The sequence below is a fragment of the Orcinus orca genome, chromosome 14 (assembly GCF_937001465.1).
Source record: "Orcinus orca chromosome 14, mOrcOrc1.1, whole genome shotgun sequence".
Classification (NCBI taxonomy): domain Eukaryota; kingdom Metazoa; phylum Chordata; class Mammalia; order Artiodactyla; family Delphinidae; genus Orcinus; species Orcinus orca.
In genome coordinates this window covers 13706841-13846553 of record NC_064572.1, presented here as the reverse complement: position 1 = coordinate 13846553, position 139713 = coordinate 13706841, and positions in this window count along the sequence as shown.

The following is a 139713-nucleotide window of genomic DNA, read 5'->3' as shown; positions in this document are numbered from 1 at the left end:
TATCTGTTGCCCCTTCACAGGAGCTCTCTCAGCGCTATGTGTTGCCCCTTCTCAGCAACGCTAAATCTCACCACTCCGTGTTGCCCCTTCAACGCAGCTCTAATTCTCAGCCATCCCTGGTGCCCCTTCACAGGAGCGCTGACAGATTCTCAAGCGTTGTCTGCTGCCCCTTCACAGCAGCTGTAACTCTAAGTGCACTCAGTTGCCCCTTCTCAGCAGCTCTAACTCACAGCACTCTGGGTTGCCCCTTCAGTGCAGCTCTCACTAAATCTCAGCGCTCTGTGTTTCCCCTTCACAGCAGCTCTCTAAGCGCTCTCTGTTGCCCCTTCACAGCAGCGCTAACTCTCAGAGCGCTCTGTTGCCCTTCAGAGCAGCTCTGACTAACTTTCAGCGCTCCCGGTTGCCCCTTCACAACAGCTCTAACTCAGCGCTCTGTGTTGCCCCTTCACAACATCTTCGAATAACTCTCACCGCTCCCTGTTGCCACTTATCTGCAGCTCTAACTCTCAGCGCTCTCTTTTGCCCCTTCAGAACAGCTCTGAATTAATCTCACCTCTCCCTGATGCCCATTCATAGCAGCTCTAACGCTAAGCGCTCTAAGTTTCCCCTTCACATCAGCTCTAACTCTCAGCACTTTCTGTTGCCCCTTCACAGCAGCTCTGACTAAATCGCAGCGCTCTCTGTTGCCCCTTCACAGCACCTATAACTGTAAGCGCTCTCAGTTGCCACTTCAGAGGAGCTCTGATGAAATCTCACACTCTCTGTGGCCCCTCCACAGCAGCTGTATCTCTCAGCGATCTCTACTGCCCCTTCACAGGAGCTCTAACTCTCACCGCCCTGTTTGCTCCTTCAGAGCAGCTCTAATTCTAAGCGCTCTCTGTTGCCCCTTCGACGCAGCTCTAAACCTCAGCGCTCGCTGTTGCGCCTTCAGTGCAGCTCTGACTAAATCTCAGCGCTCTGTGTAGCCCCTTCACAGCAGCTCTATCTCTCAGCGCTCTGTGTTGCCCCTTCAACTGTTGCCCATTCATAGCAGATATAACTCTCAGCCCTGACTGTTGCCCCTTCAGAGCAGCTCTGAATAAATCTCAGCGCGCTCTGTTGCCCTTCAGAGTAGCACTGACTAAATCTCAGCGCTTTCGGTTGCCCCTTCACAGCAGCTCTAACTCTCAGAGCGCTCTGTTGCCCCTTCAGAGGAGCTCTGACTAAATCTCAGCGCTCTCTGTTGCCCATTCATAGCAGATATAACTCTCAGCCCTGACCGTTGCCCCTTCAGAGCAGCTCTGAATAAATCTCAGCGCTCTCTGTTGCCCCTTCACACCGGCTCTATCTCTCAGCGCTCTGTGCTGCCCCTTCAACGCAGTCCCAACTCTCACCTCTCTCTCTTGCACAGTCACAGCAGCTCTAACTACCTCTCACCGCTATCTGCTGCCCCTTCACAGGAGCTCTCTCAGCGCTATGTGTTGCCCTTTCTCAGCAACGCTAAATCTCACCACTCCGTGTTGCCCCTTCAACGCAGCTCTAACTCTCAGAGCTCTCTCTGTTTCCCCTTCACAGCAGCTCTAACTCTAAGCGCTCTCAGTTGCCCCTTCAGTGCAGCTCTATAACTCACAGCACTCTCTGTTCCCACTTTAACGCAGCTCTAACTCTCACCGCTCTCTGTTGCCCTTCAACGCAGCTCTAATTCTCAGCGATCTCTGGTGCCCCTTCACAGGAGCACTGACTGACTCTCAAGCGCTCTGTGTTGCCCCTTCACAGCAGCTGTAACTCTAAGCGCTGTCAGTTGCCCCTTCTCAGCAGCTCTAACTTCCAGTGCTCTGTGTTGCCCCTTCACAGCAGCTCTAACTCTCAGCGCTCTCTATTGCCCCTTCACAGGAGCTCTGACTAACTCTCACCGCTCTGTTTGCTCCTTCAGAGCAGCTCTAATTCTAAGCGCTCTCAGTTGCCCGTTCACAGCAGCTGGACCTCATCGCTCTCTCTTGCCCCTTCAACGCAGCTCTATCGCTCAGCGCTCGCTGTTGCCTCTTCAGAGCAGCTCTGACTAAATCTCAGCGCTCTGTGTTGCCCCTTCCCAGCAGCTCTAACTCTCAGTGCTCTGTGTTGCCCCTTCACAACAGCTCTAATTCTCTCCACTCTCTGTTGCCCCTTCACACCAGCTCTATCTCTCAGCACTCCATGTTGCCCCTTCAACGCTGCCCTAACTCTCAGACCTCTCTCTGTTTACCTTTCACAGCAGCTCTAACTCTAAGCGATCTCAGATGCCCCTTCAATGCAGCTCTAACTCACAGCACTCTCTGTTCCCAATTTAACGCAGCTCTAACTCTAACCGCTCTCTATTGCCCTTCAGAGCAGCTCTGACTAAATCTCAGCGCTCTCTGTTTCCCCTCCAAAGCAGCTTGAACTCTCAGTGCTCTCTATTGCCCCTTCACAGGAGCTCTGACTAACTCTCACCGCTCTGTTTGCTCCTTCAGAGCAGCTCTAAATCTAAGCGCTCTTATTTGCCCCTTCAATGCAACTCTAACTCACAGCACTCTTTGTTGCCCCTTTAACGCAGCTCTAACTATCAGCGCTCTCTGTTGCCCTTCAGAGCAGCTCTGACTGAATCTCAGCGCTCTCTGTTTCCCCTCCACAGCAGCTCTATCTCTCAGCGCTCTGTTTGCTTCTTCAGAGCAGCTCTAATTCTAAGCGCTCTCACTTGCCCGTTCACAGCAGCTCTGAACCTCAGCGAGCTCTGTTGCCCCTTCCCAGCAGCTCTAACTCTCAGCGCTGTGTGTTGCCCCTTCACAACAGCTCTAACTCTCTCCACTCTCTGTTTCCCCTCCACAGCAGCTCTAACTCTCACCACTCTGTTTCCGCTTCACAGCAGCCCTGACTCTCAATGCTCTGTGTTGCCCCTTCAACGCAGCTCTAACTCTCAGCGCTCGCTGTTGCCCCTTCAGTGCAGCTCTCACTAAATCTCAGCGCTCTCTGTTGCCCTTCAGAGCAGCTCTGACTAAATCTCAGCGCTCTCTGTTGCCCCTTCACACCAGCTCTATCTCTCAGCGCTCTGTGCTGCCCCTTCAACGCAGTCCCAACTCTCACCTCTCTCTCTTGCACAGTCACAGCAGCTCTAACTACCTCTCACCGCTATCTGTTGCCCCTTCACAGGAGCTCTCTCAGCGCTATGTGTTGCCCCTTCTCAGCAACGCTAAATCTCACCACTCCGTGTTGCCCCTTCAACGCAGTTCTAATTCTCAGCCATCCCTGGTGCCCCTTCACAGGAGCGCTGACAGATTCTCAAGCGTTGTCTGCTGCCCCTTCACAGCAGCTGTAACTCTAAGTGCACTCAGTTGCCCCTTCTCATCAGCTCTAACGCACAGCACTCTGGGTTCCCCTTCAGTGCAGCTCTCACTAAATCTCAGCGCTCTGTGTTTCCCCTTCACAGCAGCTCTCTAAGCGCTCTCTGTTGCCCCTTCACAGCAGCGCTAACTCGCAGAGCGCTCTGTTGCCCTTCAGAGCAGCTCTGACTAACTTTCAGCGCTCCCGGTTGCCCCTTCACAACAGCTCTAACTCAGCGCTCTGTGTTGCCCCTTCACAACATCTTCGAATAACTCTCACCGCTCCCTGTTGCCACTTATCTGCAGCTCTAACTCTCAGCGCTCTCTTTTGCCCCTTCAGAACAGCTCTGAATTAATCTCACCTCTCCCTGATGCCCATTCATAGCAGCTCTAACGCTAAGCGCTCTCAGTTTCCCCTTCACATCAGCTCTAACTCTCAGCACTTTCTGTTGCCCCTTCACAGCAGCTCTGACTAAATCGCAGCGCTCTCTGTTGCCCCTTCACAGCACCTATAACTGTAAGCGCTCTCAGTTGCCCCTTCAGAGCAGCTCTGATGAAATCTCACACTCTCTGTGGCCCCTCCACAGCAGCTGTATCTCTCAGCGATCTCTCCTGCCCCTTCACAGGAGCTCTAACTCTCACCGCCCTGTTTGCTCCTTCAGAGCAGCTCTAATTCTAAGCGCTCTCTGTTGCCCCTTCGACGCAGCTCTAAACCTCAGCGCTCGCTGTTGCGCCTTCAGTGCAGCTCTGACTAAATCTCAGCGCTCTGTGTAGCCCATTCACAGCAGCTCTATCTCTCAGCGCTCTGTGTTGCCCCTTCAACTGTTGCCCATTCATAGCAGATATAACTCTCAGCCCTGACTGTTGCCCCTTCAGAGCAGCTCTGAATAAATCTCAGCGCGCTCTGTTGCCCTTCAGAGTAGCACTGACTAAATCTCAGCGCTTTCGGTTGCCCCTTCACAGCAGCTCTAACTCTCAGAGCGCTCTGTTGCCCCTTCAGAGGAGCTCTGACTAAATCTCAGCGCTCTCTGTTGCCCATTCATAGCAGATATAACTCTCAGCCCTGACCGTTGCCCCTTCAGAGCAGCTCTGAATAAATCTCAGCGCTCTCTGTTGCCCCTTCACACCGGCTCTATCTCTCAGCGCTCTGTGCTGCCCCTTCAACGCAGTCCCAACTCTCACCTCTCTCTCTTGCACAGTCACAGCAGCTCTAACTACCTCTCACCGCTATCTGCTGCCCCTTCACAGGAGCTCTCTCAGCGCTATGTGTTGCCCTTTCTCAGCAACGCTAAATCTCACCACTCCGTGTTGCCCCTTCAACGCAGCTCTAACTCTCAGAGCTCTCTCTGTTTCCCCTTCACAGCAGCTCTAACTCTAAGCGCTCTCAGTTGCCCCTTCAGTGCAGCTCTATAACTCACAGCACTCTCTGTTCCCACTTTAACGCAGCTCTAACTCTCACCGCTCTCTGTTGCCCTTCAACGCAGCTCTAATTCTCAGCGATCTCTGGTGCCCCTTCACAGGAGCACTGACTGACTCTCAAGCGCTCTGTGTTGCCCCTTCACAGCAGCTGTAACTCTAAGCGCTGTCAGTTGCCCCTTCTCAGCAGCTCTAACTTCCAGTGCTCTGTGTTGCCCCTTCACAGCAGCTCTAACTCTCAGCGCTCTCTATTGCCCCTTCACAGGAGCTCTGACTAACTCTCACCGCTCTGTTTGCTCCTTCAGAGCAGCTCTAATTCTAAGCGCTCTCAGTTGCCCGTTCACAGCAGCTGGACCTCATCGCTCTCTCTTGCCCCTTCAACGCAGCTCTATCGCTCAGCGCTCGCTGTTGCCTCTTCAGAGCAGCTCTGACTAAATCTCAGCGCTCTAACTCTCAGTGCTCTGTGTTGCCCCTTCACAACAGCTCTAATTCTCTCCACTCTCTGTTGCCCCTTCACACCAGCTCTATCTCTCAGCACTCCATGTTGCCCCTTCAACGCTGCCCTAACTCTCAGACCTCTCTCTGTTTACCTTTCACAGCAGCTCTAAATCTAAGCGATCTTATTTGCCCCTTCAATGCAACTCTAACTCACAGCACTCTTTGTTGCCCCTTTAACGCAGCTCTAACTATCAGCGCTCTCTGTTGCCCTTCAGAGCAGCTCTGACTGAATCTCAGCGCTCTCTGTTTCCCCTCCACAGCAGCTCTATCTCTCAGCGCTCTGTTTGCTTCTTCAGAGCAGCTCTAATTCTAAGCGCTCTCACTTGCCCGTTCACAGCAGCTCTGAACCTCAGCGAGCTCTGCTGCCCCTTCCCAGCAGCTCTAACTCTCAGCGCTGTGTGTTGCCCCTTCACAACAGCTCTAACTCTCTCCACTCTCTGTTTCCCCTTCACAGCAGCTCTAACTCTCACCACTCTGTTTCCGCTTCACAGCAGCCCTGACTCTCAATGCTCTGTGTTGCCCCTTCAACGCAGCTCTAACTCTCAGCGCTCGCTGTTGCCCCTTCAGTGCAGCTCTCACTAAATCTCAGCGCTCTCTGTTGCCCTTCAGAGCAGCTCTGACTAAATCTCAGCGCTCTCTGTTGCCCCTTCACACCAGCTCTATCTCTCAGCGCTCTGTGCTGCCCCTTCAACGCAGTCCCAACTCTCACCTCTCTCTCTTGCACAGTCACAGCAGCTCTAACTACCTCTCACCGCTATCTGTTGCCCCTTCACAGGAGCTCTCTCAGCGCTATGTGTTGCCCCTTCTCAGCAACGCTAAATCTCACCACTCCGTGTTGCCCCTTCAACGCAGCTCTAATTCTCAGCCATCCCTGGTGCCCCTTCACAGGAGCGCTGACAGATTCTCAAGCGTTGTCTGCTGCCCCTTCACAGCAGCTGTAACTCTAAGTGCACTCAGTTGCCCCTTCTCAGCAGCTCTAACTCACAGCACTCTGGGTTGCCCCTTCAGTGCAGCTCTCACTAAATCTCAGCGCTCTGTGTTTCCCCTTCACAGCAGCTCTCTAAGCGCTCTCTGTTGCCCCTTCACAGCAGCGCTAACTCTCAGAGCGCTCTGTTGCCCTTCAGAGCAGCTCTGACTAACTTTCAGCGCTCCCGGTTGCCCCTTCACAACAGCTCTAACTCAGCGCTCTGTGTTGCCCCTTCACAACATCTTCGAATAACTCTCACCGCTCCCTGTTGCCACTTATCTGCAGCTCTAACTCTCAGCGCTCTCTTTTGCCCCTTCAGAACAGCTCTGAATTAATCTCACCTCTCCCTGATGCCCATTCATAGCAGCTCTAACGCTAAGCGCTCTAAGTTTCCCCTTCACATCAGCTCTAACTCTCAGCACTTTCTGTTGCCCCTTCACAGCAGCTCTGACTAAATCGCAGCGCTCTCTGTTGCCCCTTCACAGCACCTATAACTGTAAGCGCTCTCAGTTGCCACTTCAGAGGAGCTCTGATGAAATCTCACACTCTCTGTGGCCCCTCCACAGCAGCTGTATCTCTCAGCGATCTCTACTGCCCCTTCACAGGAGCTCTAACTCTCACCGCCCTGTTTGCTCCTTCAGAGCAGCTCTAATTCTAAGCGCTCTCTGTTGCCCCTTCGACGCAGCTCTAAACCTCAGCGCTCGCTGTTGCGCCTTCAGTGCAGCTCTGACTAAATCTCAGCGCTCTGTGTAGCCCCTTCACAGCAGCTCTATCTCTCAGCGCTCTGTGTTGCCCCTTCAACTGTTGCCCATTCATAGCAGATATAACTCTCAGCCCTGACTGTTGCCCCTTCAGAGCAGCTCTGAATAAATCTCAGCGCGCTCTGTTGCCCTTCAGAGTAGCACTGACTAAATCTCAGCGCTTTCGGTTGCCCCTTCACAGCAGCTCTAACTCTCAGAGCGCTCTGTTGCCCCTTCAGAGGAGCTCTGACTAAATCTCAGCGCTCTCTGTTGCCCATTCATAGCAGATATAACTCTCAGCCCTGACCGTTGCCCCTTCAGAGCAGCTCTGAATAAATCTCAGCGCTCTCTGTTGCCCCTTCACACCGGCTCTATCTCTCAGCGCTCTGTGCTGCCCCTTCAACGCAGTCCCAACTCTCACCTCTCTCTCTTGCACAGTCACAGCAGCTCTAACTACCTCTCACCGCTATCTGCTGCCCCTTCACAGGAGCTCTCTCAGCGCTATGTGTTGCCCTTTCTCAGCAACGCTAAATCTCACCACTCCGTGTTGCCCCTTCAACGCAGCTCTAACTCTCAGAGCTCTCTCTGTTTCCCCTTCACAGCAGCTCTAACTCTAAGCGCTCTCAGTTGCCCCTTCAGTGCAGCTCTATAACTCACAGCACTCTCTGTTCCCACTTTAACGCAGCTCTAACTCTCACCGCTCTCTGTTGCCCTTCAACGCAGCTCTAATTCTCAGCGATCTCTGGTGCCCCTTCACAGGAGCACTGACTGACTCTCAAGCGCTCTGTGTTGCCCCTTCACAGCAGCTGTAACTCTAAGCGCTGTCAGTTGCCCCTTCTCAGCAGCTCTAACTTCCAGTGCTCTGTGTTGCCCCTTCACAGCAGCTCTAACTCTCAGCGCTCTCTATTGCCCCTTCACAGGAGCTCTGACTAACTCTCACCGCTCTGTTTGCTCCTTCAGAGCAGCTCTAATTCTAAGCGCTCTCAGTTGCCCGTTCACAGCAGCTGGACCTCATCGCTCTCTCTTGCCCCTTCAACGCAGCTCTATCGCTCAGCGCTCGCTGTTGCCTCTTCAGAGCAGCTCTGACTAAATCTCAGCGCTCTGTGTTGCCCCTTCCCAGCAGCTCTAACTCTCAGTGCTCTGTGTTGCCCCTTCACAACAGCTCTAATTCTCTCCACTCTCTGTTGCCCCTTCACACCAGCTCTATCTCTCAGCACTCCATGTTGCCCCTTCAACGCTGCCCTAACTCTCAGACCTCTCTCTGTTTACCTTTCACAGCAGCTCTAACTCTAAGCGATCTCAGATGCCCCTTCAATGCAGCTCTAACTCACAGCACTCTCTGTTCCCAATTTAACGCAGCTCTAACTCTAACCGCTCTCTATTGCCCTTCAGAGCAGCTCTGACTAAATCTCAGCGCTCTCTGTTTCCCCTCCAAAGCAGCTTGAACTCTCAGTGCTCTCTATTGCCCCTTCACAGGAGCTCTGACTAACTCTCACCGCTCTGTTTGCTCCTTCAGAGCAGCTCTAAATCTAAGCGCTCTTATTTGCCCCTTCAATGCAACTCTAACTCACAGCACTCTTTGTTGCCCCTTTAACGCAGCTCTAACTATCAGCGCTCTCTGTTGCCCTTCAGAGCAGCTCTGACTGAATCTCAGCGCTCTCTGTTTCCCCTCCACAGCAGCTCTATCTCTCAGCGCTCTGTTTGCTTCTTCAGAGCAGCTCTAATTCTAAGCGCTCTCACTTGCCCGTTCACAGCAGCTCTGAACCTCAGCGAGCTCTGCTGCCCCTTCCCAGCAGCTCTAACTCTCAGCGCTGTGTGTTGCCCCTTCACAACAGCTCTAACTCTCTCCACTCTCTGTTTCCCCTTCACAGCAGCTCTAACTCTCACCACTCTGTTTCCGCTTCACAGCAGCCCTGACTCTCAATGCTCTGTGTTGCCCCTTCAACGCAGCTCTAACTCTCAGCGCTCGCTGTTGCCCCTTCAGTGCAGCTCTCACTAAATCTCAGCGCTCTCTGTTGCCCTTCAGAGCAGCTCTGACTAAATCTCAGCGCTCTCTGTTGCCCCTTCACACCAGCTCTATCTCTCAGCGCTCTGTGCTGCCCCTTCAACGCAGTCCCAACTCTCACCTCTCTCTCTTGCACAGTCACAGCAGCTCTAACTACCTCTCACCGCTATCTGTTGCCCCTTCACAGGAGCTCTCTCAGCGCTATGTGTTGCCCCTTCTCAGCAACGCTAAATCTCACCACTCCGTGTTGCCCCTTCAACGCAGCTCTAATTCTCAGCGATCCCTGGTGCCCCTTCACAGGAGCGCTGACAGATTCTCAAGCGTTGTCTGCTGCCCCTTCACAGCAGCTGTAACTCTAAGTGCACTCAGTTGCCCCTTCTCAGCAGCTCTAACTCACAGCACTCTGGGTTGCCCCTTCAGTGCAGCTCTCACTAAATCTCAGCGCTCTGTGTTTCCCCTTCACAGCAGCTCTCTAAGCGCTCTCTGTTGCCCCTTCACAGCAGCGCTAACTCGCAGAGCGCTCTGTTGCCCTTCAGAGCAGCTCTGACTAACTTTCAGCGCTCCCGGTTGCCCCTTCACAACAGCTCTAACTCAGCGCTCTGTGTTGCCCCTTCACAACATCTTCGAATAACTCTCACCGCTCCCTGTTGCCACTTATCTGCAGCTCTAACTCTCAGCGCTCTCTTTTGCCCCTTCAGAACAGCTCTGAATTAATCTCACCTCTCCCTGATGCCCATTCATAGCAGCTCTAACGCTAAGCGCTCTCAGTTTCCCCTTCACATCAGCTCTAACTCTCAGCACTTTCTGTTGCCCCTTCACAGCAGCTCTGACTAAATCGCAGCGCTCTCTGTTGCCCCTTCACAGCACCTATAACTGTAAGCGCTCTCAGTTGCCACTTCAGAGGAGCTCTGATGAAATCTCACACTCTCTGTGGCCCTGCCACAGCAGCTGTATCTCTCAGCGATCTCTCCTGCCCCTTCACAGGAGCTCTAACTCTCACCGCCCTGTTTGCTCCTTCAGAGCAGCTCTAATTCTAAGCGCTCTCTGTTGCCCCTTCGACGCAGCTCTAAACCTCAGCGCTCGCTGTTGCGCCTTCAGTGCAGCTCTGACTAAATCTCAGCGCTCTGTGTAGCCCCTTCACAGCAGCTCTATCTCTCAGCGCTCTGTGTTGCCCCTTCAACTGTTGCCCATTCATAGCAGATATAACTCTCAGCCCTGACTGTTGCCCCTTCAGAGCAGCTCTGAATAAATCTCAGCGTGCTCTGTTGCCCTTCAGAGTAGCACTGACTAAATCTCAGCGCTTTCGGTTGCCCCTTCACAGCAGCTCTAACTCTCAGAGCGCTCTGTTGCCCCTTCAGAGGAGCTCTGACTAAATCTCAGCGCTCTCTGTTGCCCATTCATAGCAGATATAACTCTCAGCCCTGACCGTTGCCCCTTCAGAGCAGCTCTGAATAAATCTCAGCGCTCTCTGTTGCCCCTTCACACCGGCTCTATCTCTCAGCGCTCTGTGCTGCCCCTTCAACGCAGTCCCAACTCTCACCTCTCTCTCTTGCACAGTCACAGCAGCTCTAACTACCTCTCACCGCTATCTGCTGCCCCTTCACAGGAGCTCTCTCAGCGCTATGTGTTGCCCTTTCTCAGCAACGCTAAATCTCACCACTCCGTGTTGCCCCTTCAACGCAGCTCTAACTCTCAGAGCTCTCTCTGTTTCCCCTTCACAGCAGCTCTAACTCTAAGCGCTCTCAGTTGCCCCTTCAGTGCAGCTCTATAACTCACAGCACTCTCTGTTCCCACTTTAACGCAGCTCTAACTCTCACCGCTCTCTGTTGCCCTTCAACGCAGCTCTAATTCTCAGCGATCTCTGGTGCCCCTTCACAGGAGCACTGACTGACTCTCAAGCGCTCTGTGTTGCCCCTTCACAGCAGCTGTAACTCTAAGCGCTGTCAGTTGCCCCTTCTCAGCAGCTCTAACTTCCAGTGCTCTGTGTTGCCCCTTCACAGCAGCTCTAACTCTCAGCGCTCTCTATTGCCCCTTCACAGGAGCTCTGACTAACTCTCACCGCTCTGTTTGCTCCTTCAGAGCAGCTCTAATTCTAAGCGCTCTCAGTTGCCCGTTCACAGCAGCTGGACCTCATCGCTCTCTCTTGCCCCTTCAACGCAGCTCTATCGCTCAGCGCTCGCTGTTGCCTCTTCAGAGCAGCTCTGACTAAATCTCAGCGCTCTGTGTTGCCCCTTCCCAGCAGCTCTAACTCTCAGTGCTCTGTGTTGCCCCTTCACAACAGCTCTAATTCTCTCCACTCTCTGTTGCCCCTTCACACCAGCTCTATCTCTCAGCACTCCATGTTGCCCCTTCAACGCTGCCCTAACTCTCAGACCTCTCTCTGTTTACCTTTCACAGCAGCTCTAACTCTAAGCGATCTCAGATGCCCCTTCAATGCAGCTCTAACTCACAGCACTCTCTGTTCCCAATTTAACGCAGCTCTAACTCTAACCGCTCTCTATTGCCCTTCAGAGCAGCTCTGACTAAATCTCAGCGCTCTCTGTTTCCCCTCCAAAGCAGCTTGAACTCTCAGTGCTCTCTATTGCCCCTTCACAGGAGCTCTGACTAACTCTCACCGCTCTGTTTGCTCCTTCAGAGCAGCTCTAAATCTAAGCGCTCTTATTTGCCCCTTCAATGCAACTCTAACTCACAGCACTCTTTGTTGCCCCTTTAACGCAGCTCTAACTATCAGCGCTCTCTGTTGCCCTTCAGAGCAGCTCTGACTGAATCTCAGCGCTCTCTGTTTCCCCTCCACAGCAGCTCTATCTCTCAGCGCTCTGTTTGCTTCTTCAGAGCAGCTCTAATTCTAAGCGCTCTCACTTGCCCGTTCACAGCAGCTCTGAACCTCAGCGAGCTCTGCTGCCCCTTCCCAGCAGCTCTAACTCTCAGCGCTGTGTGTTGCCCCTTCACAACAGCTCTAACTCTCTCCACTCTCTGTTTCCCCTTCACAGCAGCTCTAACTCTCACCACTCTGTTTCCGCTTCACAGCAGCCCTGACTCTCAATGCTCTGTGTTGCCCCTTCAACGCAGCTCTAACTCTCAGCGCTCGCTGTTGCCCCTTCAGTGCAGCTCTCACTAAATCTCAGCGCTCTCTGTTGCCCTTCAGAGCAGCTCTGACTAAATCTCATCGCTCTCTGTTGCCCCTTCACACCAGCTCTATCTCTCAGCGCTCTGTGCTGCCCCTTCAACGCAGTCCCAACTCTCACCTCTCTCTCTTGCACAGTCACAGCAGCTCTAACTACCTCTCACCGCTATCTGTTGCCCCTTCACAGGAGCTCTCTCAGCGCTATGTGTTGCCCCTTCTCAGCAACGCTAAATCTCACCACTCCGTGTTGCCCCTTCAACGCAGCTCTAATTCTCAGCCATCCCTGGTGCCCCTTCACAGGAGCGCTGACAGATTCTCAAGCGTTGTCTGCTGCCCCTTCACAGCAGCTGTAACTCTAAGTGCACTCAGTTGCCCCTTCTCAGCAGCTCTAACTCACAGCACTCTGGGTTGCCCCTTCAGTGCAGCTCTCACTAAATCTCAGCGCTCTGTGTTTCCCCTTCACAGCAGCTCTCTAAGCGCTCTCTGTTGCCCCTTCACAGCAGCGCTAACTCGCAGAGCGCTCTGTTGCCCTTCAGAGCAGCTCTGACTAACTTTCAGCGCTCCCGGTTGCCCCTTCACAACAGCTCTAACTCAGCGCTCTGTGTTGCCCCTTCACAACATCTTCGAATAACTCTCACCGCTCCCTGTTGCCACTTATCTGCAGCTCTAACTCTCAGCGCTCTCTTTTGCCCCTTCAGAACAGCTCTGAATTAATCTCACCTCTCCCTGATGCCCATTCATAGCAGCTCTAACGCTAAGCGCTCTAAGTTTCCCCTTCACATCAGCTCTAACTCTCAGCACTTTCTGTTGCCCCTTCACAGCAGCTCTGACTAAATCGCAGCGCTCTCTGTTGCCCCTTCACAGCACCTATAACTGTAAGCGCTCTCAGTTGCCACTTCAGAGGAGCTCTGATGAAATCTCACACTCTCTGTGGCCCCTCCACAGCAGCTGTATCTCTCAGCGATCTCTACTGCCCCTTCACAGGAGCTCTAACTCTCACCGCCCTGTTTGCTCCTTCAGAGCAGCTCTAATTCTAAGCGCTCTCTGTTGCCCCTTCGACGCAGCTCTAAACCTCAGCGCTCGCTGTTGCGCCTTCAGTGCAGCTCTGACTAAATCTCAGCGCTCTGTGTAGCCCCTTCACAGCAGCTCTATCTCTCAGCGCTCTGTGTTGCCCCTTCAACTGTTGCCCATTCATAGCAGATATAACTCTCAGCCCTGACTGTTGCCCCTTCAGAGCAGCTCTGAATAAATCTCAGCGCGCTCTGTTGCCCTTCAGAGTAGCACTGACTAAATCTCAGCGCTTTCGGTTGCCCCTTCACAGCAGCTCTAACTCTCAGAGCGCTCTGTTGCCCCTTCAGAGGAGCTCTGACTAAATCTCAGCGCTCTCTGTTGCCCATTCATAGCAGATATAACTCTCAGCCCTGACCGTTGCCCCTTCAGAGCAGCTCTGAATAAATCTCAGCGCTCTCTGTTGCCCCTTCACACCGGCTCTATCTCTCAGCGCTCTGTGCTGCCCCTTCAACGCAGTCCCAACTCTCACCTCTCTCTCTTGCACAGTCACAGCAGCTCTAACTACCTCTCACCGCTATCTGCTGCCCCTTCACAGGAGCTCTCTCAGCGCTATGTGTTGCCCTTTCTCAGCAACGCTAAATCTCACCACTCCGTGTTGCCCCTTCAACGCAGCTCTAACTCTCAGAGCTCTCTCTGTTTCCCCTTCACAGCAGCTCTAACTCTAAGCGCTCTCAGTTGCCCCTTCAGTGCAGCTCTATAACTCACAGCACTCTCTGTTCCCACTTTAACGCAGCTCTAACTCTCACCGCTCTCTGTTGCCCTTCAACGCAGCTCTAATTCTCAGCGATCTCTGGTGCCCCTTCACAGGAGCACTGACTGACTCTCAAGCGCTCTGTGTTGCCCCTTCACAGCAGCTGTAACTCTAAGCGCTGTCAGTTGCCCCTTCTCAGCAGCTCTAACTTCCAGTGCTCTGTGTTGCCCCTTCACAGCAGCTCTAACTCTCAGCGCTCTCTATTGCCCCTTCACAGGAGCTCTGACTAACTCTCACCGCTCTGTTTGCTCCTTCAGAGCAGCTCTAATTCTAAGCGCTCTCAGTTGCCCGTTCACAGCAGCTGGACCTCATCGCTCTCTCTTGCCCCTTCAACGCAGCTCTATCGCTCAGCGCTCGCTGTTGCCTCTTCAGAGCAGCTCTGACTAAATCTCAGCGCTCTAACTCTCAGTGCTCTGTGTTGCCCCTTCACAACAGCTCTAATTCTCTCCACTCTCTGTTGCCCCTTCACACCAGCTCTATCTCTCAGCACTCCATGTTGCCCCTTCAACGCTGCCCTAACTCTCAGACCTCTCTCTGTTTACCTTTCACAGCAGCTCTAAATCTAAGCGATCTTATTTGCCCCTTCAATGCAACTCTAACTCACAGCACTCTTTGTTGCCCCTTTAACGCAGCTCTAACTCTAACCGCTCTCTGTTGCCCTTCAGAGCAGCTCTGACTGAATCTCAGCGCTCTCTGTTTCCCCTCCACAGCAGCTCTATCTCTCAGCGCTCTGTTTGCTTCTTCAGAGCAGCTCTAATTCTAAGCGCTCTCACTTGCCCGTTCACAGCAGCTCTGAACCTCAGCGAGCTCTGCTGCCCCTTCCCAGCAGCTCTAACTCTCAGCGCTGTGTGTTGCCCCTTCACAACAGCTCTAACTCTCTCCACTCTCTGTTTCCCCTTCACAGCAGCTCTAACTCTCACCACTCTGTTTCCGCTTCACAGCAGCCCTGACTCTCAATGCTCTGTGTTGCCCCTTCAACGCAGCTCTAACTCTCAGCGCTCGCTGTTGCCCCTTCAGTGCAGCTCTCACTAAATCTCAGCGCTCTCTGTTGCCCTTCAGAGCAGCTCTGACTAAATCTCAGCGCTCTCTGTTGCCCCTTCACACCAGCTCTATCTCTCAGCGCTCTGTGCTGCCCCTTCAACGCAGTCCCAACTCTCACCTCTCTCTCTTGCACAGTCACAGCAGCTCTAACTACCTCTCACCGCTATCTGTTGCCCCTTCACAGGAGCTCTCTCAGCGCTATGTGTTGCCCCTTCTCAGCAACGCTAAATCTCACCACTCCGTGTTGCCCCTTCAACGCAGCTCTAATTCTCAGCCATCCCTGGTGCCCCTTCACAGGAGCGCTGACAGATTCTCAAGCGTTGTCTGCTGCCCCTTCACAGCAGCTGTAACTCTAAGTGCACTCAGTTGCCCCTTCTCAGCAGCTCTAACTCACAGCACTCTGGGTTGCCCCTTCAGTGCAGCTCTCACTAAATCTCAGCGCTCTGTGTTTCCCCTTCACAGCAGCTCTCTAAGCGCTCTCTGTTGCCCCTTCACAGCAGCGCTAACTCGCAGAGCGCTCTGTTGCCCTTCAGAGCAGCTCTGACTAACTTTCAGCGCTCCCGGTTGCCCCTTCACAACAGCTCTAACTCAGCGCTCTGTGTTGCCCCTTCACAACATCTTCGAATAACTCTCACCGCTCCCTGTTGCCACTTATCTGCAGCTCTAACTCTCAGCGCTCTCTTTTGCCCCTTCAGAACAGCTCTGAATTAATCTCACCTCTCCCTGATGCCCATTCATAGCAGCTCTAACGCTAAGCGCTCTAAGTTTCCCCTTCACATCAGCTCTAACTCTCAGCACTTTCTGTTGCCCCTTCACAGCAGCTCTGACTAAATCGCAGCGCTCTCTGTTGCCCCTTCACAGCACCTATAACTGTAAGCGCTCTCAGTTGCCACTTCAGAGGAGCTCTGATGAAATCTCACACTCTCTGTGGCCCCTCCACAGCAGCTGTATCTCTCAGCGATCTCTACTGCCCCTTCACAGGAGCTCTAACTCTCACCGCCCTGTTTGCTCCTTCAGAGCAGCTCTAATTCTAAGCGCTCTCTGTTGCCCCTTCGACGCAGCTCTAAACCTCAGCGCTCGCTGTTGCGCCTTCAGTGCAGCTCTGACTAAATCTCAGCGCTCTGTGTAGCCCCTTCACAGCAGCTCTATCTCTCAGCGCTCTGTGTTGCCCCTTCAACTGTTGCCCATTCATAGCAGATATAACTCTCAGCCCTGACTGTTGCCCCTTCAGAGCAGCTCTGAATAAATCTCAGCGCGCTCTGTTGCCCTTCAGAGTAGCACTGACTAAATCTCAGCGCTTTCGGTTGCCCCTTCACAGCAGCTCTAACTCTCAGAGCGCTCTGTTGCCCCTTCAGAGGAGCTCTGACTAAATCTCAGCGCTCTCTGTTGCCCATTCATAGCAGATATAACTCTCAGCCCTGACCGTTGCCCCTTCAGAGCAGCTCTGAATAAATCTCAGCGCTCTCTGTTGCCCCTTCACACCGGCTCTATCTCTCAGCGCTCTGTGCTGCCCCTTCAACGCAGTCCCAACTCTCACCTCTCTCTCTTGCACAGTCACAGCAGCTCTAACTACCTCTCACCGCTATCTGCTGCCCCTTCACAGGAGCTCTCTCAGCGCTATGTGTTGCCCTTTCTCAGCAACGCTAAATCTCACCACTCCGTGTTGCCCCTTCAACGCAGCTCTAACTCTCAGAGCTCTCTCTGTTTCCCCTTCACAGCAGCTCTAACTCTAAGCGCTCTCAGTTGCCCCTTCAGTGCAGCTCTATAACTCACAGCACTCTCTGTTCCCACTTTAACGCAGCTCTAACTCTCACCGCTCTCTGTTGCCCTTCAACGCAGCTCTAATTCTCAGCGATCTCTGGTGCCCCTTCACAGGAGCACTGACTGACTCTCAAGCGCTCTGTGTTGCCCCTTCACAGCAGCTGTAACTCTAAGCGCTGTCAGTTGCCCCTTCTCAGCAGCTCTAACTTCCAGTGCTCTGTGTTGCCCCTTCACAGCAGCTCTAACTCTCAGCGCTCTCTATTGCCCCTTCACAGGAGCTCTGACTAACTCTCACCGCTCTGTTTGCTCCTTCAGAGCAGCTCTAATTCTAAGCGCTCTCAGTTGCCCGTTCACAGCAGCTGGACCTCATCGCTCTCTCTTGCCCCTTCAACGCAGCTCTATCGCTCAGCGCTCGCTGTTGCCTCTTCAGAGCAGCTCTGACTAAATCTCAGCGCTCTGTGTTGCCCCTTCCCAGCAGCTCTAACTCTCAGTGCTCTGTGTTGCCCCTTCACAACAGCTCTAATTCTCTCCACTCTCTGTTGCCCCTTCACACCAGCTCTATCTCTCAGCACTCCATGTTGCCCCTTCAACGCTGCCCTAACTCTCAGACCTCTCTCTGTTTACCTTTCACAGCAGCTCTAACTCTAAGCGATCTCAGATGCCCCTTCAATGCAGCTCTAACTCACAGCACTCTCTGTTCCCAATTTAACGCAGCTCTAACTCTAACCGCTCTCTATTGCCCTTCAGAGCAGCTCTGACTAAATCTCAGCGCTCTCTGTTTCCCCTCCAAAGCAGCTTGAACTCTCAGTGCTCTCTATTGCCCCTTCACAGGAGCTCTGACTAACTCTCACCGCTCTGTTTGCTCCTTCAGAGCAGCTCTAAATCTAAGCGCTCTTATTTGCCCCTTCAATGCAACTCTAACTCACAGCACTCTTTGTTGCCCCTTTAACGCAGCTCTAACTATCAGCGCTCTCTGTTGCCCTTCAGAGCAGCTCTGACTGAATCTCAGCGCTCTCTGTTTCCCCTCCACAGCAGCTCTATCTCTCAGCGCTCTGTTTGCTTCTTCAGAGCAGCTCTAATTCTAAGCGCTCTCACTTGCCCGTTCACAGCAGCTCTGAACCTCAGCGAGCTCTGCTGCCCCTTCCCAGCAGCTCTAACTCTCAGCGCTGTGTGTTGCCCCTTCACAACAGCTCTAACTCTCTCCACTCTCTGTTTCCCCTTCACAGCAGCTCTAACTCTCACCACTCTGTTTCCGCTTCACAGCAGCCCTGACTCTCAATGCTCTGTGTTGCCCCTTCAACGCAGCTCTAACTCTCAGCGCTCGCTGTTGCCCCTTCAGTGCAGCTCTCACTAAATCTCAGCGCTCTCTGTTGCCCTTCAGAGCAGCTCTGACTAAATCTCAGCGCTCTCTGTTGCCCCTTCACACCAGCTCTATCTCTCAGCGCTCTGTGCTGCCCCTTCAACGCAGTCCCAACTCTCACCTCTCTCTCTTGCACAGTCACAGCAGCTCTAACTACCTCTCACCGCTATCTGTTGCCCCTTCACAGGAGCTCTCTCAGCGCTATGTGTTGCCCCTTCTCAGCAACGCTAAATCTCACCACTCCGTGTTGCCCCTTCAACGCAGCTCTAATTCTCAGCCATCCCTGGTGCCCCTTCACAGGAGCGCTGACAGATTCTCAAGCGTTGTCTGCTGCCCCTTCACAGCAGCTGTAACTCTAAGTGCACTCAGTTGCCCCTTCTCAGCAGCTCTAACTCACAGCACTCTGGGTTGCCCCTTCAGTGCAGCTCTCACTAAATCTCAGCGCTCTGTGTTTCCCCTTCACAGCAGCTCTCTAAGCGCTCTCTGTTGCCCCTTCACAGCAGCGCTAACTCGCAGAGCGCTCTGTTGCCCTTCAGAGCAGCTCTGACTAACTTTCAGCGCTCCCGGTTGCCCCTTCACAACAGCTCTAACTCAGCGCTCTGTGTTGCCCCTTCACAACATCTTCGAATAACTCTCACCGCTCCCTGTTGCCACTTATCTGCAGCTCTAACTCTCAGCGCTCTCTTTTGCCCCTTCAGAACAGCTCTGAATTAATCTCACCTCTCCCTGATGCCCATTCATAGCAGCTCTAACGCTAAGCGCTCTCAGTTTCCCCTTCACATCAGCTCTAACTCTCAGCACTTTCTGTTGCCCCTTCACAGCAGCTCTGACTAAATCGCAGCGCTCTCTGTTGCCCCTTCACAGCACCTATAACTGTAAGCGCTCTCAGTTGCCACTTCAGAGGAGCTCTGATGAAATCTCACACTCTCTGTGGCCCTGCCACAGCAGCTGTATCTCTCAGCGATCTCTCCTGCCCCTTCACAGGAGCTCTAACTCTCACCGCCCTGTTTGCTCCTTCAGAGCAGCTCTAATTCTAAGCGCTCTCTGTTGCCCCTTCGACGCAGCTCTAAACCTCAGCGCTCGCTGTTGCGCCTTCAGTGCAGCTCTGACTAAATCTCAGCGCTCTGTGTAGCCCCTTCACAGCAGCTCTATCTCTCAGCGCTCTGTGTTGCCCCTTCAACTGTTGCCCATTCATAGCAGATATAACTCTCAGCCCTGACTGTTGCCCCTTCAGAGCAGCTCTGAATAAATCTCAGCGTGCTCTGTTGCCCTTCAGAGTAGCACTGACTAAATCTCAGCGCTTTCGGTTGCCCCTTCACAGCAGCTCTAACTCTCAGAGCGCTCTGTTGCCCCTTCAGAGGAGCTCTGACTAAATCTCAGCGCTCTCTGTTGCCCATTCATAGCAGATATAACTCTCAGCCCTGACCGTTGCCCCTTCAGAGCAGCTCTGAATAAATCTCAGCGCTCTCTGTTGCCCCTTCACACCGGCTCTATCTCTCAGCGCTCTGTGCTGCCCCTTCAACGCAGTCCCAACTCTCACCTCTCTCTCTTGCACAGTCACAGCAGCTCTAACTACCTCTCACCGCTATCTGCTGCCCCTTCACAGGAGCTCTCTCAGCGCTATGTGTTGCCCTTTCTCAGCAACGCTAAATCTCACCACTCCGTGTTGCCCCTTCAACGCAGCTCTAACTCTCAGAGCTCTCTCTGTTTCCCCTTCACAGCAGCTCTAACTCTAAGCGCTCTCAGTTGCCCCTTCAGTGCAGCTCTATAACTCACAGCACTCTCTGTTCCCACTTTAACGCAGCTCTAACTCTCACCGCTCTCTGTTGCCCTTCAACGCAGCTCTAATTCTCAGCGATCTCTGGTGCCCCTTCACAGGAGCACTGACTGACTCTCAAGCGCTCTGTGTTGCCCCTTCACAGCAGCTGTAACTCTAAGCGCTGTCAGTTGCCCCTTCTCAGCAGCTCTAACTTCCAGTGCTCTGTGTTGCCCCTTCACAGCAGCTCTAACTCTCAGCGCTCTCTATTGCCCCTTCACAGGAGCTCTGACTAACTCTCACCGCTCTGTTTGCTCCTTCAGAGCAGCTCTAATTCTAAGCGCTCTCAGTTGCCCGTTCACAGCAGCTGGACCTCATCGCTCTCTCTTGCCCCTTCAACGCAGCTCTATCGCTCAGCGCTCGCTGTTGCCTCTTCAGAGCAGCTCTGACTAAATCTCAGCGCTCTGTGTTGCCCCTTCCCAGCAGCTCTAACTCTCAGTGCTCTGTGTTGCCCCTTCACAACAGCTCTAATTCTCTCCACTCTCTGTTGCCCCTTCACACCAGCTCTATCTCTCAGCACTCCATGTTGCCCCTTCAACGCTGCCCTAACTCTCAGACCTCTCTCTGTTTACCTTTCACAGCAGCTCTAACTCTAAGCGATCTCAGATGCCCCTTCAATGCAGCTCTAACTCACAGCACTCTCTGTTCCCAATTTAACGCAGCTCTAACTCTAACCGCTCTCTATTGCCCTTCAGAGCAGCTCTGACTAAATCTCAGCGCTCTCTGTTTCCCCTCCAAAGCAGCTTGAACTCTCAGTGCTCTCTATTGCCCCTTCACAGGAGCTCTGACTAACTCTCACCGCTCTGTTTGCTCCTTCAGAGCAGCTCTAAATCTAAGCGCTCTTATTTGCCCCTTCAATGCAACTCTAACTCACAGCACTCTTTGTTGCCCCTTTAACGCAGCTCTAACTATCAGCGCTCTCTGTTGCCCTTCAGAGCAGCTCTGACTGAATCTCAGCGCTCTCTGTTTCCCCTCCACAGCAGCTCTATCTCTCAGCGCTCTGTTTGCTTCTTCAGAGCAGCTCTAATTCTAAGCGCTCTCACTTGCCCGTTCACAGCAGCTCTGAACCTCAGCGAGCTCTGCTGCCCCTTCCCAGCAGCTCTAACTCTCAGCGCTGTGTGTTGCCCCTTCACAACAGCTCTAACTCTCTCCACTCTCTGTTTCCCCTTCACAGCAGCTCTAACTCTCACCACTCTGTTTCCGCTTCACAGCAGCCCTGACTCTCAATGCTCTGTGTTGCCCCTTCAACGCAGCTCTAACTCTCAGCGCTCGCTGTTGCCCCTTCAGTGCAGCTCTCACTAAATCTCAGCGCTCTCTGTTGCCCTTCAGAGCAGCTCTGACTAAATCTCATCGCTCTCTGTTGCCCCTTCACACCAGCTCTATCTCTCAGCGCTCTGTGCTGCCCCTTCAACGCAGTCCCAACTCTCACCTCTCTCTCTTGCACAGTCACAGCAGCTCTAACTACCTCTCACCGCTATCTGTTGCCCCTTCACAGGAGCTCTCTCAGCGCTATGTGTTGCCCCTTCTCAGCAACGCTAAATCTCACCACTCCGTGTTGCCCCTTCAACGCAGCTCTAATTCTCAGCCATCCCTGGTGCCCCTTCACAGGAGCGCTGACAGATTCTCAAGCGTTGTCTGCTGCCCCTTCACAGCAGCTGTAACTCTAAGTGCACTCAGTTGCCCCTTCTCAGCAGCTCTAACTCACAGCACTCTGGGTTGCCCCTTCAGTGCAGCTCTCACTAAATCTCAGCGCTCTGTGTTTCCCCTTCACAGCAGCTCTCTAAGCGCTCTCTGTTGCCCCTTCACAGCAGCGCTAACTCGCAGAGCGCTCTGTTGCCCTTCAGAGCAGCTCTGACTAACTTTCAGCGCTCCCGGTTGCCCCTTCACAACAGCTCTAACTCAGCGCTCTGTGTTGCCCCTTCACAACATCTTCGAATAACTCTCACCGCTCCCTGTTGCCACTTATCTGCAGCTCTAACTCTCAGCGCTCTCTTTTGCCCCTTCAGAACAGCTCTGAATTAATCTCACCTCTCCCTGATGCCCATTCATAGCAGCTCTAACGCTAAGCGCTCTAAGTTTCCCCTTCACATCAGCTCTAACTCTCAGCACTTTCTGTTGCCCCTTCACAGCAGCTCTGACTAAATCGCAGCGCTCTCTGTTGCCCCTTCACAGCACCTATAACTGTAAGCGCTCTCAGTTGCCACTTCAGAGGAGCTCTGATGAAATCTCACACTCTCTGTGGCCCCTCCACAGCAGCTGTATCTCTCAGCGATCTCTACTGCCCCTTCACAGGAGCTCTAACTCTCACCGCCCTGTTTGCTCCTTCAGAGCAGCTCTAATTCTAAGCGCTCTCTGTTGCCCCTTCGACGCAGCTCTAAACCTCAGCGCTCGCTGTTGCGCCTTCAGTGCAGCTCTGACTAAATCTCAGCGCTCTGTGTAGCCCCTTCACAGCAGCTCTATCTCTCAGCGCTCTGTGTTGCCCCTTCAACTGTTGCCCATTCATAGCAGATATAACTCTCAGCCCTGACTGTTGCCCCTTCAGAGCAGCTCTGAATAAATCTCAGCGCGCTCTGTTGCCCTTCAGAGTAGCACTGACTAAATCTCAGCGCTTTCGGTTGCCCCTTCACAGCAGCTCTAACTCTCAGAGCGCTCTGTTGCCCCTTCAGAGGAGCTCTGACTAAATCTCAGCGCTCTCTGTTGCCCATTCATAGCAGATATAACTCTCAGCCCTGACCGTTGCCCCTTCAGAGCAGCTCTGAATAAATCTCAGCGCTCTCTGTTGCCCCTTCACACCGGCTCTATCTCTCAGCGCTCTGTGCTGCCCCTTCAACGCAGTCCCAACTCTCACCTCTCTCTCTTGCACAGTCACAGCAGCTCTAACTACCTCTCACCGCTATCTGCTGCCCCTTCACAGGAGCTCTCTCAGCGCTATGTGTTGCCCTTTCTCAGCAACGCTAAATCTCACCACTCCGTGTTGCCCCTTCAACGCAGCTCTAACTCTCAGAGCTCTCTCTGTTTCCCCTTCACAGCAGCTCTAACTCTAAGCGCTCTCAGTTGCCCCTTCAGTGCAGCTCTATAACTCACAGCACTCTCTGTTCCCACTTTAACGCAGCTCTAACTCTCACCGCTCTCTGTTGCCCTTCAACGCAGCTCTAATTCTCAGCGATCTCTGGTGCCCCTTCACAGGAGCACTGACTGACTCTCAAGCGCTCTGTGTTGCCCCTTCACAGCAGCTGTAACTCTAAGCGCTGTCAGTTGCCCCTTCTCAGCAGCTCTAACTTCCAGTGCTCTGTGTTGCCCCTTCACAGCAGCTCTAACTCTCAGCGCTCTCTATTGCCCCTTCACAGGAGCTCTGACTAACTCTCACCGCTCTGTTTGCTCCTTCAGAGCAGCTCTAATTCTAAGCGCTCTCAGTTGCCCGTTCACAGCAGCTGGACCTCATCGCTCTCTCTTGCCCCTTCAACGCAGCTCTATCGCTCAGCGCTCGCTGTTGCCTCTTCAGAGCAGCTCTGACTAAATCTCAGCGCTCTAACTCTCAGTGCTCTGTGTTGCCCCTTCACAACAGCTCTAATTCTCTCCACTCTCTGTTGCCCCTTCACACCAGCTCTATCTCTCAGCACTCCATGTTGCCCCTTCAACGCTGCCCTAACTCTCAGACCTCTCTCTGTTTACCTTTCACAGCAGCTCTAAATCTAAGCGATCTTATTTGCCCCTTCAATGCAACTCTAACTCACAGCACTCTTTGTTGCCCCTTTAACGCAGCTCTAACTCTAACCGCTCTCTGTTGCCCTTCAGAGCAGCTCTGACTGAATCTCAGCGCTCTCTGTTTCCCCTCCACAGCAGCTCTATCTCTCAGCGCTCTGTTTGCTTCTTCAGAGCAGCTCTAATTCTAAGCGCTCTCACTTGCCCGTTCACAGCAGCTCTGAACCTCAGCGAGCTCTGCTGCCCCTTCCCAGCAGCTCTAACTCTCAGCGCTGTGTGTTGCCCCTTCACAACAGCTCTAACTCTCTCCACTCTCTGTTTCCCCTTCACAGCAGCTCTAACTCTCACCACTCTGTTTCCGCTTCACAGCAGCCCTGACTCTCAATGCTCTGTGTTGCCCCTTCAACGCAGCTCTAACTCTCAGCGCTCGCTGTTGCCCCTTCAGTGCAGCTCTCACTAAATCTCAGCGCTCTCTGTTGCCCTTCAGAGCAGCTCTGACTAAATCTCAGCGCTCTCTGTTGCCCCTTCACACCAGCTCTATCTCTCAGCGCTCTGTGCTGCCCCTTCAACGCAGTCCCAACTCTCACCTCTCTCTCTTGCACAGTCACAGCAGCTCTAACTACCTCTCACCGCTATCTGTTGCCCCTTCACAGGAGCTCTCTCAGCGCTATGTGTTGCCCCTTCTCAGCAACGCTAAATCTCACCACTCCGTGTTGCCCCTTCAACGCAGCTCTAATTCTCAGCCATCCCTGGTGCCCCTTCACAGGAGCGCTGACAGATTCTCAAGCGTTGTCTGCTGCCCCTTCACAGCAGCTGTAACTCTAAGTGCACTCAGTTGCCCCTTCTCAGCAGCTCTAACTCACAGCACTCTGGGTTGCCCCTTCAGTGCAGCTCTCACTAAATCTCAGCGCTCTGTGTTTCCCCTTCACAGCAGCTCTCTAAGCGCTCTCTGTTGCCCCTTCACAGCAGCGCTAACTCGCAGAGCGCTCTGTTGCCCTTCAGAGCAGCTCTGACTAACTTTCAGCGCTCCCGGTTGCCCCTTCACAACAGCTCTAACTCAGCGCTCTGTGTTGCCCCTTCACAACATCTTCGAATAACTCTCACCGCTCCCTGTTGCCACTTATCTGCAGCTCTAACTCTCAGCGCTCTCTTTTGCCCCTTCAGAACAGCTCTGAATTAATCTCACCTCTCCCTGATGCCCATTCATAGCAGCTCTAACGCTAAGCGCTCTAAGTTTCCCCTTCACATCAGCTCTAACTCTCAGCACTTTCTGTTGCCCCTTCACAGCAGCTCTGACTAAATCGCAGCGCTCTCTGTTGCCCCTTCACAGCACCTATAACTGTAAGCGCTCTCAGTTGCCACTTCAGAGGAGCTCTGATGAAATCTCACACTCTCTGTGGCCCCTCCACAGCAGCTGTATCTCTCAGCGATCTCTACTGCCCCTTCACAGGAGCTCTAACTCTCACCGCCCTGTTTGCTCCTTCAGAGCAGCTCTAATTCTAAGCGCTCTCTGTTGCCCCTTCGACGCAGCTCTAAACCTCAGCGCTCGCTGTTGCGCCTTCAGTGCAGCTCTGACTAAATCTCAGCGCTCTGTGTAGCCCCTTCACAGCAGCTCTATCTCTCAGCGCTCTGTGTTGCCCCTTCAACTGTTGCCCATTCATAGCAGATATAACTCTCAGCCCTGACTGTTGCCCCTTCAGAGCAGCTCTGAATAAATCTCAGCGCGCTCTGTTGCCCTTCAGAGTAGCACTGACTAAATCTCAGCGCTTTCGGTTGCCCCTTCACAGCAGCTCTAACTCTCAGAGCGCTCTGTTGCCCCTTCAGAGGAGCTCTGACTAAATCTCAGCGCTCTCTGTTGCCCATTCATAGCAGATATAACTCTCAGCCCTGACCGTTGCCCCTTCAGAGCAGCTCTGAATAAATCTCAGCGCTCTCTGTTGCCCCTTCACACCGGCTCTATCTCTCAGCGCTCTGTGCTGCCCCTTCAACGCAGTCCCAACTCTCACCTCTCTCTCTTGCACAGTCACAGCAGCTCTAACTACCTCTCACCGCTATCTGCTGCCCCTTCACAGGAGCTCTCTCAGCGCTATGTGTTGCCCTTTCTCAGCAACGCTAAATCTCACCACTCCGTGTTGCCCCTTCAACGCAGCTCTAACTCTCAGAGCTCTCTCTGTTTCCCCTTCACAGCAGCTCTAACTCTAAGCGCTCTCAGTTGCCCCTTCAGTGCAGCTCTATAACTCACAGCACTCTCTGTTCCCACTTTAACGCAGCTCTAACTCTCACCGCTCTCTGTTGCCCTTCAACGCAGCTCTAATTCTCAGCGATCTCTGGTGCCCCTTCACAGGAGCACTGACTGACTCTCAAGCGCTCTGTGTTGCCCCTTCACAGCAGCTGTAACTCTAAGCGCTGTCAGTTGCCCCTTCTCAGCAGCTCTAACTTCCAGTGCTCTGTGTTGCCCCTTCACAGCAGCTCTAACTCTCAGCGCTCTCTATTGCCCCTTCACAGGAGCTCTGACTAACTCTCACCGCTCTGTTTGCTCCTTCAGAGCAGCTCTAATTCTAAGCGCTCTCAGTTGCCCGTTCACAGCAGCTGGACCTCATCGCTCTCTCTTGCCCCTTCAACGCAGCTCTATCGCTCAGCGCTCGCTGTTGCCTCTTCAGAGCAGCTCTGACTAAATCTCAGCGCTCTGTGTTGCCCCTTCCCAGCAGCTCTAACTCTCAGTGCTCTGTGTTGCCCCTTCACAACAGCTCTAATTCTCTCCACTCTCTGTTGCCCCTTCACACCAGCTCTATCTCTCAGCACTCCATGTTGCCCCTTCAACGCTGCCCTAACTCTCAGACCTCTCTCTGTTTACCTTTCACAGCAGCTCTAACTCTAAGCGATCTCAGATGCCCCTTCAATGCAGCTCTAACTCACAGCACTCTCTGTTCCCAATTTAACGCAGCTCTAACTCTAACCGCTCTCTATTGCCCTTCAGAGCAGCTCTGACTAAATCTCAGCGCTCTCTGTTTCCCCTCCAAAGCAGCTTGAACTCTCAGTGCTCTCTATTGCCCCTTCACAGGAGCTCTGACTAACTCTCACCGCTCTGTTTGCTCCTTCAGAGCAGCTCTAAATCTAAGCGCTCTTATTTGCCCCTTCAATGCAACTCTAACTCACAGCACTCTTTGTTGCCCCTTTAACGCAGCTCTAACTATCAGCGCTCTCTGTTGCCCTTCAGAGCAGCTCTGACTGAATCTCAGCGCTCTCTGTTTCCCCTCCACAGCAGCTCTATCTCTCAGCGCTCTGTTTGCTTCTTCAGAGCAGCTCTAATTCTAAGCGCTCTCACTTGCCCGTTCACAGCAGCTCTGAACCTCAGCGAGCTCTGCTGCCCCTTCCCAGCAGCTCTAACTCTCAGCGCTGTGTGTTGCCCCTTCACAACAGCTCTAACTCTCTCCACTCTCTGTTTCCCCTTCACAGCAGCTCTAACTCTCACCACTCTGTTTCCGCTTCACAGCAGCCCTGACTCTCAATGCTCTGTGTTGCCCCTTCAACGCAGCTCTAACTCTCAGCGCTCGCTGTTGCCCCTTCAGTGCAGCTCTCACTAAATCTCAGCGCTCTCTGTTGCCCTTCAGAGCAGCTCTGACTAAATCTCAGCGCTCTCTGTTGCCCCTTCACACCAGCTCTATCTCTCAGCGCTCTGTGCTGCCCCTTCAACGCAGTCCCAACTCTCACCTCTCTCTCTTGCACAGTCACAGCAGCTCTAACTACCTCTCACCGCTATCTGTTGCCCCTTCACAGGAGCTCTCTCAGCGCTATGTGTTGCCCCTTCTCAGCAACGCTAAATCTCACCACTCCGTGTTGCCCCTTCAACGCAGCTCTAATTCTCAGCCATCCCTGGTGCCCCTTCACAGGAGCGCTGACAGATTCTCAAGCGTTGTCTGCTGCCCCTTCACAGCAGCTGTAACTCTAAGTGCACTCAGTTGCCCCTTCTCAGCAGCTCTAACTCACAGCACTCTGGGTTGCCCCTTCAGTGCAGCTCTCACTAAATCTCAGCGCTCTGTGTTTCCCCTTCACAGCAGCTCTCTAAGCGCTCTCTGTTGCCCCTTCACAGCAGCGCTAACTCTCAGAGCGCTCTGTTGCCCTTCAGAGCAGCTCTGACTAACTTTCAGCGCTCCCGGTTGCCCCTTCACAACAGCTCTAACTCAGCGCTCTGTGTTGCCCCTTCACAACATCTTCGAATAACTCTCACCGCTCCCTGTTGCCACTTATCTGCAGCTCTAACTCTCAGCGCTCTCTTTTGCCCCTTCAGAACAGCTCTGAATTAATCTCACCTCTCCCTGATGCCCATTCATAGCAGCTCTAACGCTAAGCGCTCTAAGTTTCCCCTTCACATCAGCTCTAACTCTCAGCACTTTCTGTTGCCCCTTCACAGCAGCTCTGACTAAATCGCAGCGCTCTCTGTTGCCCCTTCACAGCACCTATAACTGTAAGCGCTCTCAGTTGCCACTTCAGAGGAGCTCTGATGAAATCTCACACTCTCTGTGGCCCCTCCACAGCAGCTGTATCTCTCAGCGATCTCTACTGCCCCTTCACAGGAGCTCTAACTCTCACCGCCCTGTTTGCTCCTTCAGAGCAGCTCTAATTCTAAGCGCTCTCTGTTGCCCCTTCGACGCAGCTCTAAACCTCAGCGCTCGCTGTTGCGCCTTCAGTGCAGCTCTGACTAAATCTCAGCGCTCTGTGTAGCCCCTTCACAGCAGCTCTATCTCTCAGCGCTCTGTGTTGCCCCTTCAACTGTTGCCCATTCATAGCAGATATAACTCTCAGCCCTGACTGTTGCCCCTTCAGAGCAGCTCTGAATAAATCTCAGCGCGCTCTGTTGCCCTTCAGAGTAGCACTGACTAAATCTCAGCGCTTTCGGTTGCCCCTTCACAGCAGCTCTAACTCTCAGAGCGCTCTGTTGCCCCTTCAGAGGAGCTCTGACTAAATCTCAGCGCTCTCTGTTGCCCATTCATAGCAGATATAACTCTCAGCCCTGACCGTTGCCCCTTCAGAGCAGCTCTGAATAAATCTCAGCGCTCTCTGTTGCCCCTTCACACCGGCTCTATCTCTCAGCGCTCTGTGCTGCCCCTTCAACGCAGTCCCAACTCTCACCTCTCTCTCTTGCACAGTCACAGCAGCTCTAACTACCTCTCACCGCTATCTGCTGCCCCTTCACAGGAGCTCTCTCAGCGCTATGTGTTGCCCTTTCTCAGCAACGCTAAATCTCACCACTCCGTGTTGCCCCTTCAACGCAGCTCTAACTCTCAGAGCTCTCTCTGTTTCCCCTTCACAGCAGCTCTAACTCTAAGCGCTCTCAGTTGCCCCTTCAGTGCAGCTCTATAACTCACAGCACTCTCTGTTCCCACTTTAACGCAGCTCTAACTCTCACCGCTCTCTGTTGCCCTTCAACGCAGCTCTAATTCTCAGCGATCTCTGGTGCCCCTTCACAGGAGCACTGACTGACTCTCAAGCGCTCTGTGTTGCCCCTTCACAGCAGCTGTAACTCTAAGCGCTGTCAGTTGCCCCTTCTCAGCAGCTCTAACTTCCAGTGCTCTGTGTTGCCCCTTCACAGCAGCTCTAACTCTCAGCGCTCTCTATTGCCCCTTCACAGGAGCTCTGACTAACTCTCACCGCTCTGTTTGCTCCTTCAGAGCAGCTCTAATTCTAAGCGCTCTCAGTTGCCCGTTCACAGCAGCTGGACCTCATCGCTCTCTCTTGCCCCTTCAACGCAGCTCTATCGCTCAGCGCTCGCTGTTGCCTCTTCAGAGCAGCTCTGACTAAATCTCAGCGCTCTGTGTTGCCCCTTCCCAGCAGCTCTAACTCTCAGTGCTCTGTGTTGCCCCTTCACAACAGCTCTAATTCTCTCCACTCTCTGTTGCCCCTTCACACCAGCTCTATCTCTCAGCACTCCATGTTGCCCCTTCAACGCTGCCCTAACTCTCAGACCTCTCTCTGTTTACCTTTCACAGCAGCTCTAACTCTAAGCGATCTCAGATGCCCCTTCAATGCAGCTCTAACTCACAGCACTCTCTGTTCCCAATTTAACGCAGCTCTAACTCTAACCGCTCTCTATTGCCCTTCAGAGCAGCTCTGACTAAATCTCAGCGCTCTCTGTTTCCCCTCCAAAGCAGCTTGAACTCTCAGTGCTCTCTATTGCCCCTTCACAGGAGCTCTGACTAACTCTCACCGCTCTGTTTGCTCCTTCAGAGCAGCTCTAAATCTAAGCGCTCTTATTTGCCCCTTCAATGCAACTCTAACTCACAGCACTCTTTGTTGCCCCTTTAACGCAGCTCTAACTATCAGCGCTCTCTGTTGCCCTTCAGAGCAGCTCTGACTGAATCTCAGCGCTCTCTGTTTCCCCTCCACAGCAGCTCTATCTCTCAGCGCTCTGTTTGCTTCTTCAGAGCAGCTCTAATTCTAAGCGCTCTCACTTGCCCGTTCACAGCAGCTCTGAACCTCAGCGAGCTCTGTTGCCCCTTCCCAGCAGCTCTAACTCTCAGCGCTGTGTGTTGCCCCTTCACAACAGCTCTAACTCTCTCCACTCTCTGTTTCCCCTCCACAGCAGCTCTAACTCTCACCACTCTGTTTCCGCTTCACAGCAGCCCTGACTCTCAATGCTCTGTGTTGCCCCTTCAACGCAGCTCTAACTCTCAGCGCTCGCTGTTGCCCCTTCAGTGCAGCTCTCACTAAATCTCAGCGCTCTCTGTTGCCCTTCAGAGCAGCTCTGACTAAATCTCAGCGCTCTCTGTTGCCCCTTCACACCAGCTCTATCTCTCAGCGCTCTGTGCTGCCCCTTCAACGCAGTCCCAACTCTCACCTCTCTCTCTTGCACAGTCACAGCAGCTCTAACTACCTCTCACCGCTATCTGTTGCCCCTTCACAGGAGCTCTCTCAGCGCTATGTGTTGCCCCTTCTCAGCAACGCTAAATCTCACCACTCCGTGTTGCCCCTTCAACGCAGTTCTAATTCTCAGCCATCCCTGGTGCCCCTTCACAGGAGCGCTGACAGATTCTCAAGCGTTGTCTGCTGCCCCTTCACAGCAGCTGTAACTCTAAGTGCACTCAGTTGCCCCTTCTCATCAGCTCTAACGCACAGCACTCTGGGTTCCCCTTCAGTGCAGCTCTCACTAAATCTCAGCGCTCTGTGTTTCCCCTTCACAGCAGCTCTCTAAGCGCTCTCTGTTGCCCCTTCACAGCAGCGCTAACTCGCAGAGCGCTCTGTTGCCCTTCAGAGCAGCTCTGACTAACTTTCAGCGCTCCCGGTTGCCCCTTCACAACAGCTCTAACTCAGCGCTCTGTGTTGCCCCTTCACAACATCTTCGAATAACTCTCACCGCTCCCTGTTGCCACTTATCTGCAGCTCTAACTCTCAGCGCTCTCTTTTGCCCCTTCAGAACAGCTCTGAATTAATCTCACCTCTCCCTGATGCCCATTCATAGCAGCTCTAACGCTAAGCGCTCTCAGTTTCCCCTTCACATCAGCTCTAACTCTCAGCACTTTCTGTTGCCCCTTCACAGCAGCTCTGACTAAATCGCAGCGCTCTCTGTTGCCCCTTCACAGCACCTATAACTGTAAGCGCTCTCAGTTGCCCCTTCAGAGCAGCTCTGATGAAATCTCACACTCTCTGTGGCCCCTCCACAGCAGCTGTATCTCTCAGCGATCTCTCCTGCCCCTTCACAGGAGCTCTAACTCTCACCGCCCTGTTTGCTCCTTCAGAGCAGCTCTAATTCTAAGCGCTCTCTGTTGCCCCTTCGACGCAGCTCTAAACCTCAGCGCTCGCTGTTGCGCCTTCAGTGCAGCTCTGACTAAATCTCAGCGCTCTGTGTAGCCCATTCACAGCAGCTCTATCTCTCAGCGCTCTGTGTTGCCCCTTCAACTGTTGCCCATTCATAGCAGATATAACTCTCAGCCCTGACTGTTGCCCCTTCAGAGCAGCTCTGAATAAATCTCAGCGCGCTCTGTTGCCCTTCAGAGTAGCACTGACTAAATCTCAGCGCTTTCGGTTGCCCCTTCACAGCAGCTCTAACTCTCAGAGCGCTCTGTTGCCCCTTCAGAGGAGCTCTGACTAAATCTCAGCGCTCTCTGTTGCCCATTCATAGCAGATATAACTCTCAGCCCTGACCGTTGCCCCTTCAGAGCAGCTCTGAATAAATCTCAGCGCTCTCTGTTGCCCCTTCACACCGGCTCTATCTCTCAGCGCTCTGTGCTGCCCCTTCAACGCAGTCCCAACTCTCACCTCTCTCTCTTGCACAGTCACAGCAGCTCTAACTACCTCTCACCGCTATCTGCTGCCCCTTCACAGGAGCTCTCTCAGCGCTATGTGTTGCCCTTTCTCAGCAACGCTAAATCTCACCACTCCGTGTTGCCCCTTCAACGCAGCTCTAACTCTCAGAGCTCTCTCTGTTTCCCCTTCACAGCAGCTCTAACTCTAAGCGCTCTCAGTTGCCCCTTCAGTGCAGCTCTATAACTCACAGCACTCTCTGTTCCCACTTTAACGCAGCTCTAACTCTCACCGCTCTCTGTTGCCCTTCAACGCAGCTCTAATTCTCAGCGATCTCTGGTGCCCCTTCACAGGAGCACTGACTGACTCTCAAGCGCTCTGTGTTGCCCCTTCACAGCAGCTGTAACTCTAAGCGCTGTCAGTTGCCCCTTCTCAGCAGCTCTAACTTCCAGTGCTCTGTGTTGCCCCTTCACAGCAGCTCTAACTCTCAGCGCTCTCTATTGCCCCTTCACAGGAGCTCTGACTAACTCTCACCGCTCTGTTTGCTCCTTCAGAGCAGCTCTAATTCTAAGCGCTCTCAGTTGCCCGTTCACAGCAGCTGGACCTCATCGCTCTCTCTTGCCCCTTCAACGCAGCTCTATCGCTCAGCGCTCGCTGTTGCCTCTTCAGAGCAGCTCTGACTAAATCTCAGCGCTCTAACTCTCAGTGCTCTGTGTTGCCCCTTCACAACAGCTCTAATTCTCTCCACTCTCTGTTGCCCCTTCACACCAGCTCTATCTCTCAGCACTCCATGTTGCCCCTTCAACGCTGCCCTAACTCTCAGACCTCTCTCTGTTTACCTTTCACAGCAGCTCTAAATCTAAGCGATCTTATTTGCCCCTTCAATGCAACTCTAACTCACAGCACTCTTTGTTGCCCCTTTAACGCAGCTCTAACTATCAGCGCTCTCTGTTGCCCTTCAGAGCAGCTCTGACTGAATCTCAGCGCTCTCTGTTTCCCCTCCACAGCAGCTCTATCTCTCAGCGCTCTGTTTGCTTCTTCAGAGCAGCTCTAATTCTAAGCGCTCTCACTTGCCCGTTCACAGCAGCTCTGAACCTCAGCGAGCTCTGCTGCCCCTTCCCAGCAGCTCTAACTCTCAGCGCTGTGTGTTGCCCCTTCACAACAGCTCTAACTCTCTCCACTCTCTGTTTCCCCTTCACAGCAGCTCTAACTCTCACCACTCTGTTTCCGCTTCACAGCAGCCCTGACTCTCAATGCTCTGTGTTGCCCCTTCAACGCAGCTCTAACTCTCAGCGCTCGCTGTTGCCCCTTCAGTGCAGCTCTCACTAAATCTCAGCGCTCTCTGTTGCCCTTCAGAGCAGCTCTGACTAAATCTCAGCGCTCTCTGTTGCCCCTTCACACCAGCTCTATCTCTCAGCGCTCTGTGCTGCCCCTTCAACGCAGTCCCAACTCTCACCTCTCTCTCTTGCACAGTCACAGCAGCTCTAACTACCTCTCACCGCTATCTGTTGCCCCTTCACAGGAGCTCTCTCAGCGCTATGTGTTGCCCCTTCTCAGCAACGCTAAATCTCACCACTCCGTGTTGCCCCTTCAACGCAGCTCTAATTCTCAGCCATCCCTGGTGCCCCTTCACAGGAGCGCTGACAGATTCTCAAGCGTTGTCTGCTGCCCCTTCACAGCAGCTGTAACTCTAAGTGCACTCAGTTGCCCCTTCTCAGCAGCTCTAACTCACAGCACTCTGGGTTGCCCCTTCAGTGCAGCTCTCACTAAATCTCAGCGCTCTGTGTTTCCCCTTCACAGCAGCTCTCTAAGCGCTCTCTGTTGCCCCTTCACAGCAGCGCTAACTCTCAGAGCGCTCTGTTGCCCTTCAGAGCAGCTCTGACTAACTTTCAGCGCTCCCGGTTGCCCCTTCACAACAGCTCTAACTCAGCGCTCTGTGTTGCCCCTTCACAACATCTTCGAATAACTCTCACCGCTCCCTGTTGCCACTTATCTGCAGCTCTAACTCTCAGCGCTCTCTTTTGCCCCTTCAGAACAGCTCTGAATTAATCTCACCTCTCCCTGATGCCCATTCATAGCAGCTCTAACGCTAAGCGCTCTAAGTTTCCCCTTCACATCAGCTCTAACTCTCAGCACTTTCTGTTGCCCCTTCACAGCAGCTCTGACTAAATCGCAGCGCTCTCTGTTGCCCCTTCACAGCACCTATAACTGTAAGCGCTCTCAGTTGCCACTTCAGAGGAGCTCTGATGAAATCTCACACTCTCTGTGGCCCCTCCACAGCAGCTGTATCTCTCAGCGATCTCTACTGCCCCTTCACAGGAGCTCTAACTCTCACCGCCCTGTTTGCTCCTTCAGAGCAGCTCTAATTCTAAGCGCTCTCTGTTGCCCCTTCGACGCAGCTCTAAACCTCAGCGCTCGCTGTTGCGCCTTCAGTGCAGCTCTGACTAAATCTCAGCGCTCTGTGTAGCCCCTTCACAGCAGCTCTATCTCTCAGCGCTCTGTGTTGCCCCTTCAACTGTTGCCCATTCATAGCAGATATAACTCTCAGCCCTGACTGTTGCCCCTTCAGAGCAGCTCTGAATAAATCTCAGCGCGCTCTGTTGCCCTTCAGAGTAGCACTGACTAAATCTCAGCGCTTTCGGTTGCCCCTTCACAGCAGCTCTAACTCTCAGAGCGCTCTGTTGCCCCTTCAGAGGAGCTCTGACTAAATCTCAGCGCTCTCTGTTGCCCATTCATAGCAGATATAACTCTCAGCCCTGACCGTTGCCCCTTCAGAGCAGCTCTGAATAAATCTCAGCGCTCTCTGTTGCCCCTTCACACCGGCTCTATCTCTCAGCGCTCTGTGCTGCCCCTTCAACGCAGTCCCAACTCTCACCTCTCTCTCTTGCACAGTCACAGCAGCTCTAACTACCTCTCACCGCTATCTGCTGCCCCTTCACAGGAGCTCTCTCAGCGCTATGTGTTGCCCTTTCTCAGCAACGCTAAATCTCACCACTCCGTGTTGCCCCTTCAACGCAGCTCTAACTCTCAGAGCTCTCTCTGTTTCCCCTTCACAGCAGCTCTAACTCTAAGCGCTCTCAGTTGCCCCTTCAGTGCAGCTCTATAACTCACAGCACTCTCTGTTCCCACTTTAACGCAGCTCTAACTCTCACCGCTCTCTGTTGCCCTTCAACGCAGCTCTAATTCTCAGCGATCTCTGGTGCCCCTTCACAGGAGCACTGACTGACTCTCAAGCGCTCTGTGTTGCCCCTTCACAGCAGCTGTAACTCTAAGCGCTGTCAGTTGCCCCTTCTCAGCAGCTCTAACTTCCAGTGCTCTGTGTTGCCCCTTCACAGCAGCTCTAACTCTCAGCGCTCTCTATTGCCCCTTCACAGGAGCTCTGACTAACTCTCACCGCTCTGTTTGCTCCTTCAGAGCAGCTCTAATTCTAAGCGCTCTCAGTTGCCCGTTCACAGCAGCTGGACCTCATCGCTCTCTCTTGCCCCTTCAACGCAGCTCTATCGCTCAGCGCTCGCTGTTGCCTCTTCAGAGCAGCTCTGACTAAATCTCAGCGCTCTGTGTTGCCCCTTCCCAGCAGCTCTAACTCTCAGTGCTCTGTGTTGCCCCTTCACAACAGCTCTAATTCTCTCCACTCTCTGTTGCCCCTTCACACCAGCTCTATCTCTCAGCACTCCATGTTGCCCCTTCAACGCTGCCCTAACTCTCAGACCTCTCTCTGTTTACCTTTCACAGCAGCTCTAACTCTAAGCGATCTCAGATGCCCCTTCAATGCAGCTCTAACTCACAGCACTCTCTGTTCCCAATTTAACGCAGCTCTAACTCTAACCGCTCTCTATTGCCCTTCAGAGCAGCTCTGACTAAATCTCAGCGCTCTCTGTTTCCCCTCCAAAGCAGCTTGAACTCTCAGTGCTCTCTATTGCCCCTTCACAGGAGCTCTGACTAACTCTCACCGCTCTGTTTGCTCCTTCAGAGCAGCTCTAAATCTAAGCGCTCTTATTTGCCCCTTCAATGCAACTCTAACTCACAGCACTCTTTGTTGCCCCTTTAACGCAGCTCTAACTATCAGCGCTCTCTGTTGCCCTTCAGAGCAGCTCTGACTGAATCTCAGCGCTCTCTGTTTCCCCTCCACAGCAGCTCTATCTCTCAGCGCTCTGTTTGCTTCTTCAGAGCAGCTCTAATTCTAAGCGCTCTCACTTGCCCGTTCACAGCAGCTCTGAACCTCAGCGAGCTCTGTTGCCCCTTCCCAGCAGCTCTAACTCTCAGCGCTGTGTGTTGCCCCTTCACAACAGCTCTAACTCTCTCCACTCTCTGTTTCCCCTTCACAGCAGCTCTAACTCTCACCACTCTGTTTCCGCTTCACAGCAGCCCTGACTCTCAATGCTCTGTGTTGCCCCTTCAACGCAGCTCTAACTCTCAGCGCTCCTGTTGCCCCTTCAGTGCAGCTCTCACTAAATCTCAGCGCTCTCTGTTGCCCTTCAGAGCAGCTCTGACTAAATCTCAGCGCTCTCTGTTGCCCCTTCACACCAGCTCTATCTCTCAGCGCTCTGTGCTGCCCCTTCAACGCAGTCCCAACTCTCACCTCTCTCTCTTGCACAGTCACAGCAGCTCTAACTACCTCTCACCGCTATCTGTTGCCCCTTCACAGGAGCTCTCTCAGCGCTATGTGTTGCCCCTTCTCAGCAACGCTAAATCTCACCACTCCGTGTTGCCCCTTCAACGCAGTTCTAATTCTCAGCCATCCCTGGTGCCCCTTCACAGGAGCGCTGACAGATTCTCAAGCGTTGTCTGCTGCCCCTTCACAGCAGCTGTAACTCTAAGTGCACTCAGTTGCCCCTTCTCATCAGCTCTAACGCACAGCACTCTGGGTTCCCCTTCAGTGCAGCTCTCACTAAATCTCAGCGCTCTGTGTTTCCCCTTCACAGCAGCTCTCTAAGCGCTCTCTGTTGCCCCTTCACAGCAGCGCTAACTCTCAGAGCGCTCTGTTGCCCTTCAGAGCAGCTCTGACTAACTTTCAGCGCTCCCGGTTGCCCCTTCACAACAGCTCTAACTCAGCGCTCTGTGTTGCCCCTTCACAACATCTTCGAATAACTCTCACCGCTCCCTGTTGCCACTTATCTGCAGCTCTAACTCTCAGCGCTCTCTTTTGCCCCTTCAGAACAGCTCTGAATTAATCTCACCTCTCCCTGATGCCCATTCATAGCAGCTCTAACGCTAAGCGCTCTCAGTTTCCCCTTCACATCAGCTCTAACTCTCAGCACTTTCTGTTGCCCCTTCACAGCAGCTCTGACTAAATCGCAGCCCTCTCTGTTGCCCCTTCACAGCACCTGTAACTTTAAGCGCTCTCAGTTGCCCCTTCAGAGCAGCTCTGATGAAATCTCACACTCTCTGTGGCCCCTCCACAGCAGCTGTATCTCTCAGCGATCTCTCCTGCCCCTTCACAGGAGCTCTAACTCTCACCGCCCTGTTTGCTCCTTCAGAGCAGCTCTAATTCTAAGCGCTCTCTGTTGCCCCTTCGACGCAGCTCTAAACCTCAGCGCTCGCTGTTGCGCCTTCAGTGCAGCTCTGACTAAATCTCAGCGCTCTGTGTAGCCCCTTCACAGCAGCTCTATCTCTCAGCGCTCTGTGTTGCCCCTTCAACTGTTGCCCATTCATAGCAGATATAACTCTCAGCCCTGACTGTTGCCCCTTCAGAGCAGCTCTGAATAAATCTCAGCGCGCTCTGTTGCCCTTCAGAGTAGCACTGACTAAATCTCAGCGCTTTCGGTTGCCCCTTCACAGCAGCTCTAACTCTCAGAGCGCTCTGTTGCCCCTTCAGAGGAGCTCTGACTAAATCTCAGCGCTCTCTGTTGCCCATTCATAGCAGATATAACTCTCAGCCCTGACCGTTGCCCCTTCAGAGCAGCTCTGAATAAATCTCAGCGCTCTCTGTTGCCCCTTCACACCGGCTCTATCTCTCAGCGCTCTGTGCTGCCCCTTCAACGCAGTCCCAACTCTCACCTCTCTCTCTTGCACAGTCACAGCAGCTCTAACTACCTCTCACCGCTATCTGCTGCCCCTTCACAGGAGCTCTCTCAGCGCTATGTGTTGCCCTTTCTCAGCAACGCTAAATCTCACCACTCCGTGTTGCCCCTTCAACGCAGCTCTAACTCTCAGAGCTCTCTCTGTTTCCCCTTCACAGCAGCTCTAACTCTAAGCGCTCTCAGTTGCCCCTTCAGTGCAGCTCTATAACTCACAGCACTCTCTGTTCCCACTTTAACGCAGCTCTAACTCTCACCGCTCTCTGTTGCCCTTCAACGCAGCTCTAATTCTCAGCGATCTCTGGTGCCCCTTCACAGGAGCACTGACTGACTCTCAAGCGCTCTGTGTTGCCCCTTCACAGCAGCTGTAACTCTAAGCGCTGTCAGTTGCCCCTTCTCAGCAGCTCTAACTTCCAGTGCTCTGTGTTGCCCCTTCACAGCAGCTCTAACTCTCAGCGCTCTCTATTGCCCCTTCACAGGAGCTCTGACTAACTCTCACCGCTCTGTTTGCTCCTTCAGAGCAGCTCTAATTCTAAGCGCTCTCAGTTGCCCGTTCACAGCAGCTGGACCTCATCGCTCTCTCTTGCCCCTTCAACGCAGCTCTATCGCTCAGCGCTCGCTGTTGCCTCTTCAGAGCAGCTCTGACTAAATCTCAGCGCTCTGTGTTGCCCCTTCCCAGCAGCTCTAACTCTCAGTGCTCTGTGTTGCCCCTTCACAACAGCTCTAATTCTCTCCACTCTCTGTTGCCCCTTCACACCAGCTCTATCTCTCAGCACTCCATGTTGCCCCTTCAACGCTGCCCTAACTCTCAGACCTCTCTCTGTTTACCTTTCACAGCAGCTCTAACTCTAAGCGATCTCAGATGCCCCTTCAATGCAGCTCTAACTCACAGCACTCTCTGTTCCCAATTTAACGCAGCTCTAACTCTAACCGCTCTCTATTGCCCTTCAGAGCAGCTCTGACTAAATCTCAGCGCTCTCTGTTTCCCCTCCAAAGCAGCTTGAACTCTCAGTGCTCTCTATTGCCCCTTCACAGGAGCTCTGACTAACTCTCACCGCTCTGTTTGCTCCTTCAGAGCAGCTCTAAATCTAAGCGCTCTTATTTGCCCCTTCAATGCGACTCTAACTCACAGCACTCTTTGTTGCCCCTTTAACGCAGCTCTAACTATCAGCGCTCTCTGTTGCCCTTCAGAGCAGCTCTGACTGAATCTCAGCGCTCTCTGTTTCCCCTCCACAGCAGCTCTATCTCTCAGCGCTCTGTTTGCTTCTTCAGAGCAGCTCTAATTCTAAGCGCTCTCACTTGCCCGTTCACAGCAGCTCTGAACCTCAGCGAGCTCTGTTGCCCCTTCCCAGCAGCTCTAACTCTCAGCGCTGTGTGTTGCCCCTTCACAACAGCTCTAACTCTCTCCACTCTCTGTTTCCCCTTCACAGCAGCTCTAACTCTCACCACTCTGTTTCCGCTTCACAGCAGCCCTGACTCTCAATGCTCTGTGTTGCCCCTTCAACGCAGCTCTAACTCTCAGCGCTCGCTGTTGCCCCTTCAGTGCAGCTCTCACTAAATCTCAGCGCTCTCTGTTGCCCTTCAGAGCAGCTCTGACTAAATCTCAGCGCTAGCTGTTGCCCCTTCACACCAGCTCTATCTCTCAGCGCTCTGTGCTGCCCCTTCAACGCAGTCCCAACTCTCACCTCTCTCTCTTGCCCGCTCACAGCAGCTCTAACTACCTCACACCGCTATCTGTTGCCCCTTCACAGGAGCTCTAACTCTCAGCGCTATGTGTTGCCCATTCTCAGCAACACTAAATCTCAGCGCTCCATGTTGCCCCTTCAGAGCAGCTCTAAATCTCAGCGCTCCATGTTGCCCCTTCAGAGCAGCTCTAAATCTCAGCACTCTGTGTTGCCCCTTCAATACAGTTCTCTCACCTCTCTCTGTTGCCCAGTCACAGCAGCTCTAACTACCTCTCAGCGCTAACTGTAGCACCTTCACAGCAGCTCTAAATCTCAGCGCTCTCTGTTGCCCATTGAACACAGCTCTAATTCTCAGCGATCCCTGGTGCCCCTTCACAGGAGCGCTGACTAAATGTCAAGCGCTCTGTGCTGCCCCTTCACAGCAGCTGTAACTCTAAGTGCTCTTTGTTGCCCCTGCAATGCAGATATAAGTCACAGCGCTCTGTGCTGCCCCTTCAACGCAGTTCTAACTCTCACCTCTCTCTCTTGCACAGTCACAGCAGCTCTAACTACCTCTCACCGCTATCTGTTGCCCCTTCACAGGAGCTCTCTCAGCGCTATGTGTTGCCCCTTCTCAGCAACGCTAAATCTCACCACTCCGTGTTGCCCCTTCAACGCAGCTCTAATTCTCAGCGATCCCTGGTGCCCCTTCACAGGAGCGCTGACAGATTCTCAAGCGTTGTCTGCTGCCCCTTCACAGCAGCTGTAACTCTAAGTGCACTCAGTTGCCCCTTCTCAGCAGCTCTAACTCACAGCACTCTGGGTTGCCCCTTCAGTGCAGCTCTCACTAAATCTCAGCGCTCTGTGTTTCCCCTTCACAGCAGCTCTCTAAGCGCTCTCTGTTGCCCCTGCACAGCAGCGCTAACTCTCAGAGCGCTCTGTTGCCCTTCAGAGCAGCTCTGACTAACTTTCAGCGCTCCCGGTTGCCCCTTCACAACAGCTCTAACTCAGCGCTCTGTGTTGCCCCTTCACAACATCTTCGAATAACTCTCACCGCTCCCTGTTGCCACTTATCTGCAGCTCTAACTCTCAGCGCTCTCTTTTGCCCCTTCAGAACAGCTCTGAATTAATCTCACCTCTCCCTGATGCCCATTCATAGCAGCTCTAACGCTAAGCGCTCTAAGTTTCCCCTTCACATCAGCTCTAACTCTCAGCACTTTCTGTTGCCCCTTCACAGCAGCTCTGACTAAATCGCAGCGCTCTCTGTTGCCCCTTCACAGCACCTATAACTTTAAGCGCTCTCAGTTGCCCCTTCAGAGCAGCTCTGATGAAATCTCACACTCTCTGTGGCCCCTCCACAGCAGCTGTATCTCTCAGCGATCTCTACTGCCCCTTCACAGGAGCTCTAACTCTCACCGCCCTGTTTGCTCCTTCAGAGCAGCTCTAATTCTAAGCGCTCTCTGTTGCCCCTTCGACGCAGCTCTAAACCTCAGCGCTCGCTGTTGCGCCTTCAGTGCAGCTCTGACTAAATCTCAGCGCTCTGTGTAGCCCCTTCACAGCAGCTCTATCTCTCAGCGCTCTGTGTTGCCCCTTCAACGCAGCTGTAACTCAGAGCTCACTGTTGCCCATTCATAGCAGATATAACTCTCAGCCCTGACTGCTGCCCCTTCAGAGCAGCTCTGAATAAATCTCAGCGCGCTCTGTTGCCCTTCAGAGTAGCACTGACTAAATCTCAGCGCTTTCGGTTGCCCCTTCACAGCAGCTCTAACTCTCAGAGCGCTCTGTTGCCCCTTCAGAGGAGCTCTGACTAAATCTCAGCGCTCTCTGTTGCCCATTCATAGCAGATATAACTCTCAGCCCTGACCGTTGCCCCTTCAGAGCAGCTCTGAATAAATCTCAGCGCTCTCTGTTGCCCCTTCACACCGGCTCTATCTCTCAGCGCTCTGTGCTGCCCCTTCAACGCAGTCCCAACTCTCACCTCTCTCTCTTGCACAGTCACAGCAGCTCTAACTACCTCTCACCGCTATCTGCTGCCCCTTCACAGGAGCTCTCTCAGCGCTATGTGTTGCCCTTTCTCAGCAACGCTAAATCTCACCACTCCGTGTTGCCCCTTCAACGCAGCTCTAACTCTCAGAGCTCTCTCTGTTTCCCCTTCACAGCAGCTCTAACTCTAAGCGCTCTCAGTTGCCCCTTCAGTGCAGCTCTATAACTCACAGCACTCTCTGTTCCCACTTTAACGCAGCTCTAACTCTCACCGCTCTCTGTTGCCCTTCAACGCAGCTCTAATTCTCAGCGATCTCTGGTGCCCCTTCACAGGAGCACTGACTGACTCTCAAGCGCTCTGTGTTGCCCCTTCACAGCAGCTGTAACTCTAAGCGCTGTCAGTTGCCCCTTCTCAGCAGCTCTAACTTCCAGTGCTCTGTGTTGCCCCTTCACAGCAGCTCTAACTCTCAGCGCTCTCTATTGCCCCTTCGCAGGAGCTCTGACTAACTCTCACCGCTCTGTTTGCTCCTTCAGAGCAGCTCTAATTCTAAGCGCTCTCAGTTGCCCGTTCACAGCAGCTGGACCTCATCGCTCTCTCTTGCCCCTTCAACGCAGCTCTATCGCTCAGCGCTCGCTGTTGCCTCTTCAGAGCAGCTCTGACTAAATCTCAGCGCTCTGTGTTGCCCCTTCCCAGCAGCTCTAACTCTCAGTGCTCTGTGTTGCCCCTTCACAACAGCTCTAATTCTCTCCACTCTCTGTTGCCCCTTCACACCAGCTCTATCTCTCAGCACTCCATGTTGCCCCTTCAACGCTGCCCTAACTCTCAGACCTCTCTCTGTTTACCTTTCACAGCAGCTCTAACTCTAAGCGATCTCAGATGCCCCTTCAATGCAGCTCTAACTCACAGCACTCTCTGTTCCCAATTTAACGCAGCTCTAACTCTAACCGCTCTCTATTGCCCTTCAGAGCAGCTCTGACTAAATCTCAGCGCTCTCTGTTTCCCCTCCAAAGCAGCTTGAACTCTCAGTGCTCTCTATTGCCCCTTCACAGGAGCTCTGACTAACTCTCACCGCTCTGTTTGCTCCTTCAGAGCAGCTCTAAATCTAAGCGCTCTTATTTGCCCCTTCAATGCGACTCTAACTCACAGCACTCTTTGTTGCCCCTTTAACGCAGCTCTAACTATCAGCGCTCTCTGTTGCCCTTCAGAGCAGCTCTGACTGAATCTCAGCGCTCTCTGTTTCCCCTCCACAGCAGCTCTATCTCTCAGCGCTCTGTTTGCTTCTTCAGAGCAGCTCTAATTCTAAGCGCTCTCACTTGCCCGTTCACAGCAGCTCTGAACCTCAGCGAGCTCTGTTGCCCCTTCCCAGCAGCTCTAACTCTCAGCGCTGTGTGTTGCCCCTTCACAACAGCTCTAACTCTCTCCACTCTCTGTTTCCCCTTCACAGCAGCTCTAACTCTCACCACTCTGTTTCCGCTTCACAGCAGCCCTGACTCTCAATGCTCTGTGTTGCCCCTTCAACGCAGCTCTAACTCTCAGCGCTCGCTGTTGCCCCTTCAGTGCAGCTCTCACTAAATCTCAGCGCTCTCTGTTGCCCTTCAGAGCAGCTCTGACTAAATCTCAGCGCTCTCTGTTGCCCCTTCACACCAGCTCTATCTCTCAGCGCTCTGTGCTGCCCCTTCAACGCAGTCCCAACTCTCACCTCTCTCTCTTGCCCGCTCACAGCAGCTCTAACTACCTCACACCGCTATCTGTTGCCCCTTCACAGGAGCTCTAACTCTCAGCGCTATGTGTTGCCCATTCTCAGCAACACTAAATCTCAGCGCTCCATGTTGCCCCTTCAGAGCAGCTCTAAATCTCAGCGCTCCATGTTGCCCCTTCAGAGCAGCTCTAAATCTCAGCACTCTGTGTTGCCCCTTCAATACAGTTCTCTCACCTCTCTCTGTTGCCCAGTCACAGCAGCTCTAACTACCTCTCAGCGCTATCTGTAGCACCTTCACAGCAGCTCTAAATCTCAGCGCTCTCTGTTGCCCATTGAACACAGCTCTAATTCTCAGCGATCCCTGGTGCCCCTTCACAGGAGCGCTGACTAAATGTCAAGCGCTCTGTGCTGCCCCTTCACAGCAGCTGTAACTCTAAGTGCTCTTTGTTGCCCCTGCAATGCAGATATAAGTCACAGCGCTCTGTGCTGCCCCTTCAACGCAGTTCTAACTCTCACCTCTCTCTCTTGCACAGTCACAGCAGCTCTAACTACCTCTCACCGCTATCTGTTGCCCCTTCACAGGAGCTCTCTCAGCGCTATGTGTTGCCCCTTCTCAGCAACGCTAAACCTCACCACTCCGTGTTGCCCCTTCAACGCAGCTCTAATTCTCAGCGATCCCTGGTGCCCCTTCACAGGAGCGCTGACAGATTCTCAAGCGTTGTCTGCTGCCCCTTCACAGCAGCTGTAACTCTAAGTGCACTCAGTTGCCCCTTCTCAGCAGCTCTAACTCACAGCACTCTGGGTTGCCCCTTCAGTGCAGCTCTCACTAAATCTCAGCGCTCTGTGTTTCCCCTTCACAGCAGCTCTCTAAGCGCTCTCTGTTGCCCCTGCACAGCAGCGCTAACTCTCAGAGCGCTCTGTTGCCCTTCAGAGCAGCTCTGACTAACTTTCAGCGCTCCCGGTTGCCCCTTCACAACAGCTCTAACTCAGCGCTCTGTGTTGCCCCTTCACAACATCTTCGAATAACTCTCACCGCTCCCTGTTGCCACTTATCTGCAGCTCTAACTCTCAGCGCTCTCTTTTGCCCCTTCAGAACAGCTCTGAATTAATCTCACCTCTCCCTGATGCCCATTCATAGCAGCTCTAACGCTAAGCGCTCTCAGTTTCCCCTTCACATCAGCTCTAACTCTCAGCACTTTCTGTTGCCCCTTCACAGCAGCTCTGACTAAATCGCAGCGCTCTCTGTTGCCCCTTCACAGCACCTATAACTTTAAGCGCTCTCAGTTGCCCCTTCAGAGCAGCTCTGATGAAATCTCACACTCTCTGTGGCCCCTCCACAGCAGCTGTATCTCTCAGCGATCTCTACTGCCCCTTCACAGGAGCTCTAACTCTCACCGCCCTGTTTGCTCCTTCAGAGCAGCTCTAATTCTAAGCGCTCTCTGTTGCCCCTTCGACGCAGCTCTAAACCTCAGCGCTCGCTGTTGCGCCTTCAGTGCAGCTCTGACTAAATCTCAGCGCTCTGTGTAGCCCCTTCACAGCAGCTCTATCTCTCAGCGCTCTGTGTTGCCCCTTCAACTGTTGCCCATTCATAGCAGATATAACTCTCAGCCCTGACTGTTGCCCCTTCAGAGCAGCTCTGAATAAATCTCAGCGCGCTCTGTTGCCCTTCAGAGTAGCACTGACTAAATCTCAGCGCTTTCGGTTGCCCCTTCACAGCAGCTCTAACTCTCAGAGCGCTCTGTTGCCCCTTCAGAGGAGCTCTGACTAAATCTCAGCGCTCTCTGTTGCCCATTCATAGCAGATATAACTCTCAGCCCTGACCGTTGCCCCTTCAGAGCAGCTCTGAATAAATCTCAGCGCTCTCTGTTGCCCCTTCACACCGGCTCTATCTCTCAGCGCTCTGTGCTGCCCCTTCAACGCAGTCCCAACTCTCACCTCTCTCTCTTGCACAGTCACAGCAGCTCTAACTACCTCTCACCGCTATCTGCTGCCCCTTCACAGGAGCTCTCTCAGCGCTATGTGTTGCCCTTTCTCAGCAACGCTAAATCTCACCACTCCGTGTTGCCCCTTCAACGCAGCTCTAACTCTCAGAGCTCTCTCTGTTTCCCCTTCACAGCAGCTCTAACTCTAAGCGCTCTCAGTTGCCCCTTCAGTGCAGCTCTATAACTCACAGCACTCTCTGTTCCCACTTTAACGCAGCTCTAACTCTCACCGCTCTCTGTTGCCCTTCAACGCAGCTCTAATTCTCAGCGATCTCTGGTGCCCCTTCACAGGAGCACTGACTGACTCTCAAGCGCTCTGTGTTGCCCCTTCACAGCAGCTGTAACTCTAAGCGCTGTCAGTTGCCCCTTCTCAGCAGCTCTAACTTCCAGTGCTCTGTGTTGCCCCTTCACAGCAGCTCTAACTCTCAGCGCTCTCTATTGCCCCTTCGCAGGAGCTCTGACTAACTCTCACCGCTCTGTTTGCTCCTTCAGAGCAGCTCTAATTCTAAGCGCTCTCAGTTGCCCGTTCACAGCAGCTGGACCTCATCGCTCTCTCTTGCCCCTTCAACGCAGCTCTATCGCTCAGCGCTCGCTGTTGCCTCTTCAGAGCAGCTCTGACTAAATCTCAGCGCTCTGTGTTGCCCCTTCCCAGCAGCTCTAACTCTCAGTGCTCTGTGTTGCCCCTTCACAACAGCTCTAATTCTCTCCACTCTCTGTTGCCCCTTCACACCAGCTCTATCTCTCAGCACTCCATGTTGCCCCTTCAACGCTGCCCTAACTCTCAGACCTCTCTCTGTTTACCTTTCACAGCAGCTCTAACTCTAAGCGATCTCAGATGCCCCTTCAATGCAGCTCTAACTCACAGCACTCTCTGTTCCCAATTTAACGCAGCTCTAACTCTAACCGCTCTCTATTGCCCTTCAGAGCAGCTCTGACTAAATCTCAGCGCTCTCTGTTTCCCCTCCAAAGCAGCTTGAACTCTCAGTGCTCTCTATTGCCCCTTCACAGGAGCTCTGACTAACTCTCACCGCTCTGTTTGCTCCTTCAGAGCAGCTCTAAATCTAAGCGCTCTTATTTGCCCCTTCAATGCGACTCTAACTCACAGCACTCTTTGTTGCCCCTTTAACGCAGCTCTAACTATCAGCGCTCTCTGTTGCCCTTCAGAGCAGCTCTGACTGAATCTCAGCGCTCTCTGTTTCCCCTCCACAGCAGCTCTATCTCTCAGCGCTCTGTTTGCTTCTTCAGAGCAGCTCTAATTCTAAGCGCTCTCACTTGCCCGTTCACAGCAGCTCTGAACCTCAGCGAGCTCTGTTGCCCCTTCCCAGCAGCTCTAACTCTCAGCGCTGTGTGTTGCCCCTTCACAACAGCTCTAACTCTCTCCACTCTCTGTTTCCCCTTCACAGCAGCTCTAACTCTCACCACTCTGTTTCCGCTTCACAGCAGCCCTGACTCTCAATGCTCTGTGTTGCCCCTTCAACGCAGCTCTAACTCTCAGCGCTCGCTGTTGCCCCTTCAGTGCAGCTCTCACTAAATCTCAGCGCTCTCTGTTGCCCTTCAGAGCAGCTCTGACTAAATCTCAGCGCTAGCTGTTGCCCCTTCACACCAGCTCTATCTCTCAGCGCTCTGTGCTGCCCCTTCAACGCAGTCCCAACTCTCACCTCTCTCTCTTGCCCGCTCACAGCAGCTCTAACTACCTCACACCGCTATCTGTTGCCCCTTCACAGGAGCTCTAACTCTCAGCGCTATGTGTTGCCCATTCTCAGCAACACTAAATCTCAGCGCTCCATGTTGCCCCTTCAGAGCAGCTCTAAATCTCAGCGCTCCATGTTGCCCCTTCAGAGCAGCTCTAAATCTCAGCACTCTGTGTTGCCCCTTCAATACAGTTCTCTCACCTCTCTCTGTTGCCCAGTCACAGCAGCTCTAACTACCTCTCAGCGCTAACTGTAGCACCTTCACAGCAGCTCTAAATCTCAGCGCTCTCTGTTGCCCATTGAACACAGCTCTAATTCTCAGCGATCCCTGGTGCCCCTTCACAGGAGCGCTGACTAAATGTCAAGCGCTCTGTGCTGCCCCTTCACAGCAGCTGTAACTCTAAGTGCTCTTTGTTGCCCCTGCAATGCAGATATAAGTCACAGCGCTCTGTGCTGCCCCTTCAACGCAGTTCTAACTCTCACCTCTCTCTCTTGCACAGTCACAGCAGCTCTAACTACCTCTCACCGCTATCTGTTGCCCCTTCACAGGAGCTCTCTCAGCGCTATGTGTTGCCCCTTCTCAGCAACGCTAAATCTCACCACTCCGTGTTGCCCCTTCAACGCAGCTCTAATTCTCAGCGATCCCTGGTGCCCCTTCACAGGAGCGCTGACAGATTCTCAAGCGTTGTCTGCTGCCCCTTCACAGCAGCTGTAACTCTAAGTGCACTCAGTTGCCCCTTCTCAGCAGCTCTAACTCACAGCACTCTGGGTTGCCCCTTCAGTGCAGCTCTCACTAAATCTCAGCGCTCTGTGTTTCCCCTTCACAGCAGCTCTCTAAGCGCTCTCTGTTGCCCCTGCACAGCAGCGCTAACTCTCAGAGCGCTCTGTTGCCCTTCAGAGCAGCTCTGACTAACTTTCAGCGCTCCCGGTTGCCCCTTCACAACAGCTCTAACTCAGCGCTCTGTGTTGCCCCTTCACAACATCTTCGAATAACTCTCACCGCTCCCTGTTGCCACTTATCTGCAGCTCTAACTCTCAGCGCTCTCTTTTGCCCCTTCAGAACAGCTCTGAATTAATCTCACCTCTCCCTGATGCCCATTCATAGCAGCTCTAACGCTAAGCGCTCTCAGTTTCCCCTTCACATCAGCTCTAACTCTCAGCACTTTCTGTTGCCCCTTCACAGCAGCTCTGACTAAATCGCAGCGCTCTCTGTTGCCCCTTCACAGCACCTATAACTTTAAGCGCTCTCAGTTGCCCCTTCAGAGCAGCTCTGATGAAATCTCACACTCTCTGTGGCCCCTCCACAGCAGCTGTATCTCTCAGCGATCTCTCCTGCCCCTTCACAGGAGCTCTAACTCTCACCGCCCTGTTTGCTCCTTCAGAGCAGCTCTAATTCTAAGCGCTCTCTGTTGCCCCTTCGACGCAGCTCTAAACCTCAGCGCTCGCTGTTGCGCCTTCAGTGCAGCTCTGACTAAATCTCAGCGCTCTGTGTAGCCCCTTCACAGCAGCTCTATCTCTCAGCGCTCTGTGTTGCCCCTTCAACTGTTGCCCATTCATAGCAGATATAACTCTCAGCCCTGACTGTTGCCCCTTCAGAGCAGCTCTGAATAAATCTCAGCGCGCTCTGTTGCCCTTCAGAGTAGCACTGACTAAATCTCAGCGCTTTCGGTTGCCCCTTCACAGCAGCTCTAACTCTCAGAGCGCTCTGTTGCCCCTTCAGAGGAGCTCTGACTAAATCTCAGCGCTCTCTGTTGCCCATTCATAGCAGATATAACTCTCAGCCCTGACCGTTGCCCCTTCAGAGCAGCTCTGAATAAATCTCAGCGCTCTCTGTTGCCCCTTCACACCGGCTCTATCTCTCAGCGCTCTGTGCTGCCCCTTCAACGCAGTCCCAACTCTCACCTCTCTCTCTTGCACAGTCACAGCAGCTCTAACTACCTCTCACCGCTATCTGCTGCCCCTTCACAGGAGCTCTCTCAGCGCTATGTGTTGCCCTTTCTCAGCAACGCTAAATCTCACCACTCCGTGTTGCCCCTTCAACGCAGCTCTAACTCTCAGAGCTCTCTCTGTTTCCCCTTCACAGCAGCTCTAACTCTAAGCGCTCTCAGTTGCCCCTTCAGTGCAGCTCTATAACTCACAGCACTCTCTGTTCCCACTTTAACGCAGCTCTAACTCTCACCGCTCTCTGTTGCCCTTCAACGCAGCTCTAATTCTCAGCGATCTCTGGTGCCCCTTCACAGGAGCACTGACTGACTCTCAAGCGCTCTGTGTTGCCCCTTCACAGCAGCTGTAACTCTAAGCGCTGTCAGTTGCCCCTTCTCAGCAGCTCTAACTTCCAGTGCTCTGTGTTGCCCCTTCACAGCAGCTCTAACTCTCAGCGCTCTCTATTGCCCCTTCACAGGAGCTCTGACTAACTCTCACCGCTCTGTTTGCTCCTTCAGAGCAGCTCTAATTCTAAGCGCTCTCAGTTGCCCGTTCACAGCAGCTGGACCTCATCGCTCTCTCTTGCCCCTTCAACGCAGCTCTATCGCTCAGCGCTCGCTGTTGCCTCTTCAGAGCAGCTCTGACTAAATCTCAGCGCTCTGTGTTGCCCCTTCCCAGCAGCTCTAACTCTCAGTGCTCTGTGTTGCCCCTTCACAACAGCTCTAATTCTCTCCACTCTCTGTTGCCCCTTCACACCAGCTCTATCTCTCAGCACTCCATGTTGCCCCTTCAATGCTGCCCTAACTCTCAGACCTCTCTCTGTTTACCTTTCACAGCAGCTCTAACTCTAAGCGATCTCAGATGCCCCTTCAATGCAGCTCTAACTCACAGCACTCTCTGTTCCCAATTTAACGCAGCTCTAACTCTAACCGCTCTCTATTGCCCTTCAGAGCAGCTCTGACTAAATCTCAGCGCTCTCTGTTTCCCCTCCAAAGCAGCTTGAACTCTCAGTGCTCTCTATTGCCCCTTCACAGGAGCTCTGACTAACTCTCACCGCTCTGTTTGCTCCTTCAGAGCAGCTCTAAATCTAAGCGCTCTTATTTGCCCCTTCAATGCAACTCTAACTCACAGCACTCTTTGTTGCCCCTTTAACGCAGCTCTAACTATCAGCGCTCTCTGTTGCCCTTCAGAGCAGCTCTGACTGAATCTCAGCGCTCTCTGTTTCCCCTCCACAGGAGCTCTATCTCTCAGCGCTCTGTTTGCTTCTTCAGAGCAGCTCTAATTCTAAGCGCTCTCACTTGCCCGTTCACAGCAGCTCTGAACCTCAGCGAGCTCTGTTGCCCCTTCCCAGCAGCTCTAACTCTCAGCGCTGTGTGTTGCCCCTTCACAACAGCTCTAACTCTCTCCACTCTCTGTTTCCCCTTCACAGCAGCTCTAACTCTCACCACTCTGTTTCCGCTTCACAGCAGCCCTGACTCTCAATGCTCTGTGTTGCCCCTTCAACGCAGCTCTAACTCTCAGCGCTCGCTGTTGCCCCTTCAGTGCAGCTCTCACTAAATCTCAGCGCTCTCTGTTGCCCTTCAGAGCAGCTCTGACTAAATCTCAGCGCTCTCTGTTGCCCCTTCACACCAGCTCTATCTCTCAGCGCTCTGTGCTGCCCCTTCAACGCAGTCCCAACTCTCACCTCTCTCTCTTGCACAGTCACAGCAGCTCTAACTACCTCTCACCGCTATCTGTTGCCCCTTCACAGGAGCTCTCTCAGCGCTATGTGTTGCCCCTTCTCAGCAACGCTAAATCTCACCACTCCGTGTTGCCCCTTCAACGCAGCTCTAATTCTCAGCCATCCCTGGTGCCCCTTCACAGGAGCGCTGACAGATTCTCAAGCGTTGTCTGCTGCCCCTTCACAGCAGCTGTAACTCTAAGTGCACTCAGTTGCCCCTTCTCAGCAGCTCTAACTCACAGCACTCTGGGTTGCCCCTTCAGTGCAGCTCTCACTAAATCTCAGCGCTCTGTGTTTCCCCTTCACAGCAGCTCTCTAAGCGCTCTCTGTTGCCCCTTCACAGCAGCGCTAACTCGCAGAGCGCTCTGTTGCCCTTCAGAGCAGCTCTGACTAACTTTCAGCGCTCCCGGTTGCCCCTTCACAACAGCTCTAACTCAGCGCTCTGTGTTGCCCCTTCACAACATCTTCGAATAACTCTCACCGCTCCCTGTTGCCACTTATCTGCAGCTCTAACTCTCAGCGCTCTCTTTTGCCCCTTCAGAACAGCTCTGAATTAATCTCACCTCTCCCTGATGCCCATTCATAGCAGCTCTAACGCTAAGCGCTCTAAGTTTCACCTTCATATCAGCTCTAACTCTCAGCGCTCTCTTTTGCCCCTTCAGAACAGCTCTGAATTAATCTCACCTCTCCCTGATGCCCATTCATAGCAGCTCTAACGCTAAGCGCTCTCAGTTTCCCCTTCACATCAGCTCTAACTCTCAGCACTTTCTGTTGCCCCTTCACAGCAGCTCTGACTAAATCGCAGCGCTCTCTGTTGCCCCTTCACAGCACCTATAACTTTAGGCGCTCTCAGTTGCCCCTTCAGAGCAGCTCTGATGAAATCTCACACTCTCTGTGGCCCCTCCACAGCAGCTGTATCTCTCAGCGATCTCTCCTGCCCCTTCACAGGAGCTCTAACTCTCACCGCCCTGTTTGCTCCTTCAGAGCAGCTCTAATTCTAAGCGCTCTCTGTTGCCCCTTCGACGCAGCTCTAAACCTCAGCGCTCGCTGTTGCGCCTTCAGTGCAGCTCTGACTAAATCTCAGCGCTCTGTGTAGCCCCTTCACAGCAGCTCTATCTCTCAGCGCTCTGTGTTGCCCCTTCAACTGTTGCCCATTCATAGCAGATATAACTCTCAGCCCTGACTGTTGCCCCTTCAGAGCAGCTCTGAATAAATCTCAGCGCGCTCTGTTGCCCTTCAGAGTAGCACTGACTAAATCTCAGCGCTTTCGGTTGCCCCTTCACAGCAGCTCTAACTCTCAGAGCGCTCTGTTGCCCCTTCAGAGGAGCTCTGACTAAATCTCAGCGCTCTCTGTTGCCCATTCATAGCAGATATAACTCTCAGCCCTGACCGTTGCCCCTTCAGAGCAGCTCTGAATAAATCTCAGCGCTCTCTGTTGCCCCTTCACACCGGCTCTATCTCTCAGCGCTCTGTGCTGCCCCTTCAACGCAGTCCCAACTCTCACCTCTCTCTCTTGCACAGTCACAGCAGCTCTAACTACCTCTCACCGCTATCTGCTGCCCCTTCACAGGAGCTCTCTCAGCGCTATGTGTTGCCCTTTCTCAGCAACGCTAAATCTCACCACTCCGTGTTGCCCCTTCAACGCAGCTCTAACTCTCAGAGCTCTCTCTGTTTCCCCTTCACAGCAGCTCTAACTCTAAGCGCTCTCAGTGGCCCCTTCAGTGCAGCTCTATAACTCACAGCACTCTCTGTTCCCACTTTAACGCAGCTGTAACTCTCACCGCTCTCTGTTGCCCTTCAACGCAGCTCTAATTCTCAGCGATCTCTGGTGCCCCTTCACAGGAGCACTGACTGACTCTCAAGCGCTCTGTGTTGCCCCTTCACAGCAGCTGTAACTCTAAGCGCTGTCAGTTGCCCCTTCTCAGCAGCTCTAACTTCCAGTGCTCTGTGTTGCCCCTTCACAGCAGCTCTAACTCTCAGCGCTCTCTATTGCCCCTTCACAGGAGCTCTGACTAACTCTCACCGCTCTGTTTGCTCCTTCAGAGCAGCTCTAATTCTAAGCGCTCTCAGTTGCCCGTTCACAGCAGCTGGACCTCATCGCTCTCTCTTGCCCCTTCAACGCAGCTCTATCGCTCAGCGCTCGCTGTTGCCTCTTCAGAGCAGCTCTGACTAAATCTCAGCGCTCTGTGTTGCCCCTTCCCAGCAGCTCTAACTCTCAGTGCTCTGTGTTGCCCCTTCACAACAGCTCTAATTCTCTCCACTCTCTGTTGCCCCTTCACACCAGCTCTATCTCTCAGCACTCCATGTTGCCCCTTCAACGCTGCCCTAACTCTCAGACCTCTCTCTGTTTACCTTTCACAGCAGCTCTAACTCTAAGCGATCTCAGATGCCCCTTCAATGCAGCTCTAACTCACAGCACTCTCTGTTCCCAATTTAACGCAGCTCTAACTCTAACCGCTCTCTATTGCCCTTCAGAGCAGCTCTGACTAAATCTCAGCGCTCTCTGTTTCCCCTCCAAAGCAGCTTGAACTCTCAGTGCTCTCTATTGCCCCTTCACAGGAGCTCTGACTAACTCTCACCGCTCTGTTTGCTCCTTCAGAGCAGCTCTAAATCTAAGCGCTCTTATTCGCCCCTTCAATGCAACTCTAACTCACAGCACTCTTTGTTGCCCCTTTAACGCAGCTCTAACTATCAGCGCTCTCTGTTGCCCTTCAGAGCAGCTCTGACTGAATCTCAGCGCTCTCTGTTTCCCCTCCACAGGAGCTCTATCTCTCAGCGCTCTGTTTGCTTCTTCAGAGCAGCTCTAATTCTAAGCGCTCTCACTTGCCCGTTCACAGCAGCTCTGAACCTCAGCGAGCTCTGCTGCCCCTTCCCAGCAGCTCTAACTCTCAGCGCTGTGTGTTGCCCCTTCACAACAGCTCTAACTCTCTCCACTCTCTGTTTCCCCTTCACAGCAGCTCTAACTCTCACCACTCTGTTTCCGCTTCACAGCAGCCCTGACTCTCAATGCTCTGTGTTGCCCCTTCAACGCAGCTCTAACTCTCAGCGCTCGCTGTTGCCCCTTCAGTGCAGCTCTCACTAAATCTCAGCGCTCTCTGTTGCCCTTCAGAGCAGCTCTGACTAAATCTCAGCGCTCTCTGTTGCCCCTTCACACCAGCTCTATCTCTCAGCGCTCTGTGCTGCCCCTTCAACGCAGTCCCAACTCTCACCTCTCTCTCTTGCACAGTCACAGCAGCTCTAACTACCTCTCACCGCTATCTGTTGCCCCTTCACAGGAGCTCTCTCAGCGCTATGTGTTGCCCCTTCTCAGCAACGCTAAATCTCACCACTCCGTGTTGCCCCTTCAACGCAGCTCTAATTCTCAGCGATCCCTGGTGCCCCTTCACAGGAGCGCTGACAGATTCTCAAGCGTTGTCTGCTGCCCCTTCACAGCAGCTGTAACTCTAAGTGCACTCAGTTGCCCCTTCTCAGCAGCTCTAACTCACAGCACTCTGGGTTGCCCCTTCAGTGCAGCTCTCACTAAATCTCAGCGCTCTGTGTTTCCCCTTCACAGCAGCTCTCTAAGCGCTCTCTGTTGCCCCTTCACAGCAGCGCTAACTCGCAGAGCGCTCTGTTGCCCTTCAGAGCAGCTCTGACTAACTTTCAGCGCTCCCGGTTGCCCCTTCACAACAGCTCTAACTCAGCGCTCTGTGTTGCCCCTTCACAACATCTTCGAATAACTCTCACCGCTCCCTGTTGCCACTTATCTGCAGCTCTAACTCTCAGCGCTCTCTTTTGCCCCTTCAGAACAGCTCTGAATTAATCTCACCTCTCCCTGATGCCCATTCATAGCAGCTCTAATGCTAAGCGCTCTAAGTTTCACCTTCATATCAGCTCTAACTCTCAGCGCTCTCTTTTGCCCCTTCAGAACAGCTCTGAATTAATCTCACCTCTCCCTGATGCCCATTCATAGCAGCTCTAACGCTAAGCGCTCTCAGTTTCCCCTTCACATCAGCTCTAACTCTCAGCACTTTCTGTTGCCCCTTCACAGCAGCTCTGACTAAATCGCAGCGCTCTCTGTTGCCCCTTCACAGCACCTATAACTTTAGGCGCTCTCAGTTGCCCCTTCAGAGCAGCTCTGATGAAATCTCACACTCTCTGTGGCCCCTCCACAGCAGCTGTATCTCTCAGCGATCTCTCCTGCCCCTTCACAGGAGCTCTAACTCTCACCGCCCTGTTTGCTCCTTCAGAGCAGCTCTAATTCTAAGCGCTCTCTGTTGCCCCTTCGACGCAGCTCTAAACCTCAGCGCTCGCTGTTGCGCCTTCAGTGCAGCTCTGACTAAATCTCAGCGCTCTGTGTAGCCCCTTCACAGCAGCTCTATCTCTCAGCGCTCTGTGTTGCCCCTTCAACTGTTGCCCATTCATAGCAGATATAACTCTCAGCCCTGACTGTTGCCCCTTCAGAGCAGCTCTGAATAAATCTCAGCGCGCTCTGTTGCCCTTCAGAGTAGCACTGACTAAATCTCAGCGCTTTCGGTTGCCCCTTCACAGCAGCTCTAACTCTCAGAGCGCTCTGTTGCCCCTTCAGAGGAGCTCTGACTAAATCTCAGCGCTCTCTGTTGCCCATTCATAGCAGATATAACTCTCAGCCCTGACCGTTGCCCCTTCAGAGCAGCTCTGAATAAATCTCAGCGCTCTCTGTTGCCCCTTCACACCGGCTCTATCTCTCAGCGCTCTGTGCTGCCCCTTCAACGCAGTCCCAACTCTCACCTCTCTCTCTTGCACAGTCACAGCAGCTCTAACTACCTCTCACCGCTATCTGCTGCCCCTTCACAGGAGCTCTCTCAGCGCTATGTGTTGCCCTTTCTCAGCAACGCTAAATCTCACCACTCCGTGTTGCCCCTTCAACGCAGCTCTAACTCTCAGAGCTCTCTCTGTTTCCCCTTCACAGCAGCTCTAACTCTAAGCGCTCTCAGTTGCCCCTTCAGTGCAGCTCTATAACTCACAGCACTCTCTGTTCCCACTTTAACGCAGCTCTAACTCTCACCGCTCTCTGTTGCCCTTCAACGCAGCTCTAATTCTCAGCGATCTCTGGTGCCCCTTCACAGGAGCACTGACTGACTCTCAAGCGCTCTGTGTTGCCCCTTCACAGCAGCTGTAACTCTAAGCGCTGTCAGTTGCCCCTTCTCAGCAGCTCTAACTTCCAGTGCTCTGTGTTGCCCCTTCACAGCAGCTCTAACTCTCAGCGCTCTCTATTGCCCCTTCACAGGAGCTCTGACTAACTCTCACCGCTCTGTTTGCTCCTTCAGAGCAGCTCTAATTCTAAGCGCTCTCAGTTGCCCGTTCACAGCAGCTGGACCTCATCGCTCTCTCTTGCCCCTTCAACGCAGCTCTATCGCTCAGCGCTCGCTGTTGCCTCTTCAGAGCAGCTCTGACTAAATCTCAGCGCTCTGTGTTGCCCCTTCCCAGCAGCTCTAACTCTCAGTGCTCTGTGTTGCCCCTTCACAACAGCTCTAATTCTCTCCACTCTCTGTTGCCCCTTCACACCAGCTCTATCTCTCAGCACTCCATGTTGCCCCTTCAACGCTGCCCTAACTCTCAGACCTCTCTCTGTTTACCTTTCACAGCAGCTCTAACTCTAAGCGATCTCAGATGCCCCTTCAATGCAGCTCTAACTCACAGCACTCTCTGTTCCCAATTTAACGCAGCTCTAACTCTAACCGCTCTCTATTGCCCTTCAGAGCAGCTCTGACTAAATCTCAGCGCTCTCTGTTTCCCCTCCAAAGCAGCTTGAACTCTCAGTGCTCTCTATTGCCCCTTCACAGGAGCTCTGACTAACTCTCACCGCTCTGTTTGCTCCTTCAGAGCAGCTCTAAATCTAAGCGCTCTTATTTGCCCCTTCAATGCAACTCTAACTCACAGCACTCTTTGTTGCCCCTTTAACGCAGCTCTAACTATCAGCGCTCTCTGTTGCCCTTCAGAGCAGCTCTGACTGAATCTCAGCGCTCTCTGTTTCCCCTCCACAGGAGCTCTATCTCTCAGCGCTCTGTTTGCTTCTTCAGAGCAGCTCTAATTCTAAGCGCTCTCACTTGCCCGTTCACAGCAGCTCTGAACCTCAGCGAGCTCTGTTGCCCCTTCCCAGCAGCTCTAACTCTCAGCGCTGTGTGTTGCCCCTTCACAACAGCTCTAACTCTCTCCACTCTCTGTTTCCCCTTCACAGCAGCTCTAACTCTCACCACTCTGTTTCCGCTTCACAGCAGCCCTGACTCTCAATGCTCTGTGTTGCCCCTTCAACGCAGCTCTAACTCTCAGCGCTCGCTGTTGCCCCTTCAGTGCAGCTCTCACTAAATCTCAGCGCTCTCTGTTGCCCTTCAGAGCAGCTCTGACTAAATCTCAGCGCTCTCTGTTGCCCCTTCACACCAGCTCTATCTCTCAGCGCTCTGTGCTGCCCCTTCAACGCAGTCCCAACTCTCACCTCTCTCTCTTGCACAGTCACAGCAGCTCTAACTACCTCTCACCGCTATCTGTTGCCCCTTCACAGGAGCTCTCTCAGCGCTATGTGTTGCCCCTTCTCAGCAACGCTAAATCTCACCACTCCGTGTTGCCCCTTCAACGCAGCTCTAATTCTCAGCCATCCCTGGTGCCCCTTCACAGGAGCGCTGACAGATTCTCAAGCGTTGTCTGCTGCCCCTTCACAGCAGCTGTAACTCTAAGTGCACTCAGTTGCCCCTTCTCAGCAGCTCTAACTCACAGCACTCTGGGTTGCCCCTTCAGTGCAGCTCTCACTAAATCTCAGCGCTCTGTGTTTCCCCTTCACAGCAGCTCTCTAAGCGCTCTCTGTTGCCCCTTCACAGCAGCGCTAACTCTCAGAGCGCTCTGTTGCCCTTCAGAGCAGCTCTGACTAACTTTCAGCGCTCCCGGTTGCCCCTTCACAACAGCTCTAACTCAGCGCTCTGTGTTGCCCCTTCACAACATCTTCGAATAACTCTCACCGCTCCCTGTTGCCACTTATCTGCAGCTCTAACTCTCAGCGCTCTCTTTTGCCCCTTCAGAACAGCTCTGAATTAATCTCACCTCTCCCTGATGCCCATTCATAGCAGCTCTAACGCTAAGCGCTCTCAGTTTCCCCTTCACATCAGCTCTAACTCTCAGCGCTCTCTTTTGCCCCTTCAGAACAGCTCTGAATTAATCTCACCTCTCCCTGATGCCCATTCATAGCAGCTCTAACGCTAAGCGCTCTCAGTTTCCCCTTCACATCAGCTCTAACTCTCAGCACTTTCTGTTGCCCCTTCACAGCAGCTCTGACTAAATCGCAGCGCTCTCTGTTGCCCCTTCACAGCACCTATAACTTTAGGCGCTCTCAGTTGCCCCTTCAGAGCAGCTCTGATGAAATCTCACACTCTCTGTGGCCCCTCCACAGCAGCTGTATCTCTCAGCGATCTCTCCTGCCCCTTCACAGGAGCTCTAACTCTCACCGCCCTGTTTGCTCCTTCAGAGCAGCTCTAATTCTAAGCGCTCTCTGTTGCCCCTTCGACGCAGCTCTAAACCTCAGCGCTCGCTGTTGCGCCTTCAGTGCAGCTCTGACTAAATCTCAGCGCTCTGTGTAGCCCCTTCACAGCAGCTCTATCTCTCAGCGCTCTGTGTTGCCCCTTCAACTGTTGCCCATTCATAGCAGATATAACTCTCAGCCCTGACTGTTGCCCCTTCAGAGCAGCTCTGAATAAATCTCAGCGCGCTCTGTTGCCCTTCAGAGTAGCACTGACTAAATCTCAGCGCTTTCGGTTGCCCCTTCACAGCAGCTCTAACTCTCAGAGCGCTCTGTTGCCCCTTCAGAGGAGCTCTGACTAAATCTCAGCGCTCTCTGTTGCCCATTCATAGCAGATATAACTCTCAGCCCTGACCGTTGCCCCTTCAGAGCAGCTCTGAATAAATCTCAGCGCTCTCTGTTGCCCCTTCACACCGGCTCTATCTCTCAGCGCTCTGTGCTGCCCCTTCAACGCAGTCCCAACTCTCACCTCTCTCTCTTGCACAGTCACAGCAGCTCTAACTACCTCTCACCGCTATCTGCTGCCCCTTCACAGGAGCTCTCTCAGCGCTATGTGTTGCCCTTTCTCAGCAACGCTAAGTCTCACCACTCCGTGTTGCCCCTTCAACGCAGCTCTAACTCTCAGAGCTCTCTCTGTTTCCCCTTCACAGCAGCTCTAACTCTAAGCGCTCTCAGTTGCCCCTTCAGTGCAGCTCTATAACTCACAGCACTCTCTGTTCCCACTTTAACGCAGCTGTAACTCTCACCGCTCTCTGTTGCCCTTCAACGCAGCTCTAATTCTCAGCGATCTCTGGTGCCCCTTCACAGGAGCACTGACTGACTCTCAAGCGCTCTGTGTTGCCCCTTCACAGCAGCTGTAACTCTAAGCGCTGTCAGTTGCCCCTTCTCAGCAGCTCTAACTTCCAGTGCTCTGTGTTGCCCCTTCACAGCAGCTCTAACTCTCAGCGCTCTCTATTGCCCCTTCACAGGAGCTCTGACTAACTCTCACCGCTCTGTTTGCTCCTTCAGAGCAGCTCTAATTCTAAGCGCTCTCAGTTGCCCGTTCACAGCAGCTGGACCTCATCGCTCTCTCTTGCCCCTTCAACGCAGCTCTATCGCTCAGCGCTCGCTGTTGCCTCTTCAGAGCAGCTCTGACTAAATCTCAGCGCTCTGTGTTGCCCCTTCCCAGCAGCTCTAACTCTCAGTGCTCTGTGTTGCCCCTTCACAACAGCTCTAATTCTCTCCACTCTCTGTTGCCCCTTCACACCAGCTCTATCTCTCAGCACTCCATGTTGCCCCTTCAACGCTGCCCTAACTCTCAGACCTCTCTCTGTTTACCTTTCACAGCAGCTCTAACTCTAAGCGATCTCAGATGCCCCTTCAATGCAGCTCTAACTCACAGCACTCTCTGTTCCCAATTTAACGCAGCTCTAACTCTAACCGCTCTCTATTGCCCTTCAGAGCAGCTCTGACTAAATCTCAGCGCTCTCTGTTTCCCCTCCAAAGCAGCTTGAACTCTCAGTGCTCTCTATTGCCCCTTCACAGGAGCTCTGACTAACTCTCACCGCTCTGTTTGCTCCTTCAGAGCAGCTCTAAATCTAAGCGCTCTTATTTGCCCCTTCAATGCAACTCTAACTCACAGCACTCTTTGTTGCCCCTTTAACGCAGCTCTAACTATCAGCGCTCTCTGTTGCCCTTCAGAGCAGCTCTGACTGAATCTCAGCGCTCTCTGTTTCCCCTCCACAGGAGCTCTATCTCTCAGCGCTCTGTTTGCTTCTTCAGAGCAGCTCTAATTCTAAGCGCTCTCACTTGCCCGTTCACAGCAGCTCTGAACCTCAGCGAGCTCTGCTGCCCCTTCCCAGCAGCTCTAACTCTCAGCGCTGTGTGTTGCCCCTTCACAACAGCTCTAACTCTCTCCACTCTCTGTTTCCCCTTCACAGCAGCTCTAACTCTCACCACTCTGTTTCCGCTTCACAGCAGCCCTGACTCTCAATGCTCTGTGTTGCCCCTTCAACGCAGCTCTAACTCTCAGCGCTCGCTGTTGCCCCTTCAGTGCAGCTCTCACTAAATCTCAGCGCTCTCTGTTGCCCTTCAGAGCAGCTCTGACTAAATCTCAGCGCTCTCTGTTGCCCCTTCACACCAGCTCTATCTCTCAGCGCTCTGTGCTGCCCCTTCAACGCAGTCCCAACTCTCACCTCTCTCTCTTGCACAGTCACAGCAGCTCTAACTACCTCTCACCGCTATCTGCTGCCCCTTCACAGGAGCTCTCTCAGCGCTATGTGTTGCCCTTTCTCAGCAACGCTAAATCTCACCACTCCGTGTTGCCCCTTCAACGCAGCTCTAACTCTCAGAGCTCTCTCTGTTTCCCCTTCACAGCAGCTCTAACTCTAAGCGCTCTCAGTTGCCCCTTCAGTGCAGCTCTATAACTCACAGCACTCTCTGTTCCCACTTTAACGCAGCTCTAACTCTCACCGCTCTCTGTTGCCCTTCAACGCAGCTCTAATTCTCAGCGATCTCTGGTGCCCCTTCACAGGAGCACTGACTGACTCTCAAGCGCTCTGTGTTGCCCCTTCACAGCAGCTGTAACTCTAAGCGCTGTCAGTTGCCCCTTCTCAGCAGCTCTAACTTCCAGTGCTCTGTGTTGCCCCTTCACAGCAGCTCTAACTCTCAGCGCTCTCTATTGCCCCTTCACAGGAGCTCTGACTAACTCTCACCGCTCTGTTTGCTCCTTCAGAGCAGCTCTAATTCTAAGCGCTCTCAGTTGCCCGTTCACAGCAGCTGGACCTCATCGCTCTCTCTTGCCCCTTCAACGCAGCTCTATCGCTCAGCGCTCGCTGTTGCCTCTTCAGAGCAGCTCTGACTAAATCTCAGCGCTCTGTGTTGCCCCTTCCCAGCAGCTCTAACTCTCAGTGCTCTGTGTTGCCCCTTCACAACAGCTCTAATTCTCTCCACTCTCTGTTGCCCCTTCACACCAGCTCTATCTCTCAGCACTCCATGTTGCCCCTTCAACGCTGCCCTAACTCTCAGACCTCTCTCTGTTTACCTTTCACAGCAGCTCTAACTCTAAGCGATCTCAGATGCCCCTTCAATGCAGCTCTAACTCACAGCACTCTCTGTTCCCAATTTAACGCAGCTCTAACTCTAACCGCTCTCTATTGCCCTTCAGAGCAGCTCTGACTAAATCTCAGCGCTCTCTGTTTCCCCTCCAAAGCAGCTTGAACTCTCAGTGCTCTCTATTGCCCCTTCACAGGAGCTCTGACTAACTCTCACCGCTCTGTTTGCTCCTTCAGAGCAGCTCTAAATCTAAGCGCTCTTATTTGCCCCTTCAATGCAACTCTAACTCACAGCACTCTTTGTTGCCCCTTTAACGCAGCTCTAACTATCAGCGCTCTCTGTTGCCCTTCAGAGCAGCTCTGACTGAATCTCAGCGCTCTCTGTTTCCCCTCCACAGGAGCTCTATCTCTCAGCGCTCTGTTTGCTTCTTCAGAGCAGCTCTAATTCTAAGCGCTCTCACTTGCCCGTTCACAGCAGCTCTGAACCTCAGCGAGCTCTGCTGCCCCTTCCCAGCAGCTCTAACTCTCAGCGCTGTGTGTTGCCCCTTCACAACAGCTCTAACTCTCTCCACTCTCTGTTTCCCCTTCACAGCAGCTCTAACTCTCACCACTCTGTTTCCGCTTCACAGCAGCCCTGACTCTCAATGCTCTGTGTTGCCCCTTCAACGCAGCTCTAACTCTCAGCGCTCGCTGTTGCCCCTTCAGTGCAGCTCTCACTAAATCTCAGCGCTCTCTGTTGCCCTTCAGAGCAGCTCTGACTAAATCTCAGCGCTCTCTGTTGCCCCTTCACACCAGCTCTATCTCTCAGCGCTCTGTGCTGCCCCTTCAACGCAGTCCCAACTCTCACCTCTCTCTCTTGCACAGTCACAGCAGCTCTAACTACCTCTCACCGCTATCTGTTGCCCCTTCACAGGAGCTCTCTCAGCGCTATGTGTTGCCCCTTCTCAGCAACGCTAAATCTCACCACTCCGTGTTGCCCCTTCAACGCAGCTCTAATTCTCAGCCATCCCTGGTGCCCCTTCACAGGAGCGCTGACAGATTCTCAAGCGTTGTCTGCTGCCCCTTCACAGCAGCTGTAACTCTAAGTGCACTCAGTTGCCCCTTCTCAGCAGCTCTAACTCACAGCACTCTGGGTTGCCCCTTCAGTGCAGCTCTCACTAAATCTCAGCGCTCTGTGTTTCCCCTTCACAGCAGCTCTCTAAGCGCTCTCTGTTGCCCCTTCACAGCAGCGCTAACTCGCAGAGCGCTCTGTTGCCCTTCAGAGCAGCTCTGACTAACTTTCAGCGCTCCCGGTTGCCCCTTCACAACAGCTCTAACTCAGCGCTCTGTGTTGCCCCTTCACAACATCTTCGAATAACTCTCACCGCTCCCTGTTGCCACTTATCTGCAGCTCTAACTCTCAGCGCTCTCTTTTGCCCCTTCAGAACAGCTCTGAATTAATCTCACCTCTCCCTGATGCCCATTCATAGCAGCTCTAACGCTAAGCGCTCTCAGTTTCCCCTTCACATCAGCTCTAACTCTCAGCACTTTCTGTTGCCCCTTCACAGCAGCTCTGACTAAATCGCAGCGCTCTCTGTTGCCCCTTCACAGCACCTATAACTTTAAGCGCTCTCAGTTGCCCCTTCAGAGCAGCTCTGATGAAATCTCACACTCTCTGTGGCCCCTCCACAGCAGCTGTATCTCTCAGCGATCTCTCCTGCCCCTTCACAGGAGCTCTAACTCTCACCGCCCTGTTTGCTCCTTCAGAGCAGCTCTAATTCTAAGCGCTCTCTGTTGCCCCTTCGACGCAGCTCTAAACCTCAGCGCTCGCTGTTGCGCCTTCAGTGCAGCTCTGACTAAATCTCAGCGCTCTGTGTAGCCCCTTCACAGCAGCTCTATCTCTCAGCGCTCTGTGTTGCCCCTTCAACTGTTGCCCATTCATAGCAGATATAACTCTCAGCCCTGACTGTTGCCCCTTCAGAGCAGCTCTGAATAAATCTCAGCGCGCTCTGTTGCCCTTCAGAGTAGCACTGACTAAATCTCAGCGCTTTCGGTTGCCCCTTCACAGCAGCTCTAACTCTCAGAGCGCTCTGTTGCCCCTTCAGAGGAGCTCTGACTAAATCTCAGCGCTCTCTGTTGCCCATTCATAGCAGATATAACTCTCAGCCCTGACCGTTGCCCCTTCAGAGCAGCTCTGAATAAATCTCAGCGCTCTCTGTTGCCCCTTCACACCGGCTCTATCTCTCAGCGCTCTGTGCTGCCCCTTCAACGCAGTCCCAACTCTCACCTCTCTCTCTTGCACAGTCACAGCAGCTCTAACTACCTCTCACCGCTATCTGCTGCCCCTTCACAGGAGCTCTCTCAGCGCTATGTGTTGCCCTTTCTCAGCAACGCTAAATCTCACCACTCCGTGTTGCCCCTTCAACGCAGCTCTAACTCTCAGAGCTCTCTCTGTTTCCCCTTCACAGCAGCTCTAACTCTAAGCGCTCTCAGTTGCCCCTTCAGTGCAGCTCTATAACTCACAGCACTCTCTGTTCCCACTTTAACGCAGCTCTAACTCTCACCGCTCTCTGTTGCCCTTCAACGCAGCTCTAATTCTCAGCGATCTCTGGTGCCCCTTCACAGGAGCACTGACTGACTCTCAAGCGCTCTGTGTTGCCCCTTCACAGCAGCTGTAACTCTAAGCGCTGTCAGTTGCCCCTTCTCAGCAGCTCTAACTTCCAGTGCTCTGTGTTGCCCCTTCACAGCAGCTCTAACTCTCAGCGCTCTCTATTGCCCCTTCACAGGAGCTCTGACTAACTCTCACCGCTCTGTTTGCTCCTTCAGAGCAGCTCTAATTCTAAGCGCTCTCAGTTGCCCGTTCACAGCAGCTGGACCTCATCGCTCTCTCTTGCCCCTTCAACGCAGCTCTATCGCTCAGCGCTCGCTGTTGCCTCTTCAGAGCAGCTCTGACTAAATCTCAGCGCTCTGTGTTGCCCCTTCCCAGCAGCTCTAACTCTCAGTGCTCTGTGTTGCCCCTTCACAACAGCTCTAATTCTCTCCACTCTCTGTTGCCCCTTCACACCAGCTCTATCTCTCAGCACTCCATGTTGCCCCTTCAACGCTGCCCTAACTCTCAGACCTCTCTCTGTTTACCTTTCACAGCAGCTCTAACTCTAAGCGATCTCAGATGCCCCTTCAATGCAGCTCTAACTCACAGCACTCTCTGTTCCCAATTTAACGCAGCTCTAACTCTAACCGCTCTCTATTGCCCTTCAGAGCAGCTCTGACTAAATCTCAGCGCTCTCTGTTTCCCCTCCAAAGCAGCTTGAACTCTCAGTGCTCTCTATTGCCCCTTCACAGGAGCTCTGACTAACTCTCACCGCTCTGTTTGCTCCTTCAGAGCAGCTCTAAATCTAAGCGCTCTTATTTGCCCCTTCAATGCAACTCTAACTCACAGCACTCTTTGTTGCCCCTTTAACGCAGCTCTAACTATCAGCGCTCTCTGTTGCCCTTCAGAGCAGCTCTGACTGAATCTCAGCGCTCTCTGTTTCCCCTCCACAGGAGCTCTATCTCTCAGCGCTCTGTTTGCTTCTTCAGAGCAGCTCTAATTCTAAGCGCTCTCACTTGCCCGTTCACAGCAGCTCTGAACCTCAGCGAGCTCTGCTGCCCCTTCCCAGCAGCTCTAACTCTCAGCGCTGTGTGTTGCCCCTTCACAACAGCTCTAACTCTCTCCACTCTCTGTTTCCCCTTCACAGCAGCTCTAACTCTCACCACTCTGTTTCCGCTTCACAGCAGCCCTGACTCTCAATGCTCTGTGTTGCCCCTTCAACGCAGCTCTAACTCTCAGCGCTCGCTGTTGCCCCTTCAGTGCAGCTCTCACTAAATCTCAGCGCTCTCTGTTGCCCTTCAGAGCAGCTCTGACTAAATCTCAGCGCTCTCTGTTGCCCCTTCACACCAGCTCTATCTCTCAGCGCTCTGTGCTGCCCCTTCAACGCAGTCCCAACTCTCACCTCTCTCTCTTGCACAGTCACAGCAGCTCTAACTACCTCTCACCGCTATCTGTTGCCCCTTCACAGGAGCTCTCTCAGCGCTATGTGTTGCCCCTTCTCAGCAACGCTAAATCTCACCACTCCGTGTTGCCCCTTCAACGCAGCTCTAATTCTCAGCGATCCCTGGTGCCCCTTCACAGGAGCGCTGACAGATTCTCAAGCGTTGTCTGCTGCCCCTTCACAGCAGCTGTAACTCTAAGTGCACTCAGTTGCCCCTTCTCAGCAGCTCTAACTCACAGCACTCTGGGTTGCCCCTTCAGTGCAGCTCTCACTAAATCTCAGCGCTCTGTGTTTCCCCTTCACAGCAGCTCTCTAAGCGCTCTCTGTTGCCCCTTCACAGCAGCGCTAACTCGCAGAGCGCTCTGTTGCCCTTCAGAGCAGCTCTGACTAACTTTCAGCGCTCCCGGTTGCCCCTTCACAACAGCTCTAACTCAGCGCTCTGTGTTGCCCCTTCACAACATCTTCGAATAACTCTCACCGCTCCCTGTTGCCACTTATCTGCAGCTCTAACTCTCAGCGCTCTCTTTTGCCCCTTCAGAACAGCTCTGAATTAATCTCACCTCTCCCTGATGCCCATTCATAGCAGCTCTAACGCTAAGCGCTCTCAGTTTCCCCTTCACATCAGCTCTAACTCTCAGCACTTTCTGTTGCCCCTTCACAGCAGCTCTGACTAAATCGCAGCGCTCTCTGTTGCCCCTTCACAGCACCTATAACTGTAAGCGCTCTCAGTTGCCACTTCAGAGGAGCTCTGATGAAATCTCACACTCTCTGTGGCCCTGCCACAGCAGCTGTATCTCTCAGCGATCTCTCCTGCCCCTTCACAGGAGCTCTAACTCTCACCGCCCTGTTTGCTCCTTCAGAGCAGCTCTAATTCTAAGCGCTCTCTGTTGCCCCTTCGACGCAGCTCTAAACCTCAGCGCTCGCTGTTGCGCCTTCAGTGCAGCTCTGACTAAATCTCAGCGCTCTGTGTAGCCCCTTCACAGCAGCTCTATCTCTCAGCGCTCTGTGTTGCCCCTTCAACTGTTGCCCATTCATAGCAGATATAACTCTCAGCCCTGACTGTTGCCCCTTCAGAGCAGCTCTGAATAAATCTCAGCGTGCTCTGTTGCCCTTCAGAGTAGCACTGACTAAATCTCAGCGCTTTCGGTTGCCCCTTCACAGCAGCTCTAACTCTCAGAGCGCTCTGTTGCCCCTTCAGAGGAGCTCTGACTAAATCTCAGCGCTCTCTGTTGCCCATTCATAGCAGATATAACTCTCAGCCCTGACCGTTGCCCCTTCAGAGCAGCTCTGAATAAATCTCAGCGCTCTCTGTTGCCCCTTCACACCGGCTCTATCTCTCAGCGCTCTGTGCTGCCCCTTCAACGCAGTCCCAACTCTCACCTCTCTCTCTTGCACAGTCACAGCAGCTCTAACTACCTCTCACCGCTATCTGCTGCCCCTTCACAGGAGCTCTCTCAGCGCTATGTGTTGCCCTTTCTCAGCAACGCTAAATCTCACCACTCCGTGTTGCCCCTTCAACGCAGCTCTAACTCTCAGAGCTCTCTCTGTTTCCCCTTCACAGCAGCTCTAACTCTAAGCGCTCTCAGTTGCCCCTTCAGTGCAGCTCTATAACTCACAGCACTCTCTGTTCCCACTTTAACGCAGCTCTAACTCTCACCGCTCTCTGTTGCCCTTCAACGCAGCTCTAATTCTCAGCGATCTCTGGTGCCCCTTCACAGGAGCACTGACTGACTCTCAAGCGCTCTGTGTTGCCCCTTCACAGCAGCTGTAACTCTAAGCGCTGTCAGTTGCCCCTTCTCAGCAGCTCTAACTTCCAGTGCTCTGTGTTGCCCCTTCACAGCAGCTCTAACTCTCAGCGCTCTCTATTGCCCCTTCACAGGAGCTCTGACTAACTCTCACCGCTCTGTTTGCTCCTTCAGAGCAGCTCTAATTCTAAGCGCTCTCAGTTGCCCGTTCACAGCAGCTGGACCTCATCGCTCTCTCTTGCCCCTTCAACGCAGCTCTATCGCTCAGCGCTCGCTGTTGCCTCTTCAGAGCAGCTCTGACTAAATCTCAGCGCTCTGTGTTGCCCCTTCCCAGCAGCTCTAACTCTCAGTGCTCTGTGTTGCCCCTTCACAACAGCTCTAATTCTCTCCACTCTCTGTTGCCCCTTCACACCAGCTCTATCTCTCAGCACTCCATGTTGCCCCTTCAACGCTGCCCTAACTCTCAGACCTCTCTCTGTTTACCTTTCACAGCAGCTCTAACTCTAAGCGATCTCAGATGCCCCTTCAATGCAGCTCTAACTCACAGCACTCTCTGTTCCCAATTTAACGCAGCTCTAACTCTAACCGCTCTCTATTGCCCTTCAGAGCAGCTCTGACTAAATCTCAGCGCTCTCTGTTTCCCCTCCAAAGCAGCTTGAACTCTCAGTGCTCTCTATTGCCCCTTCACAGGAGCTCTGACTAACTCTCACCGCTCTGTTTGCTCCTTCAGAGCAGCTCTAAATCTAAGCGCTCTTATTTGCCCCTTCAATGCAACTCTAACTCACAGCACTCTTTGTTGCCCCTTTAACGCAGCTCTAACTATCAGCGCTCTCTGTTGCCCTTCAGAGCAGCTCTGACTGAATCTCAGCGCTCTCTGTTTCCCCTCCACAGCAGCTCTATCTCTCAGCGCTCTGTTTGCTTCTTCAGAGCAGCTCTAATTCTAAGCGCTCTCACTTGCCCGTTCACAGCAGCTCTGAACCTCAGCGAGCTCTGCTGCCCCTTCCCAGCAGCTCTAACTCTCAGCGCTGTGTGTTGCCCCTTCACAACAGCTCTAACTCTCTCCACTCTCTGTTTCCCCTTCACAGCAGCTCTAACTCTCACCACTCTGTTTCCGCTTCACAGCAGCCCTGACTCTCAATGCTCTGTGTTGCCCCTTCAACGCAGCTCTAACTCTCAGCGCTCGCTGTTGCCCCTTCAGTGCAGCTCTCACTAAATCTCAGCGCTCTCTGTTGCCCTTCAGAGCAGCTCTGACTAAATCTCATCGCTCTCTGTTGCCCCTTCACACCAGCTCTATCTCTCAGCGCTCTGTGCTGCCCCTTCAACGCAGTCCCAACTCTCACCTCTCTCTCTTGCACAGTCACAGCAGCTCTAACTACCTCTCACCGCTATCTGTTGCCCCTTCACAGGAGCTCTCTCAGCGCTATGTGTTGCCCCTTCTCAGCAACGCTAAATCTCACCACTCCGTGTTGCCCCTTCAACGCAGCTCTAATTCTCAGCCATCCCTGGTGCCCCTTCACAGGAGCGCTGACAGATTCTCAAGCGTTGTCTGCTGCCCCTTCACAGCAGCTGTAACTCTAAGTGCACTCAGTTGCCCCTTCTCAGCAGCTCTAACTCACAGCACTCTGGGTTGCCCCTTCAGTGCAGCTCTCACTAAATCTCAGCGCTCTGTGTTTCCCCTTCACAGCAGCTCTCTAAGCGCTCTCTGTTGCCCCTTCACAGCAGCGCTAACTCGCAGAGCGCTCTGTTGCCCTTCAGAGCAGCTCTGACTAACTTTCAGCGCTCCCGGTTGCCCCTTCACAACAGCTCTAACTCAGCGCTCTGTGTTGCCCCTTCACAACATCTTCGAATAACTCTCACCGCTCCCTGTTGCCACTTATCTGCAGCTCTAACTCTCAGCGCTCTCTTTTGCCCCTTCAGAACAGCTCTGAATTAATCTCACCTCTCCCTGATGCCCATTCATAGCAGCTCTAACGCTAAGCGCTCTAAGTTTCCCCTTCACATCAGCTCTAACTCTCAGCACTTTCTGTTGCCCCTTCACAGCAGCTCTGACTAAATCGCAGCGCTCTCTGTTGCCCCTTCACAGCACCTATAACTGTAAGCGCTCTCAGTTGCCACTTCAGAGGAGCTCTGATGAAATCTCACACTCTCTGTGGCCCCTCCACAGCAGCTGTATCTCTCAGCGATCTCTACTGCCCCTTCACAGGAGCTCTAACTCTCACCGCCCTGTTTGCTCCTTCAGAGCAGCTCTAATTCTAAGCGCTCTCTGTTGCCCCTTCGACGCAGCTCTAAACCTCAGCGCTCGCTGTTGCGCCTTCAGTGCAGCTCTGACTAAATCTCAGCGCTCTGTGTAGCCCCTTCACAGCAGCTCTATCTCTCAGCGCTCTGTGTTGCCCCTTCAACTGTTGCCCATTCATAGCAGATATAACTCTCAGCCCTGACTGTTGCCCCTTCAGAGCAGCTCTGAATAAATCTCAGCGCGCTCTGTTGCCCTTCAGAGTAGCACTGACTAAATCTCAGCGCTTTCGGTTGCCCCTTCACAGCAGCTCTAACTCTCAGAGCGCTCTGTTGCCCCTTCAGAGGAGCTCTGACTAAATCTCAGCGCTCTCTGTTGCCCATTCATAGCAGATATAACTCTCAGCCCTGACCGTTGCCCCTTCAGAGCAGCTCTGAATAAATCTCAGCGCTCTCTGTTGCCCCTTCACACCGGCTCTATCTCTCAGCGCTCTGTGCTGCCCCTTCAACGCAGTCCCAACTCTCACCTCTCTCTCTTGCACAGTCACAGCAGCTCTAACTACCTCTCACCGCTATCTGCTGCCCCTTCACAGGAGCTCTCTCAGCGCTATGTGTTGCCCTTTCTCAGCAACGCTAAATCTCACCACTCCGTGTTGCCCCTTCAACGCAGCTCTAACTCTCAGAGCTCTCTCTGTTTCCCCTTCACAGCAGCTCTAACTCTAAGCGCTCTCAGTTGCCCCTTCAGTGCAGCTCTATAACTCACAGCACTCTCTGTTCCCACTTTAACGCAGCTCTAACTCTCACCGCTCTCTGTTGCCCTTCAACGCAGCTCTAATTCTCAGCGATCTCTGGTGCCCCTTCACAGGAGCACTGACTGACTCTCAAGCGCTCTGTGTTGCCCCTTCACAGCAGCTGTAACTCTAAGCGCTGTCAGTTGCCCCTTCTCAGCAGCTCTAACTTCCAGTGCTCTGTGTTGCCCCTTCACAGCAGCTCTAACTCTCAGCGCTCTCTATTGCCCCTTCACAGGAGCTCTGACTAACTCTCACCGCTCTGTTTGCTCCTTCAGAGCAGCTCTAATTCTAAGCGCTCTCAGTTGCCCGTTCACAGCAGCTGGACCTCATCGCTCTCTCTTGCCCCTTCAACGCAGCTCTATCGCTCAGCGCTCGCTGTTGCCTCTTCAGAGCAGCTCTGACTAAATCTCAGCGCTCTAACTCTCAGTGCTCTGTGTTGCCCCTTCACAACAGCTCTAATTCTCTCCACTCTCTGTTGCCCCTTCACACCAGCTCTATCTCTCAGCACTCCATGTTGCCCCTTCAACGCTGCCCTAACTCTCAGACCTCTCTCTGTTTACCTTTCACAGCAGCTCTAAATCTAAGCGATCTTATTTGCCCCTTCAATGCAACTCTAACTCACAGCACTCTTTGTTGCCCCTTTAACGCAGCTCTAACTCTAACCGCTCTCTGTTGCCCTTCAGAGCAGCTCTGACTGAATCTCAGCGCTCTCTGTTTCCCCTCCACAGCAGCTCTATCTCTCAGCGCTCTGTTTGCTTCTTCAGAGCAGCTCTAATTCTAAGCGCTCTCACTTGCCCGTTCACAGCAGCTCTGAACCTCAGCGAGCTCTGCTGCCCCTTCCCAGCAGCTCTAACTCTCAGCGCTGTGTGTTGCCCCTTCACAACAGCTCTAACTCTCTCCACTCTCTGTTTCCCCTTCACAGCAGCTCTAACTCTCACCACTCTGTTTCCGCTTCACAGCAGCCCTGACTCTCAATGCTCTGTGTTGCCCCTTCAACGCAGCTCTAACTCTCAGCGCTCGCTGTTGCCCCTTCAGTGCAGCTCTCACTAAATCTCAGCGCTCTCTGTTGCCCTTCAGAGCAGCTCTGACTAAATCTCAGCGCTCTCTGTTGCCCCTTCACACCAGCTCTATCTCTCAGCGCTCTGTGCTGCCCCTTCAACGCAGTCCCAACTCTCACCTCTCTCTCTTGCACAGTCACAGCAGCTCTAACTACCTCTCACCGCTATCTGTTGCCCCTTCACAGGAGCTCTCTCAGCGCTATGTGTTGCCCCTTCTCAGCAACGCTAAATCTCACCACTCCGTGTTGCCCCTTCAACGCAGCTCTAATTCTCAGCGATCCCTGGTGCCCCTTCACAGGAGCGCTGACAGATTCTCAAGCGTTGTCTGCTGCCCCTTCACAGCAGCTGTAACTCTAAGTGCACTCAGTTGCCCCTTCTCAGCAGCTCTAACTCACAGCACTCTGGGTTGCCCCTTCAGTGCAGCTCTCACTAAATCTCAGCGCTCTGTGTTTCCCCTTCACAGCAGCTCTCTAAGCGCTCTCTGTTGCCCCTTCACAGCAGCGCTAACTCGCAGAGCGCTCTGTTGCCCTTCAGAGCAGCTCTGACTAACTTTCAGCGCTCCCGGTTGCCCCTTCACAACAGCTCTAACTCAGCGCTCTGTGTTGCCCCTTCACAACATCTTCGAATAACTCTCACCGCTCCCTGTTGCCACTTATCTGCAGCTCTAACTCTCAGCGCTCTCTTTTGCCCCTTCAGAACAGCTCTGAATTAATCTCACCTCTCCCTGATGCCCATTCATAGCAGCTCTAACGCTAAGCGCTCTCAGTTTCCCCTTCACATCAGCTCTAACTCTCAGCACTTTCTGTTGCCCCTTCACAGCAGCTCTGACTAAATCGCAGCGCTCTCTGTTGCCCCTTCACAGCACCTATAACTGTAAGCGCTCTCAGTTGCCACTTCAGAGGAGCTCTGATGAAATCTCACACTCTCTGTGGCCCTGCCACAGCAGCTGTATCTCTCAGCGATCTCTCCTGTCCCTTCACAGGAGCTCTAACTCTCACCGCCCTGTTTGCTCCTTCAGAGCAGCTCTAATTCTAAGCGCTCTCTGTTGCCCCTTCGACGCAGCTCTAAACCTCAGCGCTCGCTGTTGCGCCTTCAGTGCAGCTCTGACTAAATCTCAGCGCTCTGTGTAGCCCCTTCACAGCAGCTCTATCTCTCAGCGCTCTGTGTTGCCCCTTCAACTGTTGCCCATTCATAGCAGATATAACTCTCAGCCCTGACTGTTGCCCCTTCAGAGCAGCTCTGAATAAATCTCAGCGTGCTCTGTTGCCCTTCAGAGTAGCACTGACTAAATCTCAGCGCTTTCGGTTGCCCCTTCACAGCAGCTCTAACTCTCAGAGCGCTCTGTTGCCCCTTCAGAGGAGCTCTGACTAAATCTCAGCGCTCTCTGTTGCCCATTCATAGCAGATATAACTCTCAGCCCTGACCGTTGCCCCTTCAGAGCAGCTCTGAATAAATCTCAGCGCTCTCTGTTGCCCCTTCACACCGGCTCTATCTCTCAGCGCTCTGTGCTGCCCCTTCAACGCAGTCCCAACTCTCACCTCTCTCTCTTGCACAGTCACAGCAGCTCTAACTACCTCTCACCGCTATCTGCTGCCCCTTCACAGGAGCTCTCTCAGCGCTATGTGTTGCCCTTTCTCAGCAACGCTAAATCTCACCACTCCGTGTTGCCCCTTCAACGCAGCTCTAACTCTCAGAGCTCTCTCTGTTTCCCCTTCACAGCAGCTCTAACTCTAAGCGCTCTCAGTTGCCCCTTCAGTGCAGCTCTATAACTCACAGCACTCTCTGTTCCCACTTTAACGCAGCTCTAACTCTCACCGCTCTCTGTTGCCCTTCAACGCAGCTCTAATTCTCAGCGATCTCTGGTGCCCCTTCACAGGAGCACTGACTGACTCTCAAGCGCTCTGTGTTGCCCCTTCACAGCAGCTGTAACTCTAAGCGCTGTCAGTTGCCCCTTCTCAGCAGCTCTAACTTCCAGTGCTCTGTGTTGCCCCTTCACAGCAGCTCTAACTCTCAGCGCTCTCTATTGCCCCTTCACAGGAGCTCTGACTAACTCTCACCGCTCTGTTTGCTCCTTCAGAGCAGCTCTAATTCTAAGCGCTCTCAGTTGCCCGTTCACAGCAGCTGGACCTCATCGCTCTCTCTTGCCCCTTCAACGCAGCTCTATCGCTCAGCGCTCGCTGTTGCCTCTTCAGAGCAGCTCTGACTAAATCTCAGCGCTCTGTGTTGCCCCTTCCCAGCAGCTCTAACTCTCAGTGCTCTGTGTTGCCCCTTCACAACAGCTCTAATTCTCTCCACTCTCTGTTGCCCCTTCACACCAGCTCTATCTCTCAGCACTCCATGTTGCCCCTTCAACGCTGCCCTAACTCTCAGACCTCTCTCTGTTTACCTTTCACAGCAGCTCTAACTCTAAGCGATCTCAGATGCCCCTTCAATGCAGCTCTAACTCACAGCACTCTCTGTTCCCAATTTAACGCAGCTCTAACTCTAACCGCTCTCTATTGCCCTTCAGAGCAGCTCTGACTAAATCTCAGCGCTCTCTGTTTCCCCTCCAAAGCAGCTTGAACTCTCAGTGCTCTCTATTGCCCCTTCACAGGAGCTCTGACTAACTCTCACCGCTCTGTTTGCTCCTTCAGAGCAGCTCTAAATCTAAGCGCTCTTATTTGCCCCTTCAATGCAACTCTAACTCACAGCACTCTTTGTTGCCCCTTTAACGCAGCTCTAACTATCAGCGCTCTCTGTTGCCCTTCAGAGCAGCTCTGACTGAATCTCAGCGCTCTCTGTTTCCCCTCCACAGCAGCTCTATCTCTCAGCGCTCTGTTTGCTTCTTCAGAGCAGCTCTAATTCTAAGCGCTCTCACTTGCCCGTTCACAGCAGCTCTGAACCTCAGCGAGCTCTGCTGCCCCTTCCCAGCAGCTCTAACTCTCAGCGCTGTGTGTTGCCCCTTCACAACAGCTCTAACTCTCTCCACTCTGTTTCCCCTTCACAGCAGCTCTAACTCTCACCACTCTGTTTCCGCTTCACAGCAGCCCTGACTCTCAATGCTCTGTGTTGCCCCTTCAACGCAGCTCTAACTCTCAGCGCTCGCTGTTGCCCCTTCAGTGCAGCTCTCACTAAATCTCAGCGCTCTCTGTTGCCCTTCAGAGCAGCTCTGACTAAATCTCATCGCTCTCTGTTGCCCCTTCACACCAGCTCTATCTCTCAGCGCTCTGTGCTGCCCCTTCAACGCAGTCCCAACTCTCACCTCTCTCTCTTGCACAGTCACAGCAGCTCTAACTACCTCTCACCGCTATCTGTTGCCCCTTCACAGGAGCTCTCTCAGCGCTATGTGTTGCCCCTTCTCAGCAACGCTAAATCTCACCACTCCGTGTTGCCCCTTCAACGCAGCTCTAATTCTCAGCCATCCCTGGTGCCCCTTCACAGGAGCGCTGACAGATTCTCAAGCGTTGTCTGCTGCCCCTTCACAGCAGCTGTAACTCTAAGTGCACTCAGTTGCCCCTTCTCAGCAGCTCTAACTCACAGCACTCTGGGTTGCCCCTTCAGTGCAGCTCTCACTAAATCTCAGCGCTCTGTGTTTCCCCTTCACAGCAGCTCTCTAAGCGCTCTCTGTTGCCCCTTCACAGCAGCGCTAACTCGCAGAGCGCTCTGTTGCCCTTCAGAGCAGCTCTGACTAACTTTCAGCGCTCCCGGTTGCCCCTTCACAACAGCTCTAACTCAGCGCTCTGTGTTGCCCCTTCACAACATCTTCGAATAACTCTCACCGCTCCCTGTTGCCACTTATCTGCAGCTCTAACTCTCAGCGCTCTCTTTTGCCCCTTCAGAACAGCTCTGAATTAATCTCACCTCTCCCTGATGCCCATTCATAGCAGCTCTAACGCTAAGCGCTCTAAGTTTCCCCTTCACATCAGCTCTAACTCTCAGCACTTTCTGTTGCCCCTTCACAGCAGCTCTGACTAAATCGCAGCGCTCTCTGTTGCCCCTTCACAGCACCTATAACTGTAAGCGCTCTCAGTTGCCACTTCAGAGGAGCTCTGATGAAATCTCACACTCTCTGTGGCCCCTCCACAGCAGCTGTATCTCTCAGCGATCTCTACTGCCCCTTCACAGGAGCTCTAACTCTCACCGCCCTGTTTGCTCCTTCAGAGCAGCTCTAATTCTAAGCGCTCTCTGTTGCCCCTTCGACGCAGCTCTAAACCTCAGCGCTCGCTGTTGCGCCTTCAGTGCAGCTCTGACTAAATCTCAGCGCTCTGTGTAGCCCCTTCACAGCAGCTCTATCTCTCAGCGCTCTGTGTTGCCCCTTCAACTGTTGCCCATTCATAGCAGATATAACTCTCAGCCCTGACTGTTGCCCCTTCAGAGCAGCTCTGAATAAATCTCAGCGCGCTCTGTTGCCCTTCAGAGTAGCACTGACTAAATCTCAGCGCTTTCGGTTGCCCCTTCACAGCAGCTCTAACTCTCAGAGCGCTCTGTTGCCCCTTCAGAGGAGCTCTGACTAAATCTCAGCGCTCTCTGTTGCCCATTCATAGCAGATATAACTCTCAGCCCTGACCGTTGCCCCTTCAGAGCAGCTCTGAATAAATCTCAGCGCTCTCTGTTGCCCCTTCACACCGGCTCTATCTCTCAGCGCTCTGTGCTGCCCCTTCAACGCAGTCCCAACTCTCACCTCTCTCTCTTGCACAGTCACAGCAGCTCTAACTACCTCTCACCGCTATCTGCTGCCCCTTCACAGGAGCTCTCTCAGCGCTATGTGTTGCCCTTTCTCAGCAACGCTAAATCTCACCACTCCGTGTTGCCCCTTCAACGCAGCTCTAACTCTCAGAGCTCTCTCTGTTTCCCCTTCACAGCAGCTCTAACTCTAAGCGCTCTCAGTTGCCCCTTCAGTGCAGCTCTATAACTCACAGCACTCTCTGTTCCCACTTTAACGCAGCTCTAACTCTCACCGCTCTCTGTTGCCCTTCAACGCAGCTCTAATTCTCAGCGATCTCTGGTGCCCCTTCACAGGAGCACTGACTGACTCTCAAGCGCTCTGTGTTGCCCCTTCACAGCAGCTGTAACTCTAAGCGCTGTCAGTTGCCCCTTCTCAGCAGCTCTAACTTCCAGTGCTCTGTGTTGCCCCTTCACAGCAGCTCTAACTCTCAGCGCTCTCTATTGCCCCTTCACAGGAGCTCTGACTAACTCTCACCGCTCTGTTTGCTCCTTCAGAGCAGCTCTAATTCTAAGCGCTCTCAGTTGCCCGTTCACAGCAGCTGGACCTCATCGCTCTCTCTTGCCCCTTCAACGCAGCTCTATCGCTCAGCGCTCGCTGTTGCCTCTTCAGAGCAGCTCTGACTAAATCTCAGCGCTCTAACTCTCAGTGCTCTGTGTTGCCCCTTCACAACAGCTCTAATTCTCTCCACTCTCTGTTGCCCCTTCACACCAGCTCTATCTCTCAGCACTCCATGTTGCCCCTTCAACGCTGCCCTAACTCTCAGACCTCTCTCTGTTTACCTTTCACAGCAGCTCTAAATCTAAGCGATCTTATTTGCCCCTTCAATGCAACTCTAACTCACAGCACTCTTTGTTGCCCCTTTAACGCAGCTCTAACTCTAACCGCTCTCTGTTGCCCTTCAGAGCAGCTCTGACTGAATCTCAGCGCTCTCTGTTTCCCCTCCACAGCAGCTCTATCTCTCAGCGCTCTGTTTGCTTCTTCAGAGCAGCTCTAATTCTAAGCGCTCTCACTTGCCCGTTCACAGCAGCTCTGAACCTCAGCGAGCTCTGCTGCCCCTTCCCAGCAGCTCTAACTCTCAGCGCTGTGTGTTGCCCCTTCACAACAGCTCTAACTCTCTCCACTCTCTGTTTCCCCTTCACAGCAGCTCTAACTCTCACCACTCTGTTTCCGCTTCACAGCAGCCCTGACTCTCAATGCTCTGTGTTGCCCCTTCAACGCAGCTCTAACTCTCAGCGCTCGCTGTTGCCCCTTCAGTGCAGCTCTCACTAAATCTCAGCGCTCTCTGTTGCCCTTCAGAGCAGCTCTGACTAAATCTCAGCGCTCTCTGTTGCCCCTTCACACCAGCTCTATCTCTCAGCGCTCTGTGCTGCCCCTTCAACGCAGTCCCAACTCTCACCTCTCTCTCTTGCACAGTCACAGCAGCTCTAACTACCTCTCACCGCTATCTGTTGCCCCTTCACAGGAGCTCTCTCAGCGCTATGTGTTGCCCCTTCTCAGCAACGCTAAATCTCACCACTCCGTGTTGCCCCTTCAACGCAGCTCTAATTCTCAGCCATCCCTGGTGCCCCTTCACAGGAGCGCTGACAGATTCTCAAGCGTTGTCTGCTGCCCCTTCACAGCAGCTGTAACTCTAAGTGCACTCAGTTGCCCCTTCTCAGCAGCTCTAACTCACAGCACTCTGGGTTGCCCCTTCAGTGCAGCTCTCACTAAATCTCAGCGCTCTGTGTTTCCCCTTCACAGCAGCTCTCTAAGCGCTCTCTGTTGCCCCTTCACAGCAGCGCTAACTCGCAGAGCGCTCTGTTGCCCTTCAGAGCAGCTCTGACTAACTTTCAGCGCTCCCGGTTGCCCCTTCACAACAGCTCTAACTCAGCGCTCTGTGTTGCCCCTTCACAACATCTTCGAATAACTCTCACCGCTCCCTGTTGCCACTTATCTGCAGCTCTAACTCTCAGCGCTCTCTTTTGCCCCTTCAGAACAGCTCTGAATTAATCTCACCTCTCCCTGATGCCCATTCATAGCAGCTCTAACGCTAAGCGCTCTAAGTTTCCCCTTCACATCAGCTCTAACTCTCAGCACTTTCTGTTGCCCCTTCACAGCAGCTCTGACTAAATCGCAGCGCTCTCTGTTGCCCCTTCACAGCACCTATAACTGTAAGCGCTCTCAGTTGCCACTTCAGAGGAGCTCTGATGAAATCTCACACTCTCTGTGGCCCCTCCACAGCAGCTGTATCTCTCAGCGATCTCTACTGCCCCTTCACAGGAGCTCTAACTCTCACCGCCCTGTTTGCTCCTTCAGAGCAGCTCTAATTCTAAGCGCTCTCTGTTGCCCCTTCGACGCAGCTCTAAACCTCAGCGCTCGCTGTTGCGCCTTCAGTGCAGCTCTGACTAAATCTCAGCGCTCTGTGTAGCCCCTTCACAGCAGCTCTATCTCTCAGCGCTCTGTGTTGCCCCTTCAACTGTTGCCCATTCATAGCAGATATAACTCTCAGCCCTGACTGTTGCCCCTTCAGAGCAGCTCTGAATAAATCTCAGCGCGCTCTGTTGCCCTTCAGAGTAGCACTGACTAAATCTCAGCGCTTTCGGTTGCCCCTTCACAGCAGCTCTAACTCTCAGAGCGCTCTGTTGCCCCTTCAGAGGAGCTCTGACTAAATCTCAGCGCTCTCTGTTGCCCATTCATAGCAGATATAACTCTCAGCCCTGACCGTTGCCCCTTCAGAGCAGCTCTGAATAAATCTCAGCGCTCTCTGTTGCCCCTTCACACCGGCTCTATCTCTCAGCGCTCTGTGCTGCCCCTTCAACGCAGTCCCAACTCTCACCTCTCTCTCTTGCACAGTCACAGCAGCTCTAACTACCTCTCACCGCTATCTGCTGCCCCTTCACAGGAGCTCTCTCAGCGCTATGTGTTGCCCTTTCTCAGCAACGCTAAATCTCACCACTCCGTGTTGCCCCTTCAACGCAGCTCTAACTCTCAGAGCTCTCTCTGTTTCCCCTTCACAGCAGCTCTAACTCTAAGCGCTCTCAGTTGCCCCTTCAGTGCAGCTCTATAACTCACAGCACTCTCTGTTCCCACTTTAACGCAGCTCTAACTCTCACCGCTCTCTGTTGCCCTTCAACGCAGCTCTAATTCTCAGCGATCTCTGGTGCCCCTTCACAGGAGCACTGACTGACTCTCAAGCGCTCTGTGTTGCCCCTTCACAGCAGCTGTAACTCTAAGCGCTGTCAGTTGCCCCTTCTCAGCAGCTCTAACTTCCAGTGCTCTGTGTTGCCCCTTCACAGCAGCTCTAACTCTCAGCGCTCTCTATTGCCCCTTCACAGGAGCTCTGACTAACTCTCACCGCTCTGTTTGCTCCTTCAGAGCAGCTCTAATTCTAAGCGCTCTCAGTTGCCCGTTCACAGCAGCTGGACCTCATCGCTCTCTCTTGCCCCTTCAACGCAGCTCTATCGCTCAGCGCTCGCTGTTGCCTCTTCAGAGCAGCTCTGACTAAATCTCAGCGCTCTGTGTTGCCCCTTCCCAGCAGCTCTAACTCTCAGTGCTCTGTGTTGCCCCTTCACAACAGCTCTAATTCTCTCCACTCTCTGTTGCCCCTTCACACCAGCTCTATCTCTCAGCACTCCATGTTGCCCCTTCAACGCTGCCCTAACTCTCAGACCTCTCTCTGTTTACCTTTCACAGCAGCTCTAACTCTAAGCGATCTCAGATGCCCCTTCAATGCAGCTCTAACTCACAGCACTCTCTGTTCCCAATTTAACGCAGCTCTAACTCTAACCGCTCTCTATTGCCCTTCAGAGCAGCTCTGACTAAATCTCAGCGCTCTCTGTTTCCCCTCCAAAGCAGCTTGAACTCTCAGTGCTCTCTATTGCCCCTTCACAGGAGCTCTGACTAACTCTCACCGCTCTGTTTGCTCCTTCAGAGCAGCTCTAAATCTAAGCGCTCTTATTTGCCCCTTCAATGCAACTCTAACTCACAGCACTCTTTGTTGCCCCTTTAACGCAGCTCTAACTATCAGCGCTCTCTGTTGCCCTTCAGAGCAGCTCTGACTGAATCTCAGCGCTCTCTGTTTCCCCTCCACAGCAGCTCTATCTCTCAGCGCTCTGTTTGCTTCTTCAGAGCAGCTCTAATTCTAAGCGCTCTCACTTGCCCGTTCACAGCAGCTCTGAACCTCAGCGAGCTCTGCTGCCCCTTCCCAGCAGCTCTAACTCTCAGCGCTGTGTGTTGCCCCTTCACAACAGCTCTAACTCTCTCCACTCTCTGTTTCCCCTTCACAGCAGCTCTAACTCTCACCACTCTGTTTCCGCTTCACAGCAGCCCTGACTCTCAATGCTCTGTGTTGCCCCTTCAACGCAGCTCTAACTCTCAGCGCTCGCTGTTGCCCCTTCAGTGCAGCTCTCACTAAATCTCAGCGCTCTCTGTTGCCCTTCAGAGCAGCTCTGACTAAATCTCAGCGCTCTCTGTTGCCCCTTCACACCAGCTCTATCTCTCAGCGCTCTGTGCTGCCCCTTCAACGCAGTCCCAACTCTCACCTCTCTCTCTTGCACAGTCACAGCAGCTCTAACTACCTCTCACCGCTATCTGTTGCCCCTTCACAGGAGCTCTCTCAGCGCTATGTGTTGCCCCTTCTCAGCAACGCTAAATCTCACCACTCCGTGTTGCCCCTTCAACGCAGCTCTAATTCTCAGCCATCCCTGGTGCCCCTTCACAGGAGCGCTGACAGATTCTCAAGCGTTGTCTGCTGCCCCTTCACAGCAGCTGTAACTCTAAGTGCACTCAGTTGCCCCTTCTCAGCAGCTCTAACTCACAGCACTCTGGGTTGCCCCTTCAGTGCAGCTCTCACTAAATCTCAGCGCTCTGTGTTTCCCCTTCACAGCAGCTCTCTAAGCGCTCTCTGTTGCCCCTTCACAGCAGCGCTAACTCGCAGAGCGCTCTGTTGCCCTTCAGAGCAGCTCTGACTAACTTTCAGCGCTCCCGGTTGCCCCTTCACAACAGCTCTAACTCAGCGCTCTGTGTTGCCCCTTCACAACATCTTCGAATAACTCTCACCGCTCCCTGTTGCCACTTATCTGCAGCTCTAACTCTCAGCGCTCTCTTTTGCCCCTTCAGAACAGCTCTGAATTAATCTCACCTCTCCCTGATGCCCATTCATAGCAGCTCTAACGCTAAGCGCTCTAAGTTTCCCCTTCACATCAGCTCTAACTCTCAGCACTTTCTGTTGCCCCTTCACAGCAGCTCTGACTAAATCGCAGCGCTCTCTGTTGCCCCTTCACAGCACCTATAACTGTAAGCGCTCTCAGTTGCCACTTCAGAGGAGCTCTGATGAAATCTCACACTCTCTGTGGCCCCTCCACAGCAGCTGTATCTCTCAGCGATCTCTACTGCCCCTTCACAGGAGCTCTAACTCTCACCGCCCTGTTTGCTCCTTCAGAGCAGCTCTAATTCTAAGCGCTCTCTGTTGCCCCTTCGACGCAGCTCTAAACCTCAGCGCTCGCTGTTGCGCCTTCAGTGCAGCTCTGACTAAATCTCAGCGCTCTGTGTAGCCCCTTCACAGCAGCTCTATCTCTCAGCGCTCTGTGTTGCCCCTTCAACTGTTGCCCATTCATAGCAGATATAACTCTCAGCCCTGACTGTTGCCCCTTCAGAGCAGCTCTGAATAAATCTCAGCGCGCTCTGTTGCCCTTCAGAGTAGCACTGACTAAATCTCAGCGCTTTCGGTTGCCCCTTCACAGCAGCTCTAACTCTCAGAGCGCTCTGTTGCCCCTTCAGAGGAGCTCTGACTAAATCTCAGCGCTCTCTGTTGCCCATTCATAGCAGATATAACTCTCAGCCCTGACCGTTGCCCCTTCAGAGCAGCTCTGAATAAATCTCAGCGCTCTCTGTTGCCCCTTCACACCGGCTCTATCTCTCAGCGCTCTGTGCTGCCCCTTCAACGCAGTCCCAACTCTCACCTCTCTCTCTTGCACAGTCACAGCAGCTCTAACTACCTCTCACCGCTATCTGCTGCCCCTTCACAGGAGCTCTCTCAGCGCTATGTGTTGCCCTTTCTCAGCAACGCTAAATCTCACCACTCCGTGTTGCCCCTTCAACGCAGCTCTAACTCTCAGAGCTCTCTCTGTTTCCCCTTCACAGCAGCTCTAACTCTAAGCGCTCTCAGTTGCCCCTTCAGTGCAGCTCTATAACTCACAGCACTCTCTGTTCCCACTTTAACGCAGCTCTAACTCTCACCGCTCTCTGTTGCCCTTCAACGCAGCTCTAATTCTCAGCGATCTCTGGTGCCCCTTCACAGGAGCACTGACTGACTCTCAAGCGCTCTGTGTTGCCCCTTCACAGCAGCTGTAACTCTAAGCGCTGTCAGTTGCCCCTTCTCAGCAGCTCTAACTTCCAGTGCTCTGTGTTGCCCCTTCACAGCAGCTCTAACTCTCAGCGCTCTCTATTGCCCCTTCACAGGAGCTCTGACTAACTCTCACCGCTCTGTTTGCTCCTTCAGAGCAGCTCTAATTCTAAGCGCTCTCAGTTGCCCGTTCACAGCAGCTGGACCTCATCGCTCTCTCTTGCCCCTTCAACGCAGCTCTATCGCTCAGCGCTCGCTGTTGCCTCTTCAGAGCAGCTCTGACTAAATCTCAGCGCTCTGTGTTGCCCCTTCCCAGCAGCTCTAACTCTCAGTGCTCTGTGTTGCCCCTTCACAACAGCTCTAATTCTCTCCACTCTCTGTTGCCCCTTCACACCAGCTCTATCTCTCAGCACTCCATGTTGCCCCTTCAACGCTGCCCTAACTCTCAGACCTCTCTCTGTTTACCTTTCACAGCAGCTCTAACTCTAAGCGATCTCAGATGCCCCTTCAATGCAGCTCTAACTCACAGCACTCTCTGTTCCCAATTTAACGCAGCTCTAACTCTAACCGCTCTCTATTGCCCTTCAGAGCAGCTCTGACTAAATCTCAGCGCTCTCTGTTTCCCCTCCAAAGCAGCTTGAACTCTCAGTGCTCTCTATTGCCCCTTCACAGGAGCTCTGACTAACTCTCACCGCTCTGTTTGCTCCTTCAGAGCAGCTCTAAATCTAAGCGCTCTTATTTGCCCCTTCAATGCAACTCTAACTCACAGCACTCTTTGTTGCCCCTTTAACGCAGCTCTAACTATCAGCGCTCTCTGTTGCCCTTCAGAGCAGCTCTGACTGAATCTCAGCGCTCTCTGTTTCCCCTCCACAGCAGCTCTATCTCTCAGCGCTCTGTTTGCTTCTTCAGAGCAGCTCTAATTCTAAGCGCTCTCACTTGCCCGTTCACAGCAGCTCTGAACCTCAGCGAGCTCTGTTGCCCCTTCCCAGCAGCTCTAACTCTCAGCGCTGTGTGTTGCCCCTTCACAACAGCTCTAACTCTCTCCACTCTCTGTTTCCCCTTCACAGCAGCTCTAACTCTCACCACTCTGTTTCCGCTTCACAGCAGCCCTGACTCTCAATGCTCTGTGTTGCCCCTTCAACGCAGCTCTAACTCTCAGCGCTCCTGTTGCCCCTTCAGTGCAGCTCTCACTAAATCTCAGCGCTCTCTGTTGCCCTTCAGAGCAGCTCTGACTAAATCTCAGCGCTCTCTGTTGCCCCTTCACACCAGCTCTATCTCTCAGCGCTCTGTGCTGCCCCTTCAACGCAGTCCCAACTCTCACCTCTCTCTCTTGCACAGTCACAGCAGCTCTAACTACCTCTCACCGCTATCTGTTGCCCCTTCACAGGAGCTCTCTCAGCGCTATGTGTTGCCCCTTCTCAGCAACGCTAAATCTCACCACTCCGTGTTGCCCCTTCAACGCAGTTCTAATTCTCAGCCATCCCTGGTGCCCCTTCACAGGAGCGCTGACAGATTCTCAAGCGTTGTCTGCTGCCCCTTCACAGCAGCTGTAACTCTAAGTGCACTCAGTTGCCCCTTCTCATCAGCTCTAACGCACAGCACTCTGGGTTCCCCTTCAGTGCAGCTCTCACTAAATCTCAGCGCTCTGTGTTTCCCCTTCACAGCAGCTCTCTAAGCGCTCTCTGTTGCCCCTTCACAGCAGCGCTAACTCTCAGAGCGCTCTGTTGCCCTTCAGAGCAGCTCTGACTAACTTTCAGCGCTCCCGGTTGCCCCTTCACAACAGCTCTAACTCAGCGCTCTGTGTTGCCCCTTCACAACATCTTCGAATAACTCTCACCGCTCCCTGTTGCCACTTATCTGCAGCTCTAACTCTCAGCGCTCTCTTTTGCCCCTTCAGAACAGCTCTGAATTAATCTCACCTCTCCCTGATGCCCATTCATAGCAGCTCTAACGCTAAGCGCTCTCAGTTTCCCCTTCACATCAGCTCTAACTCTCAGCACTTTCTGTTGCCCCTTCACAGCAGCTCTGACTAAATCGCAGCCCTCTCTGTTGCCCCTTCACAGCACCTGTAACTTTAAGCGCTCTCAGTTGCCCCTTCAGAGCAGCTCTGATGAAATCTCACACTCTCTGTGGCCCCTCCACAGCAGCTGTATCTCTCAGCGATCTCTCCTGCCCCTTCACAGGAGCTCTAACTCTCACCGCCCTGTTTGCTCCTTCAGAGCAGCTCTAATTCTAAGCGCTCTCTGTTGCCCCTTCGACGCAGCTCTAAACCTCAGCGCTCGCTGTTGCGCCTTCAGTGCAGCTCTGACTAAATCTCAGCGCTCTGTGTAGCCCCTTCACAGCAGCTCTATCTCTCAGCGCTCTGTGTTGCCCCTTCAACTGTTGCCCATTCATAGCAGATATAACTCTCAGCCCTGACTGTTGCCCCTTCAGAGCAGCTCTGAATAAATCTCAGCGCGCTCTGTTGCCCTTCAGAGTAGCACTGACTAAATCTCAGCGCTTTCGGTTGCCCCTTCACAGCAGCTCTAACTCTCAGAGCGCTCTGTTGCCCCTTCAGAGGAGCTCTGACTAAATCTCAGCGCTCTCTGTTGCCCATTCATAGCAGATATAACTCTCAGCCCTGACCGTTGCCCCTTCAGAGCAGCTCTGAATAAATCTCAGCGCTCTCTGTTGCCCCTTCACACCGGCTCTATCTCTCAGCGCTCTGTGCTGCCCCTTCAACGCAGTCCCAACTCTCACCTCTCTCTCTTGCACAGTCACAGCAGCTCTAACTACCTCTCACCGCTATCTGCTGCCCCTTCACAGGAGCTCTCTCAGCGCTATGTGTTGCCCTTTCTCAGCAACGCTAAATCTCACCACTCCGTGTTGCCCCTTCAACGCAGCTCTAACTCTCAGAGCTCTCTCTGTTTCCCCTTCACAGCAGCTCTAACTCTAAGCGCTCTCAGTTGCCCCTTCAGTGCAGCTCTATAACTCACAGCACTCTCTGTTCCCACTTTAACGCAGCTCTAACTCTCACCGCTCTCTGTTGCCCTTCAACGCAGCTCTAATTCTCAGCGATCTCTGGTGCCCCTTCACAGGAGCACTGACTGACTCTCAAGCGCTCTGTGTTGCCCCTTCACAGCAGCTGTAACTCTAAGCGCTGTCAGTTGCCCCTTCTCAGCAGCTCTAACTTCCAGTGCTCTGTGTTGCCCCTTCACAGCAGCTCTAACTCTCAGCGCTCTCTATTGCCCCTTCACAGGAGCTCTGACTAACTCTCACCGCTCTGTTTGCTCCTTCAGAGCAGCTCTAATTCTAAGCGCTCTCAGTTGCCCGTTCACAGCAGCTGGACCTCATCGCTCTCTCTTGCCCCTTCAACGCAGCTCTATCGCTCAGCGCTCGCTGTTGCCTCTTCAGAGCAGCTCTGACTAAATCTCAGCGCTCTGTGTTGCCCCTTCCCAGCAGCTCTAACTCTCAGTGCTCTGTGTTGCCCCTTCACAACAGCTCTAATTCTCTCCACTCTCTGTTGCCCCTTCACACCAGCTCTATCTCTCAGCACTCCATGTTGCCCCTTCAACGCTGCCCTAACTCTCAGACCTCTCTCTGTTTACCTTTCACAGCAGCTCTAACTCTAAGCGATCTCAGATGCCCCTTCAATGCAGCTCTAACTCACAGCACTCTCTGTTCCCAATTTAACGCAGCTCTAACTCTAACCGCTCTCTATTGCCCTTCAGAGCAGCTCTGACTAAATCTCAGCGCTCTCTGTTTCCCCTCCAAAGCAGCTTGAACTCTCAGTGCTCTCTATTGCCCCTTCACAGGAGCTCTGACTAACTCTCACCGCTCTGTTTGCTCCTTCAGAGCAGCTCTAAATCTAAGCGCTCTTATTTGCCCCTTCAATGCGACTCTAACTCACAGCACTCTTTGTTGCCCCTTTAACGCAGCTCTAACTATCAGCGCTCTCTGTTGCCCTTCAGAGCAGCTCTGACTGAATCTCAGCGCTCTCTGTTTCCCCTCCACAGCAGCTCTATCTCTCAGCGCTCTGTTTGCTTCTTCAGAGCAGCTCTAATTCTAAGCGCTCTCACTTGCCCGTTCACAGCAGCTCTGAACCTCAGCGAGCTCTGTTGCCCCTTCCCAGCAGCTCTAACTCTCAGCGCTGTGTGTTGCCCCTTCACAACAGCTCTAACTCTCTCCACTCTCTGTTTCCCCTTCACAGCAGCTCTAACTCTCACCACTCTGTTTCCGCTTCACAGCAGCCCTGACTCTCAATGCTCTGTGTTGCCCCTTCAACGCAGCTCTAACTCTCAGCGCTCGCTGTTGCCCCTTCAGTGCAGCTCTCACTAAATCTCAGCGCTCTCTGTTGCCCTTCAGAGCAGCTCTGACTAAATCTCAGCGCTAGCTGTTGCCCCTTCACACCAGCTCTATCTCTCAGCGCTCTGTGCTGCCCCTTCAACGCAGTCCCAACTCTCACCTCTCTCTCTTGCCCGCTCACAGCAGCTCTAACTACCTCACACCGCTATCTGTTGCCCCTTCACAGGAGCTCTAACTCTCAGCGCTATGTGTTGCCCATTCTCAGCAACACTAAATCTCAGCGCTCCATGTTGCCCCTTCAGAGCAGCTCTAAATCTCAGCGCTCCATGTTGCCCCTTCAGAGCAGCTCTAAATCTCAGCACTCTGTGTTGCCCCTTCAATACAGTTCTCTCACCTCTCTCTGTTGCCCAGTCACAGCAGCTCTAACTACCTCTCAGCGCTAACTGTAGCACCTTCACAGCAGCTCTAAATCTCAGCGCTCTCTGTTGCCCATTGAACACAGCTCTAATTCTCAGCGATCCCTGGTGCCCCTTCACAGGAGCGCTGACTAAATGTCAAGCGCTCTGTGCTGCCCCTTCACAGCAGCTGTAACTCTAAGTGCTCTTTGTTGCCCCTGCAATGCAGATATAAGTCACAGCGCTCTGTGCTGCCCCTTCAACGCAGTTCTAACTCTCACCTCTCTCTCTTGCACAGTCACAGCAGCTCTAACTACCTCTCACCGCTATCTGTTGCCCCTTCACAGGAGCTCTCTCAGCGCTATGTGTTGCCCCTTCTCAGCAACGCTAAATCTCACCACTCCGTGTTGCCCCTTCAACGCAGCTCTAATTCTCAGCGATCCCTGGTGCCCCTTCACAGGAGCGCTGACAGATTCTCAAGCGTTGTCTGCTGCCCCTTCACAGCAGCTGTAACTCTAAGTGCACTCAGTTGCCCCTTCTCAGCAGCTCTAACTCACAGCACTCTGGGTTGCCCCTTCAGTGCAGCTCTCACTAAATCTCAGCGCTCTGTGTTTCCCCTTCACAGCAGCTCTCTAAGCGCTCTCTGTTGCCCCTGCACAGCAGCGCTAACTCTCAGAGCGCTCTGTTGCCCTTCAGAGCAGCTCTGACTAACTTTCAGCGCTCCCGGTTGCCCCTTCACAACAGCTCTAACTCAGCGCTCTGTGTTGCCCCTTCACAACATCTTCGAATAACTCTCACCGCTCCCTGTTGCCACTTATCTGCAGCTCTAACTCTCAGCGCTCTCTTTTGCCCCTTCAGAACAGCTCTGAATTAATCTCACCTCTCCCTGATGCCCATTCATAGCAGCTCTAACGCTAAGCGCTCTAAGTTTCCCCTTCACATCAGCTCTAACTCTCAGCACTTTCTGTTGCCCCTTCACAGCAGCTCTGACTAAATCGCAGCGCTCTCTGTTGCCCCTTCACAGCACCTATAACTTTAAGCGCTCTCAGTTGCCCCTTCAGAGCAGCTCTGATGAAATCTCACACTCTCTGTGGCCCCTCCACAGCAGCTGTATCTCTCAGCGATCTCTACTGCCCCTTCACAGGAGCTCTAACTCTCACCGCCCTGTTTGCTCCTTCAGAGCAGCTCTAATTCTAAGCGCTCTCTGTTGCCCCTTCGACGCAGCTCTAAACCTCAGCGCTCGCTGTTGCGCCTTCAGTGCAGCTCTGACTAAATCTCAGCGCTCTGTGTAGCCCCTTCACAGCAGCTCTATCTCTCAGCGCTCTGTGTTGCCCCTTCAACGCAGCTGTAACTCAGAGCTCACTGTTGCCCATTCATAGCAGATATAACTCTCAGCCCTGACTGCTGCCCCTTCAGAGCAGCTCTGAATAAATCTCAGCGCGCTCTGTTGCCCTTCAGAGTAGCACTGACTAAATCTCAGCGCTTTCGGTTGCCCCTTCACAGCAGCTCTAACTCTCAGAGCGCTCTGTTGCCCCTTCAGAGGAGCTCTGACTAAATCTCAGCGCTCTCTGTTGCCCATTCATAGCAGATATAACTCTCAGCCCTGACCGTTGCCCCTTCAGAGCAGCTCTGAATAAATCTCAGCGCTCTCTGTTGCCCCTTCACACCGGCTCTATCTCTCAGCGCTCTGTGCTGCCCCTTCAACGCAGTCCCAACTCTCACCTCTCTCTCTTGCACAGTCACAGCAGCTCTAACTACCTCTCACCGCTATCTGCTGCCCCTTCACAGGAGCTCTCTCAGCGCTATGTGTTGCCCTTTCTCAGCAACGCTAAATCTCACCACTCCGTGTTGCCCCTTCAACGCAGCTCTAACTCTCAGAGCTCTCTCTGTTTCCCCTTCACAGCAGCTCTAACTCTAAGCGCTCTCAGTTGCCCCTTCAGTGCAGCTCTATAACTCACAGCACTCTCTGTTCCCACTTTAACGCAGCTCTAACTCTCACCGCTCTCTGTTGCCCTTCAACGCAGCTCTAATTCTCAGCGATCTCTGGTGCCCCTTCACAGGAGCACTGACTGACTCTCAAGCGCTCTGTGTTGCCCCTTCACAGCAGCTGTAACTCTAAGCGCTGTCAGTTGCCCCTTCTCAGCAGCTCTAACTTCCAGTGCTCTGTGTTGCCCCTTCACAGCAGCTCTAACTCTCAGCGCTCTCTATTGCCCCTTCGCAGGAGCTCTGACTAACTCTCACCGCTCTGTTTGCTCCTTCAGAGCAGCTCTAATTCTAAGCGCTCTCAGTTGCCCGTTCACAGCAGCTGGACCTCATCGCTCTCTCTTGCCCCTTCAACGCAGCTCTATCGCTCAGCGCTCGCTGTTGCCTCTTCAGAGCAGCTCTGACTAAATCTCAGCGCTCTGTGTTGCCCCTTCCCAGCAGCTCTAACTCTCAGTGCTCTGTGTTGCCCCTTCACAACAGCTCTAATTCTCTCCACTCTCTGTTGCCCCTTCACACCAGCTCTATCTCTCAGCACTCCATGTTGCCCCTTCAACGCTGCCCTAACTCTCAGACCTCTCTCTGTTTACCTTTCACAGCAGCTCTAACTCTAAGCGATCTCAGATGCCCCTTCAATGCAGCTCTAACTCACAGCACTCTCTGTTCCCAATTTAACGCAGCTCTAACTCTAACCGCTCTCTATTGCCCTTCAGAGCAGCTCTGACTAAATCTCAGCGCTCTCTGTTTCCCCTCCAAAGCAGCTTGAACTCTCAGTGCTCTCTATTGCCCCTTCACAGGAGCTCTGACTAACTCTCACCGCTCTGTTTGCTCCTTCAGAGCAGCTCTAAATCTAAGCGCTCTTATTTGCCCCTTCAATGCAACTCTAACTCACAGCACTCTTTGTTGCCCCTTTAACGCAGCTCTAACTATCAGCGCTCTCTGTTGCCCTTCAGAGCAGCTCTGACTGAATCTCAGCGCTCTCTGTTTCCCCTCCACAGCAGCTCTATCTCTCAGCGCTCTGTTTGCTTCTTCAGAGCAGCTCTAATTCTAAGCGCTCTCACTTGCCCGTTCACAGCAGCTCTGAACCTCAGCGAGCTCTGTTGCCCCTTCCCAGCAGCTCTAACTCTCAGCGCTGTGTGTTGCCCCTTCACAACAGCTCTAACTCTCTCCACTCTCTGTTTCCCCTTCACAGCAGCTCTAACTCTCACCACTCTGTTTCCGCTTCACAGCAGCCCTGACTCTCAATGCTCTGTGTTGCCCCTTCAACGCAGCTCTAACTCTCAGCGCTCGCTGTTGCCCCTTCAGTGCAGCTCTCACTAAATCTCAGCGCTCTCTGTTGCCCTTCAGAGCAGCTCTGACTAAATCTCAGCGCTCTCTGTTGCCCCTTCACACCAGCTCTATCTCTCAGCGCTCTGTGCTGCCCCTTCAACGCAGTCCCAACTCTCACCTCTCTCTCTTGCACAGTCACAGCAGCTCTAACTACCTCTCACCGCTATCTGTTGCCCCTTCACAGGAGCTCTCTCAGCGCTATGTGTTGCCCCTTCTCAGCAACGCTAAATCTCACCACTCCGTGTTGCCCCTTCAACGCAGCTCTAATTCTCAGCGATCCCTGGTGCCCCTTCACAGGAGCGCTGACAGATTCTCAAGCGTTGTCTGCTGCCCCTTCACAGCAGCTGTAACTCTAAGTGCACTCAGTTGCCCCTTCTCAGCAGCTCTAACTCACAGCACTCTGGGTTGCCCCTTCAGTGCAGCTCTCACTAAATCTCAGCGCTCTGTGTTTCCCCTTCACAGCAGCTCTCTAAGCGCTCTCTGTTGCCCCTTCACAGCAGCGCTAACTCGCAGAGCGCTCTGTTGCCCTTCAGAGCAGCTCTGACTAACTTTCAGCGCTCCCGGTTGCCCCTTCACAACAGCTCTAACTCAGCGCTCTGTGTTGCCCCTTCACAACATCTTCGAATAACTCTCACCGCTCCCTGTTGCCACTTATCTGCAGCTCTAACTCTCAGCGCTCTCTTTTGCCCCTTCAGAACAGCTCTGAATTAATCTCACCTCTCCCTGATGCCCATTCATAGCAGCTCTAACGCTAAGCGCTCTAAGTTTCCCCTTCACATCAGCTCTAACTCTCAGCACTTTCTGTTGCCCCTTCACAGCAGCTCTGACTAAATCGCAGCGCTCTCTGTTGCCCCTTCACAGCACCTATAACTGTAAGCGCTCTCAGTTGCCCCTTCAGAGCAGCTCTGATGAAATCTCACACTCTCTGTGGCCCCTCCACAGCAGCTGTATCTCTCAGCGATCTCTCCTGCCCCTTCACAGGAGCTCTAACTCTCACCACCCTGTTTGCTCCTTCAGAGCAGCTCTAATTCTAAGCGCTCTCTGTTGCCCCTTCGACGCAGCTCTAAACCTCAGCGCTCGCTGTTGCGCCTTCAGTGCAGCTCTGACTAAATCTCAGCGCTCTGTGTAGCCCCTTCACAGCAGCTCTATCTCTCAGCGCTCTGTGTTGCCCCTTCAACTGTTGCCCATTCATAGCAGATATAACTCTCAGCCCTGACTGTTGCCCCTTCAGAGCAGCTCTGAATAAATCTCAGCGCGCTCTGTTGCCCTTCAGAGTAGCACTGACTAAATCTCAGCGCTTTCGGTTGCCCCTTCACAGCAGCTCTAACTCTCAGAGCGCTCTGTTGCCCCTTCAGAGGAGCTCTGACTAAATCTCAGCGCTCTCTGTTGCCCATTCATAGCAGATATAACTCTCAGCCCTGACCGTTGCCCCTTCAGAGCAGCTCTGAATAAATCTCAGCGCTCTCTGTTGCCCCTTCACACCGGCTCTATCTCTCAGCGCTCTGTGCTGCCCCTTCAACGCAGTCCCAACTCTCACCTCTCTCTCTTGCACAGTCACAGCAGCTCTAACTACCTCTCACCGCTATCTGCTGCCCCTTCACAGGAGCTCTCTCAGCGCTATGTGTTGCCCTTTCTCAGCAACGCTAAATCTCACCACTCCGTGTTGCCCCTTCAACGCAGCTCTAACTCTCAGAGCTCTCTCTGTTTCCCCTTCACAGCAGCTCTAACTCTAAGCGCTCTCAGTTGCCCCTTCAGTGCAGCTCTATAACTCACAGCACTCTCTGTTCCCACTTTAACGCAGCTCTAACTCTCACCGCTCTCTGTTGCCCTTCAACGCAGCTCTAATTCTCAGCGATCTCTGGTGCCCCTTCACAGGAGCACTGACTGACTCTCAAGCGCTCTGTGTTGCCCCTTCACAGCAGCTGTAACTCTAAGCGCTGTCAGTTGCCCCTTCTCAGCAGCTCTAACTTCCAGTGCTCTGTGTTGCCCCTTCACAGCAGCTCTAACTCTCAGCGCTCTCTATTGCCCCTTCACAGGAGCTCTGACTAACTCTCACCGCTCTGTTTGCTCCTTCAGAGCAGCTCTAATTCTAAGCGCTCTCAGTTGCCCGTTCACAGCAGCTGGACCTCATCGCTCTCTCTTGCCCCTTCAACGCAGCTCTATCGCTCAGCGCTCGCTGTTGCCTCTTCAGAGCAGCTCTGACTAAATCTCAGCGCTCTGTGTTGCCCCTTCCCAGCAGCTCTAACTCTCAGTGCTCTGTGTTGCCCCTTCACAACAGCTCTAATTCTCTCCACTCTCTGTTGCCCCTTCACACCAGCTCTATCTCTCAGCACTCCATGTTGCCCCTTCAACGCTGCCCTAACTCTCAGACCTCTCTCTGTTTACCTTTCACAGCAGCTCTAACTCTAAGCGATCTCAGATGCCCCTTCAATGCAGCTCTAACTCACAGCACTCTCTGTTCCCAATTTAACGCAGCTCTAACTCTAACCGCTCTCTATTGCCCTTCAGAGCAGCTCTGACTAAATCTCAGCGCTCTCTGTTTCCCCTCCAAAGCAGCTTGAACTCTCAGTGCTCTCTATTGCCCCTTCACAGGAGCTCTGACTAACTCTCACCGCTCTGTTTGCTCCTTCAGAGCAGCTCTAAATCTAAGCGCTCTTATTTGCCCCTTCAATGCAACTCTAACTCACAGCACTCTTTGTTGCCCCTTTAACGCAGCTCTAACTATCAGCGCTCTCTGTTGCCCTTCAGAGCAGCTCTGACTGAATCTCAGCGCTCTCTGTTTCCCCTCCACAGCAGCTCTATCTCTCAGCGCTCTGTTTGCTTCTTCAGAGCAGCTCTAATTCTAAGCGCTCTCACTTGCCCGTTCACAGCAGCTCTGAACCTCAGCGAGCTCTGTTGCCCCTTCCCAGCAGCTCTAACTCTCAGCGCTGTGTGTTGCCCCTTCACAACAGCTCTAACTCTCTCCACTCTCTGTTTCCCCTTCACAGCAGCTCTAACTCTCACCACTCTGTTTCCGCTTCACAGCAGCCCTGACTCTCAATGCTCTGTGTTGCCCCTTCAACGCAGCTCTAACTCTCAGCGCTCGCTGTTGCCCCTTCAGTGCAGCTCTCACTAAATCTCAGCGCTCTCTGTTGCCCTTCAGAGCAGCTCTGACTAAATCTCAGCGCTCTCTGTTGCCCCTTCACACCAGCTCTATCTCTCAGCGCTCTGTGCTGCCCCTTCAACGCAGTCCCAACTCTCACCTCTCTCTCTTGCACAGTCACAGCAGCTCTAACTACCTCTCACCGCTATCTGTTGCCCCTTCACAGGAGCTCTCTCAGCGCTATGTGTTGCCCCTTCTCAGCAACGCTAAATCTCACCACTCCGTGTTGCCCCTTCAACGCAGCTCTAATTCTCAGCGATCCCTGGTGCCCCTTCACAGGAGCGCTGACAGATTCTCAAGCGTTGTCTGCTGCCCCTTCACAGCAGCTGTAACTCTAAGTGCACTCAGTTGCCCCTTCTCAGCAGCTCTAACTCACAGCACTCTGGGTTGCCCCTTCAGTGCAGCTCTCACTAAATCTCAGCGCTCTGTGTTTCCCCTTCACAGCAGCTCTCTAAGCGCTCTCTGTTGCCCCTTCACAGCAGCGCTAACTCGCAGAGCGCTCTGTTGCCCTTCAGAGCAGCTCTGACTAACTTTCAGCGCTCCCGGTTGCCCCTTCACAACAGCTCTAACTCAGCGCTCTGTGTTGCCCCTTCACAACATCTTCGAATAACTCTCACCGCTCCCTGTTGCCACTTATCTGCAGCTCTAACTCTCAGCGCTCTCTTTTGCCCCTTCAGAACAGCTCTGAATTAATCTCACCTCTCCCTGATGCCCATTCATAGCAGCTCTAACGCTAAGCGCTCTAAGTTTCCCCTTCACATCAGCTCTAACTCTCAGCACTTTCTGTTGCCCCTTCACAGCAGCTCTGACTAAATCGCAGCGCTCTCTGTTGCCCCTTCACAGCACCTATAACTGTAAGCGCTCTCAGTTGCCCCTTCAGAGGAGCTCTGATGAAATCTCACACTCTCTGTGGCCCCTCCACAGCAGCTGTATCTCTCAGCGATCTCTACTGCCCCTTCACAGGAGCTCTAACTCTCACCGCCCTGTTTGCTCCTTCAGAGCAGCTCTAATTCTAAGCGCTCTCTGTTGCCCCTTCGACGCAGCTCTAAACCTCAGCGCTCGCTGTTGCGCCTTCAGTGCAGCTCTGACTAAATCTCAGCGCTCTGTGTAGCCCCTTCACAGCAGCTCTATCTCTCAGCGCTCTGTGTTGCCCCTTCAACTGTTGCCCATTCATAGCAGATATAACTCTCAGCCCTGACTGTTGCCCCTTCAGAGCAGCTCTGAATAAATCTCAGCGCGCTCTGTTGCCCTTCAGAGTAGCACTGACTAAATCTCAGCGCTTTCGGTTGCCCCTTCACAGCAGCTCTAACTCTCAGAGCGCTCTGTTGCCCCTTCAGAGGAGCTCTGACTAAATCTCAGCGCTCTCTGTTGCCCATTCATAGCAGATATAACTCTCAGCCCTGACCGTTGCCCCTTCAGAGCAGCTCTGAATAAATCTCAGCGCTCTCTGTTGCCCCTTCACACCGGCTCTATCTCTCAGCGCTCTGTGCTGCCCCTTCAACGCAGTCCCAACTCTCACCTCTCTCTCTTGCACAGTCACAGCAGCTCTAACTACCTCTCACCGCTATCTGCTGCCCCTTCACAGGAGCTCTCTCAGCGCTATGTGTTGCCCTTTCTCAGCAACGCTAAATCTCACCACTCCGTGTTGCCCCTTCAACGCAGCTCTAACTCTCAGAGCTCTCTCTGTTTCCCCTTCACAGCAGCTCTAACTCTAAGCGCTCTCAGTTGCCCCTTCAGTGCAGCTCTATAACTCACAGCACTCTCTGTTCCCACTTTAACGCAGCTCTAACTCTCACCGCTCTCTGTTGCCCTTCAACGCAGCTCTAATTCTCAGCGATCTCTGGTGCCCCTTCACAGGAGCACTGACTGACTCTCAAGCGCTCTGTGTTGCCCCTTCACAGCAGCTGTAACTCTAAGCGCTGTCAGTTGCCCCTTCTCAGCAGCTCTAACTTCCAGTGCTCTGTGTTGCCCCTTCACAGCAGCTCTAACTCTCAGCGCTCTCTATTGCCCCTTCGCAGGAGCTCTGACTAACTCTCACCGCTCTGTTTGCTCCTTCAGAGCAGCTCTAATTCTAAGCGCTCTCAGTTGCCCGTTCACAGCAGCTGGACCTCATCGCTCTCTCTTGCCCCTTCAACGCAGCTCTATCGCTCAGCGCTCGCTGTTGCCTCTTCAGAGCAGCTCTGACTAAATCTCAGCGCTCTGTGTTGCCCCTTCCCAGCAGCTCTAACTCTCAGTGCTCTGTGTTGCCCCTTCACAACAGCTCTAATTCTCTCCACTCTCTGTTGCCCCTTCACACCAGCTCTATCTCTCAGCACTCCATGTTGCCCCTTCAACGCTGCCCTAACTCTCAGACCTCTCTCTGTTTACCTTTCACAGCAGCTCTAACTCTAAGCGATCTCAGATGCCCCTTCAATGCAGCTCTAACTCACAGCACTCTCTGTTCCCAATTTAACGCAGCTCTAACTCTAACCGCTCTCTATTGCCCTTCAGAGCAGCTCTGACTAAATCTCAGCGCTCTCTGTTTCCCCTCCAAAGCAGCTTGAACTCTCAGTGCTCTCTATTGCCCCTTCACAGGAGCTCTGACTAACTCTCACCGCTCTGTTTGCTCCTTCAGAGCAGCTCTAAATCTAAGCGCTCTTATTTGCCCCTTCAATGCAACTCTAACTCACAGCACTCTTTGTTGCCCCTTTAACGCAGCTCTAACTATCAGCGCTCTCTGTTGCCCTTCAGAGCAGCTCTGACTGAATCTCAGCGCTCTCTGTTTCCCCTCCACAGCAGCTCTATCTCTCAGCGCTCTGTTTGCTTCTTCAGAGCAGCTCTAATTCTAAGCGCTCTCACTTGCCCGTTCACAGCAGCTCTGAACCTCAGCGAGCTCTGTTGCCCCTTCCCAGCAGCTCTAACTCTCAGCGCTGTGTGTTGCCCCTTCACAACAGCTCTAACTCTCTCCACTCTCTGTTTCCCCTTCACAGCAGCTCTAACTCTCACCACTCTGTTTCCGCTTCACAGCAGCCCTGACTCTCAATGCTCTGTGTTGCCCCTTCAACGCAGCTCTAACTCTCAGCGCTCGCTGTTGCCCCTTCAGTGCAGCTCTCACTAAATCTCAGCGCTCTCTGTTGCCCTTCAGAGCAGCTCTGACTAAATCTCAGCGCTCTCTGTTGCCCCTTCACACCAGCTCTATCTCTCAGCGCTCTGTGCTGCCCCTTCAACGCAGTCCCAACTCTCACCTCTCTCTCTTGCACAGTCACAGCAGCTCTAACTACCTCTCACCGCTATCTGTTGCCCCTTCACAGGAGCTCTCTCAGCGCTATGTGTTGCCCCTTCTCAGCAACGCTAAATCTCACCACTCCGTGTTGCCCCTTCAACGCAGCTCTAATTCTCAGCGATCCCTGGTGCCCCTTCACAGGAGCGCTGACAGATTCTCAAGCGTTGTCTGCTGCCCCTTCACAGCAGCTGTAACTCTAAGTGCACTCAGTTGCCCCTTCTCAGCAGCTCTAACTCACAGCACTCTGGGTTGCCCCTTCAGTGCAGCTCTCACTAAATCTCAGCGCTCTGTGTTTCCCCTTCACAGCAGCTCTCTAAGCGCTCTCTGTTGCCCCTTCACAGCAGCGCTAACTCGCAGAGCGCTCTGTTGCCCTTCAGAGCAGCTCTGACTAACTTTCAGCGCTCCCGGTTGCCCCTTCACAACAGCTCTAACTCAGCGCTCTGTGTTGCCCCTTCACAACATCTTCGAATAACTCTCACCGCTCCCTGTTGCCACTTATCTGCAGCTCTAACTCTCAGCGCTCTCTTTTGCCCCTTCAGAACAGCTCTGAATTAATCTCACCTCTCCCTGATGCCCATTCATAGCAGCTCTAACGCTAAGCGCTCTAAGTTTCCCCTTCACATCAGCTCTAACTCTCAGCACTTTCTGTTGCCCCTTCACAGCAGCTCTGACTAAATCGCAGCGCTCTCTGTTGCCCCTTCACAGCACCTATAACTGTAAGCGCTCTCAGTTGCCCCTTCAGAGGAGCTCTGATGAAATCTCACACTCTCTGTGGCCCCTCCACAGCAGCTGTATCTCTCAGCGATCTCTCCTGCCCCTTCACAGGAGCTCTAACTCTCACCGCCCTGTTTGCTCCTTCAGAGCAGCTCTAATTCTAAGCGCTCTCTGTTGCCCCTTCGACGCAGCTCTAAACCTCAGCGCTCGCTGTTGCGCCTTCAGTGCAGCTCTGACTAAATCTCAGCGCTCTGTGTAGCCCCTTCACAGCAGCTCTATCTCTCAGCGCTCTGTGTTGCCCCTTCAACTGTTGCCCATTCATAGCAGATATAACTCTCAGCCCTGACTGTTGCCCCTTCAGAGCAGCTCTGAATAAATCTCAGCGCGCTCTGTTGCCCTTCAGAGTAGCACTGACTAAATCTCAGCGCTTTCGGTTGCCCCTTCACAGCAGCTCTAACTCTCAGAGCGCTCTGTTGCCCCTTCAGAGGAGCTCTGACTAAATCTCAGCGCTCTCTGTTGCCCATTCATAGCAGATATAACTCTCAGCCCTGACCGTTGCCCCTTCAGAGCAGCTCTGAATAAATCTCAGCGCTCTCTGTTGCCCCTTCACACCGGCTCTATCTCTCAGCGCTCTGTGCTGCCCCTTCAACGCAGTCCCAACTCTCACCTCTCTCTCTTGCACAGTCACAGCAGCTCTAACTACCTCTCACCGCTATCTGCTGCCCCTTCACAGGAGCTCTCTCAGCGCTATGTGTTGCCCTTTCTCAGCAACGCTAAATCTCACCACTCCGTGTTGCCCCTTCAACGCAGCTCTAACTCTCAGAGCTCTCTCTGTTTCCCCTTCACAGCAGCTCTAACTCTAAGCGCTCTCAGTTGCCCCTTCAGTGCAGCTCTATAACTCACAGCACTCTCTGTTCCCACTTTAACGCAGCTCTAACTCTCACCGCTCTCTGTTGCCCTTCAACGCAGCTCTAATTCTCAGCGATCTCTGGTGCCCCTTCACAGGAGCACTGACTGACTCTCAAGCGCTCTGTGTTGCCCCTTCACAGCAGCTGTAACTCTAAGCGCTGTCAGTTGCCCCTTCTCAGCAGCTCTAACTTCCAGTGCTCTGTGTTGCCCCTTCACAGCAGCTCTAACTCTCAGCGCTCTCTATTGCCCCTTCGCAGGAGCTCTGACTAACTCTCACCGCTCTGTTTGCTCCTTCAGAGCAGCTCTAATTCTAAGCGCTCTCAGTTGCCCGTTCACAGCAGCTGGACCTCATCGCTCTCTCTTGCCCCTTCAACGCAGCTCTATCGCTCAGCGCTCGCTGTTGCCTCTTCAGAGCAGCTCTGACTAAATCTCAGCGCTCTGTGTTGCCCCTTCCCAGCAGCTCTAACTCTCAGTGCTCTGTGTTGCCCCTTCACAACAGCTCTAATTCTCTCCACTCTCTGTTGCCCCTTCACACCAGCTCTATCTCTCAGCACTCCATGTTGCCCCTTCAACGCTGCCCTAACTCTCAGACCTCTCTCTGTTTACCTTTCACAGCAGCTCTAACTCTAAGCGATCTCAGATGCCCCTTCAATGCAGCTCTAACTCACAGCACTCTCTGTTCCCAATTTAACGCAGCTCTAACTCTAACCGCTCTCTATTGCCCTTCAGAGCAGCTCTGACTAAATCTCAGCGCTCTCTGTTTCCCCTCCAAAGCAGCTTGAACTCTCAGTGCTCTCTATTGCCCCTTCACAGGAGCTCTGACTAACTCTCACCGCTCTGTTTGCTCCTTCAGAGCAGCTCTAAATCTAAGCGCTCTTATTTGCCCCTTCAATGCAACTCTAACTCACAGCACTCTTTGTTGCCCCTTTAACGCAGCTCTAACTATCAGCGCTCTCTGTTGCCCTTCAGAGCAGCTCTGACTGAATCTCAGCGCTCTCTGTTTCCCCTCCACAGCAGCTCTATCTCTCAGCGCTCTGTTTGCTTCTTCAGAGCAGCTCTAATTCTAAGCGCTCTCACTTGCCCGTTCACAGCAGCTCTGAACCTCAGCGAGCTCTGTTGCCCCTTCCCAGCAGCTCTAACTCTCAGCGCTGTGTGTTGCCCCTTCACAACAGCTCTAACTCTCTCCACTCTCTGTTTCCCCTTCACAGCAGCTCTAACTCTCACCACTCTGTTTCCGCTTCACAGCAGCCCTGACTCTCAATGCTCTGTGTTGCCCCTTCAACGCAGCTCTAACTCTCAGCGCTCGCTGTTGCCCCTTCAGTGCAGCTCTCACTAAATCTCAGCGCTCTCTGTTGCCCTTCAGAGCAGCTCTGACTAAATCTCAGCGCTCTCTGTTGCCCCTTCACACCAGCTCTATCTCTCAGCGCTCTGTGCTGCCCCTTCAACGCAGTCCCAACTCTCACCTCTCTCTCTTGCACAGTCACAGCAGCTCTAACTACCTCTCACCGCTATCTGTTGCCCCTTCACAGGAGCTCTCTCAGCGCTATGTGTTGCCCCTTCTCAGCAACGCTAAATCTCACCACTCCGTGTTGCCCCTTCAACGCAGCTCTAATTCTCAGCCATCCCTGGTGCCCCTTCACAGGAGCGCTGACAGATTCTCAAGCGTTGTCTGCTGCCCCTTCACAGCAGCTGTAACTCTAAGTGCACTCAGTTGCCCCTTCTCAGCAGCTCTAACTCACAGCACTCTGGGTTGCCCCTTCAGTGCAGCTCTCACTAAATCTCAGCGCTCTGTGTTTCCCCTTCACAGCAGCTCTCTAAGCGCTCTCTGTTGCCCCTTCACAGCAGCGCTAACTCGCAGAGCGCTCTGTTGCCCTTCAGAGCAGCTCTGACTAACTTTCAGCGCTCCCGGTTGCCCCTTCACAACAGCTCTAACTCAGCGCTCTGTGTTGCCCCTTCACAACATCTTCGAATAACTCTCACCGCTCCCTGTTGCCACTTATCTGCAGCTCTAACTCTCAGCGCTCTCTTTTGCCCCTTCAGAACAGCTCTGAATTAATCTCACCTCTCCCTGATGCCCATTCATAGCAGCTCTAACGCTAAGCGCTCTCAGTTTCCCCTTCACATCAGCTCTAACTCTCAGCACTTTCTGTTGCCCCTTCACAGCAGCTCTGACTAAATCGCAGCGCTCTCTGTTGCCCCTTCACAGCACCTATAACTTTAAGCGCTCTCAGTTGCCCCTTCAGAGCAGCTCTGATGAAATCTCACACTCTCTGTGGCCCCTCCACAGCAGCTGTATCTCTCAGCGATCTCTCCTGCCCCTTCACAGGAGCTCTAACTCTCACCGCCCTGTTTGCTCCTTCAGAGCAGCTCTAATTCTAAGCGCTCTCTGTTGCCCCTTCGACGCAGCTCTAAACCTCAGCGCTCGCTGTTGCGCCTTCAGTGCAGCTCTGACTAAATCTCAGCGCTCTGTGTAGCCCCTTCACAGCAGCTCTATCTCTCAGCGCTCTGTGTTGCCCCTTCAACTGTTGCCCATTCATAGCAGATATAACTCTCAGCCCTGACTGTTGCCCCTTCAGAGCAGCTCTGAATAAATCTCAGCGCGCTCTGTTGCCCTTCAGAGTAGCACTGACTAAATCTCAGCGCTTTCGGTTGCCCCTTCACAGCAGCTCTAACTCTCAGAGCGCTCTGTTGCCCCTTCAGAGGAGCTCTGACTAAATCTCAGCGCTCTCTGTTGCCCATTCATAGCAGATATAACTCTCAGCCCTGACCGTTGCCCCTTCAGAGCAGCTCTGAATAAATCTCAGCGCTCTCTGTTGCCCCTTCACACCGGCTCTATCTCTCAGCGCTCTGTGCTGCCCCTTCAACGCAGTCCCAACTCTCACCTCTCTCTCTTGCACAGTCACAGCAGCTCTAACTACCTCTCACCGCTATCTGCTGCCCCTTCACAGGAGCTCTCTCAGCGCTATGTGTTGCCCTTTCTCAGCAACGCTAAATCTCACCACTCCGTGTTGCCCCTTCAACGCAGCTCTAACTCTCAGAGCTCTCTCTGTTTCCCCTTCACAGCAGCTCTAACTCTAAGCGCTCTCAGTTGCCCCTTCAGTGCAGCTCTATAACTCACAGCACTCTCTGTTCCCACTTTAACGCAGCTCTAACTCTCACCGCTCTCTGTTGCCCTTCAACGCAGCTCTAATTCTCAGCGATCTCTGGTGCCCCTTCACAGGAGCACTGACTGACTCTCAAGCGCTCTGTGTTGCCCCTTCACAGCAGCTGTAACTCTAAGCGCTGTCAGTTGCCCCTTCTCAGCAGCTCTAACTTCCAGTGCTCTGTGTTGCCCCTTCACAGCAGCTCTAACTCTCAGCGCTCTCTATTGCCCCTTCACAGGAGCTCTGACTAACTCTCACCGCTCTGTTTGCTCCTTCAGAGCAGCTCTAATTCTAAGCGCTCTCAGTTGCCCGTTCACAGCAGCTGGACCTCATCGCTCTCTCTTGCCCCTTCAACGCAGCTCTATCGCTCAGCGCTCGCTGTTGCCTCTTCAGAGCAGCTCTGACTAAATCTCAGCGCTCTGTGTTGCCCCTTCCCAGCAGCTCTAACTCTCAGTGCTCTGTGTTGCCCCTTCACAACAGCTCTAATTCTCTCCACTCTCTGTTGCCCCTTCACACCAGCTCTATCTCTCAGCACTCCATGTTGCCCCTTCAACGCTGCCCTAACTCTCAGACCTCTCTCTGTTTACCTTTCACAGCAGCTCTAACTCTAAGCGATCTCAGATGCCCCTTCAATGCAGCTCTAACTCACAGCACTCTCTGTTCCCAATTTAACGCAGCTCTAACTCTAACCGCTCTCTATTGCCCTTCAGAGCAGCTCTGACTAAATCTCAGCGCTCTCTGTTTCCCCTCCAAAGCAGCTTGAACTCTCAGTGCTCTCTATTGCCCCTTCACAGGAGCTCTGACTAACTCTCACCGCTCTGTTTGCTCCTTCAGAGCAGCTCTAAATCTAAGCGCTCTTATTTGCCCCTTCAATGCAACTCTAACTCACAGCACTCTTTGTTGCCCCTTTAACGCAGCTCTAACTATCAGCGCTCTCTGTTGCCCTTCAGAGCAGCTCTGACTGAATCTCAGCGCTCTCTGTTTCCCCTCCACAGCAGCTCTATCTCTCAGCGCTCTGTTTGCTTCTTCAGAGCAGCTCTAATTCTAAGCGCTCTCACTTGCCCGTTCACAGCAGCTCTGAACCTCAGCGAGCTCTGTTGCCCCTTCCCAGCAGCTCTAACTCTCAGCGCTGTGTGTTGCCCCTTCACAACAGCTCTAACTCTCTCCACTCTCTGTTTCCCCTTCACAGCAGCTCTAACTCTCACCACTCTGTTTCCGCTTCACAGCAGCCCTGACTCTCAATGCTCTGTGTTGCCCCTTCAACGCAGCTCTAACTCTCAGCGCTCGCTGTTGCCCCTTCAGTGCAGCTCTCACTAAATCTCAGCGCTCTCTGTTGCCCTTCAGAGCAGCTCTGACTAAATCTCAGCGCTCTCTGTTGCCCCTTCACACCAGCTCTATCTCTCAGCGCTCTGTGCTGCCCCTTCAACGCAGTCCCAACTCTCACCTCTCTCTCTTGCACAGTCACAGCAGCTCTAACTACCTCTCACCGCTATCTGTTGCCCCTTCACAGGAGCTCTCTCAGCGCTATGTGTTGCCCCTTCTCAGCAACGCTAAATCTCACCACTCCGTGTTGCCCCTTCAACGCAGCTCTAATTCTCAGCGATCCCTGGTGCCCCTTCACAGGAGCGCTGACAGATTCTCAAGCGTTGTCTGCTGCCCCTTCACAGCAGCTGTAACTCTAAGTGCACTCAGTTGCCCCTTCTCAGCAGCTCTAACTCACAGCACTCTGGGTTGCCCCTTCAGTGCAGCTCTCACTAAATCTCAGCGCTCTGTGTTTCCCCTTCACAGCAGCTCTCTAAGCGCTCTCTGTTGCCCCTTCACAGCAGCGCTAACTCGCAGAGCGCTCTGTTGCCCTTCAGAGCAGCTCTGACTAACTTTCAGCGCTCCCGGTTGCCCCTTCACAACAGCTCTAACTCAGCGCTCTGTGTTGCCCCTTCACAACATCTTCGAATAACTCTCACCGCTCCCTGTTGCCACTTATCTGCAGCTCTAACTCTCAGCGCTCTCTTTTGCCCCTTCAGAACAGCTCTGAATTAATCTCACCTCTCCCTGATGCCCATTCATAGCAGCTCTAACGCTAAGCGCTCTAAGTTTCCCCTTCACATCAGCTCTAACTCTCAGCACTTTCTGTTGCCCCTTCACAGCAGCTCTGACTAAATCGCAGCGCTCTCTGTTGCCCCTTCACAGCACCTATAACTGTAAGCGCTCTCAGTTGCCCCTTCAGAGGAGCTCTGATGAAATCTCACACTCTCTGTGGCCCCTCCACAGCAGCTGTATCTCTCAGCGATCTCTACTGCCCCTTCACAGGAGCTCTAACTCTCACCGCCCTGTTTGCTCCTTCAGAGCAGCTCTAATTCTAAGCGCTCTCTGTTGCCCCTTCGACGCAGCTCTAAACCTCAGCGCTCGCTGTTGCGCCTTCAGTGCAGCTCTGACTAAATCTCAGCGCTCTGTGTAGCCCCTTCACAGCAGCTCTATCTCTCAGCGCTCTGTGTTGCCCCTTCAACTGTTGCCCATTCATAGCAGATATAACTCTCAGCCCTGACTGTTGCCCCTTCAGAGCAGCTCTGAATAAATCTCAGCGCGCTCTGTTGCCCTTCAGAGTAGCACTGACTAAATCTCAGCGCTTTCGGTTGCCCCTTCACAGCAGCTCTAACTCTCAGAGCGCTCTGTTGCCCCTTCAGAGGAGCTCTGACTAAATCTCAGCGCTCTCTGTTGCCCATTCATAGCAGATATAACTCTCAGCCCTGACCGTTGCCCCTTCAGAGCAGCTCTGAATAAATCTCAGCGCTCTCTGTTGCCCCTTCACACCGGCTCTATCTCTCAGCGCTCTGTGCTGCCCCTTCAACGCAGTCCCAACTCTCACCTCTCTCTCTTGCACAGTCACAGCAGCTCTAACTACCTCTCACCGCTATCTGCTGCCCCTTCACAGGAGCTCTCTCAGCGCTATGTGTTGCCCTTTCTCAGCAACGCTAAATCTCACCACTCCGTGTTGCCCCTTCAACGCAGCTCTAACTCTCAGAGCTCTCTCTGTTTCCCCTTCACAGCAGCTCTAACTCTAAGCGCTCTCAGTTGCCCCTTCAGTGCAGCTCTATAACTCACAGCACTCTCTGTTCCCACTTTAACGCAGCTCTAACTCTCACCGCTCTCTGTTGCCCTTCAACGCAGCTCTAATTCTCAGCGATCTCTGGTGCCCCTTCACAGGAGCACTGACTGACTCTCAAGCGCTCTGTGTTGCCCCTTCACAGCAGCTGTAACTCTAAGCGCTGTCAGTTGCCCCTTCTCAGCAGCTCTAACTTCCAGTGCTCTGTGTTGCCCCTTCACAGCAGCTCTAACTCTCAGCGCTCTCTATTGCCCCTTCGCAGGAGCTCTGACTAACTCTCACCGCTCTGTTTGCTCCTTCAGAGCAGCTCTAATTCTAAGCGCTCTCAGTTGCCCGTTCACAGCAGCTGGACCTCATCGCTCTCTCTTGCCCCTTCAACGCAGCTCTATCGCTCAGCGCTCGCTGTTGCCTCTTCAGAGCAGCTCTGACTAAATCTCAGCGCTCTGTGTTGCCCCTTCCCAGCAGCTCTAACTCTCAGTGCTCTGTGTTGCCCCTTCACAACAGCTCTAATTCTCTCCACTCTCTGTTGCCCCTTCACACCAGCTCTATCTCTCAGCACTCCATGTTGCCCCTTCAACGCTGCCCTAACTCTCAGACCTCTCTCTGTTTACCTTTCACAGCAGCTCTAACTCTAAGCGATCTCAGATGCCCCTTCAATGCAGCTCTAACTCACAGCACTCTCTGTTCCCAATTTAACGCAGCTCTAACTCTAACCGCTCTCTATTGCCCTTCAGAGCAGCTCTGACTAAATCTCAGCGCTCTCTGTTTCCCCTCCAAAGCAGCTTGAACTCTCAGTGCTCTCTATTGCCCCTTCACAGGAGCTCTGACTAACTCTCACCGCTCTGTTTGCTCCTTCAGAGCAGCTCTAAATCTAAGCGCTCTTATTTGCCCCTTCAATGCAACTCTAACTCACAGCACTCTTTGTTGCCCCTTTAACGCAGCTCTAACTATCAGCGCTCTCTGTTGCCCTTCAGAGCAGCTCTGACTGAATCTCAGCGCTCTCTGTTTCCCCTCCACAGCAGCTCTATCTCTCAGCGCTCTGTTTGCTTCTTCAGAGCAGCTCTAATTCTAAGCGCTCTCACTTGCCCGTTCACAGCAGCTCTGAACCTCAGCGAGCTCTGTTGCCCCTTCCCAGCAGCTCTAACTCTCAGCGCTGTGTGTTGCCCCTTCACAACAGCTCTAACTCTCTCCACTCTCTGTTTCCCCTTCACAGCAGCTCTAACTCTCACCACTCTGTTTCCGCTTCACAGCAGCCCTGACTCTCAATGCTCTGTGTTGCCCCTTCAACGCAGCTCTAACTCTCAGCGCTCGCTGTTGCCCCTTCAGTGCAGCTCTCACTAAATCTCAGAGCTCTCTGTTGCCCTTCAGAGCAGCTCTGACTAAATCTCAGCGCTCTCTGTTGCCCCTTCACACCAGCTCTATCTCTCAGCGCTCTGTGCTGCCCCTTCAACGCAGTCCCAACTCTCACCTCTCTCTCTTGCACAGTCACAGCAGCTCTAACTACCTCTCACCGCTATCTGTTGCCCCTTCACAGGAGCTCTCTCAGCGCTATGTGTTGCCCCTTCTCAGCAACGCTAAATCTCACCACTCCGTGTTGCCCCTTCAACGCAGCTCTAATTCTCAGCCATCCCTGGTGCCCCTTCACAGGAGCGCTGACAGATTCTCAAGCGTTGTCTGCTGCCCCTTCACAGCAGCTGTAACTCTAAGTGCACTCAGTTGCCCCTTCTCAGCAGCTCTAACTCACAGCACTCTGGGTTGCCCCTTCAGTGCAGCTCTCACTAAATCTCAGCGCTCTGTGTTTCCCCTTCACAGCAGCTCTCTAAGCGCTCTCTGTTGCCCCTTCACAGCAGCGCTAACTCGCAGAGCGCTCTGTTGCCCTTCAGAGCAGCTCTGACTAACTTTCAGCGCTCCCGGTTGCCCCTTCACAACAGCTCTAACTCAGCGCTCTGTGTTGCCCCTTCACAACATCTTCGAATAACTCTCACCGCTCCCTGTTGCCACTTATCTGCAGCTCTAACTCTCAGCGCTCTCTTTTGCCCCTTCAGAACAGCTCTGAATTAATCTCACCTCTCCCTGATGCCCATTCATAGCAGCTCTAACGCTAAGCGCTCTAAGTTTCCCCTTCACATCAGCTCTAACTCTCAGCACTTTCTGTTGCCCCTTCACAGCAGCTCTGACTAAATCGCAGCGCTCTCTGTTGCCCCTTCACAGCACCTATAACTGTAAGCGCTCTCAGTTGCCCCTTCAGAGGAGCTCTGATGAAATCTCACACTCTCTGTGGCCCCTCCACAGCAGCTGTATCTCTCAGCGATCTCTCCTGCCCCTTCACAGGAGCTCTAACTCTCACCGCCCTGTTTGCTCCTTCAGAGCAGCTCTAATTCTAAGCGCTCTCTGTTGCCCCTTCGACGCAGCTCTAAACCTCAGCGCTCGCTGTTGCGCCTTCAGTGCAGCTCTGACTAAATCTCAGCGCTCTGTGTAGCCCCTTCACAGCAGCTCTATCTCTCAGCGCTCTGTGTTGCCCCTTCAACTGTTGCCCATTCATAGCAGATATAACTCTCAGCCCTGACTGTTGCCCCTTCAGAGCAGCTCTGAATAAATCTCAGCGCGCTCTGTTGCCCTTCAGAGTAGCACTGACTAAATCTCAGCGCTTTCGGTTGCCCCTTCACAGCAGCTCTAACTCTCAGAGCGCTCTGTTGCCCCTTCAGAGGAGCTCTGACTAAATCTCAGCGCTCTCTGTTGCCCATTCATAGCAGATATAACTCTCAGCCCTGACCGTTGCCCCTTCAGAGCAGCTCTGAATAAATCTCAGCGCTGTCTGTTGCCCCTTCACACCGGCTCTATCTCTCAGCGCTCTGTGCTGCCCCTTCAACGCAGTCCCAACTCTCACCTCTCTCTCTTGCACAGTCACAGCAGCTCTAACTACCTCTCACCGCTATCTGCTGCCCCTTCACAGGAGCTCTCTCAGCGCTATGTGTTGCCCTTTCTCAGCAACGCTAAATCTCACCACTCCGTGTTGCCCCTTCAACGCAGCTCTAACTCTCAGAGCTCTCTCTGTTTCCCCTTCACAGCAGCTCTAACTCTAAGCGCTCTCAGTTGCCCCTTCAGTGCAGCTCTATAACTCACAGCACTCTCTGTTCCCACTTTAACGCAGCTCTAACTCTCACCGCTCTCTGTTGCCCTTCAACGCAGCTCTAATTCTCAGCGATCTCTGGTGCCCCTTCACAGGAGCACTGACTGACTCTCAAGCGCTCTGTGTTGCCCCTTCACAGCAGCTGTAACTCTAAGCGCTGTCAGTTGCCCCTTCTCAGCAGCTCTAACTTCCAGTGCTCTGTGTTGCCCCTTCACAGCAGCTCTAACTCTCAGCGCTCTCTATTGCCCCTTCGCAGGAGCTCTGACTAACTCTCACCGCTCTGTTTGCTCCTTCAGAGCAGCTCTAATTCTAAGCGCTCTCAGTTGCCCGTTCACAGCAGCTGGACCTCATCGCTCTCTCTTGCCCCTTCAACGCAGCTCTATCGCTCAGCGCTCGCTGTTGCCTCTTCAGAGCAGCTCTGACTAAATCTCAGCGCTCTGTGTTGCCCCTTCCCAGCAGCTCTAACTCTCAGTGCTCTGTGTTGCCCCTTCACAACAGCTCTAATTCTCTCCACTCTCTGTTGCCCCTTCACACCAGCTCTATCTCTCAGCACTCCATGTTGCCCCTTCAACGCTGCCCTAACTCTCAGACCTCTCTCTGTTTACCTTTCACAGCAGCTCTAACTCTAAGCGATCTCAGATGCCCCTTCAATGCAGCTCTAACTCACAGCACTCTCTGTTCCCAATTTAACGCAGCTCTAACTCTAACCGCTCTCTATTGCCCTTCAGAGCAGCTCTGACTAAATCTCAGCGCTCTCTGTTTCCCCTCCAAAGCAGCTTGAACTCTCAGTGCTCTCTATTGCCCCTTCACAGGAGCTCTGACTAACTCTCACCGCTCTGTTTGCTCCTTCAGAGCAGCTCTAAATCTAAGCGCTCTTATTTGCCCCTTCAATGCAACTCTAACTCACAGCACTCTTTGTTGCCCCTTTAACGCAGCTCTAACTATCAGCGCTCTCTGTTGCCCTTCAGAGCAGCTCTGACTGAATCTCAGCGCTCTCTGTTTCCCCTCCACAGCAGCTCTATCTCTCAGCGCTCTGTTTGCTTCTTCAGAGCAGCTCTAATTCTAAGCGCTCTCACTTGCCCGTTCACAGCAGCTCTGAACCTCAGCGAGCTCTGTTGCCCCTTCCCAGCAGCTCTAACTCTCAGCGCTGTGTGTTGCCCCTTCACAACAGCTCTAACTCTCTCCACTCTCTGTTTCCCCTTCACAGCAGCTCTAACTCTCACCACTCTGTTTCCGCTTCACAGCAGCCCTGACTCTCAATGCTCTGTGTTGCCCCTTCAACGCAGCTCTAACTCTCAGCGCTCGCTGTTGCCCCTTCAGTGCAGCTCTCACTAAATCTCAGCGCTCTCTGTTGCCCTTCAGAGCAGCTCTGACTAAATCTCAGCGCTCTCTGTTGCCCCTTCACACCAGCTCTATCTCTCAGCGCTCTGTGCTGCCCCTTCAACGCAGTCCCAACTCTCACCTCTCTCTCTTGCACAGTCACAGCAGCTCTAACTACCTCTCACCGCTATCTGTTGCCCCTTCACAGGAGCTCTCTCAGCGCTATGTGTTGCCCCTTCTCAGCAACGCTAAATCTCACCACTCCGTGTTGCCCCTTCAACGCAGCTCTAATTCTCAGCCATCCCTGGTGCCCCTTCACAGGAGCGCTGACAGATTCTCAAGCGTTGTCTGCTGCCCCTTCACAGCAGCTGTAACTCTAAGTGCACTCAGTTGCCCCTTCTCAGCAGCTCTAACTCACAGCACTCTGGGTTGCCCCTTCAGTGCAGCTCTCACTAAATCTCAGCGCTCTGTGTTTCCCCTTCACAGCAGCTCTCTAAGCGCTCTCTGTTGCCCCTTCACAGCAGCGCTAACTCGCAGAGCGCTCTGTTGCCCTTCAGAGCAGCTCTGACTAACTTTCAGCGCTCCCGGTTGCCCCTTCACAACAGCTCTAACTCAGCGCTCTGTGTTGCCCCTTCACAACATCTTCGAATAACTCTCACCGCTCCCTGTTGCCACTTATCTGCAGCTCTAACTCTCAGCGCTCTCTTTTGCCCCTTCAGAACAGCTCTGAATTAATCTCACCTCTCCCTGATGCCCATTCATAGCAGCTCTAACGCTAAGCGCTCTCAGTTTCCCCTTCACATCAGCTCTAACTCTCAGCACTTTCTGTTGCCCCTTCACAGCAGCTCTGACTAAATCGCAGCGCTCTCTGTTGCCCCTTCACAGCACCTATAACTTTAAGCGCTCTCAGTTGCCCCTTCAGAGCAGCTCTGATGAAATCTCACACTCTCTGTGGCCCCTCCACAGCAGCTGTATCTCTCAGCGATCTCTCCTGCCCCTTCACAGGAGCTCTAACTCTCACCGCCCTGTTTGCTCCTTCAGAGCAGCTCTAATTCTAAGCGCTCTCTGTTGCCCCTTCGACGCAGCTCTAAACCTCAGCGCTCGCTGTTGCGCCTTCAGTGCAGCTCTGACTAAATCTCAGCGCTCTGTGTAGCCCCTTCACAGCAGCTCTATCTCTCAGCGCTCTGTGTTGCCCCTTCAACTGTTGCCCATTCATAGCAGATATAACTCTCAGCCCTGACTGTTGCCCCTTCAGAGCAGCTCTGAATAAATCTCAGCGCGCTCTGTTGCCCTTCAGAGTAGCACTGACTAAATCTCAGCGCTTTCGGTTGCCCCTTCACAGCAGCTCTAACTCTCAGAGCGCTCTGTTGCCCCTTCAGAGGAGCTCTGACTAAATCTCAGCGCTCTCTGTTGCCCATTCATAGCAGATATAACTCTCAGCCCTGACCGTTGCCCCTTCAGAGCAGCTCTGAATAAATCTCAGCGCTCTCTGTTGCCCCTTCACACCGGCTCTATCTCTCAGCGCTCTGTGCTGCCCCTTCAACGCAGTCCCAACTCTCACCTCTCTCTCTTGCACAGTCACAGCAGCTCTAACTACCTCTCACCGCTATCTGCTGCCCCTTCACAGGAGCTCTCTCAGCGCTATGTGTTGCCCTTTCTCAGCAACGCTAAATCTCACCACTCCGTGTTGCCCCTTCAACGCAGCTCTAACTCTCAGAGCTCTCTCTGTTTCCCCTTCACAGCAGCTCTAACTCTAAGCGCTCTCAGTTGCCCCTTCAGTGCAGCTCTATAACTCACAGCACTCTCTGTTCCCACTTTAACGCAGCTCTAACTCTCACCGCTCTCTGTTGCCCTTCAACGCAGCTCTAATTCTCAGCGATCTCTGGTGCCCCTTCACAGGAGCACTGACTGACTCTCAAGCGCTCTGTGTTGCCCCTTCACAGCAGCTGTAACTCTAAGCGCTGTCAGTTGCCCCTTCTCAGCAGCTCTAACTTCCAGTGCTCTGTGTTGCCCCTTCACAGCAGCTCTAACTCTCAGCGCTCTCTATTGCCCCTTCACAGGAGCTCTGACTAACTCTCACCGCTCTGTTTGCTCCTTCAGAGCAGCTCTAATTCTAAGCGCTCTCAGTTGCCCGTTCACAGCAGCTGGACCTCATCGCTCTCTCTTGCCCCTTCAACGCAGCTCTATCGCTCAGCGCTCGCTGTTGCCTCTTCAGAGCAGCTCTGACTAAATCTCAGCGCTCTGTGTTGCCCCTTCCCAGCAGCTCTAACTCTCAGTGCTCTGTGTTGCCCCTTCACAACAGCTCTAATTCTCTCCACTCTCTGTTGCCCCTTCACACCAGCTCTATCTCTCAGCACTCCATGTTGCCCCTTCAACGCTGCCCTAACTCTCAGACCTCTCTCTGTTTACCTTTCACAGCAGCTCTAACTCTAAGCGATCTCAGATGCCCCTTCAATGCAGCTCTAACTCACAGCACTCTCTGTTCCCAATTTAACGCAGCTCTAACTCTAACCGCTCTCTATTGCCCTTCAGAGCAGCTCTGACTAAATCTCAGCGCTCTCTGTTTCCCCTCCAAAGCAGCTTGAACTCTCAGTGCTCTCTATTGCCCCTTCACAGGAGCTCTGACTAACTCTCACCGCTCTGTTTGCTCCTTCAGAGCAGCTCTAAATCTAAGCGCTCTTATTTGCCCCTTCAATGCAACTCTAACTCACAGCACTCTTTGTTGCCCCTTTAACGCAGCTCTAACTATCAGCGCTCTCTGTTGCCCTTCAGAGCAGCTCTGACTGAATCTCAGCGCTCTCTGTTTCCCCTCCACAGCAGCTCTATCTCTCAGCGCTCTGTTTGCTTCTTCAGAGCAGCTCTAATTCTAAGCGCTCTCACTTGCCCGTTCACAGCAGCTCTGAACCTCAGCGAGCTCTGTTGCCCCTTCCCAGCAGCTCTAACTCTCAGCGCTGTGTGTTGCCCCTTCACAACAGCTCTAACTCTCTCCACTCTCTGTTTCCCCTTCACAGCAGCTCTAACTCTCACCACTCTGTTTCCGCTTCACAGCAGCCCTGACTCTCAATGCTCTGTGTTGCCCCTTCAACGCAGCTCTAACTCTCAGCGCTCGCTGTTGCCCCTTCAGTGCAGCTCTCACTAAATCTCAGCGCTCTCTGTTGCCCTTCAGAGCAGCTCTGACTAAATCTCAGCGCTCTCTGTTGCCCCTTCACACCAGCTCTATCTCTCAGCGCTCTGTGCTGCCCCTTCAACGCAGTCCCAACTCTCACCTCTCTCTCTTGCACAGTCACAGCAGCTCTAACTACCTCTCACCGCTATCTGTTGCCCCTTCACAGGAGCTCTCTCAGCGCTATGTGTTGCCCCTTCTCAGCAACGCTAAATCTCACCACTCCGTGTTGCCCCTTCAACGCAGCTCTAATTCTCAGCCATCCCTGGTGCCCCTTCACAGGAGCGCTGACAGATTCTCAAGCGTTGTCTGCTGCCCCTTCACAGCAGCTGTAACTCTAAGTGCACTCAGTTGCCCCTTCTCAGCAGCTCTAACTCACAGCACTCTGGGTTGCCCCTTCAGTGCAGCTCTCACTAAATCTCAGCGCTCTGTGTTTCCCCTTCACAGCAGCTCTCTAAGCGCTCTCTGTTGCCCCTTCACAGCAGCGCTAACTCGCAGAGCGCTCTGTTGCCCTTCAGAGCAGCTCTGACTAACTTTCAGCGCTCCCGGTTGCCCCTTCACAACAGCTCTAACTCAGCGCTCTGTGTTGCCCCTTCACAACATCTTCGAATAACTCTCACCGCTCCCTGTTGCCACTTATCTGCAGCTCTAACTCTCAGCGCTCTCTTTTGCCCCTTCAGAACAGCTCTGAATTAATCTCACCTCTCCCTGATGCCCATTCATAGCAGCTCTAACGCTAAGCGCTCTCAGTCTCCCCTTCACATCAGCTCTAACTCTCAGCACTTTCTGTTGCCCCTTCACAGCAGCTCTGACTAAATCGCAGCGCTCTCTGTTGCCCCTTCACAGCACCTATAACTTTAAGCGCTCTCAGTTGCCCCTTCAGAGCAGCTCTGATGAAATCTCACACTCTCTGTGGCCCCTCCACAGCAGCTGTATCTCTCAGCGATCTCTCCTGCCCCTTCACAGGAGCTCTAACTCTCACCGCCCTGTTTGCTCCTTCAGAGCAGCTCTAATTCTAAGCGCTCTCTGTTGCCCCTTCGACGCAGCTCTAAACCTCAGCGCTCGCTGTTGCGCCTTCAGTGCAGCTCTGACTAAATCTCAGCGCTCTGTGTAGCCCCTTCACAGCAGCTCTATCTCTCAGCGCTCTGTGTTGCCCCTTCAACTGTTGCCCATTCATAGCAGATATAACTCTCAGCCCTGACTGTTGCCCCTTCAGAGCAGCTCTGAATAAATCTCAGCGCGCTCTGTTGCCCTTCAGAGTAGCACTGACTAAATCTCAGCGCTTTCGGTTGCCCCTTCACAGCAGCTCTAACTCTCAGAGCGCTCTGTTGCCCCTTCAGAGGAGCTCTGACTAAATCTCAGCGCTCTCTGTTGCCCATTCATAGCAGATATAACTCTCAGCCCTGACCGTTGCCCCTTCAGAGCAGCTCTGAATAAATCTCAGCGCTGTCTGTTGCCCCTTCACACCGGCTCTATCTCTCAGCGCTCTGTGCTGCCCCTTCAACGCAGTCCCAACTCTCACCTCTCTCTCCTGCACAGTCACAGCAGCTCTAACTACCTCTCACCGCTATCTGCTGCCCCTTCACAGGAGCTCTCTCAGCGCTATGTGTTGCCCTTTCTCAGCAACGCTAAATCTCACCACTCCGTGTTGCCCCTTCAACGCAGCTCTAACTCTCAGAGCTCTCTCTGTTTCCCCTTCACAGCAGCTCTAACTCTAAGCGCTCTCAGTTGCCCCTTCAGTGCAGCTCTATAACTCACAGCACTCTCTGTTCCCACTTTAACGCAGCTCTAACTCTCACCGCTCTCTGTTGCCCTTCAACGCAGCTCTAATTCTCAGCGATCTCTGGTGCCCCTTCACAGGAGCACTGACTGACTCTCAAGCGCTCTGTGTTGCCCCTTCACAGCAGCTGTAACTCTAAGCGCTGTCAGTTGCCCCTTCTCAGCAGCTCTAACTTCCAGTGCTCTGTGTTGCCCCTTCACAGCAGCTCTAACTCTCAGCGCTCTCTATTGCCCCTTCGCAGGAGCTCTGACTAACTCTCACCGCTCTGTTTGCTCCTTCAGAGCAGCTCTAATTCTAAGCGCTCTCAGTTGCCCGTTCACAGCAGCTGGACCTCATCGCTCTCTCTTGCCCCTTCAACGCAGCTCTATCGCTCAGCGCTCGCTGTTGCCTCTTCAGAGCAGCTCTGACTAAATCTCAGCGCTCTGTGTTGCCCCTTCCCAGCAGCTCTAACTCTCAGTGCTCTGTGTTGCCCCTTCACAACAGCTCTAATTCTCTCCACTCTCTGTTGCCCCTTCACACCAGCTCTATCTCTCAGCACTCCATGTTGCCCCTTCAACGCTGCCCTAACTCTCAGACCTCTCTCTGTTTACCTTTCACAGCAGCTCTAACTCTAAGCGATCTCAGATGCCCCTTCAATGCAGCTCTAACTCACAGCACTCTCTGTTCCCAATTTAACGCAGCTCTAACTCTAACCGCTCTCTATTGCCCTTCAGAGCAGCTCTGACTAAATCTCAGCGCTCTCTGTTTCCCCTCCAAAGCAGCTTGAACTCTCAGTGCTCTCTATTGCCCCTTCACAGGAGCTCTGACTAACTCTCACCGCTCTGTTTGCTCCTTCAGAGCAGCTCTAAATCTAAGCGCTCTTATTTGCCCCTTCAATGCAACTCTAACTCACAGCACTCTTTGTTGCCCCTTTAACGCAGCTCTAACTATCAGCGCTCTCTGTTGCCCTTCAGAGCAGCTCTGACTGAATCTCAGCGCTCTCTGTTTCCCCTCCACAGCAGCTCTATCTCTCAGCGCTCTGTTTGCTTCTTCAGAGCAGCTCTAATTCTAAGCGCTCTCACTTGCCCGTTCACAGCAGCTCTGAACCTCAGCGAGCTCTGTTGCCCCTTCCCAGCAGCTCTAACTCTCAGCGCTGTGTGTTGCCCCTTCACAACAGCTCTAACTCTCTCCACTCTCTGTTTCCCCTTCACAGCAGCTCTAACTCTCACCACTCTGTTTCCGCTTCACAGCAGCCCTGACTCTCAATGCTCTGTGTTGCCCCTTCAACGCAGCTCTAACTCTCAGCGCTCGCTGTTGCCCCTTCAGTGCAGCTCTCACTAAATCTCAGCGCTCTCTGTTGCCCTTCAGAGCAGCTCTGACTAAATCTCAGCGCTCTCTGTTGCCCCTTCACACCAGCTCTATCTCTCAGCGCTCTGTGCTGCCCCTTCAACGCAGTCCCAACTCTCACCTCTCTCTCTTGCACAGTCACAGCAGCTCTAACTACCTCTCACCGCTATCTGTTGCCCCTTCACAGGAGCTCTCTCAGCGCTATGTGTTGCCCCTTCTCAGCAACGCTAAATCTCACCACTCCGTGTTGCCCCTTCAACGCAGCTCTAATTCTCAGCCATCCCTGGTGCCCCTTCACAGGAGCGCTGACAGATTCTCAAGCGTTGTCTGCTGCCCCTTCACAGCAGCTGTAACTCTAAGTGCACTCAGTTGCCCCTTCTCAGCAGCTCTAACTCACAGCACTCTGGGTTGCCCCTTCAGTGCAGCTCTCACTAAATCTCAGCGCTCTGTGTTTCCCCTTCACAGCAGCTCTCTAAGCGCTCTCTGTTGCCCCTTCACAGCAGCGCTAACTCGCAGAGCGCTCTGTTGCCCTTCAGAGCAGCTCTGACTAACTTTCAGCGCTCCCGGTTGCCCCTTCACAACAGCTCTAACTCAGCGCTCTGTGTTGCCCCTTCACAACATCTTCGAATAACTCTCACCGCTCCCTGTTGCCACTTATCTGCAGCTCTAACTCTCAGCGCTCTCTTTTGCCCCTTCAGAACAGCTCTGAATTAATCTCACCTCTCCCTGATGCCCATTCATAGCAGCTCTAACGCTAAGCGCTCTCAGTTTCCCCTTCACATCAGCTCTAACTCTCAGCACTTTCTGTTGCCCCTTCACAGCAGCTCTGACTAAATCGCAGCGCTCTCTGTTGCCCCTTCACAGCACCTATAACTTTAAGCGCTCTCAGTTGCCCCTTCAGAGCAGCTCTGATGAAATCTCACACTCTCTGTGGCCCCTCCACAGCAGCTGTATCTCTCAGCGATCTCTCCTGCCCCTTCACAGGAGCTCTAACTCTCACCGCCCTGTTTGCTCCTTCAGAGCAGCTCTAATTCTAAGCGCTCTCTGTTGCCCCTTCGACGCAGCTCTAAACCTCAGCGCTCGCTGTTGCGCCTTCAGTGCAGCTCTGACTAAATCTCAGCGCTCTGTGTAGCCCCTTCACAGCAGCTCTATCTCTCAGCGCTCTGTGTTGCCCCTTCAACTGTTGCCCATTCATAGCAGATATAACTCTCAGCCCTGACTGTTGCCCCTTCAGAGCAGCTCTGAATAAATCTCAGCGCGCTCTGTTGCCCTTCAGAGTAGCACTGACTAAATCTCAGCGCTTTCGGTTGCCCCTTCACAGCAGCTCTAACTCTCAGAGCGCTCTGTTGCCCCTTCAGAGGAGCTCTGACTAAATCTCAGCGCTCTCTGTTGCCCATTCATAGCAGATATAACTCTCAGCCCTGACCGTTGCCCCTTCAGAGCAGCTCTGAATAAATCTCAGCGCTCTCTGTTGCCCCTTCACACCGGCTCTATCTCTCAGCGCTCTGTGCTGCCCCTTCAACGCAGTCCCAACTCTCACCTCTCTCTCTTGCACAGTCACAGCAGCTCTAACTACCTCTCACCGCTATCTGCTGCCCCTTCACAGGAGCTCTCTCAGCGCTATGTGTTGCCCTTTCTCAGCAACGCTAAATCTCACCACTCCGTGTTGCCCCTTCAACGCAGCTCTAACTCTCAGAGCTCTCTCTGTTTCCCCTTCACAGCAGCTCTAACTCTAAGCGCTCTCAGTTGCCCCTTCAGTGCAGCTCTATAACTCACAGCACTCTCTGTTCCCACTTTAACGCAGCTCTAACTCTCACCGCTCTCTGTTGCCCTTCAACGCAGCTCTAATTCTCAGCGATCTCTGGTGCCCCTTCACAGGAGCACTGACTGACTCTCAAGCGCTCTGTGTTGCCCCTTCACAGCAGCTGTAACTCTAAGCGCTGTCAGTTGCCCCTTCTCAGCAGCTCTAACTTCCAGTGCTCTGTGTTGCCCCTTCACAGCAGCTCTAACTCTCAGCGCTCTCTATTGCCCCTTCACAGGAGCTCTGACTAACTCTCACCGCTCTGTTTGCTCCTTCAGAGCAGCTCTAATTCTAAGCGCTCTCAGTTGCCCGTTCACAGCAGCTGGACCTCATCGCTCTCTCTTGCCCCTTCAACGCAGCTCTATCGCTCAGCGCTCGCTGTTGCCTCTTCAGAGCAGCTCTGACTAAATCTCAGCGCTCTGTGTTGCCCCTTCCCAGCAGCTCTAACTCTCAGTGCTCTGTGTTGCCCCTTCACAACAGCTCTAATTCTCTCCACTCTCTGTTGCCCCTTCACACCAGCTCTATCTCTCAGCACTCCATGTTGCCCCTTCAACGCTGCCCTAACTCTCAGACCTCTCTCTGTTTACCTTTCACAGCAGCTCTAACTCTAAGCGATCTCAGATGCCCCTTCAATGCAGCTCTAACTCACAGCACTCTCTGTTCCCAATTTAACGCAGCTCTAACTCTAACCGCTCTCTATTGCCCTTCAGAGCAGCTCTGACTAAATCTCAGCGCTCTCTGTTTCCCCTCCAAAGCAGCTTGAACTCTCAGTGCTCTCTATTGCCCCTTCACAGGAGCTCTGACTAACTCTCACCGCTCTGTTTGCTCCTTCAGAGCAGCTCTAAATCTAAGCGCTCTTATTTGCCCCTTCAATGCAACTCTAACTCACAGCACTCTTTGTTGCCCCTTTAACGCAGCTCTAACTATCAGCGCTCTCTGTTGCCCTTCAGAGCAGCTCTGACTGAATCTCAGCGCTCTCTGTTTCCCCTCCACAGCAGCTCTATCTCTCAGCGCTCTGTTTGCTTCTTCAGAGCAGCTCTAATTCTAAGCGCTCTCACTTGCCCGTTCACAGCAGCTCTGAACCTCAGCGAGCTCTGTTGCCCCTTCCCAGCAGCTCTAACTCTCAGCGCTGTGTGTTGCCCCTTCACAACAGCTCTAACTCTCTCCACTCTCTGTTTCCCCTTCACAGCAGCTCTAACTCTCACCACTCTGTTTCCGCTTCACAGCAGCCCTGACTCTCAATGCTCTGTGTTGCCCCTTCAACGCAGCTCTAACTCTCAGCGCTCGCTGTTGCCCCTTCAGTGCAGCTCTCACTAAATCTCAGCGCTCTCTGTTGCCCTTCAGAGCAGCTCTGACTAAATCTCAGCGCTCTCTGTTGCCCCTTCACACCAGCTCTATCTCTCAGCGCTCTGTGCTGCCCCTTCAACGCAGTCCCAACTCTCACCTCTCTCTCTTGCACAGTCACAGCAGCTCTAACTACCTCTCACCGCTATCTGTTGCCCCTTCACAGGAGCTCTCTCAGCGCTATGTGTTGCCCCTTCTCAGCAACGCTAAATCTCACCACTCCGTGTTGCCCCTTCAACGCAGCTCTAATTCTCAGCCATCCCTGGTGCCCCTTCACAGGAGCGCTGACAGATTCTCAAGCGTTGTCTGCTGCCCCTTCACAGCAGCTGTAACTCTAAGTGCACTCAGTTGCCCCTTCTCAGCAGCTCTAACTCACAGCACTCTGGGTTGCCCCTTCAGTGCAGCTCTCACTAAATCTCAGCGCTCTGTGTTTCCCCTTCACAGCAGCTCTCTAAGCGCTCTCTGTTGCCCCTTCACAGCAGCGCTAACTCGCAGAGCGCTCTGTTGCCCTTCAGAGCAGCTCTGACTAACTTTCAGCGCTCCCGGTTGCCCCTTCACAACAGCTCTAACTCAGCGCTCTGTGTTGCCCCTTCACAACATCTTCGAATAACTCTCACCGCTCCCTGTTGCCACTTATCTGCAGCTCTAACTCTCAGCGCTCTCTTTTGCCCCTTCAGAACAGCTCTGAATTAATCTCACCTCTCCCTGATGCCCATTCATAGCAGCTCTAACGCTAAGCGCTCTCAGTCTCCCCTTCACATCAGCTCTAACTCTCAGCACTTTCTGTTGCCCCTTCACAGCAGCTCTGACTAAATCGCAGCGCTCTCTGTTGCCCCTTCACAGCACCTATAACTTTAAGCGCTCTCAGTTGCCCCTTCAGAGCAGCTCTGATGAAATCTCACACTCTCTGTGGCCCCTCCACAGCAGCTGTATCTCTCAGCGATCTCTCCTGCCCCTTCACAGGAGCTCTAACTCTCACCGCCCTGTTTGCTCCTTCAGAGCAGCTCTAATTCTAAGCGCTCTCTGTTGCCCCTTCGACGCAGCTCTAAACCTCAGCGCTCGCTGTTGCGCCTTCAGTGCAGCTCTGACTAAATCTCAGCGCTCTGTGTAGCCCCTTCACAGCAGCTCTATCTCTCAGCGCTCTGTGTTGCCCCTTCAACTGTTGCCCATTCATAGCAGATATAACTCTCAGCCCTGACTGTTGCCCCTTCAGAGCAGCTCTGAATAAATCTCAGCGCGCTCTGTTGCCCTTCAGAGTAGCACTGACTAAATCTCAGCGCTTTCGGTTGCCCCTTCACAGCAGCTCTAACTCTCAGAGCGCTCTGTTGCCCCTTCAGAGGAGCTCTGACTAAATCTCAGCGCTCTCTGTTGCCCATTCATAGCAGATATAACTCTCAGCCCTGACCGTTGCCCCTTCAGAGCAGCTCTGAATAAATCTCAGCGCTCTCTGTTGCCCCTTCACACCGGCTCTATCTCTCAGCGCTCTGTGCTGCCCCTTCAACGCAGTCCCAACTCTCACCTCTCTCTCTTGCACAGTCACAGCAGCTCTAACTACCTCTCACCGCTATCTGCTGCCCCTTCACAGGAGCTCTCTCAGCGCTATGTGTTGCCCTTTCTCAGCAACGCTAAATCTCACCACTCCGTGTTGCCCCTTCAACGCAGCTCTAACTCTCAGAGCTCTCTCTGTTTCCCCTTCACAGCAGCTCTAACTCTAAGCGCTCTCAGTTGCCCCTTCAGTGCAGCTCTATAACTCACAGCACTCTCTGTTCCCACTTTAACGCAGCTCTAACTCTCACCGCTCTCTGTTGCCCTTCAACGCAGCTCTAATTCTCAGCGATCTCTGGTGCCCCTTCACAGGAGCACTGACTGACTCTCAAGCGCTCTGTGTTGCCCCTTCACAGCAGCTGTAACTCTAAGCGCTGTCAGTTGCCCCTTCTCAGCAGCTCTAACTTCCAGTGCTCTGTGTTGCCCCTTCACAGCAGCTCTAACTCTCAGCGCTCTCTATTGCCCCTTCACAGGAGCTCTGACTAACTCTCACCGCTCTGTTTGCTCCTTCAGAGCAGCTCTAATTCTAAGCGCTCTCAGTTGCCCGTTCACAGCAGCTGGACCTCATCGCTCTCTCTTGCCCCTTCAACGCAGCTCTATCGCTCAGCGCTCGCTGTTGCCTCTTCAGAGCAGCTCTGACTAAATCTCAGCGCTCTGTGTTGCCCCTTCCCAGCAGCTCTAACTCTCAGTGCTCTGTGTTGCCCCTTCACAACAGCTCTAATTCTCTCCACTCTCTGTTGCCCCTTCACACCAGCTCTATCTCTCAGCACTCCATGTTGCCCCTTCAACGCTGCCCTAACTCTCAGACCTCTCTCTGTTTACCTTTCACAGCAGCTCTAACTCTAAGCGATCTCAGATGCCCCTTCAATGCAGCTCTAACTCACATCACTCTCTGTTCCCAATTTAACGCAGCTCTAACTCTAACCGCTCTCTATTGCCCTTCAGAGCAGCTCTGACTAAATCTCAGCGCTCTCTGTTTCCCCTCCAAAGCAGCTTGAACTCTCAGTGCTCTCTATTGCCCCTTCACAGGAGCTCTGACTAACTCTCACCGCTCTGTTTGCTCCTTCAGAGCAGCTCTAAATCTAAGCGCTCTTATTTGCCCCTTCAATGCAACTCTAACTCACAGCACTCTTTGTTGCCCCTTTAACGCAGCTCTAACTATCAGCGCTCTCTGTTGCCCTTCAGAGCAGCTCTGACTGAATCTCAGCGCTCTCTGTTTCCCCTCCACAGCAGCTCTATCTCTCAGCGCTCTGTTTGCTTCTTCAGAGCAGCTCTAATTCTAAGCGCTCTCACTTGCCCGTTCACAGCAGCTCTGAACCTCAGCGAGCTCTGTTGCCCCTTCCCAGCAGCTCTAACTCTCAGCGCTGTGTGTTGCCCCTTCACAACAGCTCTAACTCTCTCCACTCTGTTTCCCCTTCACAGCAGCTCTAACTCTCACCACTCTGTTTCCGCTTCACAGCAGCCCTGACTCTCAATGCTCTGTGTTGCCCCTTCAACGCAGCTCTAACTCTCAGCGCTCGCTGTTGCCCCTTCAGTGCAGCTCTCACTAAATCTCAGCGCTCTCTGTTGCCCTTCAGAGCAGCTCTGACTAAATCTCAGCGCTCTCTGTTGCCCCTTCACACCAGCTCTATCTCTCAGCGCTCTGTGCTGCCCCTTCAACGCAGTCCCAACTCTCACCTCTCTCTCTTGCACAGTCACAGCAGCTCTAACTACCTCTCACCGCTATCTGTTGCCCCTTCACAGGAGCTCTCTCAGCGCTATGTGTTGCCCCTTCTCAGCAACGCTAAATCTCACCACTCCGTGTTGCCCCTTCAACGCAGCTCTAATTCTCAGCCATCCCTGGTGCCCCTTCACAGGAGCGCTGACAGATTCTCAAGCGTTGTCTGCTGCCCCTTCACAGCAGCTGTAACTCTAAGTGCACTCAGTTGCCCCTTCTCAGCAGCTCTAACTCACAGCACTCTGGGTTGCCCCTTCAGTGCAGCTCTCACTAAATCTCAGCGCTCTGTGTTTCCCCTTCACAGCAGCTCTCTAAGCGCTCTCTGTTGCCCCTTCACAGCAGCGCTAACTCGCAGAGCGCTCTGTTGCCCTTCAGAGCAGCTCTGACTAACTTTCAGCGCTCCCGGTTGCCCCTTCACAACAGCTCTAACTCAGCGCTCTGTGTTGCCCCTTCACAACATCTTCGAATAACTCTCACCGCTCCCTGTTGCCACTTATCTGCAGCTCTAACTCTCAGCGCTCTCTTTTGCCCCTTCAGAACAGCTCTGAATTAATCTCACCTCTCCCTGATGCCCATTCATAGCAGCTCTAACGCTAAGCGCTCTCAGTCTCCCCTTCACATCAGCTCTAACTCTCAGCACTTTCTGTTGCCCCTTCACAGCAGCTCTGACTAAATCGCAGCGCTCTCTGTTGCCCCTTCACAGCACCTATAACTTTAAGCGCTCTCAGTTGCCCCTTCAGAGCAGCTCTGATGAAATCTCACACTCTCTGTGGCCCCTCCACAGCAGCTGTATCTCTCAGCGATCTCTCCTGCCCCTTCACAGGAGCTCTAACTCTCACCGCCCTGTTTGCTCCTTCAGAGCAGCTCTAATTCTAAGCGCTCTCTGTTGCCCCTTCGACGCAGCTCTAAACCTCAGCGCTCGCTGTTGCGCCTTCAGTGCAGCTCTGACTAAATCTCAGCGCTCTGTGTAGCCCCTTCACAGCAGCTCTATCTCTCAGCGCTCTGTGTTGCCCCTTCAACTGTTGCCCATTCATAGCAGATATAACTCTCAGCCCTGACTGTTGCCCCTTCAGAGCAGCTCTGAATAAATCTCAGCGCGCTCTGTTGCCCTTCAGAGTAGCAATGACTAAATCTCAGCGCTTTCGGTTGCCCCTTCACAGCAGCTCTAACTCTCAGAGCGCTCTGTTGCCCCTTCAGAGGAGCTCTGACTAAATCTCAGCGCTCTCTGTTGCCCATTCATAGCAGATATAACTCTCAGCCCTGACCGTTGCCCCTTCAGAGCAGCTCTGAATAAATCTCAGCGCTCTCTGTTGCCCCTTCACACCGGCTCTATCTCTCAGCGCTCTGTGCTGCCCCTTCAACGCAGTCCCAACTCTCACCTCTCTCTCTTGCACAGTCACAGCAGCTCTAACTACCTCTCACCGCTATCTGCTGCCCCTTCACAGGAGCTCTCTCAGCGCTATGTGTTGCCCTTTCTCAGCAACGCTAAATCTCACCACTCCGTGTTGCCCCTTCAACGCAGCTCTAACTCTCAGAGCTCTCTCTGTTTCCCCTTCACAGCAGCTCTAACTCTAAGCGCTCTCAGTTGCCCCTTCAGTGCAGCTCTATAACTCACAGCACTCTCTGTTCCCACTTTAACGCAGCTCTAACTCTCACCGCTCTCTGTTGCCCTTCAACGCAGCTCTAATTCTCAGCGATCTCTGGTGCCCCTTCACAGGAGCACTGACTGACTCTCAAGCGCTCTGTGTTGCCCCTTCACAGCAGCTGTAACTCTAAGCGCTGTCAGTTGCCCCTTCTCAGCAGCTCTAACTTCCAGTGCTCTGTGTTGCCCCTTCACAGCAGCTCTAACTCTCAGCGCTCTCTATTGCCCCTTCACAGGAGCTCTGACTAACTCTCACCGCTCTGTTTGCTCCTTCAGAGCAGCTCTAATTCTAAGCGCTCTCAGTTGCCCGTTCACAGCAGCTGGACCTCATCGCTCTCTCTTGCCCCTTCAACGCAGCTCTATCGCTCAGCGCTCGCTGTTGCCTCTTCAGAGCAGCTCTGACTAAATCTCAGCGCTCTGTGTTGCCCCTTCCCAGCAGCTCTAACTCTCAGTGCTCTGTGTTGCCCCTTCACAACAGCTCTAATTCTCTCCACTCTCTGTTGCCCCTTCACACCAGCTCTATCTCTCAGCACTCCATGTTGCCCCTTCAACGCTGCCCTAACTCTCAGACCTCTCTCTGTTTACCTTTCACAGCAGCTCTAACTCTAAGCGATCTCAGATGCCCCTTCAATGCAGCTCTAACTCACAGCACTCTCTGTTCCCAATTTAACGCAGCTCTAACTCTAACCGCTCTCTATTGCCCTTCAGAGCAGCTCTGACTAAATCTCAGCGCTCTCTGTTTCCCCTCCAAAGCAGCTTGAACTCTCAGTGCTCTCTATTGCCCCTTCACAGGAGCTCTGACTAACTCTCACCGCTCTGTTTGCTCCTTCAGAGCAGCTCTAAATCTAAGCGCTCTTATTTGCCCCTTCAATGCAACTCTAACTCACAGCACTCTTTGTTGCCCCTTTAACGCAGCTCTAACTATCAGCGCTCTCTGTTGCCCTTCAGAGCAGCTCTGACTGAATCTCAGCGCTCTCTGTTTCCCCTCCACAGGAGCTCTATCTCTCAGCGCTCTGTTTGCTTCTTCAGAGCAGCTCTAATTCTAAGCGCTCTCACTTGCCCGTTCACAGCAGCTCTGAACCTCAGCGAGCTCTGTTGCCCCTTCCCAGCAGCTCTAACTCTCAGCGCTGTGTGTTGCCCCTTCACAACAGCTCTAACTCTCTCCACTCTCTGTTTCCCCTTCACAGCAGCTCTAACTCTCACCACTCTGTTTCCGCTTCACAGCAGCCCTGACTCTCAATGCTCTGTGTTGCCCCTTCAACGCAGCTCTAACTCTCAGCGCTCGCTGTTGCCCCTTCAGTGCAGCTCTCACTAAATCTCAGCGCTCTCTGTTGCCCTTCAGAGCAGCTCTGACTAAATCTCAGCGCTCTCTGTTGCCCCTTCACACCAGCTCTATCTCTCAGCGCTCTGTGCTGCCCCTTCAACGCAGTCCCAACTCTCACCTCTCTCTCTTGCACAGTCACAGCAGCTCTAACTACCTCTCACCGCTATCTGTTGCCCCTTCACAGGAGCTCTCTCAGCGCTATGTGTTGCCCCTTCTCAGCAACGCTAAATCTCACCACTCCGTGTTGCCCCTTCAACGCAGCTCTAATTCTCAGCCATCCCTGGTGCCCCTTCACAGGAGCGCTGACAGATTCTCAAGCGTTGTCTGCTGCCCCTTCACAGCAGCTGTAACTCTAAGTGCACTCAGTTGCCCCTTCTCAGCAGCTCTAACTCACAGCACTCTGGGTTGCCCCTTCAGTGCAGCTCTCACTAAATCTCAGCGCTCTGTGTTTCCCCTTCACAGCAGCTCTCTAAGCGCTCTCTGTTGCCCCTTCACAGCAGCGCTAACTCGCAGAGCGCTCTGTTGCCCTTCAGAGCAGCTCTGACTAACTTTCAGCGCTCCCGGTTGCCCCTTCACAACAGCTCTAACTCAGCGCTCTGTGTTGCCCCTTCACAACATCTTCGAATAACTCTCACCGCTCCCTGTTGCCACTTATCTGCAGCTCTAACTCTCAGCGCTCTCTTTTGCCCCTTCAGAACAGCTCTGAATTAATCTCACCTCTCCCTGATGCCCATTCATAGCAGCTCTAACGCTAAGCGCTCTCAGTTTCCCCTTCACATCAGCTCTAACTCTCAGCACTTTCTGTTGCCCCTTCACAGCAGCTCTGACTAAATCGCAGCGCTCTCTGTTGCCCCTTCACAGCACCTATAACTTTAAGCGCTCTCAGTTGCCCCTTCAGAGCAGCTCTGATGAAATCTCACACTCTCTGTGGCCCCTCCACAGCAGCTGTATCTCTCAGCGATCTCTCCTGCCCCTTCACAGGAGCTCTAACTCTCACCGCCCTGTTTGCTCCTTCAGAGCAGCTCTAATTCTAAGCGCTCTCTGTTGCCCCTTCGACGCAGCTCTAAACCTCAGCGCTCGCTGTTGCGCCTTCAGTGCAGCTCTGACTAAATCTCAGCGCTCTGTGTAGCCCCTTCACAGCAGCTCTATCTCTCAGCGCTCTGTGTTGCCCCTTCAACTGTTGCCCATTCATAGCAGATATAACTCTCAGCCCTGACTGTTGCCCCTTCAGAGCAGCTCTGAATAAATCTCAGCGTGCTCTGTTGCCCTTCAGAGTAGCACTGACTAAATCTCAGCGCTTTCGGTTGCCCCTTCACAGCAGCTCTAACTCTCAGAGCGCTCTGTTGCCCCTTCAGAGGAGCTCTGACTAAATCTCAGCGCTCTCTGTTGCCCATTCATAGCAGATATAACTCTCAGCCCTGACCGTTGCCCCTTCAGAGCAGCTCTGAATAAATCTCAGCGCTCTCTGTTGCCCCTTCACACCGGCTCTATCTCTCAGCGCTCTGTGCTGCCCCTTCAACGCAGTCCCAACTCTCACCTCTCTCTCTTGCACAGTCACAGCAGCTCTAACTACCTCTCACCGCTATCTGCTGCCCCTTCACAGGAGCTCTCTCAGCGCTATGTGTTGCCCTTTCTCAGCAACGCTAAATCTCACCACTCCGTGTTGCCCCTTCAACGCAGCTCTAACTCTCAGAGCTCTCTCTGTTTCCCCTTCACAGCAGCTCTAACTCTAAGCGCTCTCAGTTGCCCCTTCAGTGCAGCTCTATAACTCACAGCACTCTCTGTTCCCACTTTAACGCAGCTCTAACTCTCACCGCTCTCTGTTGCCCTTCAACGCAGCTCTAATTCTCAGCGATCTCTGGTGCCCCTTCACAGGAGCACTGACTGACTCTCAAGCGCTCTGTGTTGCCCCTTCACAGCAGCTGTAACTCTAAGCGCTGTCAGTTGCCCCTTCTCAGCAGCTCTAACTTCCAGTGCTCTGTGTTGCCCCTTCACAGCAGCTCTAACTCTCAGCGCTCTCTATTGCCCCTTCACAGGAGCTCTGACTAACTCTCACCGCTCTGTTTGCTCCTTCAGAGCAGCTCTAATTCTAAGCGCTCTCAGTTGCCCGTTCACAGCAGCTGGACCTCATCGCTCTCTCTTGCCCCTTCAACGCAGCTCTATCGCTCAGCGCTCGCTGTTGCCTCTTCAGAGCAGCTCTGACTAAATCTCAGCGCTCTGTGTTGCCCCTTCCCAGCAGCTCTAACTCTCAGTGCTCTGTGTTGCCCCTTCACAACAGCTCTAATTCTCTCCACTCTCTGTTGCCCCTTCACACCAGCTCTATCTCTCAGCACTCCATGTTGCCCCTTCAACGCTGCCCTAACTCTCAGACCTCTCTCTGTTTACCTTTCACAGCAGCTCTAACTCTAAGCGATCTCAGATGCCCCTTCAATGCAGCTCTAACTCACAGCACTCTCTGTTCCCAATTTAACGCAGCTCTAACTCTAACCGCTCTCTATTGCCCTTCAGAGCAGCTCTGACTAAATCTCAGTGCTCTCTGTTTCCCCTCCAAAGCAGCTTGAACTCTCAGTGCTCTCTATTGCCCCTTCACAGGAGCTCTGACTAACTCTCACCGCTCTGTTTGCTCCTTCAGAGCAGCTCTAAATCTAAGCGCTCTTATTTGCCCCTTCAATGCAACTCTAACTCACAGCACTCTTTGTTGCCCCTTTAACGCAGCTCTAACTATCAGCGCTCTCTGTTGCCCTTCAGAGCAGCTCTGACTGAATCTCAGCGCTCTCTGTTTCCCCTCCACAGCAGCTCTATCTCTCAGCGCTCTGTTTGCTTCTTCAGAGCAGCTCTAATTCTAAGCGCTCTCACTTGCCCGTTCACAGCAGCTCTGAACCTCAGCGAGCTCTGTTGCCCCTTCCCAGCAGCTCTAACTCTCAGCGCTGTGTGTTGCCCCTTCACAACAGCTCTAACTCTCTCCACTCTGTTTCCCCTTCACAGCAGCTCTAACTCTCACCACTCTGTTTCCGCTTCACAGCAGCCCTGACTCTCAATGCTCTGTGTTGCCCCTTCAACGCAGCTCTAACTCTCAGCGCTCGCTGTTGCCCCTTCAGTGCAGCTCTCACTAAATCTCAGCGCTCTCTGTTGCCCTTCAGAGCAGCTCTGACTAAATCTCAGCGCTCTCTGTTGCCCCTTCACACCAGCTCTATCTCTCAGCGCTCTGTGCTGCCCCTTCAACGCAGTCCCAACTCTCACCTCTCTCTCTTGCACAGTCACAGCAGCTCTAACTACCTCTCACCGCTATCTGTTGCCCCTTCACAGGAGCTCTCTCAGCGCTATGTGTTGCCCCTTCTCAGCAACGCTAAATCTCACCACTCCGTGTTGCCCCTTCAACGCAGCTCTAATTCTCAGCCATCCCTGGTGCCCCTTCACAGGAGCGCTGACAGATTCTCAAGCGTTGTCTGCTGCCCCTTCACAGCAGCTGTAACTCTAAGTGCACTCAGTTGCCCCTTCTCAGCAGCTCTAACTCACAGCACTCTGGGTTGCCCCTTCAGTGCAGCTCTCACTAAATCTCAGCGCTCTGTGTTTCCCCTTCACAGCAGCTCTCTAAGCGCTCTCTGTTGCCCCTTCACAGCAGCGCTAACTCGCAGAGCGCTCTGTTGCCCTTCAGAGCAGCTCTGACTAACTTTCAGCGCTCCCGGTTGCCCCTTCACAACAGCTCTAACTCAGCGCTCTGTGTTGCCCCTTCACAACATCTTCGAATAACTCTCACCGCTCCCTGTTGCCACTTATCTGCAGCTCTAACTCTCAGCGCTCTCTTTTGCCCCTTCAGAACAGCTCTGAATTAATCTCACCTCTCCCTGATGCCCATTCATAGCAGCTCTAACGCTAAGCGCTCTCAGTTTCCCCTTCACATCAGCTCTAACTCTCAGCACTTTCTGTTGCCCCTTCACAGCAGCTCTGACTAAATCGCAGCGCTCTCTGTTGCCCCTTCACAGCACCTATAACTTTAAGCGCTCTCAGTTGCCCCTTCAGAGCAGCTCTGATGAAATCTCACACTCTCTGTGGCCCCTCCACAGCAGCTGTATCTCTCAGCGATCTCTCCTGCCCCTTCACAGGAGCTCTAACTCTCACCGCCCTGTTTGCTCCTTCAGAGCAGCTCTAATTCTAAGCGCTCTCTGTTGCCCCTTCGACGCAGCTCTAAACCTCAGCGCTCGCTGTTGCGCCTTCAGTGCAGCTCTGACTAAATCTCAGCGCTCTGTGTAGCCCCTTCACAGCAGCTCTATCTCTCAGCGCTCTGTGTTGCCCCTTCAACTGTTGCCCATTCATAGCAGATATAACTCTCAGCCCTGACTGTTGCCCCTTCAGAGCAGCTCTGAATAAATCTCAGCGCGCTCTGTTGCCCTTCAGAGTAGCACTGACTAAATCTCAGCGCTTTCGGTTGCCCCTTCACAGCAGCTCTAACTCTCAGAGCGCTCTGTTGCCCCTTCAGAGGAGCTCTGACTAAATCTCAGCGCTCTCTGTTGCCCATTCATAGCAGATATAACTCTCAGCCCTGACCGTTGCCCCTTCAGAGCAGCTCTGAATAAATCTCAGCGCTCTCTGTTGCCCCTTCACACCGGCTCTATCTCTCAGCGCTCTGTGCTGCCCCTTCAACGCAGTCCCAACTCTCACCTCTCTCTCTTGCACAGTCACAGCAGCTCTAACTACCTCTCACCGCTATCTGCTGCCCCTTCACAGGAGCTCTCTCAGCGCTATGTGTTGCCCTTTCTCAGCAACGCTAAATCTCACCACTCCGTGTTGCCCCTTCAACGCAGCTCTAACTCTCAGAGCTCTCTCTGTTTCCCCTTCACAGCAGCTCTAACTCTAAGCGCTCTCAGTTGCCCCTTCAGTGCAGCTCTATAACTCACAGCACTCTCTGTTCCCACTTTAACGCAGCTCTAACTCTCACCGCTCTCTGTTGCCCTTCAACGCAGCTCTAATTCTCAGCGATCTCTGGTGCCCCTTCACAGGAGCACTGACTGACTCTCAAGCGCTCTGTGTTGCCCCTTCACAGCAGCTGTAACTCTAAGCGCTGTCAGTTGCCCCTTCTCAGCAGCTCTAACTTCCAGTGCTCTGTGTTGCCCCTTCACAGCAGCTCTAACTCTCAGCGCTCTCTATTGCCCCTTCACAGGAGCTCTGACTAACTCTCACCGCTCTGTTTGCTCCTTCAGAGCAGCTCTAATTCTAAGCGCTCTCAGTTGCCCGTTCACAGCAGCTGGACCTCATCGCTCTCTCTTGCCCCTTCAACGCAGCTCTATCGCTCAGCGCTCGCTGTTGCCTCTTCAGAGCAGCTCTGACTAAATCTCAGCGCTCTGTGTTGCCCCTTCCCAGCAGCTCTAACTCTCAGTGCTCTGTGTTGCCCCTTCACAACAGCTCTAATTCTCTCCACTCTCTGTTGCCCCTTCACACCAGCTCTATCTCTCAGCACTCCATGTTGCCCCTTCAACGCTGCCCTAACTCTCAGACCTCTCTCTGTTTACCTTTCACAGCAGCTCTAACTCTAAGCGATCTCAGATGCCCCTTCAATGCAGCTCTAACTCACAGCACTCTCTGTTCCCAATTTAACGCAGCTCTAACTCTAACCGCTCTCTATTGCCCTTCAGAGCAGCTCTGACTAAATCTCAGCGCTCTCTGTTTCCCCTCCAAAGCAGCTTGAACTCTCAGTGCTCTCTATTGCCCCTTCACAGGAGCTCTGACTAACTCTCACCGCTCTGTTTGCTCCTTCAGAGCAGCTCTAAATCTAAGCGCTCTTATTTGCCCCTTCAATGCAACTCTAACTCACAGCACTCTTTGTTGCCCCTTTAACGCAGCTCTAACTATCAGCGCTCTCTGTTGCCCTTCAGAGCAGCTCTGACTGAATCTCAGCGCTCTCTGTTTCCCCTCCACAGGAGCTCTATCTCTCAGCGCTCTGTTTGCTTCTTCAGAGCAGCTCTAATTCTAAGCGCTCTCACTTGCCCGTTCACAGCAGCTCTGAACCTCAGCGAGCTCTGTTGCCCCTTCCCAGCAGCTCTAACTCTCAGCGCTGTGTGTTGCCCCTTCACAACAGCTCTAACTCTCTCCACTCTCTGTTTCCCCTTCACAGCAGCTCTAACTCTCACCACTCTGTTTCCGCTTCACAGCAGCCCTGACTCTCAATGCTCTGTGTTGCCCCTTCAACGCAGCTCTAACTCTCAGCGCTCGCTGTTGCCCCTTCAGTGCAGCTCTCACTAAATCTCAGCGCTCTCTGTTGCCCTTCAGAGCAGCTCTGACTAAATCTCAGCGCTCGCTGTTGCCCCTTCACACCAGCTCTATCTCTCAGCGCTCTGTGCTGCCCCTTCAACGCAGTCCCAACTCTCACCTCTCTCTCTTGCACAGTCACAGCAGCTCTAACTACCTCTCACCGCTATCTGTTGCCCCTTCACAGGAGCTCTCTCAGCGCTATGTGTTGCCCCTTCTCAGCAACGCTAAATCTCACCACTCCGTGTTGCCCCTTCAACGCAGCTCTAATTCTCAGCGATCCCTGGTGCCCCTTCACAGGAGCGCTGACAGATTCTCAAGCGTTGTCTGCTGCCCCTTCACAGCAGCTGTAACTCTAAGTGCACTCAGTTGCCCCTTCTCAGCAGCTCTAACTCACAGCACTCTGGGTTGCCCCTTCAGTGCAGCTCTCACTAAATCTCAGCGCTCTGTGTTTCCCCTTCACAGCAGCTCTCTAAGCGCTCTCTGTTGCCCCTTCACAGCAGCGCTAACTCTCAGAGCGCTCTGTTGCCCTTCAGAGCAGCTCTGACTAACTTTCAGCGCTCCCGGTTGCCCCTTCACAACAGCTCTAACTCAGCGCTCTGTGTTGCCCCTTCACAACATCTTCGAATAACTCTCACCGCTCCCTGTTGCCACTTATCTGCAGCTCTAACTCTCAGCGCTCTCTTTTGCCCCTTCAGAACAGCTCTGAATTAATCTCACCTCTCCCTGATGCCCATTCATAGCAGCTCTAACGCTAAGCGCTCTAAGTTCCACCTTCATATCAGCTCTAACTCTCAGCGCTCTCTTTTGCCCCTTCAGAACAGCTCTGAATTAATCTCACCTCTCCCTGATGCCCATTCATAGCAGCTCTAACGCTAAGCGCTCTCAGTTTCCCCTTCACATCAGCTCTAACTCTCAGCACTTTCTGTTGCCCCTTCACAGCAGCTCTGACTAAATCGCAGCGCTCTCTGTTGCCCCTTCACAGCACCTATAACTTTAGGCGCTCTCAGTTGCCCCTTCAGAGCAGCTCTGATGAAATCTCACACTCTCTGTGGCCCCTCCACAGCAGCTGTATCTCTCAGCGATCTCTCCTGCCCCTTCACAGGAGCTCTAACTCTCACCGCCCTGTTTGCTCCTTCAGAGCAGCTCTAATTCTAAGCGCTCTCTGTTGCCCCTTCGACGCAGCTCTAAACCTCAGCGCTCGCTGTTGCGCCTTCAGTGCAGCTCTGACTAAATCTCAGCGCTCTGTGTAGCCCCTTCACAGCAGCTCTATCTCTCAGCGCTCTGTGTTGCCCCTTCAACTGTTGCCCATTCATAGCAGATATAACTCTCAGCCCTGACTGTTGCCCCTTCAGAGCAGCTCTGAATAAATCTCAGCGCGCTCTGTTGCCCTTCAGAGTAGCACTGACTAAATCTCAGCGCTTTCGGTTGCCCCTTCACAGCAGCTCTAACTCTCAGAGCGCTCTGTTGCCCCTTCAGAGGAGCTCTGACTAAATCTCAGCGCTCTCTGTTGCCCATTCATAGCAGATATAACTCTCAGCCCTGACCGTTGCCCCTTCAGAGCAGCTCTGAATAAATCTCAGCGCTCTCTGTTGCCCCTTCACACCGGCTCTATCTCTCAGCGCTCTGTGCTGCCCCTTCAACGCAGTCCCAACTCTCACCTCTCTCTCTTGCACAGTCACAGCAGCTCTAACTACCTCTCACCGCTATCTGCTGCCCCTTCACAGGAGCTCTCTCAGCGCTATGTGTTGCCCTTTCTCAGCAACGCTAAATCTCACCACTCCGTGTTGCCCCTTCAACGCAGCTCTAACTCTCAGAGCTCTCTCTGTTTCCCCTTCACAGCAGCTCTAACTCTAAGCGCTCTCAGTTGCCCCTTCAGTGCAGCTCTATAACTCACAGCACTCTCTGTTCCCACTTTAACGCAGCTCTAACTCTCACCGCTCTCTGTTGCCCTTCAACGCAGCTCTAATTCTCAGCGATCTCTGGTGCCCCTTCACAGGAGCACTGACTGACTCTCAAGCGCTCTGTGTTGCCCCTTCACAGCAGCTGTAACTCTAAGCGCTGTCAGTTGCCCCTTCTCAGCAGCTCTAACTTCCAGTGCTCTGTGTTGCCCCTTCACAGCAGCTCTAACTCTCAGCGCTCTCTATTGCCCCTTCACAGGAGCTCTGACTAACTCTCACCGCTCTGTTTGCTCCTTCAGAGCAGCTCTAATTCTAAGCGCTCTCAGTTGCCCGTTCACAGCAGCTGGACCTCATCGCTCTCTCTTGCCCCTTCAACGCAGCTCTATCGCTCAGCGCTCGCTGTTGCCTCTTCAGAGCAGCTCTGACTAAATCTCAGCGCTCTGTGTTGCCCCTTCCCAGCAGCTCTAACTCTCAGTGCTCTGTGTTGCCCCTTCACAACAGCTCTAATTCTCTCCACTCTCTGTTGCCCCTTCACACCAGCTCTATCTCTCAGCACTCCATGTTGCCCCTTCAACGCTGCCCTAACTCTCAGACCTCTCTCTGTTTACCTTTCACAGCAGCTCTAACTCTAAGCGATCTCAGATGCCCCTTCAATGCAGCTCTAACTCACAGCACTCTCTGTTCCCAATTTAACGCAGCTCTAACTCTAACCGCTCTCTATTGCCCTTCAGAGCAGCTCTGACTAAATCTCAGTGCTCTCTGTTTCCCCTCCAAAGCAGCTTGAACTCTCAGTGCTCTCTATTGCCCCTTCACAGGAGCTCTGACTAACTCTCACCGCTCTGTTTGCTCCTTCAGAGCAGCTCTAAATCTAAGCGCTCTTATTTGCCCCTTCAATGCAACTCTAACTCACAGCACTCTTTGTTGCCCCTTTAACGCAGCTCTAACTATCAGCGCTCTCTGTTGCCCTTCAGAGCAGCTCTGACTGAATCTCAGCGCTCTCTGTTTCCCCTCCACAGCAGCTCTATCTCTCAGCGCTCTGTTTGCTTCTTCAGAGCAGCTCTAATTCTAAGCGCTCTCACTTGCCCGTTCACAGCAGCTCTGAACCTCAGCGAGCTCTGTTGCCCCTTCCCAGCAGCTCTAACTCTCAGCGCTGTGTGTTGCCCCTTCACAACAGCTCTAACTCTCTCCACTCTGTTTCCCCTTCACAGCAGCTCTAACTCTCACCACTCTGTTTCCGCTTCACAGCAGCCCTGACTCTCAATGCTCTGTGTTGCCCCTTCAACGCAGCTCTAACTCTCAGCGCTCGCTGTTGCCCCTTCAGTGCAGCTCTCACTAAATCTCAGCGCTCTCTGTTGCCCTTCAGAGCAGCTCTGACTAAATCTCAGCGCTCTCTGTTGCCCCTTCACACCAGCTCTATCTCTCAGCGCTCTGTGCTGCCCCTTCAACGCAGTCCCAACTCTCACCTCTCTCTCTTGCACAGTCACAGCAGCTCTAACTACCTCTCACCGCTATCTGTTGCCCCTTCACAGGAGCTCTCTCAGCGCTATGTGTTGCCCCTTCTCAGCAACGCTAAATCTCACCACTCCGTGTTGCCCCTTCAACGCAGCTCTAATTCTCAGCCATCCCTGGTGCCCCTTCACAGGAGCGCTGACAGATTCTCAAGCGTTGTCTGCTGCCCCTTCACAGCAGCTGTAACTCTAAGTGCACTCAGTTGCCCCTTCTCAGCAGCTCTAACTCACAGCACTCTGGGTTGCCCCTTCAGTGCAGCTCTCACTAAATCTCAGCGCTCTGTGTTTCCCCTTCACAGCAGCTCTCTAAGCGCTCTCTGTTGCCCCTTCACAGCAGCGCTAACTCGCAGAGCGCTCTGTTGCCCTTCAGAGCAGCTCTGACTAACTTTCAGCGCTCCCGGTTGCCCCTTCACAACAGCTCTAACTCAGCGCTCTGTGTTGCCCCTTCACAACATCTTCGAATAACTCTCACCGCTCCCTGTTGCCACTTATCTGCAGCTCTAACTCTCAGCGCTCTCTTTTGCCCCTTCAGAACAGCTCTGAATTAATCTCACCTCTCCCTGATGCCCATTCATAGCAGCTCTAACGCTAAGCGCTCTCAGTTTCCCCTTCACATCAGCTCTAACTCTCAGCACTTTCTGTTGCCCCTTCACAGCAGCTCTGACTAAATCGCAGCGCTCTCTGTTGCCCCTTCACAGCACCTATAACTTTAAGCGCTCTCAGTTGCCCCTTCAGAGCAGCTCTGATGAAATCTCACACTCTCTGTGGCCCCTCCACAGCAGCTGTATCTCTCAGCGATCTCTCCTGCCCCTTCACAGGAGCTCTAACTCTCACCGCCCTGTTTGCTCCTTCAGAGCAGCTCTAATTCTAAGCGCTCTCTGTTGCCCCTTCGACGCAGCTCTAAACCTCAGCGCTCGCTGTTGCGCCTTCAGTGCAGCTCTGACTAAATCTCAGCGCTCTGTGTAGCCCCTTCACAGCAGCTCTATCTCTCAGCGCTCTGTGTTGCCCCTTCAACTGTTGCCCATTCATAGCAGATATAACTCTCAGCCCTGACTGTTGCCCCTTCAGAGCAGCTCTGAATAAATCTCAGCGCGCTCTGTTGCCCTTCAGAGTAGCACTGACTAAATCTCAGCGCTTTCGGTTGCCCCTTCACAGCAGCTCTAACTCTCAGAGCGCTCTGTTGCCCCTTCAGAGGAGCTCTGACTAAATCTCAGCGCTCTCTGTTGCCCATTCATAGCAGATATAACTCTCAGCCCTGACCGTTGCCCCTTCAGAGCAGCTCTGAATAAATCTCAGCGCTCTCTGTTGCCCCTTCACACCGGCTCTATCTCTCAGCGCTCTGTGCTGCCCCTTCAACGCAGTCCCAACTCTCACCTCTCTCTCTTGCACAGTCACAGCAGCTCTAACTACCTCTCACCGCTATCTGCTGCCCCTTCACAGGAGCTCTCTCAGCGCTATGTGTTGCCCTTTCTCAGCAACGCTAAATCTCACCACTCCGTGTTGCCCCTTCAACGCAGCTCTAACTCTCAGAGCTCTCTCTGTTTCCCCTTCACAGCAGCTCTAACTCTAAGCGCTCTCAGTTGCCCCTTCAGTGCAGCTCTATAACTCACAGCACTCTCTGTTCCCACTTTAACGCAGCTCTAACTCTCACCGCTCTCTGTTGCCCTTCAACGCAGCTCTAATTCTCAGCGATCTCTGGTGCCCCTTCACAGGAGCACTGACTGACTCTCAAGCGCTCTGTGTTGCCCCTTCACAGCAGCTGTAACTCTAAGCGCTGTCAGTTGCCCCTTCTCAGCAGCTCTAACTTCCAGTGCTCTGTGTTGCCCCTTCACAGCAGCTCTAACTCTCAGCGCTCTCTATTGCCCCTTCACAGGAGCTCTGACTAACTCTCACCGCTCTGTTTGCTCCTTCAGAGCAGCTCTAATTCTAAGCGCTCTCAGTTGCCCGTTCACAGCAGCTGGACCTCATCGCTCTCTCTTGCCCCTTCAACGCAGCTCTATCGCTCAGCGCTCGCTGTTGCCTCTTCAGAGCAGCTCTGACTAAATCTCAGCGCTCTGTGTTGCCCCTTCCCAGCAGCTCTAACTCTCAGTGCTCTGTGTTGCCCCTTCACAACAGCTCTAATTCTCTCCACTCTCTGTTGCCCCTTCACACCAGCTCTATCTCTCAGCACTCCATGTTGCCCCTTCAACGCTGCCCTAACTCTCAGACCTCTCTCTGTTTACCTTTCACAGCAGCTCTAACTCTAAGCGATCTCAGATGCCCCTTCAATGCAGCTCTAACTCACAGCACTCTCTGTTCCCAATTTAACGCAGCTCTAACTCTAACCGCTCTCTATTGCCCTTCAGAGCAGCTCTGACTAAATCTCAGCGCTCTCTGTTTCCCCTCCAAAGCAGCTTGAACTCTCAGTGCTCTCTATTGCCCCTTCACAGGAGCTCTGACTAACTCTCACCGCTCTGTTTGCTCCTTCAGAGCAGCTCTAAATCTAAGCGCTCTTATTTGCCCCTTCAATGCAACTCTAACTCACAGCACTCTTTGTTGCCCCTTTAACGCAGCTCTAACTATCAGCGCTCTCTGTTGCCCTTCAGAGCAGCTCTGACTGAATCTCAGCGCTCTCTGTTTCCCCTCCACAGGAGCTCTATCTCTCAGCGCTCTGTTTGCTTCTTCAGAGCAGCTCTAATTCTAAGCGCTCTCACTTGCCCGTTCACAGCAGCTCTGAACCTCAGCGAGCTCTGTTGCCCCTTCCCAGCAGCTCTAACTCTCAGCGCTGTGTGTTGCCCCTTCACAACAGCTCTAACTCTCTCCACTCTCTGTTTCCCCTTCACAGCAGCTCTAACTCTCACCACTCTGTTTCCGCTTCACAGCAGCCCTGACTCTCAATGCTCTGTGTTGCCCCTTCAACGCAGCTCTAACTCTCAGCGCTCGCTGTTGCCCCTTCAGTGCAGCTCTCACTAAATCTCAGCGCTCTCTGTTGCCCTTCAGAGCAGCTCTGACTAAATCTCAGCGCTCGCTGTTGCCCCTTCACACCAGCTCTATCTCTCAGCGCTCTGTGCTGCCCCTTCAACGCAGTCCCAACTCTCACCTCTCTCTCTTGCACAGTCACAGCAGCTCTAACTACCTCTCACCGCTATCTGTTGCCCCTTCACAGGAGCTCTCTCAGCGCTATGTGTTGCCCCTTCTCAGCAACGCTAAATCTCACCACTCCGTGTTGCCCCTTCAACGCAGCTCTAATTCTCAGCGATCCCTGGTGCCCCTTCACAGGAGCGCTGACAGATTCTCAAGCGTTGTCTGCTGCCCCTTCACAGCAGCTGTAACTCTAAGTGCACTCAGTTGCCCCTTCTCAGCAGCTCTAACTCACAGCACTCTGGGTTGCCCCTTCAGTGCAGCTCTCACTAAATCTCAGCGCTCTGTGTTTCCCCTTCACAGCAGCTCTCTAAGCGCTCTCTGTTGCCCCTTCACAGCAGCGCTAACTCTCAGAGCGCTCTGTTGCCCTTCAGAGCAGCTCTGACTAACTTTCAGCGCTCCCGGTTGCCCCTTCACAACAGCTCTAACTCAGCGCTCTGTGTTGCCCCTTCACAACATCTTCGAATAACTCTCACCGCTCCCTGTTGCCACTTATCTGCAGCTCTAACTCTCAGCGCTCTCTTTTGCCCCTTCAGAACAGCTCTGAATTAATCTCACCTCTCCCTGATGCCCATTCATAGCAGCTCTAACGCTAAGCGCTCTAAGTTCCACCTTCATATCAGCTCTAACTCTCAGCGCTCTCTTTTGCCCCTTCAGAACAGCTCTGAATTAATCTCACCTCTCCCTGATGCCCATTCATAGCAGCTCTAACGCTAAGCGCTCTCAGTTTCCCCTTCACATCAGCTCTAACTCTCAGCACTTTCTGTTGCCCCTTCACAGCAGCTCTGACTAAATCGCAGCGCTCTCTGTTGCCCCTTCACAGCACCTATAACTTTAGGCGCTCTCAGTTGCCCCTTCAGAGCAGCTCTGATGAAATCTTACACTCTCTGTGGCCCCTCCACAGCAGCTGTATCTCTCAGCGATCTCTCCTGCCCCTTCACAGGAGCTCTAACTCTCACCGCCCTGTTTGCTCCTTCAGAGCAGCTCTAATTCTAAGCGCTCTCTGTTGCCCCTTCGACGCAGCTCTAAACCTCAGCGCTCGCTGTTGCGCCTTCAGTGCAGCTCTGACTAAATCTCAGCGCTCTGTGTAGCCCCTTCACAGCAGCTCTATCTCTCAGCGCTCTGTGTTGCCCCTTCAACTGTTGCCCATTCATAGCAGATATAACTCTCAGCCCTGACTGTTGCCCCTTCAGAGCAGCTCTGAATAAATCTCAGCGCGCTCTGTTGCCCTTCAGAGTAGCACTGACTAAATCTCAGCGCTTTCGGTTGCCCCTTCACAGCAGCTCTAACTCTCAGAGCGCTCTGTTGCCCCTTCAGAGGAGCTCTGACTAAATCTCAGCGCTCTCTGTTGCCCATTCATAGCAGATATAACTCTCAGCCCTGACCGTTGCCCCTTCAGAGCAGCTCTGAATAAATCTCAGCGCTCTCTGTTGCCCCTTCACACCGGCTCTATCTCTCAGCGCTCTGTGCTGCCCCTTCAACGCAGTCCCAACTCTCACCTCTCTCTCTTGCACAGTCACAGCAGCTCTAACTACCTCTCACCGCTATCTGCTGCCCCTTCACAGGAGCTCTCTCAGCGCTATGTGTTGCCCTTTCTCAGCAACGCTAAATCTCACCACTCCGTGTTGCCCCTTCAACGCAGCTCTAACTCTCAGAGCTCTCTCTGTTTCCCCTTCACAGCAGCTCTAACTCTAAGCGCTCTCAGTTGCCCCTTCAGTGCAGCTCTATAACTCACAGCACTCTCTGTTCCCACTTTAACGCAGCTCTAACTCTCACCGCTCTCTGTTGCCCTTCAACGCAGCTCTAATTCTCAGCGATCTCTGGTGCCCCTTCACAGGAGCACTGACTGACTCTCAAGCGCTCTGTGTTGCCCCTTCACAGCAGCTGTAACTCTAAGCGCTGTCAGTTGCCCCTTCTCAGCAGCTCTAACTTCCAGTGCTCTGTGTTGCCCCTTCACAGCAGCTCTAACTCTCAGCGCTCTCTATTGCCCCTTCACAGGAGCTCTGACTAACTCTCACCGCTCTGTTTGCTCCTTCAGAGCAGCTCTAATTCTAAGCGCTCTCAGTTGCCCGTTCACAGCAGCTGGACCTCATCGCTCTCTCTTGCCCCTTCAACGCAGCTCTATCGCTCAGCGCTCGCTGTTGCCTCTTCAGAGCAGCTCTGACTAAATCTCAGCGCTCTGTGTTGCCCCTTCCCAGCAGCTCTAACTCTCAGTGCTCTGTGTTGCCCCTTCACAACAGCTCTAATTCTCTCCACTCTCTGTTGCCCCTTCACACCAGCTCTATCTCTCAGCACTCCATGTTGCCCCTTCAACGCTGCCCTAACTCTCAGACCTCTCTCTGTTTACCTTTCACAGCAGCTCTAACTCTAAGCGATCTCAGATGCCCCTTCAATGCAGCTCTAACTCACAGCACTCTCTGTTCCCAATTTAACGCAGCTCTAACTCTAACCGCTCTCTATTGCCCTTCAGAGCAGCTCTGACTAAATCTCAGTGCTCTCTGTTTCCCCTCCAAAGCAGCTTGAACTCTCAGTGCTCTCTATTGCCCCTTCACAGGAGCTCTGACTAACTCTCACCGCTCTGTTTGCTCCTTCAGAGCAGCTCTAAATCTAAGCGCTCTTATTTGCCCCTTCAATGCAACTCTAACTCACAGCACTCTTTGTTGCCCCTTTAACGCAGCTCTAACTAT